The sequence below is a fragment of the Saimiri boliviensis genome, chromosome 19 (genome assembly GCF_048565385.1).
Source record: "Saimiri boliviensis isolate mSaiBol1 chromosome 19, mSaiBol1.pri, whole genome shotgun sequence".
Classification (NCBI taxonomy): domain Eukaryota; kingdom Metazoa; phylum Chordata; class Mammalia; order Primates; family Cebidae; genus Saimiri; species Saimiri boliviensis.
In genome coordinates this window covers 35641102-35755630 of record NC_133467.1, presented here as the reverse complement: position 1 = coordinate 35755630, position 114529 = coordinate 35641102, and the positions used below count along the sequence as shown (strand labels likewise).

The 114529-nt window shown below is 56.2% G+C and overlaps 8 protein-coding genes across 31 annotated transcripts; 7 read left to right on the top strand and 1 right to left on the bottom strand.

Moving 5' to 3' along the window:
• Positions 1 to 4532: 4532 nt before the first annotated feature.
• FLAD1 (flavin adenine dinucleotide synthetase 1) lies at positions 4533 to 14307 on the top strand. 3 transcript variants are annotated; one of them, XM_003937760.4, is made up of 8 exons: positions 4533 to 4627; positions 5107 to 5331; positions 8567 to 9311; positions 10019 to 10166; positions 10945 to 11043; positions 11125 to 11314; positions 13908 to 13981; positions 14098 to 14307. In XM_003937760.4, exons 2-8 carry the CDS (start codon positions 5251 to 5253, stop codon positions 14231 to 14233), a joined length of 1473 nt encoding a protein of 490 aa, XP_003937809.1. In that variant the 5' UTR covers positions 4533 to 4627; positions 5107 to 5250; the 3' UTR covers positions 14234 to 14307. The 3 variants fall into 3 exon arrangements, with proteins under 3 accessions (XP_003937809.1, XP_010346677.1, XP_010346678.1); XM_010348375.3 differs by having other exon boundaries at positions 11125 to 11329; XM_010348376.3 differs by having other exon boundaries at positions 4557 to 4893; positions 11125 to 11329.
• Positions 14308 to 14392: 85 nt separating this feature from the next.
• LENEP (lens epithelial protein) lies at positions 14393 to 16296 on the top strand. The gene has a single exon (XM_039459828.2). It carries the CDS (start codon positions 14804 to 14806, stop codon positions 14987 to 14989), a length of 186 nt encoding a protein of 61 aa, XP_039315762.1. The 5' UTR covers positions 14393 to 14803; the 3' UTR covers positions 14990 to 16296.
• A 7278-nt stretch (positions 16297 to 23574) lies between these two features.
• On the top strand, positions 23575 to 40243 carry ZBTB7B (zinc finger and BTB domain containing 7B). Of its 10 annotated transcripts, XM_039459827.2 has the most exons (6): positions 24047 to 24095; positions 24268 to 24368; positions 31703 to 31842; positions 32357 to 32456; positions 36397 to 37556; positions 37933 to 40243. In XM_039459827.2, exons 4-6 carry the CDS (start codon positions 32361 to 32363, stop codon positions 38396 to 38398), a joined length of 1722 nt encoding a protein of 573 aa, XP_039315761.2. In that variant the 5' UTR covers positions 24047 to 24095; positions 24268 to 24368; positions 31703 to 31842; positions 32357 to 32360; the 3' UTR covers positions 38399 to 40243. The 10 variants fall into 10 exon arrangements, with proteins under 10 accessions (XP_074246086.1, XP_039315761.2, XP_074246090.1 ...); XM_074389985.1 differs by lacking the exons at positions 24047 to 24095; positions 32357 to 32456 and adding an exon at positions 23575 to 23628; XM_074389986.1 differs by lacking the exon at positions 32357 to 32456 and having other exon boundaries at positions 24053 to 24112.
• Positions 40244 to 40246: 3 nt separating this feature from the next.
• On the bottom strand, positions 40247 to 56434 carry DCST2 (DC-STAMP domain containing 2). The gene is made up of 15 exons (XM_003937769.4): positions 56087 to 56434; positions 55756 to 55926; positions 55349 to 55450; positions 53687 to 53884; positions 53281 to 53346; positions 52555 to 52768; positions 52227 to 52384; positions 51461 to 51625; positions 48586 to 48753; positions 48341 to 48441; positions 46538 to 46668; positions 45773 to 45900; positions 44993 to 45086; positions 44747 to 44887; positions 40247 to 40478 (listed from the first exon to the last, which is right to left on the bottom strand). Exons 1-15 carry the CDS (start codon positions 56352 to 56354, stop codon positions 40262 to 40264), a joined length of 2322 nt encoding a protein of 773 aa, XP_003937818.3. The 5' UTR covers positions 56355 to 56434; the 3' UTR covers positions 40247 to 40261.
• Positions 56435 to 56693: 259 nt separating this feature from the next.
• Positions 56694 to 75950, top strand: DCST1 (DC-STAMP domain containing 1). Of its 2 annotated transcripts, XM_003937770.4 has the most exons (16): positions 56694 to 56754; positions 57063 to 57188; positions 57280 to 57354; positions 63555 to 63683; positions 64318 to 64457; positions 65232 to 65448; positions 65547 to 65690; positions 66557 to 66678; positions 67153 to 67310; positions 70406 to 70505; positions 70639 to 70734; positions 70874 to 71000; positions 71706 to 71822; positions 72249 to 72391; positions 72549 to 72662; positions 75652 to 75950. In XM_003937770.4, exons 1-16 carry the CDS (start codon positions 56694 to 56696, stop codon positions 75901 to 75903), a joined length of 2121 nt encoding a protein of 706 aa, XP_003937819.3. In that variant the 3' UTR covers positions 75904 to 75950. The 2 variants fall into 2 exon arrangements, with proteins under 2 accessions (XP_003937819.3, XP_003937820.3); XM_003937771.4 differs by lacking the exon at positions 57280 to 57354.
• Positions 75951 to 76314: 364 nt separating this feature from the next.
• ADAM15 (ADAM metallopeptidase domain 15) lies at positions 76315 to 88358 on the top strand. Of its 11 annotated transcripts, none has more exons than XM_039459846.2 (23): positions 76315 to 76510; positions 77690 to 77796; positions 78444 to 78520; positions 78933 to 79011; positions 79173 to 79249; positions 79341 to 79533; positions 81136 to 81201; positions 81282 to 81350; positions 81428 to 81597; positions 81734 to 81818; positions 82286 to 82434; positions 82514 to 82688; positions 82977 to 83069; positions 83192 to 83496; positions 83587 to 83782; positions 84056 to 84133; positions 85191 to 85263; positions 85795 to 85933; positions 86342 to 86411; positions 86998 to 87069; positions 87486 to 87557; positions 87835 to 87959; positions 88054 to 88358. In XM_039459846.2, the coding sequence occupies exons 1-23, from the start codon at positions 76432 to 76434 to the stop codon at positions 88094 to 88096; spliced, it is 2592 nt and encodes an 863-aa protein (XP_039315780.1). In that variant the 5' UTR covers positions 76315 to 76431; the 3' UTR covers positions 88097 to 88358. The 11 variants fall into 11 exon arrangements, with proteins under 11 accessions (XP_039315780.1, XP_010346907.2, XP_039315781.1 ...); XM_010348605.3 differs by having other exon boundaries at positions 86995 to 87069; XM_039459847.2 differs by lacking the exon at positions 87486 to 87557 and adding an exon at positions 87156 to 87226 and having other exon boundaries at positions 86995 to 87069.
• An 89-nt stretch (positions 88359 to 88447) lies between these two features.
• Positions 88448 to 95362, top strand: EFNA4 (ephrin A4). The gene is given in 5 exon segments (XM_010348382.3): positions 88448 to 89511; positions 92591 to 92877; positions 93220 to 93288; positions 94835 to 94885; positions 94888 to 95362. Coding segments are annotated over 5 exon segments (558 nt in total). The 5' UTR covers positions 88448 to 89398; the 3' UTR covers positions 94926 to 95362.
• A 9283-nt stretch (positions 95363 to 104645) lies between these two features.
• On the top strand, positions 104646 to 113723 carry EFNA3 (ephrin A3). 2 transcript variants are annotated; one of them, XM_010348380.3, is made up of 5 exons: positions 104646 to 104878; positions 111262 to 111575; positions 112049 to 112114; positions 112300 to 112377; positions 112591 to 113723. In XM_010348380.3, the coding sequence occupies exons 1-5, from the start codon at positions 104751 to 104753 to the stop codon at positions 112719 to 112721; spliced, it is 717 nt and encodes a 238-aa protein (XP_010346682.2). In that variant the 5' UTR covers positions 104646 to 104750; the 3' UTR covers positions 112722 to 113723. The 2 variants fall into 2 exon arrangements, with proteins under 2 accessions (XP_010346682.2, XP_039315790.1); XM_039459856.2 differs by lacking the exon at positions 112300 to 112377 and having other exon boundaries at positions 104654 to 104878.
• The last annotated feature ends 806 nt before the right edge of the window (positions 113724 to 114529 follow it).

The following is a 114529-nucleotide window of genomic DNA, read 5'->3' as shown; positions in this document are numbered from 1 at the left end:
CAACCTCCGCCTCCTGGGTTCAGGCAATTCTCCTGCCTCAGCCTCCCGAGTAGCTGGGATTACAGGCACGCGCCACCATGCCCAGCTAATTTTTTGTATTTTTAGTAGAGACGGGGTTTCACCATGTTGACCAGGATGGTCTCGATCTCTCGACCTCGTGATCCACCCGCCTCGGCCTCCCAAAGTGCTGGGATTACAGGCTTGAGCCACCGCGCCCGGCCTTTGATAATGAGGTATTTTAACATTCAGGTCAGTGGGTTTTTTTTTTGTTTGTTTGTTTGTTTGTTTGTTTGTTTTTTGAGACAGAGTTTCGCTCTTGTTACCCAGGCTGGAGTGCAATGGCGCGATCTCAGCTCTCCGCAACCTCCGCCTCCTGGGTTCAGGCAATTCTCCTGCCTCAGCCTCCTGAGTAGCTGGAATTACAGGCACGCGCCACCATGCCCAGCTAATTTTTTGTATTTTTAGTAGAGACGGGGTTTCACTATGTTGACCAGGATGGTCTCGATCTCTTGACCTCGTGACCCACCCGCCTCGGCCTCCCAAAGTGCTGGGATTACAGGCTTGAGCCACCGTGCCCGGCCAGGTCAGTGGTTTTTACATCTACTGTAAGCAGACTTGCTGTCAAACATCTACTGAAATATATTTCACTGTAACTACTAGCTTGAGGTAGAGGTTATATAGGGACAACCTCATGTCATCCAAACAAATGAACTGCTCCCTACAGTCAGGGTGCTGCCTTTAACATAGTCCCAATATTTGAATGGCACACACGGGTAAAAGGAGGCTGTCAGTCAGGAGCTGCCTGTGTGTCCCAATTCCTAATAGGAATAATAGGCACACCTATGACCTAGTCACTATGCTCCCTGGTTGAGGGAGGTTTTCAGCTGTTCTGAACTTTGGTTGGGCATTGGAATCACCTGGGAAGCTTTACAGGCACTGCCTGAGTGATTCCTAAGGATTGTTAATTGGTCTGGAGTATGGACTAGGGGTAAAGATTTCTGGCATCTTATGCAGGTAGTTAAAGAACAAAGCTTTGAGAAAACAGGTGCAAAATGTGGCTGTTTAAGAAAACATTCTAGGCCGGGTGCGGTGGCTCAAGCCTGTAATCCCAGCACTTTGGGAGGCCGAGGCGGGTGGATCACGAGGTCAAGAGATCGAGAGCATCCTGGTCAACATGGTGAAACCCCGTCTCTACTAAAAATACTAAAAATTAGCTGGGCATGGTGGCGTGTGCCTGTAATCCCAACTACTCAGGAGGCTGACGTAGAATTGCCTGAACCCAGGAGGCGGAGGTTGCGGTGAGCCGAGATCGCGCCATTGCACTCCAGCCTGGGTAACAAGAGCGAAACTGTCTAAAAAAAAAAAAAAAAAGAAAAAAGAAAACATTCTAGGCGGGTGTGGTGACTCACTCCTATAATCCCAGCACTTAGGAGGCTGAGGTGGGCAGATCACCTGAGGTCAGGAGTTCGAGACCAGCCTGGGCAACTTGGTGAAACCCCATCTCTACTAAAAATACAAACATTAGGCCAGGCGTGGTGGCTCACACCTGTAATCCCAGCACTTTGGGAGGCTGAGGTGGGTGGATCACCTGAGGTCAGGAGTTCATAACCAGCCTGGCCAATATGGTGAAATCCCATCTCTACTAAAAATACAGAATTAGTGCATGTGGTGGCGCATGCCTATAATCCCAGCTACTTGGGAGGCTGAGGCAGGAGTGTCGCTTGAACCTGGGAGGCAGAGGATGCAGCACTGGGCCAAGATTGCACCACTGCACTCCAGCTTGGGCAACAAAAGCAGAAACTCATCTCAAAAAAAGGAGCTGGAAGCGGTGGCTCACTCCTGTAATCCCAGCACTTTGGGAGGCTGAGGTGGGCGGATCACCAGGTTAGGAGATCGAGACCATCCTAGCCAACAAGGTGAAACCCTGTCTACTAAAATACAAAATTTTAGTGTTCAAGCGATTCTCCTGCCTCAGCCTCCCTAGTAGCTAGGACTACAGGTGCCTGCCACCTCACCCAGCAAAATTTTGTATTTTTAGTAGAGACAGGGTTTCACCATATTAGCCAGGCTGGTCTCCTGACCTTGTGATTCACCCACCTTGGGCTCCCAAAATGCTGGAATTACAGGCATGAGCGACCGTGTCTGGCTGTCAAAGAGCTGAGTTTTTTAATAACTGAAAGAAATGAGGGCCAAGTAGAGGGGTTCACACCTGTAATCCCAATACTTTGGGAGGCCAAGGCAGGGAATCACTTGAGCCCAGGAATTCAAGACCAGTCGGCAAAACATGATGAAACGCCGTCTCTACTAAAAATACAAAAATTAGCCAGGTATGGTGGGGTGCCCCTGTGGTCTCAGCTACTCTGGAGTCTGAGGTGGGAGGATTAGGCCGGGTGTGGTGGCTCACACCTGTAATCCCAGCATCGCGGTGAAGAGTGTTTGTGCCACTGCATTCCAGCCTGGGCAAGAGAGACTCTGTTTCAAAAAAAAAAGGGGGGGGGGCTTATTACTTGAAAGAATGGTCTAGACGCCTGACTCTACCATTCACTGTGTTTTGTGGTTGTGTGGCATCCCTTTGCCTCTCTGAGCCTGTTCCTCATCTGTAAAATGAGCATATGTGTATCTCAGGGGGGTTTTTTGTTTGTTTTTTGAGACAGAAGTTTGCTCTTGTTGTCCAGGCTGGAGTGCAATGGTGCAATCCCAGCTCACTGCAACCTCCGCCTCCTGGGTTCAAGCAATTCTCCTGCCTCAGCCTCCTGAGTAGCTGGATTGCAGGCACCTGCTGTCACACCCAGCTAACTTTTTGTATTTTTAGTAGAGACAGGATTTCATGATGTTGGCCAGGCTGGTCTCGAACTCTTGACTCAGGTGATCAACCCAGCTGGACCTCCCAAAGTGCTGGGATTACAGGCACAAGCCACTGCGCCCAGCCCTAGTTTTTTGTTCTTTTAACAGGTGGAATCTATGTTGCCCAGGTCCTTGATCTTGAACTCCTGAGCTCAAGCATTCATCCCTCCTCCAACTCCCAAAGTGCTGCACCCAACCAAGGGTTTTTAAGAGTAAAATGTGAGGACTGGGAAGAGCGGCTCAGGCCTGTAATCCCAGCACTTTGGGAGGCCTAGGCGGGCAGATCACCTGAGATCGGAAGTTCAACACCAACCTGACCAAAGTGGAGAAACCCCCTCTCTACTAAAAATGCAAAATTAGCCAGGCATGATGGCGCATGAGGGAGGGGAATTGCTTGAACCCTGGAGGTGGAGGTTGTGGTAAACCGAGATCTTGCCATTGCACTCCAGCCTGGGCAACAAGAACTAAACTACGTCTCAAAAAAAAAAAAAAAAAAAGAGTAAAATGTGGCCAGGTGTGGTTTAGCAGTCTTCCAAAGAATGAATTTAGGCCCTTACTATTCAAAATGTAATCCACAGAGCAGTGGCATCATCACCTCGTGGGAACTAGCTAAATGTACATCTCAATCCCCACCCAAACCTGCTGAATCAATCTGCATATTAAAAGATCCCCAGGGCCGGCCGTGGTGGCTCAGGCTGGTAATCCCAGCACTTTGGGAGGCCGAGACCGGCGGATCACCTGAGATTAGGAGTTCGAGACCAGCCTAGCCAACAAGGAGAAACCCCATCGCCACTAAAAATACAAAAAAAATTAGCTGGCGTTGTGGCGGTCAGCTATAATCCCAGCTACTTGGGAGGCTAAGGTAAGAAAATTGCTTAAACCCACGAGTCCGAGGTTGCGCCACTGCACTCCAGCCTGGGACAGTGCATGACTGTGTCTCAAAAAACAAACAAAAAACAGATTATTGGTGGAAAAAAGTTTAAGATGCACTTTTAGACCAAAGGCAACTGAAATGGGGGTAAGCTCGGATGATATGAGAATCCAGAGTAAGCATGGAAGGCATTCCCTATGCGTTGTCTCATTTGCACCAAGACCAACAACGGGAAAAGATGACATTTGAACTAAGCACCATCTACAGCAAGGTGGAGGAAGAGAAGGTTTTTGGACTCTTAGTTGTCAAAGAGGTTTAATTAGTTTTGTCTATTATACTAGAGATAAATGAAGGTTCCACACATCTAAGCTCACCTACTCCGGGGTCTTCATACCCGACAGACAAAAGGTAATCATCTTTTTCGGTATCCCTCCAACTTCCTTCTGCTACAAATTAAGATCCTTGCTCACTCCAGTAAAAGCCCTTAGACTTAAACCCTGGCTAACTGACCCATTAAACAAAACAAAAACAGCATATGCATAATAATTCGAATCTAGCACCAGAAACACCCCGAGAGCCTTACAGCACCTCCAACCAAGGCTCCTTTCGCGCCCTAAACTCCCAAAGTGCCGCCCCCGACCTTAGGCTAAGCTCCGGCCCCCGCATTTCCGGGCAGAGAGTGACCACGTGGTTGTCTCTTGTAACAATCCAGCCCTGCTTCCACCCACTGGCTGAAGCCCGAGAACGACAGTAGAATACACCAATAGGACCCTGAAAGAGTCTAAGCGACAGCCTTTTGACCACTCAATGTCAGCTAGGTGTGAGTAAGGCGGGACTTTAAGTACGGAAGCTGCCCCGGGACATGAAAAAAGGAACACGGGGAAAGACCCGGTGAAGGGGCAGAACAGGCAGGTGAGAGCCTGAAGAGCTCAGTAATCTGAAGCTTGGTGGGAAGAAGGGATTCTGGGCTAGAAAGGGTGCAGAAGCCTGAAGTAGAAAGAGACAGGATTTTGGTCCGGGGTGGAGAGAGGGAGTGCATTAAAAAGGGCCAAGGCCCACGATAAGGTAGACATTTAAAAGGGCAGATGCCCCGAAAAAACATTTGAAAGGGTACAGATGCCCAAGACAGAGCAGACGCTTGAGGAGACCAGCTCGGCAAACGGAAGACATTTAAAGTGGTAGGTTTCCAGGAGAAAAGGAGTTTTTAAGACTAGAGCTAAGCTTAGAAGACATTTAAAAAGGCATGGGTTGGGATTTGGGAACACGTTTTTTAAAGAGGCAGGAATAAAGGAGTCGCTTGTCAAGGATCTGGTTAGAGAAGACTGAGGGTCTTCCTCTAAGGAGGAACGTGCGCGCCCGCTCTCCCCCATTGTTCCTTCTGGCTCCTCCAGGTTCCCTCGACCCAGGACCCCCCGTTCCTAGGCTATGGCCCCCAGTGTCCTGTAGACCTGGCGGGCCCCCCGTGCTTGCGACCCCTAATTGGGGGTCTGGGCGGCTACTGGAGGGTCTTGCAGAGAGGCAGAGAAGGCAGGACCATGACATCTAGGGCCTCTGAACTTTCCCCGGGGCGCAGCGTGACGGCTGGCATCATCATTGTTGGAGATGAGATCCTTAAGGTGTGTCTGGGACAGAAGTCGGGGGAGGGTACAGCGTTCTCTTCTCCTTAAGGGCCTGCTGCACATCCCTCCATGAAGGGAGGTGAAACGGGACGGGGCGGGGAGGGGGGCTTGCTCCGTTAGGATCCTGGAGTGAATCCAATAAGAAGAAAATTAGCCCTCGTTCTTTCAATTACTTTACTGATGAACTTGTAGCAAAGTCTCTACAGTTCTTCAATCTGAGAGAGCTGAATGAAAAAAAAAAAAAAAGGTCATTGCAATTTACCAAGCAGTATGGTAGAGGGCGGAGGGGCTGCACAACAATGACAGGAAGCCCCTCGAGTAGAGGAGGTACCGGTGTATGTACTGCAGACTTAAGAGTTTTACCCAGCCTTTTTGGAAATGACTCAAGGTACTCAGCATAGTGCATAAGTGAGCCAGAAGGGAGGAATCCCTTCTGAATTCTCAGAAAGGCTTACTAGAGGACATAGCAGATGACAGAGTTTGTTTTGGAGACAGGATTTTGCTCTGTCGCCTAGGTTCGAGTGCCATGGCACAATCACAGCTCACTGCAGTCCCCATCTTCCAGGCTCAAGCAATCCTGCCTCAGCCTGTGGAGTAGCTGTGACTACAAGTGTGAGCCACCACACCCGGCTAAATTTTTTTTTTTCCGGGGGCGGGGGTGGTGGGGGTGGAGCAGAAAAAGGGTCTAACTATGTTGTTGCCCAGGCTAGTCTGAAACTCCTGGGCTCAAGCAATCCTCCTACCTTGTCCTCCCAAAGTGCTGGGATTACAAGCATGAACCACCGAGCTTGGCCAAATGTCAAGTTTTAACAGTAATTTTTAAAAATATTTTTTGTAAATTGGTCTTTTTTTTTTTTTTTTTTTTTTTTTTTGACATAGAGTCTCACTCTGCTGCCCAGGCTGGAGTGCAGTGGTGGGATCTCAGCTGACGCCTCTTGCATTCAAGCAGTTCTCATGCTGGGATTACGGGTGTGAGCCACTGCACTCAGCCTTAATAGACATCTTTTTTTTTTTTTTTTTTTTTTTTTTTTGACAGAGTCTTGCTCTGTTGCCCAGGCTGGAGTGCAGTGGCGTGATCCATCTTGGCTTACTGCAACCTCCGCCTCCCAGGTTCAAGCAGTTCTTCTTCCTCAACCTCCTGAGTAGCTGGAACTACAGGCATGCGCCACCACACCTAATTTTTTGTATCTTTAGCAGAGACGGGGTTTTGCCATGTTGGCCAGGCTGGTCTTGAACTTCTTACCTCAAGTGATCCACCCACCTCAGCCTCCCAAAATGTTGGGATTACAGGCGTGAGCCACTGCACCTGGCTCTGACCCCTACATTTTTTTTTTTTTTTTTTTTTTGAGACTGAGTTTCGCTCTTGTTACCCAGGCTGGAGTGCAATGGCGCAATCTCGGCTCACCGCAACCTCCGCCTCCTGGGCTCAGGCCATTCTCCTGCCTCAGCCTCCTGAGTAGCTGGGATTATAGGCACGCGCCACCATGCCCAGCTAATTTTTTATATTTTTAGTAGAGACGGGGTTTCACCATGTTGACCAGGATGGTCTCGATCTCTCGATCTCGTGATCCACCCGCCTCGGGCTCCCAAAGTGCTGGGATTACAGGCTTGAGCCACCGCGCCCGGCCTGACCCCTACATTTTAAGTGGCTACTAGGGCCTGGCAGTGTGCCTTACATCACAAATATGTGATTTTACTAATCCTCACAACAACCCACAATGTTGGCACTTTTTTTCTTTTTTAAATTTTTATTTTATTGTTTGTTTTATTAATGAGGTTCTCACTAGGTTAACCAGGCCAGCCTCAAGCAATTTTCCTGCCTCAGCCTCCCAAAGTGATGGGATTACAGGCATGAGCCACTTTGTCCAGCTCTTTTTTTTTTTTTTTTTGAGACAAAAGTCTCACTCTTGTCGCCCAGGCTAGAGCTAATTTTTTGGGGTTTTTTTGTAGACACAGGTTATGCCAGATGCCCAGGCTGGTTTCGAACTCCTAGGCTCAAGCATTCCTCCCACCTCACCCTCCCAAAATGCTCGAATTACAGGCGTGAGCCACCACACCTAGTCGGCAAAAAATCCGAATTAATGATGAAACTGAGGGTCAGAGAGGTTGAGAAACCTGCCCAGGGTTACCTAGGAAGTTGCAGAGACGGGATTCCAGCCTGATGACTGATTCTCCCTTACTCCAAAATACAGGCCCTTTTTTTCTTTGGTGACAGGGTCTCTGTCACCCAGGCTGGAGTGCAGTGGCATGATCTCAGCTCACTGCAATCTCTGCCTCCTGGGCTCAAGCAATCCACCCACTTCAGCCTCCCTAATAGCTGGGACTGCAGGCGTGCGCCACCATGCCCAGCTAATTTTTGTATTTTTTTGTAGAGATGGGAGTTTCACCATATTGTGTAGGTTGGTCTTGAACTTCTGAGCTCAAGCAAGGCATCCCCTTCAGCCTCCCAAAGGGCTGGAATTACAGGCATGCGCCACCACACCCAGCCATCAGAACACAGACCCTTAAGGACTAAATCCTTTGTAGAGAATTAGAAGGAGATGGGGCTGGAAAAGAAGATAGGATATACACCACAGACAGCCCCAAATACTCTGCAAAGGAATTTGAACTTTCTTCTGTTTACGGTTGGAAACAACAAATAGCTTTTGAGCCCAAGAGTGATGCAATCACAGTGACGCATTAAAAAGGTTACACAGGAGGCAGAGCAGAGCACTGTGGCTGGAGGCTGGGAGCCTGGCCAGGAAGCTGTTCACCATTGTCTAGGTAAAAGGTACTGAGGACCTGCTTGGTGGCAGTGGGGACAGAAAGAAGAAAGCAGGCTGGGCATGGAGACTCACGCGTGTAATCCCAGCACTTTGGGAGGCTGAGGTGGGAGGATCACTTGAGACTAGAAGTTCAAGACCAGCCTGGGCAACATAGTGAGTCCCCATTTCTACAAAAAAAAATCAAAAATTAGCTGAGTGTGGTGACAGACACCTGTAGCCCCCGCTACCTGGAAGGCTGAGCTGGCCCTTGAGCTCAGGAGGTTGAGGCTGCAGTGAGCTGTGATTGAGCCACTGTACTCCCGCCTGGGTAACAGACCCAGCCTTAAAAACAAAGCAGTGGATTTTCCCACTCTCTTGTCCAGTCCAAAGAGCAGAGCACTGCATCATCAGGCAGATGCAGCTGTCATCGCCAACCTCCTCCCCTTCATCCCTGCAGTACTGACGGCCCCATCCTGTTCAACCCCCAGGGACACACTCAGGACACCAACACCTACTTTCTGTGCCGGACGCTGCGCTCCCTAGGGGTCCAGGTTTGCCGAGTCTCAGTTGTACCTGATGAGGTAGCCACCATTGCAGCTGAGGTCACCTCTTTCTCCAGCCGCTTCACCCACGTCCTCACAGCAGGCGGCATCGGCCCCACTCATGATGATGTGACCTTCGAGGCAGTGGCACAAGCCTTTGGAGATGAGCTGAAGCCACACCCTGAGCTGGAAGCAGCCACCAAAGCCCTGGGAGGAGAAGGCTGGGAGAAGCTGTCACTGGTGCCCTCCTCTGCCCGCCTGCATTACGGCACAGATCCTCACACGGGTCACCCCTTCAGATTCCCGCTGGTCTCCGTCCGAAATGTCTACCTCTTCCCAGGCATTCCAGAGCTGCTGCGGCGGGTGCTGGAGGGGCTGAAGGGACTGTTCCAAAACCCAGCTGTTCAGTTCCACTCGAAGGAGCTGTATGTGGCTGCTGATGAAGCCTCCATCGCCCCCATTCTTGCTGAGGCCCAGGCCCACTTTGGACGTAGGCTTGGCCTGGGTTCCTACCCTGACTGGGGCAGCAACTACTATCAGGTGAAACTGACTCTAGACTCAGAGGAAGAAGGACCCCTGGAGGAATGCCTGGCTTACCTGACTGCTCGTTTGCCCCAGGGATCGCTGGTCCCCTACATGCCCAACGCCGTGGAGCGGGCCGGTGAGGCCGTATACAAGCTCGCTGAATCAGGTAGGGACCTCGTGGACGAGGGGCGGTATGCACAATGCCATTGGTGCCACCCCAGCTCTCAGTAATGCCAGGGCTGCTGGGTGCTTCCTGCACATCCCAGAGAGGGCAGAAGACAGCTAGTGTTGATTCATTAATTCTTCCAGTAAATGTTGACTGAGTACCTACTTTCATCAGCACTGTGCTAGGTGTTGGGGATATGGTTCAGTAGGCTAATGTATGCCCTGCTCTTATGGACCAGGGTTTTAACAAGAAAGATGGATACTAAACAGGTGATTCAGCATGGGGGGATGAAGGGAGTGATCTCCCACAGCAGGAAGATGAGCCTTTATCTGGGGTCAGAGAAGGCCAAATGACATAAACAGAGGGTTAAGGAGGATTTGGTCAGACCAGTAGGTGGGCCAGAGCAAAAAGTATGAATGAGGGCCTGACAGGAAGCAGCATGGGGTGTAGGGGAATGGAAGGAAGCCCGTACCCCACTCCCCCTCCCGTGGAGGAATGACATTGAGGCTACCGTGAGGTGTAGCTGGGTGGCAGATGGCAGGTCAGGGGCAGACTCTGCAGAGCCTAGTGGGCAGCATGGAGTTTGGACTTTATTCTAGGAATCCCGGGAAGATACCAAAGGGTTTTAAGCAAGGGCAGCATGCCTCCACTCCCCTTTGATGGCCGTATGTGTCCATCTGATGCCCTCTTCCCTGCCTGCTTGGCAGGGTCTTCTCTGGGGAAAAAGGTGGCAGGTGCCCTGCAGACCATTGAGACCGCCCTGGCTCAGTACAGCCTCACCCAGCTCTGTGTGGGCTTCAACGGGGGCAAAGACTGTACCGCCCTTCTGCACCTCTTCCATGCAGCTGTGCAGAGGTGAGCCTGCTCCCTGGGAGACAAGACCCCTGATCTGTCTGTTTCTCCAGTTCCACATCCCAGAAAGCAAGGATAAAGGGGGTGGATGGGTGGGGTTCAGGAGGGAGATAGCCATGGTGACCTCTCAGTTACATTCTCCCACCATATTGAGCGTATGATACGTGCCTGGCCTTGTGTATGGATGTGCAGGCCACCATCCCTGACCACGGGGAGATCACAGTCCCGCTGGAGAGATGAGAGATTTACATACCTGAAACAAGGATGCATGCTTAGATTTCAGAGGTGAGAGGTCAAGCGCCAGGCACGGTGGCTCATGCCTATAATCTGCCGGGCATGGTGGCGCGTTCCTGTAGTCCCAGCTGCTCGGGAGGCTGAGGCTGGAGGATCGCTTGAGCCCAGGAGTTCTGGGCTGTAGTGCGCTATGCCAATCGGGTGTCCACACTAAGTTTGGCAGGTTGCCTAAGGAGGAGTGAACCAGCCCAGGTTGGAAACGGAGCAGGTCAAAACTCCCATGCTGATCAGCAGTGGGATTGCACCTGTGAATAGCCACTGCACTCCAGCCTGGGCAACACAGTGAGACCCCGTATCTTTAAAAAAAAAAAAAGTGAGAGGTCAGAGTGGGCTTCCCAGAGGAAGTGGATCTAATAGATGGAAAGGACAAGGAAAAGGGAGAAGTGGGGTGAGTCTGTTCTTGGGACCAAAGAGAACAGTGAACTGTTTCGGGAGAGCCATTTCCCTATCCATGCTGGCAAGCCTGTGGATTCTTCCCCCTCCGCAGGAAATTACCTGATGTTCCAGACCCCCTCCAGATCCTGTATATCCGCAGCATCTCCACTTTCCCTGAGCTAGAACAATTTCTACAGGACACCATCAGGAGGTACTAGGGGCCTGGAGGTTTGGGCTCCAAGAGAGGCTGAACAGAGCCCACTCCTGACCCCTACTTCTGTTTCTTCCTAAGGTACAATCTGCAGGTGTTGGAGGCTGAGGGCAGCATGAAGCAGGCCCTGGGTGAACTGCAGGCACGGTATCCCCAGCTAGAGGCTGTCCTGATGGGCACCCGCCGGACTGACCCCTACTCCTGTAGCCTCTGCCCTTTCAGCCCCACCGACCCAGGCTGGCCGTCATTCATGCGCATCAACCCGCTGCTGGTAACGGGGAAGAAGGTGTATCGCCTTCGGTTTCTCACCCATCAGTCACTGCACCCTGGCTTCCCTGCAGTAGTGGGGAGGCTGGAGCCTGGAACTTGGATGGAGGGGCCCCATCATCCAAGGGAGGTGATGCTGTCTCTTCATTCATCCTTTTTTTTTTTTTTTTTTTTTGAGACGGAGTTTCGCTCTCGTTACCCAGGCTGGAGTGCAATGGCGCGATCTCGGCTCACCGCAACCTCCGCCTCCTGGGCTCAGGCAATTCTCCTGCCTCAGCCTCCTGAGTAGCTGGGATTACAGGCACACGGCACCATGCCCAGCTAATTTTTTGTATTTTTAGTAGAGATGAGGTTTCACCACGTTGACCAGGATGGTCTTGATCCCTTGACCTCGTGATCCACCCGCCTCAGCCTCCCAAAGTGCTGGGATTACAGGCTTGAGCCACCGCGCCCGGCCTATTCATCCTTTTGACCAATATTTATTGAGCCCAAATTCAGTAGCAGGCATTGTGTCTTCAATGTGGACAGAAGAGTGACTTATACCTGTGCTGTCCAATGTAGCCACTAATTATTTATACTTAAATTTTAATTAGTTAAAATGAAATACATATGCCTAAAAACCACTGAATTATATACTTTAAAAGGATGAATCTGATGGCATGTGGATACCTCAATTTTTTAAATTAAGTACAGTTAAAAATTCAGTTCTGGCTGGGCCTGGTGGCTCACGCCTATAATGCCAGCATTGTGGGAGGCCAAGGTGGGCTAATCACTTGAGCCAAAGAGGTCAAGACCAGCCTGGCCAACATGGCAAAACCCTATCTCTGCTAAAAATACAAAATACTATCCAGGCATGGTGGCACCTGCCTGTAGTCCCAGCTACTTGGGAAGCTGAGGCAGGAAGATTGCTTGAACCCAGGAGTCAGAGGTTGCAGTGAGCCGAGATCGCGCCATTGCACTCCAGCCTCAGCGACAGAACGACACTCTGTCTCAAAATAATAATAGTAACACAGGCCAGGCATGGTGGCTCACTCCTGTAATCCCTGCACTTTGGGAGGCCGAGGTGGGCCAACTGCCTGAGGTCAGGACATCGAGACCAGCCTGACTAACGTGGTGAAACCCCACATCTACTAAAAATACTAAAATTAACCAGGTGTGGTGGCAGGCACCTGTAATCCCAGCTACTCGGGAGGCTGAGGCAGAAGAGTCACTTGAACCTCTGGGTCAGAGGTTGCAGTGAGCCTACATGGCACCATTCTACTGCAGCCTGGGCAACAGAGAGACTCCGCCTCAAAAAAAAAAATAGTTATTTAGTTGTACTAGCCATATTTCAAGTGACCACCATATTAGACTATTAGCAGAAATATAGAACATTTCCACATCACAGAAAGTTCTGGCCAGGCACAGTGAGTGGCTCACTCCTGTAATCCCAGCACTTTAGGAGGCTGAGGTGGGCTAACCACTTGAGCCCAGGAGTTTAAGATCAGCCTAGTCAACATGGCAAAATCCTGCCTCATTAAAAAAAAAAAAAAAAAAAAAAAAAAAAAGCCAGGAGTGGTGGCACACGCCTGTAGTCCTAGCTACTCAGGCTGAGGCAGGAAGATCACTGGAGCCAGGGAAGTCAAGGCTGCAGTGAGCCATGCTTATGCCAGTGCCCTCCAGCCTGGGCAACAGAAAAGACCCTGTCTCAAAAAAAAAAAAATGAAATAAAGTGGACAGACATGGTCTCTCCCTGTCCTGGAGCTCCACCTTTGCAGTAGAGGGTGATTCGGGAATGGAAAGCAGAGAGTGGAGAAGATGAAGTCCCTCTCTTTTCTCTTTGCATATTCGGAGCAAGCTATACCAGGGAATCAGACAGCAAGCCCTCCCTCAGAAGCCAAGGGAGCAGACCAGCCGTGGTGGCTCACGCCTGTAATCCTAACACTTTGGGAGGCCGAGGTGGGTGGATCACCCGACGTCGGGAGTTCAAAACCAGTCTGGCTGTCATGGTGAAACCTCATTTTTTTTTTTTTTTTTTTTTTTTTGAGACGGAGTTTCGCTCTCGTTACCCAGGCTGGAGTGCAATGGCGCGATCTCGGCTCACCGCAACCTCCGCCTCCTGGGTTCAGGCAATTCTCCTGCTTCAGCCTCCTGAGTAGCTGGGATTACAGGCACGCGCCACCATGCCCAGCTAATTTTTTTGTATTTTTAGTAGAGATGGGGTTTCACCATGTTGACCAGGATGGTCTCGATCTCTCGACCTCGTGATCCACCCGCCTCGGCCTCCCAAAGTGCTGGGATTACAGGCTTGAGCCACCGCGCCCGGCCTTTTTTTTTTTTTTTTTTTTTTTTTTGTATAAAGATGGGGTTTCACCATATTGGTCAGGCTGGTCTCAAACTTCTGACCTCAGGTGATCCGCCTGCCTCAGCCTCCCAAAGTGCTGGGATTACAGGCGTGAGCCAGAGTGCCCAGCAAAACTCCATCTTTAAAAAAAAAAAAAAAAAAAAAAAAAAGCCAAGGGAGCAGAAGAGCCTTGGATGGGCCCCTTCCCAGGACAGCAGGGGTAGAAGTGGGAGAGGGGAGCATTTGTGACTATTCCATTACTCTGACCTCCCAGGACTGGACCTACAGAGACATCTGGGACTTTCTTCGTCAGCTCTTCGTCCCATACTGTATCCTGTATGACCGAGGGTAAGGGTATTAGGGGAAGAGAATGGGTATGGGGGTTTGTTAGGGTGCTAGGATAGGGAGGGCGACTAGGATCGCCCACCCTAGCACATGCTTGCCCTCCGCCCTCCCTGCTCCAGATACACATCGCTGGGGAGTCGGGAGAACACCGTGCGGAACCCGGCCCTGAAGTGCCAGAGCCCAGGAGGACGCCTCACCTACCGTCCAGCCTACCTACTGGAGAACGAAGAAGAGGAGCGGAACTCCCGCACATGACCGCCCACCCTAGGAGGGAGGGGAGGAGGCTCTCCTAGGGTGTAACCTGACAATAAACCGTGCCTCTCACTGTGTCTGTGGCTCTAGCTTGTGTCTTCCTGTTCCAGAGGATGGGAGAAGCAGAAGTGGGTCAAATGCTGCCAGCTGTGACTGGCTGTGCTCACTCTAAGGGGCCCAGGGGCAGGGCAGAACAGGTTGGAAAGAGCTCTCACTGATGGTTATCAATGTCAGCCTTAGCAGGAGCCCGCCAGAGGGCAGAAGCAGGAGTTGTGCCAACCACTGGAAAAGGGGCAACCAGGCAGGGCACTACCGGGCCTCAAAGAGGGGAAGCTGCCTTGGCCTATCTGTGAAATGAAAGATGGAGTGGCCAGGCCTTCCCTTCCGCTAACCCCACCCTCCCATCCCTGTCTAGAGAGGCTGACTCAGCCTGTTCCCAGGCCTAGAACCTTCCCTTTGCTAGACCCTGGATCCTTTGTCTCTGTAGTCATGAGGCTGAGTGGGGGGTAGGGACGGTGTTGATAAAAGGCACCAAAGGCAGCTCCCACACCCTTCCTCAGAACTGCTGCCCACATGCAGCCCCGGACACAGCCCCTTGCCCAAACCCTACCCTTCTCCCTCCGAGGGGCCCCTCAAGACACTGGGCTGCGGGTACCTGTCATTAAGATGGGCACAGGGTGGGAGGGCTTCCAGCGGATCCTGAAGGAAGTCGCCTACATCCTCCTCTGCTGCTGGTGTGTCAAGGAACTGCTGGATTAATGGTGGCAGGGAACTGCCTCCTCTCCCCACCAGCACCATGGCTGGCATCGCTCAGGTGGGCTGGGTAAACAGGAGGCATAGCTGCAGCTTCTGTGGCAGAGCTTGCCTCAGCTTCCCGTTCTCTTCTTTAGCCCTCAGCCCAACTGCCATCAAGACTTCTGGGGCCAGCGGTGCTTGACCAAGAATGGGCCGTAAACAATGAGTGGTGACGTGTGGATCCTGCTTTGAGCTGTGTCATCTGGTCGACCTGCCTCATCTCTGAGCCTCCCTTCCCAACCCCTGCCTTGGTGGCCCTCTGGTGGGCAGGAGCTTGGACTGCTCTGGCTAGACCCCACTGAGATGGCCACGGGACCTGGCACTCCTCCAAGCTTGGCACAGTGAGCCCACCAGCTCAGATGGTTGATGTTACCATACCCTCATAGTACCAAGAATGGACTGCCCCCCCCTAAGATATCTGTATGAGAATCACTGAATTATAAATATAATCCATAGGCCTTGAGGCCCAAGATTCTAAATACCTAAAGGGGAATCAGAAAAAGTCAGCACTAGAAGGGTCTGGGAGCCAGGGTGCAGAACAGAGAGGGAAGGAGCTTGTCTTGAATAGAACCGAGATTGAAAGCCAGGTTTTCTGACTCTGGTTCCTGGGTGGGGAGGGTGGAAGACAGTCCAGGTTCCTTTCAATCTGTGGGTAGGGAGGGGACCCAGCTTGAGTAGGATCTTCATCTGTGAGGCCAAGGGAGTATGGAAACCCAAAGGACCCAGCCTTTCCCAAATAGAAGACCTGATCCAGGCAGCTTCCTGCCTCTGAGGATCTTGAGGAAAGCACTGAGCTGAGAATAGTCCCCAGCTCATCAAGGAAGCAGAAGCCCATGAGCTACAAGAGCTCCCAGCTCACATGCAAAGAGAGAAAGGTACTTGTGTGGCCACACAGGTCCCTTAGGCTTATAACGGCACAGCCCTATCAGGACATAAACAGCTAGATTGAGCAGAATTGGCTCTTCACTTCCCCTTGGTGGCTATAGCTGGTGTTTTCCCTGAGTGGTAGCTATCTCCCAGTGGTAGATATATGTCAGCTGTGTGTCTTGTCTTGCTCATGGGGTGCTTAGGCTTACTGATGTGCCCACCCACAGCCCCCAAAACCGCAGGGCCAGCCATGGGACTTGTTCAACATTGCCGCGGGATCCCCATCCAGCATTCCCTGGCCCCTCTTGGGGCCCAGTTATCATCCCCCACCCCTCTGTCACCTGGGGCACTGGCCTGGAGATGGTAGATAGGGCCCTCTTCCTCCCTTCCTGGGACCAGCTCTTACTCAGTCTTCTTCATAGTTAACTCTTTTTTTTTTTTTTTCTAGATTATTTTCGTAAAGGTGATATATGCCTAGAGTAAAGAACTCTAGGCTGGGCATGGTGGCTTATGCCTGTAATCCCAACACTTTGGGAGGCAGAGGCGGGAGGATCACGAGAGGTCAGGTGTTCTAGACCAGCCTGGCCAACATGGTGAAACTCTGTCTCTACTAAAAATACAAAAATTAGCTGGGTGTGGTGGCATGTGCCTGTAATCCCAGCTACTTGGGAGGCTGAGGCAGGAGAATCACTTGAACCTGGGAGGCAGAGGTTGCAGTGAGTCAAGATCACACCATTGCACTCCAGCCTGGGCAACAAGAGTGAAACTCCATCTCAAAAGAAAGAACTCTAATAGTTAAAAGTGTCTCAACATCTATCCCCCAATCCCTTAGTGCTCCCCCTGGAGGCAACCATGGTTACCAGTTTCTTGGAGAACATTCCAGTCTATGCATAGACTGCATCTTTCATTCTTTTTTTTTTTTTTTTTTGAGACGGAGTTTCGCTCGTTACCCAGGCTGGAGTGCGATGTCGCGATCTCGGCTCACCGCAACCTCCGCCTCCTGGGCTCAGGCAACTCTCCTGCCTCAGCCTCCTGAGTAGCTGGGATTACAGGCACGTGCCACCACGCCCAGCTAGTTTTTTGTATTTTTAGTAGAGACGGGGTTTCACCATGTTGACCAGGATGGTTTCGATCTCTCGACCTCGTGATCCACCCGCCTTGGCCTCCCAAAGTGCTGGGATTACAGGCTTGAGCCACCGTGCCCGGCCCTGCATCTTTCATTCAACAAATATTGAGTGTATACTATACACCAGTGTGGGTCTCTGGATACAGCAGTGAATAAAACAGCAAACAAAGCTTACATTTTAAGGGATAGACAGTATGTATATGTTATTAGATGATAGGTACCACAGAAAAAAGAAAAAGTCGAAATTGAGCTGGAGGTGGAAGTGGGGCAGGTCATAGAGGGCCTAAGAATTTGAGCTTTTATGTTGAGTGAAATGAGGAACTACTGCAGGATGTTGAGCATGAAATGAGTTTTTTTTAATTTAAAAAGCTCAAACTGGCTGCTTTGTTGAGAACAGACTTCAGAGGAGCAAAGGTAGGGTGCGAGGGATTTATTAGGAGGTAATGGAACAATATAGGCCAGACATGTTGATGGTCTCGGCCCAGGTTTATAGCAGTAGCAGTAGTGAGGGTTGGCTGGATTCCGGATATATTACTCTTCCTAGTTAACACACTCTTGACACAGCTCTGCACCTTGCTTCTTTTCCTTTGATAAACCTTGGACAGCATTCAGGATCCCACAACAGTACATTGAGAGCCTGTCCATTCTTTTTTACAGCAGCCTAGTCTCTATAGCACTCCAACTGGAGCTTATTTCTTATCCCTGGCAGCTCAGTATGTCTCTCTCTCTCTCTTTCTCTCTCTCTCTCTCTCTTTTTTTTTTTTTTTTTTTTTTTTTTGAGATAGACTCTCACTCTCTCAGCCAGGCTGGAGTACAGTGGTGTAATCTCAGCTCACTGAAACCTCTATCTCCTGGGTTTAAGCAATTTTCCTGCCTTAGCCTCCTGGGTAGCTGGGATTACAGGAGTGCACCACCATGGCCTTTCATATTTTTAGTAGAGATGAGTTTTCACCATGTTGGCAAGGCTAGTCTCAAACTCCTGACCTCAAGTGATCCGCCCACCTCAGCCTCCCAAAGTGCTGGGATTACAGGAGTGAGCCATCACACAAGGCCCCAGTGTATCTCTTTAGACATCCACAAAATGCAAGTCAGTGCTCTTGCGTGGTCCGTTCAGAGGCTCTTACCTGGTCCCAGTGATGGGGGTAGTCAGAATTTACCTTCGCATCTGAATCTGGGGCTCCTTCTTCCCCCTCATAGCCTGCACTCTGCTTGGCCAGCTCCAGCCCTTCCTTCCCTGACTCAGGCCCTGGCCTACTGCCATCTTTTCCTTTCTCAGGCTTCACTCCCACCAAGCTGGGCAGTGCCTGGAGATGGATCCTGGATTCTGAGGTCTGGGCCCAAGAGACTTTGTCACGGGAGGGGAAGTCTGGCAGAGACCACTGGGGAAGTGGTGGGTAGAGCGAGGCGGAGTCCAGGGCTGTGGCCTGTGGTGAGATGGGTGGTGGAGAGCAGGAGGGGGAATGAGGGGTACAGACTGCCCGTGGCCCAAGGAGAGTGTGAGAGTGGGAAAGAGGGCTTTGACAGCTGAAAAACTGAGGAGAGGAATGAAGAGAGTAACAAAAACTTCAGATACCATTCAGGGAGCACTTTTCACAATACACAGTGCTTTGAGCCTCACGAAAGTCCACTTCAGCAATTGCCCCTTGTTAACATGCAGGAAATTGGCCCAAAGAGGTGAAATGATTTGCCCAAGGACATCCACTGCACACTGTAGTAGTCATTTAGCGAACCCAGATTTTCAGATCTCAAATTCGAAGCTTCTCCTAATGAGCCTGCCTTCCTCTTCTGAGCTGGTGTTTGCATGGAGAAGGTGGCCTCAGTGGCTTGGAGGCAGAGCCGTGCAGGCAAAACCATGGAGGGTACCACCGCCCCACTCTGCACCTACTCCATGCCACTTCCCATCTCAGCCCCATGCTCCCTGATCTCAGGCCATTTGGAGGTTTCAGCTGTAACCCTTTCACCTAATCCACAGAGGCTGGAGATCTTTCCTGCCACATGGCTCCTCACTCTATGACTGTTCCCCCACAAGTATCTCTCCCCAACTAGGGCGACTCAGCTTTTGAGTGTCCAAACTACTCCCTCAGGAACTCAAGTGGAGTGAGGAGGGAGGTAGGTGAAGGAGACAGGGTGCCAAGATATTAGGTCAGTGCAAAAGTAATTGGGGTTTTTGCCATTAAAACCTCACCTACCTCTCGCTGCCCCAGTGCCCTCTGATGGCCACAGGAGGTAGGGGGAATGGATGGATTAGGAATGAAGATAGGAGGGACCAGCTGAATGTGACCCCAAAGTACAACAGCAAGAGGAGAAGCCTGATATCCAGGATTCCCGGGGGATTACAGGACCCTTGCTCGAATTTGAGAAACAGTTGGAGGAGAGGGGTCACAGCCAAGGGGCCAAGGAGTCTGAGGAGCAGCGGAAAATAGCAATGGATATCATAGCAATAATCTGGGGTGCAGGGTGTCCCACGTTTTCCCAACAACACCTAGAGGCTGGCATAAAGGGGGGTGTGGCAATCATTTCACTGACAGTGCCAGAGCGCAGACCCCCAAGGTCATAGGTTTTTGTTGTTGTTGTTGTTGTTTTTTGAGACTGAGTGCTGGAGTGCGGTGGCGCAATCTCAGCTCACTGCAACCTCCACCTCCCGGGTTCAGGTGATTCTCCTGCCTCAGCCTCCTAAGTAGCTGGGACTACAGGCGCGTGTCATGACACCTGGCTGATTTCTTGCATTTTTTTTTTTTTTTTTTTTAGTAGAGACAGGGTTTCACCATGTTAGCCAAGATGGTCTCGATCTCCTGACCTCATGATTCACCCGCCTCGCCCTCCCAAAGTGTTGGGATTACAGGTGTTTGCCACAACGCCCGGCCTTTTTTTTTTTTTTTTTTTTTTTTTTTTTTTTTGAGGCAGAGTTTTGCTCTTGTTGCCCAGGCTGGAGTGAAATGGCACGATCTTGGCTCACCACAATCTCCGCCTCCTGAGTTCAAAAAATTCTTCTGCCTCAGCCTCCCGAGTAGCTGGGAGTGTGCCACCATGCCCGGCTAATTTTTTTTTGTTTGTTTTGTTTTTGTTTTTTTTTTGTTGTTTGTTTTTTAAGACAGAGTTTCGCTCTTGTTACCCAGGCCGGAGTGCAGTGGCGCGATCTGGGCTCACCGCATCCTCCGCCTCCTGGGTTCAGGCAATTCTCCTGCCTCAGCCTCCCGAGTAGCTGGGATTACAGGCACGTGCCACCATGCCCAGCTAATTTTTTGTATTTTTAGTAGAGATGGGGTTTCACCATGTTGACCAGGACGGTCTCGATCTCTTGACCTCGTGATCCACCCGCCTCGGCCTCCCAAAGTGCTGGGATTACAGGCTTGAGCCACCGCGCCCGGCTAATTTTTGTATTTTTAGTACAGACGGTGTTTCACCATGTTGGTCGGGCTGGTTTCAAACTCCTGACCTCAGGTGATCCACCCACCTCTGCCTCCCAAAGTGCTGCGACTACAGGTGTGAGCCACCGCACCCGCCTGGGCATAGGCTCTTATTTACATCCTATTTACGTCACTTGCATGTGAGTTATCTACCCCCACCCACTTTCTCAGTTACTCTCAGATTCTAGAGTGTTCGCCAGCCTTCAATCGTACATGTTCCTCCAGCCATTCTCTGGCCTCAGTTCCTTTCCATCGTTCGCCCTCAGTCCTTCAACCTACCCCAGCTTCAAAGCGACTATCCTACCTCCCAGCAGGCTGGGTTCGAGAAGCCGGGGAACCTGCGCCTCCTGGTGGCTGGTCGGAAGGGGGCTGAGGGCAGAGGGGTTATCTCGCCTTCTCTGGGATGTGGAGTTTTGGAAAATGTTCCCCTGAGCTTCCTGAAGCTAAATTTACCTTCCCCGGCCTTGGGGGGCGCAGAGATCCCGGCGGCGATTAACGCTGCACTGCAGCCGGCTCCAACCCAGAGGCCCGGAATAGGCGCGGAGTTATAAATAGTGCCACCCGCAGGTGTTGGGGGGAGCCGGCGGGAGGGGGGTACCCCTGGCGGCCACGGCCCCTTCAGGTGGGTTGGGCGGTCGCGGTGGGAGCACTGGGGGGCGGGAGGCGTGGGGGTCTGCGGTCTGAGCGCCCCCAGTGGTTTCCTGGGCGGCGGGTTTTTCGAGGGAAGCGGAGGCACCGGGGGATGGGGGGAGCAGCGGGGAAGAGGTGGGCGCCTGGCGCAGGCTGACGCTCCGCTTCCAGCTCAGTCCCCCACATTCCGAAACAGGCCCCCAGACCCACTCACACAGGACCCCGCCCAGGCAGAGCCTCGGCTCTCTCGCCGCCTGAAGGCCTCTTTCCCCCAGGCTCCGCAAGCCTAATCTAATTTCTATGCATCTACCCTTCGGCGCACAAGGCCCAACCTGTCCGGTCACCTGGCCGCCACTCCGAGTCGCTGTCCCCAGTCCCAGTTATTCAGTCCTCCCACTCGGGACTTTCATCCCTCCTTAAACACTTCCCTCTCTGGGTGTTTGTCCCACTCCTGCTACTTTCCCCTAATATTAAGGTCGAGCTGGTCACCTAAAAAGTTAAGTCTTAACCTTAGGATCTGGGACCATCCCCTATCCCCAGGCAGCCCCTGCAGGCTCCTCAGTTGCCCTCCAGCTCCCAGTTCCAGTCTGGGCCTGGTGGCAGGGCAGGGTCGTCCGGCCCCTGGGGCCCAGCAGGGGTTTCATGGGAGGGGGCGGGGCCCCCAGTAAGCGTTTCTCGGCCGCCGCCGTTTCGGTCGTTTTGGCGCGGTTAGGATTTGGGGTAAGAGGGAATTCCGAGTAGGGGTTCACCCCTCCGATTTCTGAGTGAGGAGGTAAGCTATTTGCAACAGGAGAAAAAGAGAGACATGGGGGGGGGGGACGACGTCACTGAGGAACTAACTGCAGGTTCCAGGACTATTGGGAATGAGGTGGGGAGTGGCAATCCAGCCGCAGAACGCGACTCTCAGATATAGGGGAAGTTGGGTGAGGCGAACCGGAGGTACTGGACGCCTTTCGAGTTTCTGTGCCCAATGGCTGATGCCCGGGAGCCCGCCCTTCTATTGCCTCTGGAAGCCCTGGCTCTGCCTTCCCTGGGCCACGTTCCCGCCCCCCGCCCCCTTTCCTTGGCTATCCCCCTTCTTCCCCAAAGCAGCCCCCTCTCTATTTCACTTGTAGCATTATCGCTTGGCCCCTACCACAGCCTGCACGACCCGGACGGCTGGAGTAGAAAGGGAAAACCCCAGCCTGGACCCCACCAGCTCCGAGCCCCTCCGGACTAGAAACTGTCCGGCGGGGCTGAGAAGAAAACCCGGAGCAGTGATCAGCCTCGGGACCCAAGGGGGTCAGGGACGATAGGAAAACCCGGAGCGGATTACTAGCGCCAGAGCGGCCCATGGCTGCCGCTACCTCCTCCTTCCTATAGCCCCCCTAATTCTCCAGTGAGATAATGTCTGGGGTGGGGGGCTGTTTGGTTTGGCCTGAGCCCTCAGGGGCGCCTCACACTTTCCGCCCCTGGCTGGGGCGCAGGGCAGCGGCCCCGAGGCTGAGTCACGGCCCGGCGGAGAGAGGGAGAGAGGGAGAAAGAGGGAGGGAGGGACCTGGACTCCGCCCCTCCTGCGCGGGGATCCCGGGTCAGCCCGGGTGAGGGCCAGGGCCCCCCTGGCGCCGCCCATTGTGGTCCAACAGGTTGAGCTGGTGTCCCACGGAGCCACCTGCTGAAAAGGGAGGGAGGCCCCCTACGGAGGGAGGTGGGAGGGGAAAGCGAGTCCGACCCGGTTCGGCCTGGCTTGCTGCGCGGGAGCCAAACCTGGCCCTAAGTAGCCAGATTTGATTCCGTTTGACACTAGTGGGAGGGGCCCTTTGGGGTAGGCATCTCCGCAGGCTCAGTCGGAAACATCCCTCACCCGCTACCTTTTTAAGTTGGGGGGGTTCCTAAGTATCCCGCTTCTCCCCAAAACATACACATACCATACATCCCAAAACATCCAGGCACCCCTCGCCACCTGGGTCTCTGAGGAAATCCAAATCAAGACATCCTTCCTCCGTGGAGACTCAGTTTCTCCACTTAGGAAACCCGCGGGATGGAGGCGGGCAGTAAAAGCGTGAACGCGCCCCCCCCCTTCGCAGACTGGGCCCCTCCCCTCCGACAATGCCAAGGCCGCAGCGGGCAGGGGCGACGAGCACAGAAGCTGCTTGCCCGGGGCGCCCTTCCCTCCCCGCGGGGCACCGTCACGCGTGGGGAGGGACGCAGGGCGCCCGCAGGCTCACCTCCCCGGCTCCCTCCGAGAGGGGGTGGGGCCTAGGGGCCGGAGCTGAAGGTCTGGTGGCTCCCCCTCCCTCTCCCTTCTGGGGCCCTGACCTGATTTTAGCCCCTCACGGGACCCCCTCCCTCAAGACCCTAAGTCCCCAATTCGCCCTCACCCAGCCTATCCCTAACCTCTCATACCCTTCCCTTCTGACGTCCTGACCCTCCAGAAGCCCCTCTTTGAGGAGAGGGAGCCCCTGTAGGGGGTGCTCGGTTGCCTGGCCGCTGCGGACACTGCCCCCTCCCCCCTCCTCTCCAGGTTCCAGGCCAGCCCCTCGGCTCCGCCCCCTCTGGACGAACGCACTGCGAGACCCACTGGAGATGAGCGGGTATTCAGGCCAATGGGCGGACAGGGCGGTGGCGTGCAGGGGGCGGGCAGAGCAGCGGCAGAGGGCTGGATGGGGGTCGGGGGCGGAGTTTCAGTTAAGGTGGACTGAAAGAGATAGGGGTAGGAGCAAGTGGGGGGAGAGAGGGACCGCGGCAGGTGGAGGGAGACAGAGAGAAGGAAAGAAGGAGGGAAAGGAGGAGGGTGGAAAAGACTAGGAGAGCTAAGTAAGAGTTTGGAGGAAGGGGGCAAAAAAGGAGGGCAGGGACCCGTCTGCGCCCTGCAGAGACTGGCTGGACGAAGGGGTTGAAGTTTATGTCCTTATTGGGCGGAGGGAGGGGGCCTGGGGGGGCGGGTGAAAAACCAGGAAGTGACAGAGGGTGTTGCTAAGTGTTGGGGGGGGAGTTTGGGGGGTGGCAGGGGCGGGGGGGAGGGAGGGGAGGGATGGGGGGAAAGCAAGCAGGAGGACAGGTGAGACAGCAGGACAGGTGAGGCGGGCCCTGAGGGGGGGGCGGGTGGGACCAGGTGAATGTACGGCTCTTGGCGGCCGAGGGGGGGCGGGCGGCAGGAGGAGGCAGAGGGCGGCGGAGGAGGAGCCCCCCAGCAGCGAGCGGCGAGCAACTGACCGCGGCCTTCTGACCAGGACCGGAGCAGGGCCCCAAGCCCCCGGGCCTGGTGGGGGACGCGCTTCTTCTCACACCCTGAGACTCAGCAGCTCCAGCCAGCGGACCCTACGGCTGAGAGGTGAGTGTACCCCACTTTTGTCTCCTGGCTCGGGGTTCACTAGACTCGAGACTACTGCAGTGTCCTTCGTCCGTCCTGTAAGTGGGACCCCCCACACGCTTGCAGATCAGATTCCCACCACTCCCCTTCCCTGTGCTTTCCCAACACCCAGGTCTCTGGAATTGGTTTTAACTGGGAGGAAAGACAGAGAAGGAACTGCGGACGCCCCCCAAACCTGGGCGGAGGGTCTCCAGAAACTTTCTCTGCACTTCTCTTGGGATCAGACAGACAGGCGGCTCCGGGATGGAGAGGGGTTGAGGCGGCGCTGAGCGCTCCCCCAGTCTCCTTCGTGACTTTCGGGGGAGACCCCAGACCGGACCGAGTTGAGGGAATGGAAACGCTGACGGACTCTAACTAGGACAACGCGCAACCCCCCCCGCCCCCGCCACCACCACCCCGCGCCCCCTGGCGCGGTGGGTTGGCCCCAGGCCAGTTGCATGGGGGTTGGGGGGCGCAGGAGGAGCCGCGGCTTGGGGGAAAGTTACCGGCTGGACTATTCGGTTTCTGGCGCTTCCAGAGCCGCGCTCTCTCCAGCCATAGTGGGACTCAGCAACAACCTCCGAACGACATAGAACGACCCCTCTCTCCCCTGCCTCTCAGTTCCACTCCCTTCCTTCAGGCTCCAGTCCCGCTGCTACGTTTTCCAAGCCAGCTCCTGTCCCCAGAACCCGAGAGCGAGGGTGGATGACTAGGAAGAATTCTCCTACCTACCACCCGTCCCCCCACCGGCGCCGGCGCACCTGCCCCAGCCCGAAGTGGGGGTCGCTACTGTGTTGTAGAACCTACAGAGTGCGCCCGGCAGAAGGCTGCCATTCAAAGGGGTGGGGGGCGCTGCTTTCAATTTCTAGCTTTCTCTCCCTCCTCCCACCCCATCCCAAGTAAGAGAGCGACGTGTCCCGGCCAGAGCGAGGTGGGGGCGGGAGTGGGGGGGCGGCGTGGGCAGCGGGTTGTGCCCGGACACGTGCCTGCCCAGGCGCCCCGGCCCTGCTGGTGTTTAGAGAGAGGGCGGGTCCCTGCCCCCCGCCCCGCACAACCCCCACGTATCAAAGGGCGGCTGAGACGTGGTGAGACCTCGGGGCGCCCTGGGGGCCGGAGGGGGGGCGGGGAGCCTGGGTCCGGAGCAGGGGAGGGGCAGAGGCGCCGGTGCTAGCTGACCCACAGGAAACGAGCGCTGCTGACCTAGTTTGGGACACCGGAAGTGGGTGCTGGGGAGAGGGGGAGACCGGCAGGCTGTCCTGGCTTCCGGGCCAGGTGGAGGGTGTTCTTGAATTGACCCCCCGCCCGAATGCCTTGGAGACCCCTAGCTGCAGTTGAGAATGGGAATGAGTCAGCGCAGCTATTCCCCCTTCCCCCAACTTATTCCTGGAGGAGGGAGACCGCTTATCAGGGGCGAAGGAACCAGATTGGGCTGTGAGGGGTTAAACCAGGATGGGAACTGTCTGTTCCCTAAGGGAGTATGTGTGAGTGGGGTTTGAGGCCTGGAGGATTATGGGGTTGTCTCCTGCTGCCCCACACACACCAACTGGTTTGGTCACCCCTGTACCCGCCTGGCACTGCTGGGAAAGCTGGCATGGAGTGGGCATCAGGTTGGGGAGGAGAGAGTGGGCATAAGGAGTGTTGTGCTGCGCTAGAGAGGGGCATATTTGTGACTATGTCTGGGTGGTAGTGTTCCTCCTTAGTGGTAACTGGGGAGAAGGGCAGGGGGCTCCCCCTGGAGCAGCTGATGAAACAAGGAGAAATCTCTGTCAGTGCCTCTGTCCCAGGCCCACCGGGACCCCAGCTCCCCCAGCGTGCCTCTGTTACATGGTTGCTGTGGGCACAACACAACCTGCTGGCACCCCCAGACACTGTCCCCTCCCTTGGGTACCACACACCCCCAGCCTTGGCACAGGGGTCAAAAAGGGGTTAATACCACCAGAATGGGCCTCTGGGGAAGAAAGAAAGCAGTGCCCACTAGGCTCAGGTGTCAAGGAGACAGGCCTGCTCTAATGGGACTCTCATCACTACTCAGCCTGATGTAGACCCCAGCATCTGGAAGACAGGTGCTGTCCCCTTCTCCTTCCCCATGGTGCCCCCTGGCACCCAGGGCCCCCAGCTCCTCCTTGGCCTAGTGCCTGCCCAGGGAGGGCGCGGCGGGCGGGCAGCGGGGGCTGGGCTAACAATGCACCATCAGGCCCTTTGTGTGCCTGCACTTGGCACCCTGGGGAAGGGTGGGGGAGGGGGCCCAGCAGGCATGGGGGGCGGAGCGCTCTGGGGTGGGGACAGTGAAGGCTGGGGGAGAGAAGCAGAGAATGAAAGCAGGTGGGGAGGAAAGGGAAGTAGGTCAGATAGGGTGCCAGCCCCCCATTCCCAGCCAAGGCTGAGAGAACCAACCCCTGATCCTATGGCATCATACTGAGGGACAGCCTAGGACTGGGCATTTGGGGTCAGAAGTCACTGCTCAGGGGACCGCTCAGGTGGAGGAGGTTTGGCCTGGTACTGCCCCCTTCTTAATGGCTGAGAGACCCAGTTCTCCTGGCCCAAGACCAAGGCCCCAAGATGAGTAGTGAATGGGCTCCAGGCAGGGCAGTGCCCTCTGACAGAAGCCTCTGGGCCTGCTGCGGGGCTTCCTGCCTCTGGCCCGCTTGGCTCCCTGACCTTCCTGAGAGTTAAGACTGCCCTGACACCAGGCCTTAGGGCCTATGCCTGTTTTGGTCTAGGGCTGGAGAGAAGACTGGGGGAGGAAGGTGGGGACAGGCAGATGGATAGGACCCTGGCATGGGGTGTGCCCGCCCTGGCCTCTTCCCCCTCCTTGTGCTGAGTAAACTCGTGAGTAAACTTGACGTTTTGCCCGGACAGTTTGAAGTTGCCTCGCTGCCCCCTCCCCCCCACTCTTGCCAACACACAAGCGGCCAGGCGCCAAGGCAGGCCTGGGGGACTGGGAGGAAGGGGATAAAGCTGCTGTCATCCACCATCAAGTGTTTGGTGGGTTGGGATAAGAAAGACCCCCACACCCAGCCAGGCCCAGGTCTTGGCAAGAGTCCTGGCTGGGGCCTGCCAGCATCTGTCCCAGAGCCTTGGGGAGCCCAGGAAAAGTGGCCTCAACGCAGATCTTCTGCCCACTTCTGACCTCCACCCCTACCAGGGAAAGGCACCCAGCTACCATCTGGCCCCTTCAGTTGCTATCTTTAATGTTCACTGGCTGCCTGGCACAGGGAAAAAGCTACTTTAACAAATTCCCCAGGGAGACCAGAGGGGGCTGCCCTCTTCATCCTCTCCCACAGCCTGGGATGGACATCTTAGCCCTGTCTTCCCTGCGACCTCCAGCTGCCATGGCTTCTGCTCTGGAGGATAGCATTCTCCTTTGCCAGCACTTGCCTTGATCACACCTGGGCCTAACCCCACATATACCTCTACTGTATTTACCGCCAGGCCTAGCCCTGATCTCCCCAAACCCCATCCTTTGCCTGCTCTCCTCCCCAGAACCAGGTCAGCCTTCAGAGCTTCCCAGTCGGCAGATACCTGTGCCAGTTTCAGGGGCTGAAGGTGCCCAGGCAAAAGAGGGCTGATGGCAGGCAAATGAAGCAGTGATTCCCCCATAAATATATCAATATGCTATCTTTTGACATCGCTGATTTCTCTTATTCCTCCCAGGCCAGCAGAATGACATGGGGAAATGCCTTCCCAGTCCCTGACAGGCCTCGGAGTGGGGCTCCCCCAGGCCCTTACTTTCGACCTCATGTCTCTGGCTTCAGTTTCCTTCCTGTTTCCACCGTCCCCCCAACTCCTCCCCACCCATATGCCCCTTTCAACAGACATCCTCTCCTCCTTCCTTCCTCCTTTCCTCGCCCTTTGCCTGGGAGCAGGGGTCCTCCTTCCTCCACCATGGACATCCTAGCCTTTTACCTCTTCTTAAACCTAGCCCCTTTGGAGATCCATGACCAAGTCACCTGTCCTTCCCACCCATCAGCAAGGCTCTGGGGAAGAGAACCCAGGGCTTCTCAAGGGGACTACAACTCCCAAGGTACATACAAAGCAATTGTGGTGCACACTGGGAATTGTAGTCCTTGAGCTCTCAACTTGGCTGAGTCTGAAAGTGTTTCTAGATGAGGGTAAAAGCCAGAACTGGAATGGGTTGGAATGCGGGTACCCTCTGCATCCCCCGACTTTATTCTTGCTGTCACATTGCCATGGGATGCCATGTACCCATGATTGACATCCATCTCCCTTGCTGAGACATGCTACCTGTCCTCACCTTAGGGCCCCACCCAAAAGATGCCCACGCCCTGCCCTGCTGCCCCTGGCAGGGGTGAAACAGAGGGGCCCCATGAACTCCCTCCCTGCCCCCTGCCCTCTAGGCTGGTTCCCTCCCTTTATGGGGATCAAAGGGCAGAGAGCAGCCCCACCCCACTCCCTCACAGGCTGCAGGCACTAGGGCTCTCAGGAATTGCAGGGACTTTGGTGCCCAAGCATTTGCTTGGGCAGGGGGAATGCCGGGAGGTTGGCGCCTGGTGGTGGGAAGAGACACTGGCCCCCACCCTGGGGTGTGGAGCCTTCGTTAACTGCTCTCGGGGCTGTCCATTGCCTCCTAGATTCTGTCTGTGTAGGCCCTGACCAATGTGCTACCTCTTGAAGATATGGCTTGAGAGCAGGGTCTTGGGCCTTATCTGTAGGGCCTAGGGACCTGGGCCCGCCTGGCTGGCACCAAGGCACGGGGGTGACCCTCCCCCACCTCAGGCCCACAGTTGGCATGGGGCGCTGGGAGCAGGGGGGTAGGAGGGAGAGGAGGGCAGGACTGCCAGCATCCTGGTGGGTAGGTGCCAACCGGGCCGGGAGCTGGTGAGGGGCAGCAGGCCAGCGGCATCGAGCCAGCAGCTGTTGGGGGAAAGGGGAGGGGATACTTTAGGGGGCATTTCTGTGGTACCCCCAAGCCTAGCAGGACTTGAGGTAGCCTAGTGTCTGGGGGACACTAGGGTACCCCTCAATCCAGGAATAAGGGACCCCAGGAGTTGTTTAAGTGAAACTTGGTGGCCCACCCATGTCTGGGCTCAGAGCCCTCCTGAGTTGCCCCTCAGGCCCAGGCGGGTCCCACCCAACCGGCCAGGGTGGCAGCAGCTTGCGCAAGGGGTGGGGCTAGGCGCTTCCCAGCAGATGCCCCCTCCCGGCTCCTTCCTCTTTCGGTGCCCACAGCTCCCCCAATCTGTCTATCCCCCTCAGGCCAGCTCTGTTCCCCCTGATCCCCCGGCTATTGGGGGCTGGCACAAGTGCTGCCCCCTGGCCTGGTTGGCAGGGGTTGGTGCCCGGGCGAGGAACTGTGGTATGTGAGTGGGTTTGGGGTGAGGCTACGGGGAGGGCGGGGTGCCGCCTTGCCCAGCCCCTGAGGGCCCCAGCCCAGTAAGGGTAGGGAGGATTCGGCCAGCTCCCCAGGGGGGCTGAGGGGCCTGCTGGGATCTGGAGGGCCACCTTGTGGTCCCCATCCCACATACTCCGAGGGGCTGGGACCCAGGCACCTGTCACCCCTGGCACTGACTGTCCAGGGCTCCCCTCCTCCCTCTTCTGGCCACTGCCACCTCCGTCCCCTCCCCGCCCTTCTTCCTTCTCCTGGCCTCACCTCCAGTGGCCTCTCCCATTGCTCCTCCTCATCTCTGTCCTCCTGGACTGTCCCAGCTCCTACCTTTCCTACCCTCACCTTTTTCCTCTTTTAGGACTGAGTAAGGACAGGAGCGGGTGGGTTCTGGGGCTTCAGGCACCACAGGCAGAGACTCTGGGCCCTCTCCCATGCTGCCAGCCCTCCGGTAACCCCTCCCTCCAAGCTGGGGGGAGGGGGGACAGCACCCAGAGGGTTAAGGCTGTAGGGGGGAGGGGCTGGGCCAGGTCGTGGGCGGCCCCTTTGAAGGAGGGAGCTGGAGCGGGGAACAGCCACCCTACCTCCCCCCCAGCCTGGCCCTCCCCCACCTGTCCCAACCTGCTGCCCCCAGGGGTCAGGAGGAGTTGCCGCCAGGCCCCTCAGCCTTCAGGTGAGTAGGCCCTGCTCTGGCTTGGGAGATCAGGCCCCAGGGGGGCTGGGAAGCCTAGAATTAGCCAAGGGTCAGAGGACTACAAAGCAGGCCAGGAAGAGGGTGCCCAGGCTCCACAGGAGAGTTTAGGGAACTGAGGGCTTGCGGAGCGGGAATGTGGGGGGGCTTCAGCGTCTAAGGGGACCTGAGCAGGTCAGGAGAGGCAGAAGACGGGCCTGGAGGAGCTGAGTGATTGCCGGGCCAGGCCAGGAGGCTGGACAGGCTGGCAGAGAGCCGGGCTCCGGAGATCGGGCTGGGGTGTCCTCTGGGGCTGGGGGGCTCAGGTTTCTGCCGGCGGCTTGGCGGGTGTGGGGTTACCAGCCAGCTCGGTTACCCAGCCGGGGACACTAGGCTGGGGGGAGGGGGTGGGCACAGGGCAGACCCTGGCACCTTGTGCGGCCTCCTCAGGCCCCAAGGGGAGCTGGCACTGCCCAGGCAGACCCTGCTGAGGACGCTGATGGCCAGAGTCTGTCCAAGTGGACAACTGCCTGGTCCAGGGTGGGCATCCTCTGGGGAAAGTCCAGCAGCTCCAGGGCTGGAAACTCTGACAGGCAGAGGCACAGGTCGTGCCCCCACCCCCACCCCACATCCGCTCTCGCTGCAAATCCCCCTCCACCACTCATTCTCCCCAACCGGCTCCCAAATTGTGGTCTCCGGCTTCATCCAGCAGTGGGGGTGGGTGCCCTAAACTCGACCATCTCTTGGCAAGACCAGGCCTTGGAGGGCAGGCCTGGGCCCTGATTTCATTCCTCCGCCTCTCTTCACCCCTCCCTGGCCTGGGGAGAAGGGAAGGGATGCTCGGAGCAGGGGCCAATGGAGAGAGTGGAGAGGTTTGAGCAAGAGAGAACCAAGGGGAAGAGACAGGAGAGGCAGGGACAGTTCCTGGGAGGAGGGGACAGTTCCTGGGAGGAGGGGACAGCTCCTGGGAGGAGGCCTAGGGACACCGACGTGCTGGAGAGGGTGCGGGGCTCCAGGAGGCCTGAAGGAAGGACAGCAAAGGGCGAACTTGGGGAGGGAAGGCAAGGGGCACAGAGGCAATGAGCGGACAGAAAGAGGAGGCCAAGAGCGGGGCAAGAGGGAGGGCTGGGCAGGGAATAGCCCAAGGCGGAGGGCGAAGGCTGCGAGAGTTGCCCCCATTCCTTCCTCCGCCATCTTTTATCTCCCTCGGATTTCCCTTGATGGGGACTACGGGGCTGTGGGCGATGGCCGGTGTCATGGAAAGACAATGTAGGGAAGCATTAAGCGTCTCCCTCATTTCAGGAGCCCCAGAACCAGGATTGGGGGATTTGGAGCTGGGGAGAGACTTAACCCCCACAGCACCGGGAAGCAGCCAACTCCCCTCGCCTCCTTCCCCCTTCGTGGCTTGCGGTCTCTCTTCCCCGCCTCGGCCCCCAGGAAGTGTGAGTGCTGGGGGTGGTGAGGTTAGGAGGGGGGAAGCGTCATGTGGGGGATGGGGAAGGCATGCACAGCTTGGAGGGGCTGGGGTGGGGAGAGAAGGGCTCCGTAAATGCCAGGGCATCCCTGGGCAGAGAGCCTCTTCTTGGAAGCCCTTCGAGTCCTTGAGTGAGAAGAGGCTGTCCCGCTACTTTCCCTCCCCGGCTGGGCAATCCAGATGGCTGCAGCCCCTGGGCCCCGGAGGCCCTGGGCAGCGCTGGGAGAAGCTGGAGAACGAGGATGCCTGGGTCCCTTAGGACTTTGGACTGGCTGTCCCATTTCCCCACCCCCCTGGTCCAGACGCAGGCCAAAGCCCTGGCTTCGTGCAAACTTAGCTCCAAAAAAACAGGAAGAGAACCTGAGGCTGGAGTTGGGGTGGGGGTTGGAGGGAGAAAGGAGACAGAAGTAAGGGGGAAGGGTGGCCAGCAAGCCACCAGGAGCGTTGGGAAGAGCCTCAGGTCTCTCCATCATCCCCGGCAGGAAGATGGTACAACCTGGTCCTCATCCTCCCTCACCCCAAGCTGCTGCTCCTGGAGAAGGCTGGCCAGGCCCCTCTCAGGCTCCCTGGCAGAGCCTAGAGGTAGGGGCCTTGGAACCTGGCGGGGTGGGGGGGGGGGCCCTGTGCTTGTGTCTCAGGCCCATATCTATTTTCTCCGACGCTAATCCCGGTTCTGCCTGCTGCCCCCCACACTAAGCCTCACTCCCCTAATCCCCAGGGTGGGGGGAAGGGGGCCCGGCTTTACTCAGCTGCCCTGTTCAGGGCCTCCTATCCTTGCCCTTCGGCTGGCTCAAGCCAGCAGTGTTGACCCTGGTGCCCCCCAGCCCTGCGCTGGACACTGCCTGAGGTCAGCACCTGGAGAGAATTCTCATCTCCCTTTTGCTTTCTAAGACCAGGCCAGTGGCCTCTACCTTTTGGTTTCTTGGTGTTGGACGTAGCCTGCCAGGTGCCCTTGAGCACTGAAGGGTAGGTGATAGGCACTCCCACCTTTGCCCCCTCCCACCTTTCTCACCCTGAAGTCTTCCCCCAACCAAAGATGGGGCAGGCTTGACTCAGGGCCCAGTTTCAAGAGAGCTGCCCACCGGCTTGGCCGGTCTAGCAGGCCTGACAGTGAGGGGAGCCTGGGGGGATGGTGGGAAAGAGGGGAGTGATGGGGCGGGGCCCCCAGTTCTTCCCCCTACCAGGCAAACAGACCAAACAGACCTTGCCCGGTTCCCTGGCACAGCTGCACCCCCAACCACCACACACGCCCATGCCCACAAGGTCTTAGCAAGAGGGGGCATGCCAGACTGGGTGGAGATGGGCCGCCTTCATGGGGCGTCAGGGGACTGGGCCCTCTGGGATGCAGAGGTGGGAAAGGTGCCCAAGGTGTGGTGGGCACCCTGGCACCAGTGCCCTACCCTGGCAGAAAGAAGGAGGAGGACTTTGCCCCACCCATCCCTCCCAGATGATGGGTTTAAGGAGGGCCCCCTTGGCCTGGTTGGCACCACCATAGTTCCAGGTGGCACCTATATTGGCATGGGTGCTAGAGCCCAGGGTAAGGGTTGGGGGAGTTTCCCAGAAGCTAGAGAACCTTATGAACACCCTCTCCTTCCCACGCATGTCCTCTGCCTCTCCCCCTCTCTCATTGCTACCTCTTGGCCATGGGCATTGGATTTGGGCCTAAGGAGTTAAACACCCACCCTTGCCCAATCCCTGTGTGAGTTGCGTGGTGAACGAGCCTGAGCCTGTGACCTGACAGTGAGGTCAGCCAATCAGCGCCCCCACCACACCAAGTTGCCACGGAGACCGGCCCTGGGGTAGGAGAAAGGAGGCGGGCTTAACAGCCGGAATGGGTGGGGTGGGCAGGGAAGGAGGGAGAGGGATGGGGTGAGCCACGTGCCTGCCAGTGCCCAGCTCCCAGCCAATGGACAGTGAGGACAGCCCCACCCATCCCCCTTAGGAGGGACAGGATCCACTTGGGCCCAGGAGGGTGCCTACTGCTGCTTAAGTGGCTGCAGTCACCATTGCTGCTGCTGCTGCTCCTCCTGCTGCTGCTGTCCACCTGGTTGGTTTTTGTTTGTTCCCAAGTCTCGGGGCCATTTGCCACTTGTACCATTTGTAAAGTACAGGCGGGAGGATTAAAGGGAGTAGGGAGAGCTACCAGGCGGCTTGGCTCCTGGGGAGAGAAGTGGTTTGCAGACTTAAGGTGGGAACAGGTGGGCCATCTCAGGGTACCTAGATGTGGCTTACAAGCAGAGACAGACACGTGGGTGCTGCTCACCCAAGGTTTCTGTGCAGGAGCCTGAATGAAGTGGCAGGCAGGGAGGCAGACGCAGACAGCGCATTGTGTCCTAAAGAGGACATTTGTTGCCCTTGACTCCCCTATTCACTTCCCCCCCAAATAAAAACCTTTCCCCATCAGTGGCCAGGGCTGAGCAGCTGCTGGAGTGGCAGAGAGGACACTGACGAAATGTCAGTGGGACTTGCCCTAAGGATCTCTGGGCTAGCTTTTAATATTACACATGTGGAACAGGCCTCCTCAGGAAAGGAAGTGACTTGTCCAAGGTCATGTAGCTAGTAGTACCCTGGTTCCCTCATGGTGATTTGAGGGAGGGGGCAGACCTGTCCCAAGTAGTTTTCTTAACAGTGGCCATTTGTACAGCGGAATCTAAGCCCAGGCTAGGCCAAGGCCAGAACATTTGTTGAATCCCCACTGCGTATTAGGCATTGTGCCATATTTGCTCTCATTTAACCCTCACCACACCACTAGGAGTCGGGTGGAATCATCCTATATTACAGACGAGGAAGGCGGCCTGGAGAGTAAATCACTTGTTTAAGGTCGTGGAGCTCACTGGTGGCAGAGAGAGGATTCAAACTCGAGCCTGGCTGACTCCAGAGCCCAGCTCTTTCCAGACCTCAGCACTGCCTCCACTTGCTCCAGACCCACAAAATGTCAGGGCTGAAGGGCTGAGCCACTGGGTCTGCTACTCCCACCCCCACCTTGCATAGCCAAGGAAATGGAAGCACAGAGAGAAATGACTTTCCCAAGGTCATTCAGCAAGATAGGAGCAGAGCTGGGATTTAAAGCAGGTTTCACCCCTTTGCAGGCCAGACCGTGCCCCAACCCCTGCCCGCACCTCTGCCAGCCTTGGGAGGGCCGACTGCTCTACACCCGCCTCCTGTGGCTGGGTCTTGGAGGGCAAAGGATAGGGAGCAGGACAGAGGCCCTCTGGAGACAGGGGGCTCTCTTAGAATGGGGAGGGAGGGGGTGGCAGCAGCTGAGGGGAGGTGAGGGGTGGGACTGGAACTTGGCATATTGGCAGTGGGGGAGGGGGCGGGGGCGATGCTTATCTGTGAGGGGCAGGAAGCACCCGCGCCAGCCAGTGACACCCCAGCAAAGGGTGGCTGCTCCTTGGCCCCAGGGGGGAGGGGAGGATGTGGGGGGGAGGGATGCTGGGAGCTGTGTTTCCCGTTTGGCCTCCAGAAGCGGGGGATCTAGAAGGGGAGATGAACTTTTGATAGGCAGGGGAAGGGCACAAGGAGGAAGAGGATGATGCTTGGGAGCTGCCTTCTCTTGTTTGCATATGTTTTACAGTGTCCCAACTGCTTTGGAGAGAGATAGCTTGAGTTAGAGCACCTGGCTGTGCCTGGCCTCCAGCAGATCTTGGTCCAGTGTGAGTCGGAACTCTCTCACTGGCCTCTCCCAGGCTATGAGGAGGTTCCATTGCAAAGACTGTTACCTCACTTTTCAAATGACTGAGGCCAGCTGCCGGTACCACCCCCAGTCCCTCAGCCAGTTCTTCATGAAGCCTGAGCCTGAGCCAGGACCCAGGCATCCTATCTCCCAGTCCACCGCTCCTTCCAAAGAGATGGGGAATGGGGCAGGTGATGCAGATGGATCGCTATGAAAGGGCAGAAAGGCAGGGCTCCCACTGCCACAGAGGCAGAATAGAACATTATAGTGGTTAGGAACAGGGACTGGGCCCTGTTCTGCGCTTAACTTGGAAAGTCTTCTCACCTGTCTGAACCTCAGCTTCCTTGTCTGTGAAACAGATGATGATCATACTGCAGAGGGTTTTAGAAGATGAAATGAGGCCGGGCGCGGTGGCTCACGACTGTAATCCCAGCACTTTGGGAGGCCGAGGCGGGTGGATCACAAGGTCAAGAGATCAAGACCATCCTGGTCAACATGGTGAAACCCCGTCTCTACTAAAAATACAAAAATTAGCTGGGCATGGTGGCGTGTGCCTGTAATCCCAGCTACTCAGGAGGCTGAGGCAGGAGAATTGCCTGAACCCAGGAGGCGGCGGTTGCGGTGAGCCGAGACTGTGCCATTGCACTCCAGCCTGGGTAACAAGAGCGAAACTCCGTCTCAAAAAAAAAAAAAGAAAAAAAAAAAAAGAAGATGAAATGGGTGTAAAGTACTCAGAAGAGTGATTGGCACAGTCATCCCTCAATAAGTATTGGCTAAACTTGCTCTTCTTTCCCCAGACCCCTATGGGCTGAGCACTCTTAATCTCACCTCTACTTGACTCTGCAGGAGAAGATGGGGAGCCCCGAAGATGACCTGATTGGGATTCCATTCCCGGACCACAGCAGTGAGCTCCTGAGCTGCCTCAATGAGCAGCGCCAGCTGGGCCACCTATGTGACCTCACCATCCGGACCCAGGGCCTTGAATACCGCACCCACAGGGCTGTGTTAGCTGCCTGTAGCCACTACTTCAAGAAGCTGTTCACTGAGGGTGGCGGCGGAGCCGTCATGGGAGCCGGGGGCGGCGGGACCGCTGCTGGGGGAGCAGGGGCCGGCGTGTGTGAGCTGGACTTTGTAGGGCCAGAGGCACTAGGCGCCCTCCTTGAATTTGCCTATACAGCCACTCTGACCACCAGCAGCGCCAACATGCCTGCTGTGCTCCAGGCTGCCCGGCTGCTGGAGATCCCGTGTGTCATCGCTGCTTGCATGGAGATTCTGCAGGTTAGTGGGCTGGAAGCTCCCAGCCCGGACGAGGATGACTGTGAGAGAGCCCGCCAGTATCTGGAGGCCTTTGCCACAGCCACGGCCTCTGGAGTTCCCAATGGTGAAGACAGCCCTCCACAGGTGCCCCTCCCACCGCCGCCACCACCGCCACCTCGGCCTGTTGCCCGCCGCAGCCGCAAGCCCCGGAAAGCTTTCCTGCAAACCAAGGGGGCCAGAGCAAACCACCTAGTTCCCGAGGTGCCCGCAGGGCCCGCCCATCCCTTGACCTATGAGGAGGAGGAGGTGGCGGGCAGAGTGGGCAGCAGTGGGGGCAGTGGGCTGGGGGACAGTTACAGCCCTCCCACAGGAACCGCCTCCCCTCCTGAGGGCTCCCAGAGCTACGAGGCCTACGAGGGTGAGGAAGAGGAAGAGGAGCTGGTATATCCCCCGGCCTATGGGCTGGCGCAGGGGGGCGGGCCCCCGCTGTCCCCAGAGGAGCTGGGCTCAGATGAGGATGCCATCGATCCTGACCTGATGGCCTACCTAAGCTCCCTGCATCAGGACAACCTGGCACCAGGCCTGGACGGCCAAGACAAGCTGGTACGCAAACGCCGCTCCCAGATGCCACAGGAGTGCCCTGTCTGCCACAAGATCATCCATGGGGCCGGGAAACTGCCTCGACACATGAGGACCCACACAGGCGAGAAGCCCTTTGCCTGCGAGGTCTGCGGCGTTCGATTCACCCGGTGAGCCGCAAGTGGGGAAGGGCCCGGTAGGGGCCATGGGTCGGGGACAGGGTGGGAGACCCAAGGTGGAGGAGGTAGGGGGTCCTGGAGAGGCTGGGGCATGAGTGGGCGACTGGAGTGAGGAGAGCAGGAGAAAGCAAGCCAAGGGCCATGGGTGGGGAGGTGTCTAGAGCATGGAGGATTTGGTGCCCAGGAGGGCACTGCGGGAAGCAGATGAGTGGATACTGGCAAGGCCCTGTTAAGCTAGAGGCCAGCGGGGTGTCCTGGGGCAATAGTGAGGGACAGGGATGGGAGATAAGCCTGGGGTGGTATGACCAGGAGGAGCCAGGGATCCCACTCTGAACACCTCCTTGCCCCTCACTCCTGCCTGTGCCAGGAACGACAAGCTGAAGATCCACATGCGGAAGCACACGGGAGAGCGCCCCTACTCCTGCCCGCACTGCCCAGCCCGCTTCCTGCACAGCTACGACCTCAAGAACCACATGCACCTGCACACGGGGGACCGGCCCTATGAGTGCCACCTGTGCCACAAGGCTTTCGCCAAGGAGGACCACCTGCAGCGCCACCTCAAGGGCCAGAACTGCCTGGAGGTGCGCACTCGACGGCGCCGCAAGGACGATGCACCACCCCACTACCCACCACCCTCTACCGCCGCTGCGTCCCCTGCAGGCCTCGACCTCTCCAACGGCCACCTGGACACCTTCCGCCTCTCTCTAGCTCGATTCTGGGAGCAGTCAGCCCCCACTGGGCCCCCAGTCTCCACGCCGGGGCCCCCTGATGACGATGAGGAGGAGGGGACACCCACCACACCCCAGGCTGAAGGTGCTATGGAGTCCTCTTAAAGAGGGACAAGTGGCCAGGCTGAAGCAGCACAAGGCCGGGGACACCCATGCCAAGCAGTGGGGAGCACGCGCAGGACAGACAGAGCAAGGGGTCTGGGGCACGGAGCCTTGCTGGCATCAGCATCAGCCAGAACCCTCATTCCAATTCCAAGCTGAGAAGGTATTGGGGCAGAGGCTCCCCAAATTGGGGTGATCCCCCAAGGAGTGATACATATATTGTGTATATATTTACAGCTCTATTGTAAAAGTGGGGTCCCTGTCCCCAGCTGCTCCTGGGGAGTAGAAGCAATAATGTATTTCTGATTTGTGGGTCCCACTTCGGCTATGCGGGTTTCTAGGGGGTGGGGGCTTGGGACCAAAGCGTTGCCCCGCCCCATGCCCCTCGGGGGTTTTGGCTGTGTAAGGGGGTGAAGGACTGCCCCTCCCTTCCAAGACCCCTCCTTCCTAGTTTCTGTTCCTTTTTCCTGGCAGTGAATTATGCAAAAGGGGGCGGCAAAGGAAGGGTAGGTGGGGGAAAGCCAGGTGGAAGCTTGAAAGACTGGGGGACTGGGCCTGTAAGGAAGGAGCCATCCCAGTCCCCCTCCGCCCTGCTCCCGGCGCTGAGTCATGGGGTCCTGGAGAAGAAGGGGGCGGGGTGGCCTGATTGGCTCGCCCGCCCCTGGGGGCAGTGGAGGGGGCCCCGCCCACCCGCCCAGCTAGGGGAGCCGCTCGGTTCCACTCCCCTCCCTGTCCCTCCCTCCCCGCGGCCCTGGGCAGGGAATGTCTTGTTCCCGCCGCTCCCTCCCCGGGGCCAGAGGGCAGGGCGGGCCGGGCGGCGTCCTACCCTCTTCTCCTCCCCACCTCCTCCCCGCCCAGGTGCGAGCCGGAGCCGCCGCCACCGCTGCCGCCCCTGACTCACGCCGCCCCCGGGCTGGCGCAGCGAGGGGTGTGGGACAGGGTGAGGGGTTGGAGGAGCCTTGCGGAGAGCGGGCGAGCCGGCGCCATCTGGCGGCCATGCCCTGGGCGGGCGAGCGCCCCCCGCGGCCACCGGAGCGAGCTGTCTTCACGCTCCTCACCCACCCCAGCTGGTGAGCGGCGCCCCCTTGCCAAGGCAGTGGGCACGGAGCTTCTCGCTGGGCCGCAGGGAAAGGGGCTGCGGACCTGTGGGAAAGTGATCCCCTTCCCAGATCCTTGCCAGCCGGGCTTCCTGTCGGGCGGGGGAGAATAATCTCCTCACTCTTCTCTTAGGATTGAATCCACCCCCGTTCTGTACATAGCCTCTTCTGTTGGTCTTGTTGAAATCTAGTTTCAGATTTTTTAACTACCCAAATCTGCTGGGGGTAGGGGACACCCCCCCTTCCTCGCTGGGTGCTGGACCCCTTTTGCAGCCTGGGCTCTGCCTTGCACTATTTCCCCTTCCTGGCCTGACGGCCCCTCCCCCTCCTTAAAAGGGGCAGGTTCAGGGGCCCGGTGCTCTTCCTCTCTTCCATGCACCCCTTTGCCCATTTGCACAGCTGCCCAGGTACCCCTAAAGTGGGGAAGGGTCACAGGGAGGGGGTAGCGGGACCAGTCCCTGTATCTATTTAAAAAGTGATGATGTAATATATTGGGGTGGTGGGGAGATCGGGTTGTCCTGGGCCTCATCTTAGCATTTCAGGTGATGGGGGGAGCCCAGGGCTGGGGAGACCTGGGGCCCAGCTCCAGAGAGTGGGGACAATGTGGCCTCCCTTCTCCCTACTTGCGGCTTTCCCAGTCAGTGCCTTAGGGGGAGAGGCACTCCCCCCCCTCCTATTTCCTTCCCCCCACCCCAACCCCCCCCACCTCGGGTGTAAGCGACAGGAAGAAATAATAATAATTTAAGATTCACACTTGTGTCTTATTGGTTTATTTGGGGGGTGGGCGGGAAAGATCTGGAAGAGAGGGAGGTGAGAGAGGGACCGAGGGTTCTGAAGCTGCAGTGGGGGCTGCATTGGGGGCGGAGGATGTCTCAGGTGGTCTGTAGGGCTCAGGGCTGGTGGGAATGCTGACAGGCTGATGGGCTTCAGGTAAGGGCTGCTGCCTGTGCTTCCCCTGCTGAGGCCCCTTCTCCTCATCCAGGTCACTAGTAAGGAGAGGAAGGGGGTGGCCGGATCACCCACCTTCTGTCTTCACAGGTGCATCCCTGCCCCCTGCCCTGCCCCATCTGTTCAGATCCAGCTCCTGTTCTTTCCAAGCACCTCCTGCTCTCCCAGGCCCATGAGGCGTACCAGCCCATGGCTGTAGATATTTTCTGATTTTAGGCTGAGGCTGAGTGGGGGCGGTGAGTTGCCTGAGGCCACGTGGCCAGGAAGGGCAGAATCACTAGCGACCTCAGTGGTCACATCTGCTCAAGGCTCAAATCACCCCCTCTGCTGACCCAGCTTAGCCCTTCACTGGGCCCTCTGGAACCTCTGAAAAGAAAGCTTTGCTTCCCCTTTAACCTCCCGACTCATCACGACCTCCACCACCCCATTCACACTGGAATGTGCCCACTGGACAGTTTTCTTTGCAGTCCTCCCAAGTGGAGGCAGCTGAACCTCAAACCCAGCTGGCCTGTACGGTTTTTTGCGAAGCCCTGGCTGCCACGACAGCTGTACCACCAGTGCTGTGGCTGTCTCCTCAGGCCTGCCAGACACCTGCCACGTTTAAGATGCTGGCTCCGGACCCCTGCTGTTTGTATGGTCCTGCAACCTCCTCGTTAAAAGGACCCATCCAGTTTTCTGGCTTCGAAATCCCTAACCTGCTTGGTCCTATTGACCATCATCTCTGTTCCGACTCAGACGTCCTTCTCAGCCTTGGCCCCTCACTGGATTTATTCCAGAGTTCTTCCCTGGCCGTGACCCTGTCTCTGAGCCCCTCCTGTTCAGCCAGCTCTCCCTCCTGGCCACTGCCCCTGCTCTAACACTTCATCAAGACAGAGCCTCAGCCCCTCCTTTTCCCCAGTTGTCTCAGACACTCTTACCAAAGACACCTTGATGCTCACTCCACCTTGTCCTCCTGACCTGCCCAGAAAAAGCCCTCCACCCATGAATCCTATTCATGGCTACCACATTTGCCAGACAAAAATCACATAACCAAGCACACTGGAGCAGTCATTACAGGTTAACGCTTCCAGCATCATCTGGGCCTTTGACACTACCTGGAAATCCCTTAACCTCCCCAGTCGGCTTCTTTGCACGTTTCCCGCAGCAGGTCTTTCAACCTCTACCACCCACTCCTTGAAACCTTTATTCCACTCCCAGCCGCCCCCTCTGCTCGCTCAGCAGGTGCTCTTGCCTCCTACTCCCCAGAGAGAAGCGAGGCCATCAGTCTGGAGCGGGCTCAGCTGCTCAGGGGAACCTCTACTCTCCGCCCCTGCCTCTGCCAGCCTCTCCTTTCTAAGGCAGGCCACCTGGTCCACCTGGCCCTAGAGCCAAACCTCCCTCCCCAACGCTCTTTTACGCTGCCTACATGCTCAAATCTCCCTGTCCTTGTACCTAGGCAACCCTTTCAGTGCTGAATCCCCTTCAAGCTACTCTCTTGCTCTGTAAAGCTAACTATCTTTCTCTTAACCATCAAGCTTACATTTTTTTCAAACTACAGCACTTATTAGATTAAAAGCATTATCAGACTCCTGGCAACAGTGATGCAGGAGCCACATACCATATTTCTGAGTCCATTTGAGTCTCACTCTGTCACCCAGGTTGAAGTGCAGTGGCGTGATCTTGGCTCATTACAACCTCCACCTCCCAGGTTCAAGCAATTCTCCTGCTTCAACCTCCCAAGTAGCCGAAATTACCATGCCCACCACCACACCCAACTAATTTTTTGTATTTTTTTTTAGAGGCGGGGCTTGGTCATCTTGGCCAGGTTGGTCTCGAACTCCTGACCTTGTGACCCACCTGCCTTGGCCTCCCAAAGTGCTGGGATTACAGGGGTGAGCCACTGTGCCTGGCCCTAATTTTTTGTATTTTTAATAGAGACGAGGTAACATCATGTTGGCCAGGCTGGTCTCAGACTCCTGACCTTGTGATCCACCTGCCTCAGCCTCCCAAAGTACTAGGATTACAGGTGTGAGCCACTGTGCCTAACCTTTCTGTCCTTTTTACCAGTCACCACTCAACCCATCGTGGCAGACCAGTTTCAGTCTTCCTGATGCCATGACAAATATTCCCATAAGCCACTCCAGTGATTTTCCTTACTGCCTGTTGCCTGTCTTCACATGATCTTACTTGATTTGTTTTTAATCTTTTTATTTTTTGAGACTGGGTCTTGTACTATTGCCCAGGCTAGAGTGCAGTGGCACAATCTTAGCTCACTGCAGTCTCAGCCTTCATGGCTCAAGTGATCCCTCCCACCTTAGCATCCTAAGTAGCTGGAACTAAAGACACGCTACTATGCCCAGCTAATTTTTGTGTTCTTACTTTATTATTATTATTTTTTGAGATGGAGCCTCGCTCTGTCTCCCAGGCTAGAGTGCAATGGCACAATCTTACCTCTCCACAACCTCTGCCTCCCAGGTTCAAGCAATTCTTCTGCCTCAGCCTCCTGAGTAGCTGGGACCACAGGTGCACGCCACCACGCCTGGCTAATTTCTGTATTTTTAGTAGAGACGGTTTCACTATGCTGGCCAGGCTGGTTTCGAACTCCTGATCTTAAGTGATCCTCCTGGCTTGGCTTCCCAAAGTGCTGGGATTACAGGTGTGAGCCACTGTGCCCAGCCCCTACTTGATTTCATGTTTGGCTCTCCTGCTTTCTTGAGCCTCTGACCTCCCTGTCCCCTCCGTCTCTCCTGCCATGTCCTCTGCCAGGATGATCTAGCTCATCCTCTCTCTTACAGTCTCTAACTCACACCCGCCCTGCAAAATACACCTCCAGCCCGGAACCCTGCCCTTGTCTAACTGTCCTGCTGAGCATCTCCAGCTGATGCCCTACAGACACCTCAAAGATCTCAAACTGGGCCAGTTGTCTTTCCCCAGAACCTGTTTATCTTCCTGCCCTAACACCTGTGCGGTCCCAAGCCTAGAAATCCCAGTCACCCTCAGCACCTCAATCCTGAGGGCATCACGAACTTCTCCTAAACTAAGACAAACTCTTCTCTGACTCCCTGCTCCTGCCCAACCTCGCTCTGCCTTCTTCACTTATGGTCTTGAAAGACAAATATGAGCAGCCAGGCACAGTGGCTCACGCCTGTAATCCTAGCACTTTGGGAGGCCAACGTGGGCGGATCACCTGAGGTTGGGAGTTCAAGACCAGCCTGGCCATCATGGTGAAACCCCATCTTCTTTTTTTTTTTTTTTTTTTAAAGACAGGGTTTCACCATGTTGATCAGGCTGGTCTTGAACTCCCGACCTCAGGTGATCCACCCACCTTGGCCTCCAAAGTGTTTGCATTACAGGTGTGAGCCACCACGCCCAGCTGAAACCCCATCTTTATTTAAAAAAAAAACAAAACACACACACACAAATATGAGCACATCGCTTTCCAACCTAAGCTCTTCAAATGACAAGAAAAGGTCTTGACCATCTCTTCCCATCTTGACTTCCAACCTCATCTCCCAGCATTCTCCGAGGTCTCCATCCAGACACACCCATCCCTTGGGCTCTACCCTTCTGAATGCCTCACATTCTCCAAACCCACACAGGCCTCCCCTTGAAATGCTTTTCTCTACTTCTCAGCCTAACAAACCACCAAGTTGCCCCCAAAATCCAGCCCCTGGCCAGGCACCATGCTCACGCCTATAATCCCATAATCCCAGCACTTTGGAAGGTCAAGGCGAGAGGATGGTTTGAGCTCGGGAGTTTGAGACCAGCCTGGGCAACATAGTGAGACTCCCATATCTACAAAATAATAATAATAATAATAATAAGCCAAGCGTGGTGGTGTGCCTGACGTCCCAGCCACTCAGGAAACTGAGGTGGGAGGATTGCTTGAGCCCAGGAGGTCAAGGTTTCAGTGAACTGGGATTGCGTCACTGCATTCCAGCCTGGGTGACAGAGTGAGACCCTGTCGCAAAAAAACAAAACAAAAATCCAGCTCATTTGTCACCTCTCTATGAGGCCTTCGTTAATACGCCCCTTTTCCCAAGTTGGTTGTTCTTCCTCCGTGCCGCCCAGAGTATTCTTTACTCCTTTATCAGGGTGCTATCCACCCTGTTATCTATCTGATGTCAGTCTCCAAGGGCATGGTGAGCTCCTCCAGGGCCACGGTGCTGACACAGAGCAGGCACTTGGCAACCTGCAGTTACTTCCCCTCCCCTCATGTCCGTCTCCAGCCCTGGCAAGGTCCAGGCACCCAGGAAGGCTTTGTAAATGGAACAGAACATCCTTGGGCCTCACAAACCACAGGTGCCAACTCCTGCTTCCTGCTCACCTGGACTCAGAAGTGGACTCCATTGAGAGGCTCCTGCCAAGCACGTCCTGGAGCTGTCGCTGCAGTAACCACACCTGCTCAGGGTCCTTCCTTTGAGCTGCAGCCAGCCATGGCTGAGGGCCCTCCTCATCGCTAGAGTCCCTGGAGAAATCTCTCATCTCAGTGGCCCACGGATGTCCTGGCAGAGGGTGGCTACTCCCACTACCCCCATAGACTCCTGCCACCCCATGTCACTGAAAGACTCACAGCTCCAAGTCCAGGTCCCCTTGGTAGGCGAGGGGAGAGGCACACAGGGAGCAGGTATTGTCCAGGAGGCGGAAGCAGGTGAGGCAGTAGAGACCTGACGGAGGCCAGAGGAATGGAGGTGAACCCGAGCTCACCCACCCGCCCTCTGTGCTTCCTGGTTGCCAGCCCCTGCCTCCCCTAGAGGAACCATCCTTCTCAAGCGGTGCACACTAGGGAACTGCTGCAGTGCTGTTTGCATATAAATCCCATTTATAAATACCCGAGAGAGGCCAGGCGAGGTGGCTCCCACTGGTAATCCCAGCACTTCGGGAGGCTGAGGCAGGCGGATCATGAGGTCAGGAGACTGAGACCATCCCGGCCAACATGGTGAAACCCCGTCTCTACTAAACTACGAAAATTAGCTGGGCGTAGTGGTGGGTGCCTATAGTCCCAGCTACTGGAGGAGGCTAGGCTGAGGCAGGGGAATCGCTTGAACTCCCCTCCCCCGGGAGTCGAAGGTTGGCAGTGAGCCGAGATCGCACCACTGCACTCCAGCCTGGGTGGCAGAGTGAGACTCTGTCTCAAAAAAGAAATAAATAAATACCCGGAAGAATAAAGGCAAGCATGGAGAAAATGAGCTACCTGAGGGCTCTATGTAAATGAGAACTCACACAGTTATGAAGAGAGGGACACAAAAGGTGAGGCATAAGAGAAATCCACCAAGGAAGGACCACAGTTGATTGTCATATGTCAGTGGGGTAAGTCTGAGCAGGGAGAGGCACACGCCCCAGGGGCTCTCACCTTGGCAGCCCGGGGTACTGCAGGACACAGTGTTCTCCATGTCTCCCTCACTCTGGGGCTTCCCACAGCCCAGGCAGTAGGCCTGGGGCAGCCAAAAGCGGCTGACGAATGGATGTAGCCAGGGACACCTGAGAAAAGGGGTCACAGACACCAAGCAGGCCGGCCCGCCAGGTTAAGCCTCCTCACTCCAGCGCCAACCTCCAAACGGCAGGAGGACTTCTTGACTTCCTGTAGTCCATCCTCGATCCCTCTAACTTCAGCAGCCACGGCCCTGCGTTCCTTCCTCCCTTCACTCCTTGCCCCTAAATTCCCATCTCTCACAGCGTGAAGACATGGGACAGGCATTCTCTTCCGCCATATCTCTTGACACTTAGAGAGGACAGAGATCCCTTCTGACCCCTGGCTCTTTTTCTTTTTCTTTTTGAGACGGAGTTTCACTCTTGTTACCCAGGCTGGAGTGCAATGGCATGATCTTGGCTCACCGCAACCTCCACCTCCTGGATTTGGGCAATTCTCCTGCCTCCGTCTCCTGAGTAGCTGGGATTACAGGCACGCGCCACCATGCCCAGCTAAGTTTTTGTATTTTTAGTAGAGACGGGGTTTCACCATGTTGACCAGGATGGTCTCGATCTCTTGACCTCGTGATCCACCCGCCTCGGCCTCCCAAAGTGCTGGGATTACAGGCTTGAGCCACCGCGCCCAGCCTCCCTGGCTCTTTTTCTGTCCCCTCTTGCCCCACCCCTATAGGAAAGACAGTGGTCTCACCGGCTGGCCAGCACTAGGAGGGCACTTCTGTGGCCCTGGTCAGCTGCCCGCCGCCTCACTGATCGGTGCAGGGCAGCCAATAGATTGGTTCGGCGGCTCAGAAGTATGTTGTACAGGTAGGAGATCCTCTCCTAGTGCGGGGAGATCAGGATCCCACTTGACGATGTTTTGTCTGCCTGGAATGCCCTCTACACCCATCTCCACTCCCTACCTTTTCCTTCTATCCAACTCCTATGAATCCCTCTAGGTTTGGCTCAAATGCCCCTTCCTCTGGGAAGCCTTCTGGGCTTGCCCAGGTGGAGTTACCACTCTCTCCTCTGGGTTTCTGTAGCACTTTTATTCATTCCTAAATAAACGTGCTTTTTAATTTATAAATTATAAAGTCGGCCAGGTGCCGTGGCTCACGCCTATAATCCCAGCACTTTGTGAGGCCAAGGTGGGTGGATCACCTGAGGCCAGGAGTTCAAGACCATCCTGGCCAACATGGTGAAAACCCGTCTCTACTAAAAATACCAAAAATTAGCCAGGCGTGGTGGCAAGTGCCTGTAATCCCAGATACTCGAGAGGCTGAGGCAGAAGAATCGCTTGAACCCAGGAGGTGGAGGTTGCAGTGAGCTGAGATTGCACCACTGCACTCCAGCGGGCAACAAGGGCAAAAACTCCATCTCAAAATAAATAAATAAATACATTATAATGTCTTGTTAAAAGTTTGTTTGGCCTGCCTTGAGACTGTGAGCTCCAGACCGTGTCTGCTTCATCTTGGCATCTTTGGAGACCAGCATACAGTAGATGCTCAGTAAATGATTACTAAAGGAGTGAACCGATGGTGAGTTTTTAATTACACTTCAACATGCCAACACTGCCTCCCACTTCCCCACCATGTTATTTTGTTTTGTTTTTTTAAGACAGGGTCTCATGCCATTGCCTAGGCTGGAGTGCAGTGGCGCAATCATATTTCACTCCAGCCCAGAGCTCCTGGGCTCAAGCGATCCTCCCTAGTAGCTGGGACTACAGGCACACACCACCATGCCTGGCTTTTTCTTTTTCCTTTTTTCTTTTTCTTTTTTTTTTTTTTTTTTTTTGAGACGGAGTTTCGCTCTTGTTACCCAGGCTGGAGTGCAATGGCGTGATCTCGGCTCACTGCAACCTCCGCCTCCTGGGCTCAGGCAATTCTCCTGCCTCAGCCTCCTGAGTAGCTGGGATTACAGGCACGCGCCACCATGCCCAGCTAATTTTTTGTGTATTTAGTAGAGACGGGGTTTCACCATGTTGGCCAGGATGGTCTCGATCTCTTGACCTCGTGATCCACCCACCTCGGCCTCCCAAAGTGCTGGAATTACAGGCTTGAGCCACCGCACCTGGCTGGCCTTTTCTTTCTTCTTCATCTTTTTTTAAATAGAGACAGAGGCTCACTTTGATGCCCAAATGGTCTTGAACTCCTTGCCTCAAGCAGTCCTCCTGCCTCAGCCTTCCAAAGTTCTGGGATTACAGGTGTGAGCCATGGCGCCTGCTCCACTCTCCAACTCCCCGTCCCCATCCCCTCCCTGACTGCCATCCCAGTGATTTTAACAAGACTTTGGAGCTAAATGCTGTCTAGGAAGCCCTGCCCCAGAGGCGCCATTTCTCCCTGCCCCAGCTTGGGCTCAGAGGCTTGAAGTTCAGGTCATTTCCTTTGAAGTTCAACCAGAGGAAAGAGGGCTGGGGCTGCTGACGGAATTCAGTTCCCAAAGCCAAGGCTGACAGCCACTAGCTGAGCCCCCTGGGGAGGGGGCAGGGACTAGCTCCCAGCCCTGGACCCCTCACCTGCTCCCGGGATGGGTAGTAGGAGGCACAGATGACTCGCCGCAGCCGGCTGACATAGCTGCCAAACAGGGTGACGAAGAAGCATAGGCCATACATGACACCTGGGAGCACAGCAGCCTCAGTAAGCCTTGCCAGCAGGCACAAGATGCCAGCCCACTCCTGGCGCCCCCACACCCCCAGCAGTCTGCGCCCTCATTTCCTGCATGGTGTCCACGCCCCCAGGGCCCTCAGGGTGTGGTTGATACCAATGACTGTGTAACCAGTGCTGTCAGGCTCCGAGGGACGAAGGAGACAGCGCCGGGACAAAATACTGATGTTGCCTTGCTGCAGTACATTAAATGCTGACGCCAGGTCACGGTAAATATTTCCAGCATAGCCAGTCCCTTCCACAGTTATAGACACCAACACAGGACCTGGCACAAAGACACTGTGTGAGTGACACTCGTGGCAGTTGCTATGCAGAAAAGCCCACACCTTCTGGAATGAGGACAGTGGAGCAGCGCAGGTCATAGGATGAGTCAGACCCTCAGCTGGGGGCTCCGATGCCTCAGGCACCCTCATGGTGCCCTGGGGCCTGACCTCAGTCCTGGCTCCTGGGACTGGCCGCATGGTCCAGCTGGGTGGCACTGTGTCTGGTCTTCCTATCCAAGCCACCAGAACTAAGACGACCTTAAGTATCAGTGAGTCCACGCCCCTGGCCTCCATGACCACCCAGAACATTTATTATTACTGTTTTTTAAAATTACTTATTTTTAGAGACAGGGTTTCACTTTGTCACCCAGGCTGGAGTGCAGTGCTGTGATCTTGGCTCACTGCAGGCTCAACCTCCCAGATTCAAGTGATTCTCCTGCCTCAGCCTCCCAAGTAGCTGGGACTACAGGCATGTGCCACCACGACCAGCTAACTTTTTTTTTTTTTTTTTTTTTTGAGAGAGACAGGGTTTCGCCATGTTGCCCAGGCTGGTCTAAAATTCCTGAGCTCAAGTAATCCGCCTGCCTTAGCCTCCCAAAGTGCTAGGATTACCGATATGAGCCACTGAGTCAGCCTCCCTGAAAACATTTATTGGCTGAGCACTGACTGTGTAGCAGACACTGAACCAAGTGCTTTATTGTTTGTTTTGGGGTTTTGTTTTTTGTTTTTTGGGGGAGTTTCTTATTCTTTTTTTGTTGTTTTGTTTTGAGACAGGGTATCACTCTATCACCCAGGCTGGAGTGATAATCTCGGCTCACTGCAGCCTCCAACTCGTGGGTTCAAGCGATTCTCCAGCCTCAGCCTCCTGAGTAGGTGGAATTATAGGTGCCCACCACCATGCCTGGCTCTTTTTTTTTTTGTATTTTAAGTAGGGACAAGCTTTCACCATGGTGGCCATGCTGGTCTTGAACTCCTGACCTCAGGTGATCTACCCGCCTCGGCCTCCCAAAGTGCTGGGATTACAGGCACGAGCCACTGCGCCTGGCTCACATTCTCAATCAATGGTTTACTAGGCATCCAACACACATATTTTTTTATTTTTTTTATTTTTTTTTTGAGACAGAGTTTTATTCTTGTTGCCCAGGCTGGAGTACAGTAACATGATCTCAGCTCACTGCAACCTCTGCCTCCCAGGTTCAAGTGATTCTCCTGCTTCAGCCTCCTGAGTAACTGGGATTACAGGTGCCCACCACCACCCCTAGCTAATTTTTTGTATTTTTAGTAGAGAAGGGGTTTCACCACGTTGGCCAGGCTGGTCTCGAACTCCTGACTCGTCCTCCCAAAGTGCTGGGATTACAGGCATGAGCCACCACACCTGGCCCCAACACACATAATCTCATTTACTCCTTACAGTGACCCAGAGAGGTTGCTACCATTATTATTCCACTGTTCAGATGAAAAAACTGGGCCGGTGCAGTGGCACATGTCTGTAATTCCAGCACTTTGGGAGGGTGAGGTGGGTAGATCACCTGAAGTCAGGAGTTGGAGATCAACCTGACCAATATGGTGAAACCCTGTGTTGATTAAAAATACAGCTGGACGTAGAAGCATGCACCTATAGTCCCAGCTACTTGGGAGGCTGAGACAGGAGAGTTGCTTGAACCCAGGAGGCGGAGGTTGCAGTGAGCCAAGATTATTGCACCCCTGCACTCCAGCCTGGGAAACAGATGGAAACTCCATCTCAAAAAAAAAAAAAAAAAAAAAGAGAGATCAGGTGTGGTGGCTCACAACTGTATTTCCAGCACTTTGGGAGGCCTAGGTAGGCAGATCACGAGGTCAAGAGATTGAGACCATCCTGGCCAACATGGTGAAACCCCATCTCTACTAAAAATAGAAAAATAAGCTGGGCATGGTGGCACATGCCTGTAGTCCCAGCTACTCGGGAGGCTGAGGCAGGATAATCACTTGAAACTGGGAGGCAGAGGTTGCAGTGAGCCAAGATCGAGCCGTTGCACTCCAGCCTGGTGACAGAGTAAGACTCTGACTCAAAAAAAAAAAAAAAAGATGAAACTGAAGCTGAAGAGGTTAAGCAACTTGCTGAAGGTCACCGCCTAATAAAGGACATAGTTGGGATTTGAACCCCGGCCAGTTTGACTCTAGGACTTGTGTATTTTGTTTCGTTTTGTGTTTTGAGACAGAGTCTCACTCTGCTGCCTGGCTTGAGTGCAGTGGCGCAATCTCAGCTCACCGCAACCTCTGCCTCCCAGGTTCAAGCGATTCTCCTGCCTCAGCCTCTTGAGTAGCTGGGATTACAGGCACCCGCCAGTACATCCAGCTAGTTTTTGTATTTTCAGTAGAGATGGGGTTTCACTGTGTTGGCCAGACTGGTCTCGAACTCCTAACTTCGTGATTTGCCCGCCTCGGCCTCCCGAAGTGCTGGGATTACAGGCGTGAGACACCACGCCTGGCCTAAGCTTGCATTTTTAACTACTCTGCATGTTATAACCTTGACCTAGACACGGGTGTTAATAGGCAGAGGATGGAGTTGAAAGAATGGCACACTTGGGGACTACTGAGTAACAGTGACATGGGGACATTCAGGGAGTCCCCGGGACTGAGGATGGGAAGAGGAGAAGGCTTGGGAGTGGATGAGGAGATGCAGGGGCAGGCCAAGGGTGAGTGGGAGGAGGCTGTCATGCAGGCACTCACTGCGGGCCACAAGCTCCCCCTGCAGCTGGTGCCGGGCCAGGTCAAGCACCCAGAAGACAGCATAGTCTAGGAAGACTAGGAACAGCACGACGAGGAGGTGTCGGATAAGGTTGAAGGTCTCCAGAATGCAAAAGAACTTCTCCCACTGGGACAGGAAGATGGAGCCTGGGCAGGAGTGGGATGGTCAGGAGGATGCTCCCCAGTTCTCCCGTCTACTAGACCCCAGTTCTTAGAGAGGCCTCCTGCCCCTGATCAGTCCCGGCCCTGTCTGCTCCTTGGATATATGGAAAGGAAACACTCTTCAGGGCAGGGGGCTCCGCGGCTAGAGGAGAGGGGCCTGCCTGGCATCTCCACCTGGCCGGTGGCCCATTCCAGTCTCCGGAGCCCTCGCTCCTAGGGCATCGCGCATCCCCGTACCCGCTTCCCTGCCTCACGGGCAGTCCTCCCCCTCCATATTAGCACATTCACACTTCCTGCCCACCCCTGGCAGCGACTTCCCTCACTGTGTCCACCCCCTGCTGTCCTGACGTCCAGGGTGCTCCCAGAAGCACCATCTGCCCCTCCTGTCTCTGGCTACTTTCTCCAAGGGTGTCCACGTTCCCCTTTCAGATTGCGGGCTCCCCAAGGACTGGCCAGTGTCTCCCAGCAGCCGGAAAGTTCCTTAAGCTCTGGGTTCTGTTTCCTCCCTCTGGCCCTGCAGGGCAGCAGGGTGGGCGGAAGCCCTGGGCTCCCTGAGCCGGGTTGTCCCTGTCCTCAGGGCCCTCACCCGGCGGGATGTAGCGCCTGGCCTCGTGAGCACTGAGCGGAAGCACCGTGGGCAGCCCAGCCGAGGAGCGCACAGCCTCCATGCGCAGGAATCGGCTGGTGATGTAGATATTGTCGTAATGGTCCCAGTTCAGGTAACAGTACCGGTAAAATAGGGCTCTGGGAAACGGAGGTGGAGCACATGTGAGGCCCTTTAGCTGCCCGGGCCGGACCGCTCAGGGCGTCCCCTCTCCAACCCCGCAATGTCAGCTTCCCTGGATGCCCGGGGACCAGCGCTCCCTGCAGCCCTGGCCCTGCCCCGCCCCCGGCGCCGCCCGGCAGCCCCTCACTGGAGGTAGAGAAGCACAAGGAGCAGAGGCGTGGTGAAGCCCATCAGAGCCAAGGCCTCTCGGATGCGGTGCAGCTTCATGCTGACAGCCTCCTGGAGGTCCATGGCTACCTGCGACAGGCTCCGAGAGGCATTGAGATCCACAGAGAAGTGGTGGGTGGCTGTAATGTTGAACTCGAACTCCTGACGCACGCGGTTGAGCAACTGAATCACAGCTGGGGCCAGCAGATTCAGGGGAGACGTGGGCAGGGAGAGTTACGAGAGGGTGGAGCTGCACTGGGGAGGGGCCCGGCACGGCCCAAGGGACACACAGTGCACAGACCAGCTGGGACCCCCCAGTGCTTAGGTCAAGGTGGACTGAGGAGGGGGACAAAGCCTCCACATATCTGTGCCATTGCCACCACATGCTCAGCACCCAGCATGACACCAGGCATGCAACAGATGCCCCTAAGGAAAGATCTCGATGACCTGAATGTGGACAGGAGCCCCTGGTTCTGTTCCCAGCTCCTGCTCTGGCGGCAGGCGTGGTGAGGCACTGGCCCTTCACTGGACCTCAGTTTCCTGATCTGTACAGCATGGACATGGGCCTGGGTAATCTTTTGAGCCCCTTTCTTTCTCTTACACTCTCCTTTATGGGCTGGGATCACTGGGGGCTGGCCATGGCCACACTGGGATGAGGGAGGGAGACCACTAGGGAGCACCATGCATGGGAGGAGGGGTCACTCACGGGTGCCGATGGTCTGGCGCAAGAAGGGTTGAAGGTATTTGGGGATGACACAGAACACCTGGACCACTGATGGGCAGAGTCCGATGAGTGTCCGGAGGAAGGGCACAGCCGGACCTGCCCCCCGCCTCTGAAGACCTCGTCTCACAGGGCCTCTTGAATTTCTAATTTCCTATTGGCCTCCACATTTGCCCAAAGCCTGGTAGCATTTCCCTGTGGCCCCTCTCTCCCAACACCTGTCCCTCCCTACTGCCCACCCCACCCCCAGTACTGGTCCCATCATCCTTATGGGTTCCTCTCTGTTGCCTCCTAATGGTCCTCCTGAGCCTGCCCTCCCAAATGACCCCCACATTCCCTCCCCACCCCACCTCATCAGCCCCTCCCCGATAGTGGGCCCTGGCTTTCTCACAGCTGGCAAGTCCACAGAGCGCCAGTTTGAAGGGCATGAGCACGTAACACAGGTGGTAGGCTTGTGGTATGACCCGCATGCAGCTGTCCTTGGCATCATCAAAGACCCGCGCACACTTCAGGTAAGGGTTGCCCAGCTCCGCGTTGCACACATCCCCGATATGCAGGAGCCACTGCCACACATTCCGGAGAGCCCTGGCTGGGGACAGATGCAGGTGGGCACCCCGAGCTGGAATCCTACAGCCTCTTCTCACAACCCCAGGGCTGGAGAGGCCTGTGCTGGCTGTGCTGTATCCAGTGAGCTCTAGCCAGCACCCAGGAGGGGCCTGAAAAGGCCTGGACAGGGATACGGGTGAGGAAACTGAATTTTTTTTTTTTTTTTTTTTTTTGAGATGGAGTTCTGCTCTTGTTGCCCAGGCTAGAGTACAATGGCATGATCTCGGCTCACCGCAACCTCCACCTACTGGGTTCAAAAAATTCTCTTGCCTCAGCCTCCCAAGTAGCTGGGACTACAGGCATGAGCAACCACACCCAGCTAATTTTTGTATTTTTAGTAGAGATGGGGTTTCACCATGTTGGCCAGGCTAGTCTAGAACTTCTGACCTCAGGTGATCCACCTACCTCAGCCTCCCAAAGTGCTGGGATTATAGGCATGAACCACCGTGACCAGCCTCTTTTTTTTTTTCTTTAGAGATAGAGTCTCACTCTCTCACCCAGGCTGGATTGGAGTACAGTGGCACGATCACAGCTCACTGCAGCCTCAAACTCCTGGGTTCAAGAGATCTTTCCACCACAGCCTCCTCAGTAGCTGGAACTACAGACATGCGCCATTACACCTGGCTAGTTTTTGTTTGTTTGTTTGTTTGTTTTGAGACGGAGTTTCGCCCTTGTTACCCAGGCTGGAGTGCAATGGCGTGATCTCGGCTCACCGCAACCTCCGCCTCCTGGGCTCAGACAATTCTCCTGCCTCAGCCTCCTGAGTAGCTGGGATTACAGGCACGTGCCACCATGCCCAGCTAATTTTTTGCACTTTTAGTAGAGACGGGGTTTCACCATGTTGACCAGGATGGTCTCGATCTCTCGACCTCGTGATCCACCCGCCTCGGCCTCCCAAAGTGCTGGGATTACAGGCTTGAGCCACCGCGCCCGGCTTGTTTGTTTGTTTTAAAAAAGATGGGGTTTCACCAAGACGGCCAGGCTGGTTTTGAACTCCTGACCTCAGGTGATCCACCCAACTCAGCCTTCCAGAGTGCTGGGATTACAGGCATGAACCACCACGCCCGGCCTGACACCTGGCTAGTTTTATTTATTATTTATTTTTTAAAATTTTTTATAGAGGGCTGGGCGCTGTGGCTCACGCCTGTAATCCCAGCTCTTAGGGAGGCAGAGGCGGGAGGATAGCTTGAGCCCAGGAGTTCGAGACCTGCCTGGGCAATATAGCGAGACCCCGTTCTCCACAAAAAGAAAAAAACAAAAAGACCAAAAAAAAAAAAAAATTTTTTTATAGAGATGGGGTCTTGCCATGTTGCCCAGACTGGTCTCAAGTTCCTGGGCTCAAGCGATCCTCCCACCTTGGCCTTCCAAAGTGCTGGGATTACAGGCGTGATCCACTGCACCCGGGTGCACTTTGAGTCCCCAGGACTAGACATGCTAATATGCTTACCTACATGTTTCACACCATCCATGATTGACCGAAAGAACTTGCGGACCCGGTCAGCCACTTCTTTGGCCTTCTGGGCAATAGCTTTAATCTTGTTCAGGGCACCTGAGGGGCAAGGGACAGAGGCGCTGTGGCGTCTCCTCCTCTAGGGGCTGGTTCTCACCATTGCCCCTTAGGCAGGGAGCGAAGAGGTGGGGAGCCTGGATTCTGGGGCCTGGGAGATAGTTCATCTGGCAGTGGAGGAGGCCAGAGAGCAAGGAGAGAGGGTGTAGCTGTGCCCAGAGTCCCTGTCAGGCCCAGATGCTCTGCAGTTAGCACCAGCAGAGAAGGAGGCCAAAGGACTTACAGGACATGCAGGATGAGGGGGCTGGGGGGCCGGTGGGAGACAGCGGTGGGGGTGGGGGACTTACTGACAAGGGGCTGCTTGGCCCGCTGCAGCACTTCGGCGGTCTGGTTCAGCGCCAGCTCTGCCCCACAGGCTACAGCCTCGCTGGCCCGGGTGAAGTTGCGGAGAGTGTTGGCACAAGGCCCTTGAAGCACCAACCCAAAGGCAGCCACGAACAGCAGTGTCCGGCCCTGCCCTGGGGGCGACAGCTCTGTCAGAACCAAGACCCCGGCCCCAAACATGGCAGCAAGTCCCGTACATAAGCCTTTGGAATATTTCCCTTAACTTCCCCAGCATCTCTCCTGCCCCAGCACCAGCCCTGGGACCTGCCCCCCAGCCCTGGGTGCCAGGCTCACTGGAGAAGGCCTGGGGCAGCAGCAGGAGGACAGTGGCTCGGACCTGGCGGGAGAATCCCATGCCCAGGCTAAGGAAGGCAGCCAAAGTGAGGGTGCCCACCAGGCAGCCCCAGGGGCTGTGCCCTTCCACCAGGAGCTCCAGAAGCCCGTAGGCCGTGGCCAAAGACAAGCCCAGGGTAAAGCCTCCAACGCTGCGAACCACAGCTCTTGCCATGCTAGGCTCCTCTCCCGCCGAGGGGTGCCCAATATCCTTCATGACTTTGGGCATGGTTGCTGAGGCCAAATGTCTGCTTGTCTCCAGGAGAAGCCCACTGACTTCTGTGCTCCTGGAATTTCTCACCACATTCTAAGGTTCCGAGGGCTTTCACTGCGGGTGTCTTGGAATCCCTGACCCAGTTCCGAGGACTGGAGTGGGGTTAGGGAGGTGTCTCATCTCCTTCCCCACTTCTCGGAGCAGAGCGGCAGGATTCCAAGGCCCAGAGCTCAGGCCTAGGCTTCCTCTGAGGAGAAGAGACGGGCGGCCACCTCTTCTCTCATCAGAACCTTGCGTCCAAGGAGATCCTTAAGGCGACTTCTGGGATGAGCAGCGCTTCCCCAGAACTGACTCATGGACACTCCACATCATGAGAATGGGGCAAGAGGACGAAGAAGAAAACAGCCTCATACCAGTGAGTCACTCAGCAGAGACCCGGCCTCCCTCGGCCTCCACTCTCATCCCAGCTCTCCTGGCATCCCGTACACTGTCCCAGCTCAGTGTCCAGCCCCCACCTCTCAGGTCTAGTGCCCCCTGCCCCCCAGCCCAGCCCTTTCCTCTTCTATCCCTTACACCCCTCCCTCAGCCTCCTGCAGGGTCCTCCAAGTTCCTACTGCCACCTGCCAGCTTCCCCCAGCCTCTATCCACCTGCAATCCCCGAGTCCCCATGAGCCCATCCCGGGTGGGAGAGTGGGCTGTTGAGCTACCCTGTGCCCCTCTCAGCGGTGCAGAGGCTCCTGAGCTGGGGGCTGCCAGTCTCCTGCAGCCGGTTCCTGTGGCGCCAGCCGGGCGAGTTTCCTGTCACTGCTTTCCTGCTAGGGGCAGGCGCTGGGGGCCTCTTGGCCATAGGTGAGTGTGGAAGCAGAAAGTCAGGGTGGGCAGAGGCTGGATCAGGGCTAGGACCCATCTTTTGGCCTTTGGCTTGACCTTGTGCCCTTAGGTCTCTTTCAGCTCCTGGTGAACCCCATGAACATCTATGAAGAGCAGAAGATGATGTTTTTGTACAGCTTGGTGGGTTAGTGCTGGGCAAAGGCCAGGGATACTCAAGCGGCCTGTGGAACACAGCTCTGTCCTACAGGCCCAGGAAGGAGTCGGGGCTTGTTTCTTCTGTACCCATGCAGCCCCTGTGGCTTCAGCCTCCTCCTGGGCTTTAGGAGGAGGTCAAGAGGGAAGAGGCCCCCAATTTAAGAAGGAAGACACAGTCCCTGCTCTGAGGGAGTCTCTTCATTCCGAGGGACTCCCCATCACCCATGTAATATAGTCCAACCCCATTTCCCTTCACAACCCTCATCTCTACTGACCTGTCAGACCTCGTGTTCTGATCCTCCTAAGAAATTCAATTCATTCATTAATTCATTCATTCTTTCATCCATCCAGCACTTACTGAGAATCTGCTGAGGATTTAGCAGTGAACAAGAATAATAAGCACCCAGCCCTTTTGTTTTGAGATGGAGTCTTTTTTTTTTTTTTTTTTTTGAGACTGAGTTTCGCTCTTGTTACCCAGGCTGGAGTGCAATGGCGCGATCTCGGCTCACCGCAACCTCTGCCTCCTGGGTTCAGGCAATTCTCCTGCCTCAGCCTCCCAAGTAGCTGGGATTACAGGCACGCCCCACCATGCCCAGCTAATTTTTTGTATTTTTAGTAGAGACGGGGTTTCACCATGTTGACCAGGATGGTCTCGACCTCTTGACCTCGTGATCCACCCGTCTCAGCCTCCCAAAGTTCTGGGATTATAGGCATGAGCCACCGCGCCCGGCCTGAGATGGAGTCTTATTCTGTCGCCAGGCTGGAGTGCAGTGGCTTGACCTCAGCTCACTGCAACCTCCACCTCCCGAGTTCAAGTCATTCTTCTGCCTCAGCCTCCCAAGCGGTTGAAATTACAGGTGCCCACCACCACACCCAGCTAATTTTTGTAATTTTAGTAGAAACGAGGTTTCAGTACATTGACCAGGCAGGTCTCGAACTCCTGACCTCAGGTGATCCACCCACCACCTCGGCCTCCCAAGGTGCTGGGATTACAGGCATGAGCCACCGCGCCCAGGCTTTTTTTTTTTTTTTTTTTTTTGAGACAGAGGCTCACTCTGTCTCCCAGGCAGTGGCACGATCTGGGCTCACTGCAACCTCTACCTCCTGGGTTCAAATGATTATCCTGCCTCAGCCTTGCGAGTACCTGAGGTTACAGGCATCTGCCACCGTAACCAGCTAATTTTTTAATTTTTAGTAGAGACGGGGTTTTACTTTGTTGGCCAGGCTGATTTTGAACTCCTGACTTCAGGTGATCTGCCCACCTCAGCCTCCCAAAGTGCTGGGATTACAGGTGTGGGCTACCGGGCTCAGGATTTTAACAGCTCAGTAGCCTCAAGAGGGACTCAGGTTCCTTCCGCCTTTTCTCTGCCATCTTCAGCCTATTGACCACTCCTCTTCAGGTCACAAGATAGCTGTAGCAACTCCGACATCACATCTTCATAGAACAGTGTCAAAGCTCAGAAAAAAAGAGGAAGAAACAGGCCAGGCACTATGGCTCATGCCTGTAATCCCAGCACTTTGGGAGGCCGAGGCGGGCAGATCACTTGCGGTCAGAAGTTCAAGACCAGCCTGGCCAACATGGTGAAATCCTGTCTCCACTAAAAATACAAAACTTAGTCAGGCATGGTGGTGCACGCCTGTAGTCCCAGCTTCTTGGGAGGCTGAGGCAGGAGGATCGCTTGAACCCAGGAGGCAGAGGTTGCAGTGAGTGGAGATCGCACCACTGCACTCCAGAGCCTGGGTGACAAGAGCAAGACTCTGTCTCAAAAAAAAAAAAAAAAAAAAAAGAATAAGTTCAATCCCAGGCCCAACTTCATTGTCTTAGGCTGTGTGATTGCAGGCCAGGGGAAAAGGAAAATGTCCTGGGTGACGCAGTGAGACTCTGTCTCAAAAAAGAAAAGAAAAGAGGAAGAAACATCCTTTCCTCATGTCCCTTTTAAGGAACAAGGGAAACTTGCCTGTAATCCCCACAGTAGACTTCCTCACATCGCCGGTCAGAACTGCGTGCAACACATGCCCTTTCCGGAACCTATCCCAGTCAAGGGAAATGGAATTAGCATTTCATCGCCTGTTTATTGAATTCATCCTGCTGGATACCAACAGAAGACTGCTTTTCTCTGACCCACTGCATTCAAACATTTTTTTTTTTTTCATTGATAACCTTTTGCACAGACCCTTAGATTTCTGGTTATATTTCTTTAGAAGACCTATCCCTACTTCAGTAATTAAGACTTACGTTTAGGAGTTAAGAGGTCCAGTCCACTCTACAGCACACTTTTTTTTTTTTTTTTTTGAGACAGAGTTTCGCTGTTGTTACCCAGGCTGGAGTGCAATGGCGCGATCTCGGCTCACCGCAACCTCCGCCTCCTGGGTTCAGGCAATTCTCCTGCCTCAGCCTCCTGAGTAGCTGGGATTACAGGCACGTGCCACCATGCCCAGCTAATTTTTTTTTTGTATTTTTGGTAGAGACGGGGTTTCACCATGTTGACCAGGATGGTCTCGATCTCTCGACCTCGTGATCCACCTGCCTCGGCCTACCAAAGTGCTGGGATTACAGGCTTGAGCCACCGCGTCCGGCCTACATCACACTTTCAACCTCACATCCATCTGCAAGCATCTTCCCTCCTCATCTTGCCCTCCCCTCCCCTTAGCCCCCAGCTCAGGCCTGCTCCTGGGCATGGGATCCTGTGGTGGAGAAGGGGCGTGGCCTGCTCCTGGCATGGGATCCTGTGGTGGAGAAGGGGCGTGGCCTGCTCCCTGGCATGGGGTCCTGTGGTGGAGAAGGGGCGTGGCCTGCTCCTGGGCATGGGATCCTGTGGTGGAGAAAGGATGTGTCTTGCTCCCTGGCATGGGGTCCTGTGGTGGAGAAGGGGCGTGGCCTGTTCCCTGGCACGGGGTCCTGTGGTGGAGAAGGGGTGTGTCTTGCTCCCTGGCATGGGGTCCTGTGGTGGAGAAGGGGCGTGGCCTGTTCCCTGGCACGGGGTCCTGAAGTGGAGAAGGGGGTCCTGCAGTGGAGAAGAGGTGTGTCTTGCTCCCTGGCATGGGGTCCTACGGTGGAGAAGGGGTGTGTCTTGCTCCCTGGTATGGGATCCTGCAGTGGAGAAGAGACGCGTCCTGCTCCCTAGCATGGGGTCCTGCAGTGGAGAAGGGACGTGTCCTGCTCCCTGGCATGGGGTCCTGCAGTGGAGAAGGTGTGCGTCTTGCTCCCTGGCGTGGGGTCCTGCGGTGGAGAAGGGACATGTCCTGCTCCGTGGCATGGGGTCCTGCGGTGGAGAAGGGATGTGGCCTGCTCCCTGGCATGGGGTCCTGCGGTGGAGAAGGGGCGTGTCCTGCTCCCTGGCGTGGGGTCCTGCGGTGGAGAAGGGGCGTGGCCTGCTCCCTGGCGTGGGGTCCTGCGGTGGAGAAGGGGCGTGGCCTGCTCCCTGGCGTGGGGTCCTGCGGTGGAGAAGGGGCGTGGCCTGCTCCCTGGCGTGGGGTCCTGCGGTGGAGAAGGGGCGTGGCCTGCTCTTTCCCTTTTTTCCTCCACTTCCTTCCCTTTCTGGTTCTTCTGATGTCAGAAGGGAGATTAGAAGAATTAGAGGAAAAGGGTCAACACTGAGGGTGCCTGTATGCAGCAGGCGCTCACACCCTGACTGTCCCAGTGGGCCTGATTACTGTCCCCTTGGCGGCTGTGTGTGGACCTCGGCAATGACCAGTTTCCTGCAGAGGGCAGTTCTTTTTGGCTGACCTCAAGTGAAGACCCCCTCAGGGGCCACCCGTAGCCTCTCGCTTTTTAGATCCCTCCCTCCAGCAGGCTGGGAGTGCACACGTCCATGCCCTGCCAGGCAGAGAAAGTAGGGCACCTGATGGCTGCCCTTCTCCTCCTGATGAGAAGCAGGTACCAGTCTCCATGCTTGTGTGCCCCCATTGTCCAGGGGAGGTCTTACCGCAGCCTTACAGAGGCTGTGCTCTCCCAGGAGCTTTCCCTCCACTCTGTGCTCCAGTGGCAGCCCTAAAGTGACCTCAGGAGGTTCTGCCGCTCAGCAGGAGTCCAGTCTAGGAGAGACGATGCAGGTTCCCCTTCCTGCAGCGCCAGTTCCTGCACTGTCTTGACTCCTGGAGTCTCTCACTTGACATGTGACACGCATCCGCTCCACAGACTCTCCCTCTCTGCTGCCCATTCCAACCACTTTTCTCCACTTCCAGAAAATCCACATTGCTGATCTTTTTTTTTTTTTTTTTTCGAGACGGAGTCTTGCTCTGCTGCCTAGGTTGGAGGGCAGTGGCACGATCTCGGCTCACTGCAAACTTCGCCTCCCAGGTTCAAGCAATTCTCCTGTCTCAACCTCCTGAGTAGTGGGACTACAGGTGCCTGCCACCATGCCTGGCTAATTTTTGTATTTTTAGTTGAGACAGGGTTTTGCCATGTTGGCCAGGCTGGTCTTGAACTCCTGACCTCAAGCAATCTGCCTTGGCCTCCCAAAGTGCTGGGATTACAGACGTGAGCCACATACCCAGCCCATATTGCTGTGTTTTGTTTGTTTGTTTGTTTTTTAATATAGACAGGGTGGAATGGAGGAGTGAGAGTCGAGTTTGGCTCTTTTGGTGGGCCCAGAGAAGACACCTGCAGCTAGCTCTATGGCCCTCATTAGAATGCAGGGCAACTATTTGTCACCTATGGGCTTCAGCTCAAGTCTTTGGCCAGAAGGCCAAGACCACAGAACCAGTCCCTTTCAATGTCCTGTTCTACCATGATTGGTTTAGACAGATCCAGATTTACCCCTCAGGGGCTGGGGCAGGGCCAGGCTATTGCCCTTGAAAAAAACCCAAGTTGTGTTAGCAAGGAAGAAGGCAGAAAAAAACTGCGGGGTGTCACCCGACAGGGTTTGCCACAAACCTGTATGACTAGGTGGAGCCAGCCATGTGAAGAACAGGGGGAGGAGTGCCCCTGGCAGGGGGAACAGCTGGGGCAAAGACCAGAGAGAAGGCATGAACTTGGCTTGTCCAAGGAGCAGCAGCGAGGTCTGTGTGGGTAGACGTGGTAGGCGAAGGGCTGCGCAGCGTGAGATCAGAAGGCAGGCAGGGGCCAGCTCACGAGGTGGGTAGACCATGTTAGGGAGTTTGGATTTTCTGCCAAATGTGGTAGAAAGCCACCAAATGGTTTGAAGCAGGGAAGGGACAAAATCCGATTTATGCTTTTGCAAGATCACTCTGGCTGCCTTGTGAAAACTGAAGTGTAAGGTAGCAAGAGAGGACATGAGAGACTCGTTAGGTTATCACCCCAGTAAGAGATGATGGGGACTCTACCAGGACAGTGCCGATGGAGGAAGCGTAAGGATTTGGGATTTGCTCTGACGATCATTGGTTGAACAGTCCATCAACACAGGAGTCTTCTAGCTCCCCGGACCACTTACACTGTTCCTTTGGCCAGGAATGCCATCTGCACCTCCTGAGGACACTTACTCACCGTCCAGGCCCAGATGACACATCGTCTCTTTGTCCAGCCTTCTCAGCCCAGCCCCACCCCTCCCTGCAGAAATTCCCACTCCCTCCTTGGCTCCCACAGCACTCTATAAGCACCTCCCTTGTGCACTTAGCACATCGTGTTGCAGTCATTTGTTTACTCATCTGTCTCTCTCTCTGGATTATGAGCTTCCAGGAGCTCACTGTCTCCTTGCGGAGACCACAGGGAGACACATGCGAAACTGCTAAAACATACCGGCGGTACATGACCAAGGGCTAAAATTAGAGGCAGGGACAGTGAGTGCTGTAGGTGTCTGAGCACTGGGAATACTGAGGTGGGCTCTGATCTCTCTTCTGACCACTCTGAGCCTGCGAGCTTGTTCCCAGACTTTTTCCCTTATTCTCTCTACTCCCTCAGTGCCTAGGGTCAGTGTGACTGTAGCCAGGGAAACCCTGGCTCCCTTTCCTAACACACACATGCACACAGCCAGTCACTGGTAGCTTTTTAAGTTCTAGCCATCCCTCCACGCCCCTCCAGAGACCGGCATACAGTTGAACTCTGTAAGTGGCCACTGAATGAAGGAGTGAGTGGCTCACCAGGTCTATCAAAGAGTCAGTGGAAATGGGGACAAGGGCAGGATGGTGGGGGTTCCAGAACGCGGCGTTGCAGGTGGGTGCTTTGGTAAACATGAGGTGGTGAGGCAGTTTCCTCACTTCAACTTACCATCTCCTGGGCTCTCCTGACAGGCTTGGGGGCCATGGGCTGGGGGACCTCCCCTCATGTCCGCTGTGCCAGCCTCCTGCTAGTACCCAAGATGCTGGGCAAGGAAGGCAGGCTCTTTGTCTTGGGATACGCCTTGGCTGCCATCTATATGGGTAAGTATGTGGAGGTGGGTGAGTGACCCTGAAGTAGTGACCCTGGGTGGGCCATCCAATGGGTGCCAGGCCGGGTGAAGGAGAAAAGGCAGGGGTGTCATCCCAGCTGCTCCATCTGGCGGTGTGTGCCTGAGGGAGCTCCTCCCCATATCTTGGCCTTCTTAGTTTATAAGAGTGAAAAAATTGGCCAGGCACAGTGGCTCACGCCCGTAATCTCAACACTTTGGGAGGCCGACGTGGGTGGGTCACCTGAGATCAGGAGTTCAAGACCAGCCTGGCCAACATGGTGAAACCCCATCTCTACTAAAAATGCAAAAATTAGCCAGGCATGGTAGTGCACACCTACAGTCCCAGCTATTTGGGACGCTGAGGTAGGAGAATCGCTTGATCCCAGAAGGCAGAGGCTGCAGTTAGCTGAGATTACACCATTGCACTCAGCCAGGGGGACAGAGCGAGATTCCATCTCAAAAAAAAAATGAGTGAAAATATCAAGAGTGAACAAGATGGTCTCTCGTGGCTTCTCAGCCCCACCACTGTAGATGAGCAGCACATGCAGAGGGGAGCTGAGTGGGTTTGAGGAAGTGCCGGTTCTATAGGGAGTAGGGAGGTGACCCACCGGGGCCTCTTTCTACAGGGCCAGTAGCCAATCTCCGGCACAATCTCAACGACGTGATCGCATCGCTGGGTTGCACCGTGGAGCTGCAGATCAACAACACCCGAGCAGCTTGGCGAATCTCCACAGCCCCCCTACGGGCCGTGTTCAAGGACCTGCTGGTCAGGAATCTGCACAGGCTCAGGGCCTGGGGGGTTCCCCGGGGCCGAGTTAACTTGAGCTAGGAGTTGTCACCTGGATTTACAGTTTCCCAATGTGGATACTACCGGCGTTTTTTGCAGAACTATTCCCAAGCATTGCAGAATGTGCCCCGGTCCTGGGACATTAAATGCCAGGAGAGCCCCTGAGCCACTGGGACGGGCTCTGAACACATTTCCAAATACCTGAGTGGTCAGCACTCTGGACAGCTGAACTAGAATATCTGTGAAATTTGGGGGCCTTGGCCTTGAGTAGCTCAGAAGTTTTGAGGACAAGAGGATTCGAGAATTGGGTATTGGAGGGCTGGAGATTGAGGGTTTGGGAGAATTAGGGGAGCTGGAGAGTTGGAGAAATGGGGGCTGAGGGGTTTGGAAGTTGGAGGTATTCAGATGGCATAATGATCTCAAAGATCAGTGGTGAAGGGTGAGGTCTAAGGGCGTGGGGAACCACTGACCAGGAAGGGTCTGGGATGGGAAGACCGAGGAGGAGCTGGGAGTCTGGGAGGTACCCGGGGCCAGGACCTGTGGCATCAGACCAGGCAGCTGGGGAGAGCAGGGCTCCCGAGGGCAATGGGCAGCCGGGAATTTGAAGTCAGAGGCTGTGTCTCAGGGCCTAGATTCCCTGAAGGCCTGGATTGAGAGCCCAAAGCTGGGCTACTGGCGGGGGACAGGCCCTCAGGCAGCAGAAGCTCTAAAGCCTCAGCCCTCACCCTTTCCTCCCGCCACCTCCAATCCCAGAGCAGCAAAGAATTGCTGAGAGCAGAGACTCAGAACATCTCCACCACATTCAAGGACTTGGATGACCAGGTGAATAGCGAGACAGGCTACACGCCTGAGGAGGCTGTGGGCTCAGGACAGACAGCCCAGGGCAGGGAGGCCCGCCACGCCCCAGCCTCCAGACTCCACCTGTCAACACAGAAGATGTATGAGCTGAAGACCAAGCTTCGCTGCTCCTGTGAGGGGTACCCCTGGGGAGGGGAGGGTGGGGCGGGATGTGGGGCCAGCGTTGGGGATCAGGCTGTGGGTACCTTAGCCCCCTGCTCCTCCCTGCAGATGTGGTGAACCAGGCCATACTCAGCTGCCATGGTTGGTTTGACCGCAAGCATGAACAGTGCATGGAGCACATCTGGGTCCCGCTCCTCACCCACCTGCTCTGCCTGCCTATGAAGTTCAAGTTCTTCTGTGGCATTGCCAAGGGTCTGTAAGGTGGCAAGGGGGTGGGGAGCATCAGGGGTAGGGAGCTGAGTCCTGGGGACCCACTGGTAGGTGACAGGCAGGAAAGCAACAGGTAGGGAGGGTTTCGGCTGTGAGGCCACAGCATCCTCAGAGCCCGGTCCATCTGCTGATGGGCTCTGTGACCCAGGGTAAGTTACAGCAAAGCTCTGAGCTGTGTGTCTTCATCTGAAAGATGGGCGTCATAACAGCAGTACTTGCTTTAGGGCTTTTTTTTTTTTTTTTTTTTTTTTTTTTGAGACGGAGTTTCGCTCTTGTTACCCAGGCTGGAGTGCAATGGCGCGATCTCGGCTCACCGCAACCTCCGCCTCCTGGGTTCAGGCAATTCTCCTGCCTCAGCCTCCTGAGTAGCTGGGATTACAGGCACGCGCCACCATGCCCAGCTAATTTTTTAGTAGAGACGGGGTTTCACCATGTTGACCAGGATGGTCTCGATCTCTCGACCTCGTGATCCACCCGCCTCGGCCTCCCAAAGTGCTGGGATTACAGGCTTGAGCCACCGCGCCCGGCCGCATCAAGGGCTTTTGAGGATTTACGGGGCTGACGTATGTGAAGGCGGTGGCAGAGTTGGCTCACAGAGCTGCTCTGTAAACGCCAGCTCTCCTTGCCGAGGTTTATTATGGCTGAGGACAGGTGAAGAAAATAGGAGAACTCAGGCCTGGCTCCTGGAGCGCAGGATCCAAAGAGAGCGGAGAGGGGAAGACGTGGTGTTGGTGTGGTAGCAAGCCCTGGGCAGAGACAGAAAAGGAGGAAGAGGAGGACCACAGGAGGACAGGCAGGCCAGCCGGGCTGCACCGGGCAGGCCCCTGACCCCGCGCACTGTCCGCCAGTGATGGAGGTTTGGTGCCGAAATCGCATCCCAGTGGAAGGCAACTTTGGGCAGACCTATGACTCCCTCAACCAGTCTATTCATGGCCTGGATGGGGAATTTTCAGCCAATATTGATCTCAAGGTAGGAGGCAAGGTCGAGGGTCAGTGGGGGGTAGATAGGGAGTGGGAGGAGGGCATTAGGAATAGGGCTAGAGGAAGGACAAGTGATAGGGCACGGGAAAGAGGTGACCGGGGTGGGGGGGCGACAAGCAGGGGAATGTCACTGGTGTTGGGGGGGGTCCCTATGTCCCATCTCTACCCCGGAACACCTGAGATGGGCAGGGGAGGGACAAGCTGGTGGGGAGGGGACAGTGCCAAACCTGTGGTTTTCGTGGACTTGGCCTGGGGAGGGACCATCAGCCAGATATGAGATGATGATAGCTGACGTAGGTGCAGGGGAGCGAGACTGTGGCCAGAGGGTGCTGAGCAGAAGGAAGTGACAACTGCTGGAGGTCCTGGGAGGCCCTGGGGAGACAAGCTGGGGTGTCACAAGGAGGCGGGACCTGGGTGTGGTGAGGTGGCCGCAGGCTGAGTCTGCTCGTGTGCCCTCCACCAGGAAGAGAGGCAGGCTGGAGTGCTGGGCCTCAACACGAGCTGGGAGCACGTGAGCACCGAGGTTCGGGACTACGTGCACCGCCAGGAGGCCCGGCTGGAGTGGGCCCTGGGGCTGCTGCACGTGCTGCTCTCCTGCACCTTCCTGCTGGTCCTGCACGCGTAAGCCCCGGGCCCCACCCCAGCAGCCCCTCCTCTGCCCCGGACCGGAGCCCTGCCCTGAGCGAGGCTGTAAGGCTGGAACCATAGCCCCCAACCCCACCTCTGAATCTGAATGTTATCTTTAACTTCGACTTTTTCTTGAGTTTGTTTACACAAAGTTAAAGGGAATGTGGACGTTTTGTCAGAAGAACATTACCCACCTTCCCCCTGCCTTAAAAGGGCAGCCAGCTTCATTCATCCACCTCCTTCCAGCCTTTATCCCAACACTGATTTTTTTTCTTTACATTTAGCTTTGACTTTTGATTTTTTTTTCTTGCCCTTCATATTCCCCTTGGCTGTGACTTTGTGCCATTTTTATCTTTCCATTTTGCTTTCATTTCTTCCTGCCTGCTGCGTTGGCAGTGACTTTCCCTCCATTTAGAACAAAGTCCTCAACCCCACCCAGCCCGGTGTCCAGCTGGGCTGTCCTGCACCTCGCTCTGCTCTGGCTCCCCTTGTTGGCCTCTGGACCCTCTCTTTCCCATCTCCACTCCCAAACACCTGAGATGGGCAGGGCCTGGGTGAGGGCTGCCACAGGGCTGTTGCTGTCTGCCCCTGTGTGAGGACCTACAGTGACCGCAAGTGAGTGGTTATGTGTATACCTAGGGCTCCGTGGGAGGACAAAGATGGCGCTCTATCCTGCCCTCAGTAAGCTCATGATTGCTGGGCACCGTTGCTGCTCACGCCTGTAATCCCAGCATTTTGAGAGGCCAAGGTGGGAGGACAGCTTGAGTTGAGGCGTTTGAGACCAGCCTGGGCAACACAGTGAGACCTCGTCTCTACAAAAAATGAACAAAATGAGCATGTGCCTGTAGTCCCAGCTACGTGGGAGGCTGAGGCAGGAGGATTACTGAGAGGGCAAGGCTGCAGTGAGCTGTGATCATGCCACTGCATTCTGCATTCCAGCCTGGTTGTCAGAGTGAGAGCTTGTTTAAAAAAACAAAACAGGCCGGGCGCGGTGGCTCAAGCCTGTAATCCCAGCACTTTGGGAGGCCGAGGCGGGTGGATCACGAGGTCGAGAGATCGAGACCATCCTGGTCAACATGGTGAAACCCCGTCTCTACTAAAAATACAAAAAACTAGCTGGGTGTGGTGGCGCGTGCCTGTAATCTCAGCTACTTAGGAGGCTGAGGCAGGAGAATTGCCTGAGCCCAGGAGGCGGAGGTTGCGGTGAGCCGAGATTGTGCCATTGCACTCCAGCCTGGGTAACAAGAGTGAAACTCCGTCTCAAAAAAAACAAAAAAACAAAGCAAAACAAAACAAACAAACAAACAAACAAACAGAAAACAGAAAAGAAAGCAAAAAAAAAAAAAAAAAGCGAATGGCCTAGTTGGGATGATTGAGACAACCACAGACAGAGATGGTTCAAGGGCCATTCTATGAATTGGCTTTTGGGACGTGTGTGAGAGCTGAGAAGGTGCCCCTAGAAGGGCCATAACTTGGCTCCAAATGGCTGCAGATGGGGAGCAAACATCAAGGAAAGCAGGGTAAGGCTCCTGGTATCCATGGGGTACACAGGGCAGAGGCTGGCCTGGTGGACTGAAGTGGGCATTACCAGAACAGTCTGGAAAGCCCTGCAGGAAGATCTGGAATTGGTGGTGGTGGCGGCACAATGGCCTCAGGCAGGCTGGAGGCAGGGAGTTCAGGCTGGGTCGGAGGTTAGGGAGCCTGGCCAGGGTAGAGCATGGTAGGAAGATGGCTTGCGATGGAGGGGGAAGGGGAGAGATGGGGGAGGGGAGAGGTGGGGGAAGGGGAGAGGTGGGGGAAGGCTCAGAGCCAGCTTGTAGGGGGAAGGAAGGAGGCACAGAGTCAAAAGCTACTTCCAGGCTTTCAAGCAGGGTGAGGTCACACACTAAAAGGACAGCTGGCAGGAGGGCAGTCCCTGGCTCAGGAAGCCCAGGCACCGCCTATGGGCCTCTCCACAAGAGGGCGCTGACAGTATGTTTTTGCACTTACACTGTCGTTTTTATCTTTTTTTTTTTTTTGAGACGGAGTTTCGCTCTTGTTACCCAGGCTGGAGTGCAATGGCGCGATCTCGGCTCACCGCAACCTCCGCCTCCTGGGTTCAGGCAATTCTCCTGCCTCAGTCTCCTGAGTAGCTGGGATTACAGGCACGCGCCACCATGCCCAGCTAATTTTTTTTTTGGATTTTTAGTAGAGACGGGGTTTCACCATGTTGACCAGGATGGTCTCGATCTCTTGACCTCATGATCCACCCGCCTCGGCCTCCCAAAGTGCTGGGATTACAGGCTTGAGCCACCGCGCCTGGCCAGGTCGTTTTATCTTAAAGGCAGACGTGGATTTTTCCAGGGCCCCAGAAGCAATAGCATTGAAACTAATGTTTCACGCTTTGCAGCGTTTATTTAATGTACTTTTGCAGTTTTAAACACATTTGCAATGATTAACATTTTTTCCTTAGCAAACTGAAGCCCTATGTGGGGATTTGGGCACCACATGGGGGATAGCCATATATGCAGGCATGCACCCATGCACAGGCACACACACACACACACCAGCGCCGTGCTCAAGAGTAGCCACGGAGGGCCAGGGTGTGTTGGGGAGGAGGCAGATGGTGATTTGGGATGAGTTTTGCTTGAGGTAACCCCCAGGAGATGTGCTACAGGCAAAGCCAAGAGGCAGGAACTTGAGAGCTGAATGTGAGACACAGTGGAGTAGGTGATTCCCGCAACCTCGAGGAGTTTCCGGTCCTGTGTGTCCGCTCGATATTCATCCTGCAAGATGCATGCCTGTCCCTGTCTCGGATGCACACATGCAACTCCCTCCCAGATGGCCATGCCCTCCTCTGAGCTCCAGCCTCATCCTCGACTCACTTCTGCTGTCTCACCCATTGTGTAGCGGGATCTCTTCCTCTACACAACCGGAAGGCAGAGCCTTTTCCTTGTTACCACCATCGCCTAGCAGTGCCTAGGACATAGATGGTGCTCAATGAATGCGGGCTGGTTGGTTGAATGACTGTGCCTCAAGGAAGCCCATGGTTGAGGATGGATGAGGAGAACCTGGAGGAGACGGCGACATCCCTGTCCATACACCCACAGGTCTTTCTCCTACACGGACAGCTATAACCATGACATTCGCTTTGACAACGTCTACATCAGCACCTACTTCTGCCAGATCGATGACCGCAGGAAGAAGCTGGTGAGTGGGCGCGGCTCTGCCCGGGGATGCCTGGCTGCTGTGTGCCCTGTGTGGGCTTCATGCCCCAGGAAGGCAGAGGGGAAAGGGCAGAGGGCCTTTGGGCTTCCTAACCGTGCGGACATTTGTTTTCTAGGGCAAACGGACTCTGCTGCCACTCCGCAAAGCTGAGGAGAAAACCTTCATCTTCCCCTGCAAGCTCACCATCCAGGCTTCAGAAGTGAGCAACGTGGTGAGGACAGCGTGGGGAGCGGGCTCCTGGGTGCAAAGGCAGGCCTGAAGATGAGGGTGGAGGGTAAAAGGCCCCAGAGAGTGCTCCGTGCCCGGGCAGGCGGTGCTGCCCAGCTCTGCCCATCCTGCTCCTTGGCCAGGTGAGGGAGCTCCTGGAGGCACTACCCATTCTGCTGCTGCTGGTGCTGCTGTGTGGCTTGGACTGGGCTCTCTACTCCATCTTTGACACCATCCGCCACCACTCCTTCCTGCAGTACTCCTTCCGCAGTGAGCCCATCCCCCAGCCACATTCCAGGCCCAAGAGACAACCTCTGGGGAATTCCCACGCCTGCACAGGCGCCCCACCCAAGTTCTTCCAACTGTGCCTCATCCTTCTGCCTTTTTTTTTTTTTTTTTCTTTTTTTTTGTCTGGCTCTGTCCCAGGCTGGAGGAATGCCATGGCATGATCTCGGCTCACTGAAACCTCCACCTCCCGGCTTCAGGCAATTCTCCTGCCCCAGCCTCTAGGGTAGCCGAGATTACAGGTGGGAGCAACCAAGCCCAGCGAATGTTTGTATTTTTAGTAGAGACAGTCTCACCCTGTTGGCCAGACTGGTCTCGAACTCCCGATCTCAAGTGATCCACCCATCTCGGCCTCCCAAAGTGCTGGGATTACAGGCATGCCCCACCACCATGCCTGGCAGTCCTTCTGCCTCTTCTCTGCTTTCTGTGACTCAGTCCCTCCTTGTCCTCCTCAAGGTCAAATCTCAGCCCCGCAACATGACAGCTTTCACAGTAGGGGACGGGGGCTCAGTTACCCCTTTATACTTACAACAGGGAGCAGGGAGGGGTTAGGATTCAGAAAGGTGATGGAAAGGCCCACGCAGCTGAGAAGGATTTTCTGTGCCTTGACCTCTCCCGGATATCCACCCCACATCCTGCCCCACCCCCTTAACACTTTCCTGACTTCCCCACCTGCCCTCCTGGCCGCAGGCAGTCATAAGTTGGAGGTGAAGGTCGACGGAGACTCCATGCTAGCCCGGCTTCTTCGAAAAACCATTGGGGCCCTGAATACCTCCTCAGAGACAGTGATGGAATCAAACAACATGCGTGAGTCATGCTGAAAGTTTGGATCAGAGAATTGATGGTGGTAGGGCAAGGGTCAAAAGACTCCAAGGTAGAGTTGGGGGCCTGGGCCTTGGGTGTGGAGAGATGAGGGTTGGTGCACTTGCGCTGGGGAACATAGCTGGGCAGGCTTGAAGAAGGGGTCAGAGGAGTCTGGAGGCCAGGGTCTTGCCGGTCCTCCAGAGCAGCAGTGTCCAACAGAATGTGCAGCCAAGATGGAAATCTGCAAGATCTGTGCCACACCGGCCCCGGTGGCTACAATACTGACAGCTCTGCAGTGAGGAGCAGGCCGGAGGAGAGCAAGGGGATCAGAAGCCCTGCCTGCACCTCCCACTGGGATGGGAAGTCCAACCCAGCGCTGCCCTGCCCCTGGTCTGGCCCTGACCAGACCCCTGGCCTGCCCTCCCCTAGCCTGCCTGCCCCAGCCTGTGGGCCTGGATGCCAGGGCCTACTGGAGAGCTGTGCTACCGATTGTCCTGCTGGTGTGGCTCAGCCTATTACAGGCTTTTGGGTACCGGATCCGGAGGGTCATCGCAGCCTTCTACTTCCCCAAGGTTTGTTCTTCCCCAGACCTGTCCACCCCTATACACCTGCGCACACACACCCTCATACACACACCACACCCTGCACCCAGCTCTCGACCAACTCCATCTTTGGGGGATGCCTTCTTCCTCACTCTGTCACTATCACTGACCCCCTCCCTGCCGCCAGCGAGAGAAGAAGCGGATCCTGTTCCTTTACAATGAGCTATTGAAGAAGAGAGCAGCCTTCACCAAACTCAGGAGGGCCGCCATCCTGAGGCGCGCACGACAGCAGAAGGCCCCTGTAAGTCCAGACATGCTGCTGCTGCTAGCTCCAGGCTGGGTCTAAGTACCGAGGGGCAGGGACAGCTCCCTTCAGTCCACCCAGCACCCACCAATGGTTGCAGGCCTACTCGAGCCTGGTGAGTTCTTATTTTTTATTTTTTGAGACAGAGTCTCACTGTGTCCCCCAGGCTGGAACGTAGTGGCATGATCTCGGCTCACTGCAACCTCTGCCTCTCCAGATTCTCCTGTCTCAGCCTCCCAGGCAGCTGGGATTGAAAGTGAGTGCCACCACACCCAGCTATTTTTTTTGTATTTTTAGTACAGACGGGGTTTCACCATGTTGGCCAGGCTGGTCTCGAACTCCTGATCTCAAGTGATCCACCCGCCTCAGCCTCCCAAAGTGCTAGGATTACAGGCATGAGCCATCGCACCCGGCCATGCCTTGTGAGTTCTGGTGATGCAACACATGCTGAGGGCCCCAGCCATCTACCTCCTGAGGTCAGGGCTGTACCTGTTTCTGAACCCCAGGATTCAGCCCAGCCTAAAACACTCAGTAGACCATTAGGAAGCAGACAGAAAAGGAGAATCCGATTTGATACAGTCTGCTCATAGAAAAGCAAGAGGGCCGCACAGAAACAGGAGGCCCAAGGCAAAACCAGAGGTTCTACCAGAGGGCTGCAGACCAGCAGCTCAGTGCAGCTCAGAGGGGAGGTGGGCTGGGAGTCAGGAAGCCTCACGTAAGGCATATGGAATCTGAAGAAGCAGACTCCAGTCCACACTACCTCATTAAGTTGTGTCTCCTTGCCAAGGTCTTGATTGAGCCTCAGTTTCTCCCGCTGAAGAATGGTGAGATTGGCGCAATCTGTAAGGTCTGCTCACTGGCGATCAGCCTAGAGTGGGGGTCAGGGGTGGGACTCCAGTGCCAGAAGGCCTGAGTGTGAAGCCCGGCTCCTTCCCCCATCGCTATGACAAGTGTGTGACCTTGAGCACATGACTTAACTGCTGTGCCTGGTCTTTTGCCTTCCATAAAATGGGGTTAACTACTCCATCTGGTTGTTGAGAGGATTAAATGAGTTGGCTGGTCTTGGTGGCTCATGCCTGTAATCCCAGCACTTTGGGAGTCCAAGGCAGGTAAATCGGCTGAGCTCAGGAGTTCGAGACCACCAGGGCAACATGGTGAAACCCCGTCTCTACTAAAAATATCAAAAAATTAACTGGGTGTGGTGGCACACGCCTTGAGTCCCAGCTATCTGGGAGGCTGAGGCAGGAGAATCGCTTGAGCCCCAGAGGCAAAGGTCGTAGTGAGCCGAGATCTCACTACACAGTGAGAGTCTCAAAAAAAAAAGATTAAATGAGTTGTATTCACATGGTCATATGCATGCATGTTGTCGCTGTGTGACCCTGGGCAGTGACACATCTCCAAGCACCAGTTTTCTCAAGAGATGGTGATAAAAACGGTATCTGCCTCATATGATCATTGAACTAATTTTTTTTTTTTTTTTTTGGACATAAGTGTCGCTCTGTCGCCTAGGCTGGAATGCAGTGGTGCAATCTTGGCTCACTACAACCTCCACCTCCCCCATTCAACCGATTCTCGTGCCTCAGCCTCCTCAGTAACTGGGATTACAGGCGTGCAGCACCATGCCCAGCTAATTTAGAATTGAAATAACTTATGCACAGTATCTTAGTACAGGACTTGACATTATAAACAATAAGTGGCAGCCATTCTTATTCAAACAGTCCTAACAAAGTTCACAAAAGTGAGATTGTGTTTGCTTAGCTTTTTCCCTAGTGCTTGGAAGCTCTCATGACATACAATAGGGGCCAAATGAATGTGTCATGAAAAAATGAAAAACAATGGCCGGACACGGTGGCTCACACCTGTAATCCCAGCAGTTTGATAGGCTGAGGTGGGTGGACCACCTGAGGTTGGGAGTTCGAGACCAGCCTGACCAACACGGAGAAACCCAGTCTCTACTAAAAATACAAAATTAACCAGGTGTGGTGGTACGTGCCTGTAATACCAGCTACCCAGGAGGCTGAGGTAGGAGAATCCCTTGAACCCGGGAGGCAGAGGTTGCAGTGAGCCAAGATTGTGCCATTATACTCCAACCTGGGCAACAAGAACGAAACTGTCTCAAAAAAAAAAAAGGAAAAACAAAAACCAAAAAAGAACATGCTGGGATTCCTTGACAGGGTCGTGAAGCAAAGTGAAAGTGAATGCACAGATGGAAATCTGCAGGACAGTCATTCCAAGCAGAACGTGCGAAGACTCAGAGTCCAAAGGGAATGCCAAGTCCCAGGGCTAGTCTCGGGAGAAACTGGCAAGAAGTGACAGCATTCAGGGAGGGCTACAGTGGGAAAGAGGCTAGAAAGGGACCAGACGATGGAAGGCTCTGAAGGTCAAACCCAGGAGTTCTGCCTGTCTGATAGGCAGCGGAGCCTCTGGAGTTTCTTGGGTAAAGAGTGGCTGCTTCCCAAGTAAGGTGGCCTGTGAAGAATCCCTGACAATTGTGTGGATGTCATGAGAGATGGCAGGGAGGATAGTGAACTAGGCTTGGGGTCTGGAATCAGGGCCCCTGGGGTCTGGCCAAGTTGGATTGTTTACTATCAAAATGCCTTTGAGAGTCACTTCGCCTTTCCCATCTGTAAAGTGGGGATAGCAACAGTGATAGCCGATCTGGCCTGCTCAGGTCTTAGCCTCGCAGTGAGAACCAAATAAGATGATTTACGGGAAAGTGCAAATGAGCGTTGTGGCTGATACCCACCCGCAGAGAGCGTGGAGGGTGCATCCTCCCATGCTCCAGCAGAGGTGGGGAGGGAGACTCTCAGGACCCATTTCCATAGCACCCTGCCTGGCCCTCCAAGGGTTTCCTTTGTCCAACCCAGCCTCCTCCAACACGCGGGCATTATCAGGCCTGGCGACTTCAGACAGGAAACGCTGTCCCCAAGTTGCCCTTCTTTCCCGCCTCGCTCCCCGGCTGGCGCTAACGCCCACCTCCCAACAGCGCCATCCGCTGGCGGATATCCTGCACCGCCGATGCCCGCTCCTGCGCCGCTGGCTGCGCCGGCGCTGCGTGGTATGCCAGGCGCCCGAGACACCCGAGTCCTACGTGTGCCCGACGCTGGACTGCGAGGCCGTGTACTGCTGGTCGTGCTGGGACGACATGCGGCAGCGGTGCCCGGTCTGCACGCCCCGCGAGGAGCTCTCCTCCTCCGCCTTTAGTGACAGCGACGACGACACTGCCTACGCGGGGTGAAGAGGCGTCCTGCTCGCTCTCCCGCCCCGTCCTTCCCCGTTAATAAAATGCCCTGTACGCTTCACGTGGGTCGGGGACTGGGGTGAGCCGCGCGCTGCCTCGCCGGCAGTCGGGGGAGCCCGCCCGCCCGACCTCCCCAGAGCCGGGCCGCGCACAGGAGGCAGGGAGGCCGCGAAGCTGCCACGGAGGGGTCCGGACCGGGGCAGGGTGAAGGCGCGCCGCCCAAGCCGGTCGGATTCGGCCCAGGCTTCCACCCTGCGCACTTGCGGGAAAGCTGCGGAACCGAGCAGCGCGGGCAGAGCTGGCGTCGTGGGCGGGGTCCCGCCTCCCGAGGCACCCGGCGCGCGGCGGGGCGGGCCTTGCCGGGGGGCGGAGCCTGGCTCGGGGCCGGGTGGGAGGGGGCGGGCCGGGGCGGGGCCTGGTGGCTGCGCGGCGCTGCTGGGTGCTCTGAGGCGACCCGACCGCCGGCCGCTCCTCCGCGCGCTGTCCTGCACCTGCTGCCCTCGCCCGGCCCGGGGCGCCGCTGCCATGCGGCTGGCGCTGCTCTGGGCCCTGGGGCTCCTGGGCGCGGGCAGCCCTTGGCCTTCCTGGCCTCTCCCAAATATAGGTGAGTCCTCGGCCTGGAGTGGGTGGGGAGGCGGACTGGGAGGAGGTGCAGGGAAGTCGGAAGGCATTAGGGTAGTGGGGCTGGACAGAGACCCTGGGAGAGCCCCGCCATAGCGCGGCCCGCCCTGGTCCGCTGTCCTGGGCCTAGGGCCTGGTGACTTGGCGATGGAATGGAGAGGGAAGGAGGGGGGATGCCGGCGTCCCCCCGCCCCCCGGCTCCCTCCTGCCTGGTCATCCTCTGCGCGGTCCCTGCGGACACTTTCAGGTTCAGGTACCAGGTACCGAAGGGCCTGGCCAGCGCCACTTCAAGATCGTGGCGAGCGGGTCGCTGCTCCCCAGGACTGGCATCTTTGCTCCTCTGGGGCCTAGCTAACCGTTCCACCCAGTGCCAGGGCACCGAGCAGGCATGGCTTGTTAAGGTTTAGTGAAGAGGATTCTCTAGCCCTTATTCTGGGTCTGGGGCTGCCAGGCACGCCTCACCCTGGTGCTGTTGTCACAGTGCCTGGCCGAGTGGGAGGGGTCTGGGAGGAGCAGGGAGAAAGGAGAATTGGCCAGGAAAGAGGCTGGACACCAACTCCTCCTTGGAACTTTCACTTCCCGCTGCTGTCTTGGGCCGGGGACCGAGAGGGCAGGCGCGGGTGGAGCGTCCGGAGGAGAGAGGGCCATTGTGTGTGTGGCGGGGGTGGGTGAATCGGAGGCTGTGGGCAGTGGGTGTGCCTGACTGGGCATGAGGGTGGTTAGGGAGGTGGGGGTGTTTGCACTGCTCACCCAGAAATGGGCGTTCCTGGCATCTCCGATGTGAGCAAAGGGGAGGGTGAGCGGGCACCCGGCCACAAGGTTTAGCTGTCTCGAGGGGGCATTTCAGGGGTGAGAGGAGAAGAGTGATTGGGAGGGAGTGGGAGCAGGGGAGGGTTCCTGTGAGAACCTGGCATTGGCCGGAGGGAGACAAGGAGGGCCACAGGCTGAGCAAGCCGAAAGTCTTTCTTGGGGACTTGTGGATGGTGTGATGGGTGGAAAGCCATAAATTGGAGAGACACCCCCTCTCCCAGTAGTCTCCTTTAAGTCCCAGCATGCAATGCAGAAGTCCCTCCGGTACCTAAGGGCCTTGATGGGCACCTGCCACCCCCAGCCCTAGTGTCTATTCCCTCAGTACTGTCTTGGGGTGTCCTGGGACCTGCAGGTGGCACCGAGGAGCAGCAGGCAAGGTCAGAGAAGGCCTCAAGTGGGCCCTTGGAGCCCCAGGCCCTTCAGGACGACCTCCCAAATAGCCTGGAAGAGGTGCTTCAGGTGAGATCACACTCCCCTCTAATTAATAAATGAATCCACATACACACCCCAACATTGTCAGGTGTCTCAAGACCAGAGATTGGTTGAGGAGCTGGTGGGTAGAGCTTGCTGTAGTGGGTCTACCCAGGCCCAGCTGCCTCTCCTACCACACCCCAGCACCTGGCTTCACTTATCTCCCTCTCCCTCTGCACACACATCTGTCTGCCTCAGCCCCACCCAACCCATCCATCTCCACTGAGGAAATTCTGAAGCCAAACTTGCTTTCTTCATCTCATGTTGTTGGTTTTATTGGGGGGTTTTCCTGATTTGGAAAGAATCAGGACATTACCAAACCACCCCCCCCCCCACCCAGACCCCATTCTAAAGCTGAGTCAGAGGAAGGGCTGGGGCTTGTGCTGGGTCCTCCACGATGCTTCCTCTCTGGGCAGGAAGCCGAGAAGGGGCGGCTCAGATACCTTCCTTGACCTCCCCACACAACCCCCCAGAACAATGCTCCAGGCCAGGCAGGGCTTCCTGGCCCCTCCCCTGGGATCCCCCCACCAGTGATCTAATTGCTGGTGCGCTCCTGAGGCCTGAGGTTTTCTGGTTACAGGGGTTGGGAGTTGTTGGCAGGTCTAGGGAGGTGACCTGCCCTCTGGTGCCCACAGAGCAGTCTGCCTGAGCCCCTGAGGATCAAGCTGGAGCTGGATGGTGACAGTCATATCCTGGAGCTGCTACAGAACAGGTAATAGTGATGGTGGCAGTAATAGTGACCACAGGGCCAACAACTTGTATAGCATTTATTATGTGCCAGGTACTAAGTGCTTGCATTCATTTAATCCTCATAAAAATCCTGAAAAGGAGATACTATTATGTATGATTGTTCTCATTTTATATATGAGGAAGTCAAGGCACAGAGAGGTGAAATAACTCACCCAAGGTCCCACAGCTAGTATGTGGTGAAAACCAGATTGGAATTCAAATAAACATAGAGTCAATGGCCCAACCAGTCTACTTTGCTGCCCTGGGGTGGGGGATTAGAAAGGTTGGCTGGGGGGTGGCCTGGTCTCCGGCCCCCTACCACCTCCAGGCCTCCGCTTGTTAATGCACAGCCTGGGAAGTGGCTCAAGCACTGCCTCTTTTTCTTCACTCCACAGGGAGTTGGTCCCAGGCCGCCCAGCCCTGGTGTGGTACCAGCCCAATGGCACTCGGGTCGTCAGTGAGGGACACACTCCGGTGAGTCAGGTCCTCTTGTGCCATTTTTGGCTTCGGGGGAAGAGAGAGAGAGTGACTGGAGGGTGAGAGGACATTGCATATTTTTGCCATCAAGCTAGACTCCTCAGTTGCAGTCCTAGTCTACTCCCTGAGACAGTGCTAATGTTGTTTCTGTGCTGTAGGAGAACTGCTGCTACCAGGGAAGAGTACGGGGATACGCAGGCTCCTGGGTGTCCGTCTGTACCTGCTCTGGGCTCAGGTATCCTGGGTGGATCTGATGACAGAAGAGAAAGGAAGGGGACCCAGGCATGGAGCTGAAATGTTCTCTGACTTCCTTTCTCTTTCCTTAGAGGCTTGGTGGTCCTGTCCCCAGAGAGAAGCTATATCCTGGAGCAGGGGCCTGGGGACCTTCTAGGTCCTCCCATTATTTCCCGAATCCAAGATCTCCACCTGCCAGGCCACACCTGTACCCTGAGCTGGCGGGAATCTGTGCACACTCAGACTCCGCCAGAGCTCCCCCCGGGACAGCACCACGTTCACCGGGTGAGGATGAATGGCAGACGGGCTGGCCTTCAGTTGTCTTGAGGGCTGACCCCCAGACACTCTCAGCTATGTGTTCACAGTATAGTAGCTCCTGCTAATGGGGCAATTTCCATATGCCAGGAACTTTGTGAGCATTAGCTTGTGTACTCCTCCCATACCTAGGAGGTAGGTGCTATCAATTGCTCTATTTTTTTTTTTGAGAAGGAGTTTTGTTCTTGTCGCCCAGGCTAGAGTACAATGGTGTGATCTCAGCTCACTGCAACCTCTTCCTCCCAGGTTCAAGCCATTCTCCTGCCTCCATCTCCCGAGTAGCTGGGATTACAGGCGCACGCCACCATGCCTGGCTAATTTTTGTATTTTTAGTAGAGACGGGGTTTCGCCATGTTGACCAGGCTGGTCTCAAACTCCTGACTTCAGGTGATCCACCCGCCTCAGCCTCCCAAAGTGCTGGGATTACAGGCATGAGCCACTGTACCCGTCCTAATAGCTCTATTTTAAAAGGAGGAAACCTTACAAAAAGAATCCAGGCATGGTGGCATGCACCTGTAGTCCCAGCCACTTGGGAGGCTAAGGTGGAAGAATCGCTTGAGCCCAGAAGGCAGAGGTTGCAGTGAGCCAAGACTGAGCCACTACACACCACCCTGGGTAACAGAGTGACACCTAGTCTCAAAAAATAAAATAAAATAAAATAAGGAAATGGTCTGAGACAGGTTAGGTGGTTTGCCCAAGGCCATACAACTAATAAATGCCCTCTCCATTTATTAGTTGTATTTGACTCAAACTCTTCAGCTGTCTTATGATCCCATTTGCAGAGATCTCTCACTTGGTTATAGATAACATGTAGCTACCAATGATAAAGCAATATAAGCCCTATTTCCTAATTTGTAAAATGGGAATAATAAAACTACTTGCTGTATAGAGTTGCTGGGAAGATTAAATGAGTCGATATAGACGTAAAGTACTTGAAACTGGCCGGGCGCGGTGGCTCACGCCTGTAATCCCAGCACTTTAGGAGGCCGAGGCGAGTAGATCACGAGGTCAGGAGTTTGAGACCAGCCTGGCTGATGTGGTGAAACCCCATCTCTACTAAAAATACAAAAATTAGCCGGGTGTCGTGGCGGGCACCTGTAATCCCAGCTACTCAGGAGGCTGAGGCAGAGAATTGCTTGAATCCGGGAAGCAGAGGTTGCAGTGAGCCGAGATCGCGCCACTGCACTCCAGCCTGGGCAACAAAAATGAAACTCCATCTCAAAAAAAAAAAAAAAAAAAAAAAAAAAAGTGCTTAAAACTGTGCCAGGCATGTGGTAAGTGGCAGAGTTGGCTATCGGGATTTTCAAAAATTATTATATATTTAAAACTTGAAAAAAAACCACTGAGTTTGGAGCCAGAAAAGCAGGGGTCTACTCCGAGCTTCATTATCTATTTCCTGGTCCTCCTCGGCAAGTCCCTGAGCCCTCTGGGCCTCAGTGGCTCATCTGTAAAACAGGCTCTTCACCCTCCTGTTTGACCCACAGAGTAGGAGTGGCTGTATGTTGCTTAGCCCTGCACAGCTTCTGAGTGTGAGCGGCATATTTGCCTGATACTCCATCTTCTTGTCCATAGTGGAGGCGAGACGTGGTGACAGAGACCAAGACTGTGGAGCTGGTGATTGTGGCTGATCACTCCGAGGTGAGCCTATTGGCCCCTACACATCCTCCTCCACCCCGCACCGTCCCGCCGCCTTTCATGTCACCTCTCTCGGCCTACAGGTCCAGAGATACCGGGACTTCCAGCGCCTGCTGAACCGCACACTGGAAGTGGCCCTCTTGCTGGACACAGTGAGTGCTAGACAGGGCGGCGGCTCCTGGCCCCCTGACCGTGGCAACCCCTCTTCTGAGCACCAGCTCTCTTTCAGTTCTTCCGGCCCCTGAATGTACGGGTGGTGCTGGTGGCCCTGGAGGCCTGGACCCAGCACGACCTGGTGGAGATCAGCTCAAACCCAGCTGTCACCCTCGAAAACTTCCTCAACTGGCGCAGAGCAGATTTGCTGCCTCGATTGCCCCACGACAGTGCCCAGCTGGTGACGTAAGGGCCCTCGACTCAGCCAGAGGGGCCAACCCTGTCCTGGCCACATTCACACCCCTTCTGCGCCCTACCTCAGCCCCTGAAGCTCTGACCACAGTGGCTTCTGGCCCTGAACTTTGGCCTCCCTGTCCCACAGCGGTACTTCATTCTCTGGGCCTATGGTGGGCATGGCCATTCAGAACTCCATCTGTTCTCCTGACTTCTCAGGAGGTGTGAACATGGTGAGTTATTTCCAGGTCTCCTCCTCATTCCCAAGTCAGTTCCTCCCAAGTGTGGTAGCATTTATCGACTGAAACCCCCTACGAAGTTGCCCAGCCACAAAGCTGCGGGTAGAGAGGGTGGAGGTGTGTGATGTGGCCTGTGCTGTCAGGGAGCCCTCGCTTGTGGCCAGCTTGTCACAGTGTACAAAGTCATCTCCTGTGCAGTCTTCCCATTTCTGGGAGGAGGGTGAGACGCAGCTGAGGCCCAAAGAAGAGAGGTGATCTCCAAGGGCCATGCAGGGAGAGATGGGGACAGAGCCGAGCTAGAACCCAGGTTTTCTGCCACCCGGGCCTGGGTTCTCCTACTTCAGAAGCAATTCAGGAGGGAGGCGCTGCTGCTGAGTGCCCATGAGGTCAGACAGGGTGGGCTGGGCACTGTGGTGGAGGCAGGCTGGGACTGGACCTGGGGTATCCCTCCCCAATGACAGGACCACTCCACCAGCACCCTGGGAGTCGCCTCCTCCATAGCCCATGAGCTGGGCCACAGCCTGGGCCTGAACCATGATTCTCCTGGGAATAGCTGTCCCTGTCCAGGTCCAGCCCCAGCCAAGACCTGCATCATGGAGGCCTCCACAGAGTGAGTAGCTGTAGGATGTGGGGTGGTCAAGGAGCAAGGAGAGGCTCCCAGCCCCAACCTTCCTTGCCACCCTCCCCAGCTTCCTGCCAGGACTGAACTTCAGCAACTGCAGCCGACAGGCCCTGGAGAAAGCCCTTCTGGATGGAATGGGCAGCTGCCTCTTCGAACGGCTGCCCAGCCTGCCCTCTATGGCTGCTTTCTGTGGAAATATGTTTGTGGAGTCGGGCGAGCAGTGTGACTGTGGCTTCCCGGATGTGAGCCCCTTGTCCACAGCCTTGCCCCACTCACTTCTGTGCCCTCACCCTGGCTCATGAGCCCTCTCCCAGCCTCCTGAGCTCCTCTTGGGTTCTGAAGGGACTTCCCAGCCCTCTCCTACTGGCCCTGTCTGTGGGGACAGCACATAGGTTGCTGGGCTCTAGCTCCCACTTGCTGTGTATGTAGCTCTGGGCTTCCTTCTGGTCTTGGCCTGTGGGAGGGAGGGACTGGAGGGAGGCTCACAGGAGCCGCCTGCGGATGCTCAGCCCCTGTGTGTCCGCCCACAGGACTGCACTGATCCCTGCTGCGATTCCGCAACCTGCAAGCTGAGGCCGGGGGCACAGTGTGCATCCGATGGACTCTGTTGTCAAAATTGCCAGGTGGGTAGAGACTAGACTGGCCACCCAGAGCTCACCTGCTGGGGCCAAGGTGGAAAGGGTCATTCTGACCCCCTGGCCGGATTTACCCATTGCCCACACTAATGCTCATCCACCCTCCACAGCTGCGCCCATCTGGCTGGCAGTGTCGTCCTGCCAGAGGGGACTGTGACTTGCCTGAATTCTGCCCAGGAAACAGCTCCCAGTGTCCCCCTGATGTCAGCCTAGGGGATGGCGAGCCCTGCGCTGGTGGGCAAGCTGTGTGCATGCACGGGCGCTGTGCCTCCTATGCCCAGCAGTGCCAGTCACTTTGGGGACCTGGGGCCCAGCCCGCTGCACCACTTTGCCTCCAGACAGCCAACACTCGGGGAAATGCTTTTGGGAGCTGTGGGCGCAACCCCCATGGCAGCTACGAGGCCTGTAGCCCCAGGTAAGTGAGGAAACCCGGCTCCTCCTCTGGGTTTCTGTGAGCCTTGGCCCTGCTCCTACTGACTGTGTGTGCCCTTCCCCCTCCCTCCAGAGATGCCATTTGTGGGCAGCTCCAGTGCCAGACAGATAGGACCCAGCCTCTGCTGGGCTCCGTCCACACTGTAATCTGGGAGATAATAGACGTGAACGGGACTGAGCTGAACTGCAGCTGGGTGCACCTGGACCTGGGCAACGATGTGGCCCAACCCCTCCTGACTCTGCCAGGCACAGCTTGTGGCCCTGGCCTGGTGAGCATCCTGGGTGGGCAAGACCAGGTGTGAGAAGGGGCGTTTGGACCACGGTGAACAGTGCCCAGACTTCACCATTCACCAATATAAAAGGCAGGGACTCCAAGGGAAGTCAGCTTCTTACTTCAGATGGAGCAAAATCCTATCAACCCGCTCAGCCTTGGTTTCCCCATCTGTGAATGCAGAGTGTGGCCTCAACTTTGTTGGCCTCCCAGTTCCATTAAAGCTCTGTGGGAATCTGATCTATGCTGTTTTCTCCCCCACCCGGGTCAGGTATGCATAGACCATCGATGCCAGCCTGTGGATCTCCTGGGGGCACAGGAATGTCGAAGCAAATGCCATGGACATGGGGTAAGCTGGGATGGGGCAAGTGGAAGAGGAGCAGGGAGCCCCGGGAAGGGAAAAGGAAGCTGGGCTTTGGAAACACATATCTGGGTTCTAATCCTTGCTCTACAACCTCCTCGTTGTATGACCTGGGGCAAGTTACTAACTTCGCTGAGCTCAGTTTCCCCACCTATTAAATGGCTATAATAGTAATATCCGCCTACTGGAGTACATAAGATGAGTATGAGAGCATCTAGCACAGGCTGGGCATGGTGGCTCACGCCTATGATCCCAGTATTTTGTTTGTTTGTTTGTTTTGAGACAGAGTCTCGCTCTGTTACCCAGGCTGGAGTGCAGTGGCGCAATCTCGGCTCAAACGTTTCTCCTGTCTCAGCCTCCTGGGTGGCTCGGATTACAGGCACGCAACACCACACCCAGCTAACTTTTGTATTTTCAGTAGAGACGGGTTTCACTATGTTGGCCAGGCTGGTCTCGAACTCCTGTGAGATAAGTGATCTGCCTGCCTTGGCCTCCCAAAGTGCTGGGATTACAGGCGTGAGCCACCGCACCCGGCCAAATCACAGGATTTGGGAGGCCAAGTCAGGAGGATCATTTGTTCAAAACCAGTCTAGTCAACGTAGTCAGATCCCATCTCTATAAAGGAAAAATGTAAAAATTAGTCAGGCGTAGTCGTGCACACCTGTGGTCCTAGCTACTTGGAAGGTTGAGGCAGGAGGATTGCTTGAGCCCAGGAGTTTGGGACCGCAGTGAGCCATAATTGCACCACTGCACGCCAGCCTGGGCAACAGAGTGACTCTGTCTTACTTGCTGTCTAAAATAAAAAAATTAAATTGAATTAAATAAGAAAGCAAGCATATAGCACAGTGTCCAGCACACAGGAGGTGCTCAGTAAGTGTTAGTTTGATCTGATTTGCTCCAGTATGGATAAAGACCCTCTCTCTGGTCTCTAGGCCTCATCCCCAGCACAACCTCCAGTTGTAGAAATCCGAGATCTTGAGAAGCTGGAGATAAGGAGACAGTTCCAGAGTGCAGTATTCCTCATTGCTCTCCTTGTACCTCCTAGGTCTGTGACAGCAACAGGCACTGCCACTGTGAGGAGGGCTGGGCACCCCCTGACTGCACCACTCAGCTCAAAGGTAGCATGGGGATGGGGGACAGGGGCAGCTGGGAGCGCAAAGCGGCTCACACTTTATCTTTCCCCCTCGGCCCTCTCTTTCTGATCCCCCTTTGCTGCTGGTTCCCTGAGTCCGTGCCCCTTGCCCTCTTCACTCTCCCTGATCACTTAACTTCACTCCCTGCCCCCTGCTCCTTCATGGGTCTAGAGTTCTTAGCCCTGCCCTCCTTTGTTTTTTTGGTTTGCTTGCGTGTTTGTTTTTTTGAGACGGAGTCTTGCTCCGTCACCCAGGCTCACTGCAACTTCTGCCTCCAGTTCACTTGATTCTCCTGTCTCAGCTTCCTGTGTAGCTGGGATTACAGGCACCCACCACCGCGCCCAACTAATTTTTGTATTTTTAGTAGAGATGGGGTTTCACCATCTTGGCCAGGCTGGTCTCAAAATTCTGACCTCATGATCCACCTGCCTCAGCCTCCCAAAGTGCTGGGATTATAGGCGTGAACCACTGTACCAGGCTAGTCCTGCCTCCTTTAAACCTGACTTCTGCCCACAGCAACCAGCTCCCTGACCACAGGGCTACTCCTCAGCCTCTTGGTGTTACTGGTCCTGGTGATGCTTGGTGCCAGCTACTGGTACCGTGCTCGCCTGCACCAGCGACTCTGCCAGCTCAAGGGACCCACCTGCCAATACAGGTATGAGCATCACCTTCTTGCTACCACTTCCTTCAACTTGGGACAGTGCTGAAGCCCGCCTCACCGCTGTAGCCCCCGCCACCTGGTTCTGAGCCCCAAGCCCCTTGGACCCTAAACTTGCTGACTGCCACAGCCCCACACCTTCCTTCCCTATACATGCCCATAGCTCTTCACCTCACAGCTGTGCCCCTGTGGGGTGGCTGGAGTGCTATGGCCATTTATCCCCAGGGCCCCTATGCTGGATAAGCTGGGCCTTCCCTCAAGCTAATCAACCCCCCCACTGCCACAATTTTACCTAAACCACACACAAGTGCCTGCAAAGGGATAATGCCACTCAAGGATGGCATAAAGTAGAGAACAGGGTCTGAGCCTGGGCCCTCTCCCTCTTTTGCCTTTCCTCATGCTTAGGGCAGCCCAATCTGGCCCCCCTGAAAGGCCAGGACCTCCGCAGAGGGCCCTGCTGGCTCGAGGCACTAAGGTGAGTCCCAGATGCCAGAGGAAGGGGACTGTAGCTTGGCATCCAGCTTGTGCCCTGGGGGGTAGGCATTAGAGGCTCCAGACTCAGAGAAAGGCTAGCACTGCCCAAAAGTCAGTCGAAGGAGTCGGGGCCAGCCCCGCCCTGCCCTTCCCTCCCCTCCCCTGGCTACAGGCAGAGAAGCTGAGTCCAGAAGAGTGGGGAGGGCAGCCAGCTGGAGCAGGGGCTGCTGGGCTCCATCCACTGGCTGAGAGGTGACTTTGAGAGGTGGGTCTGTCCATGCCCCCAGCAGAAACCCCAGAAGGGTACAAGGGCGGTGTTGCTCAGAATGGCCTTCTGTGGGCCCAGATCACCATATTAGAAGGGCTGGTGAGCACCCCCGCCCTGAGCCCTCTGCTCGGATAATGGGAGTGTGTGCATGCCCTCTCCACTTGCTCCCCACCTGCATGCACCTGCATAACTGCATGCATACCGCCCACTCCCCGGGCCCTGCCGGCCCTCCCTGGGCACTGACACTTCTCTGCCCACTCTGTCTCTCTGCTTCCTCTTTCCCTTCTGTGCCTGTCTGCCCCTCCTACCCTCTCAGCAGGCTAACGCTCTCGGCTTCCCGGCCCCCCCTTCCAGGCCGCTGCCGCCTGACCCTGTGCCCAAGAGACTCCAGGTAAATCTGGGCCAGGCCCTGCCCTGAGCTAAGGCAGGTGGGAGGCTTGATACCCAACTGCAGTTCTCATCCCTGCTCCCTGCCAGCGGTGCTCTTCATTAGGTGATCGGGGTGCCCCTCAGCCTTCAGACACTCTGAGCCCCAGAAGCAGCAAAGGGTGAGCCTCCTGCCTTGGCTTCTACCACCATCTGGTGGTCAGTGGCGGGACTGCAATCGACCAGGGCCTCCGCGGTTGACCTACACCTTCCTCCCCTGAGACATCAGCTGGCATGCCTCCAAGCCCTCTGCGCATGCCCTCATTCTCTCCTGCCCCCTGGCTGACTTTGCATGTTGACTTGAACCCCTCCGGGGAATCTCTTTGCATGCCTACTGCCCCTGGCTATGCCCTCACAGCCACTGCCCCTCTCTCTGTTCAGGCTGAGCTGGCTGACCGACCCAATCCCCCTACCCGCCCTCTGCCCGCTGACCCGGTGGTGAGGAGCCCGAAGGTAACGGTGCGGGGAGAGAAGGGTACAGCCTCTCCCCCCACCTAGGGCTGTGGTGCTGATAGCCATGATGGTGGTGGCAGTGGTGAGATGTCCCCTCAGTGTATGAGGACACATATCCCAGTGGTGCCTTTAATGGTGACAGGTTTGTTTGCAGGCAAAGGCGACCTCTGATGCTGCCCCCAAGCTGTTGTTCCCCAGCACCAGTGCGTTGGGGGTGGGTATCATGAAACCCTCACACACACACACCCAAGCCGGCCTCCTGACTTCTTTCCCTCAGTCTCAGGGGCCTTCCAAGCCCCCACCCCCGAGGAAGCCACTGCCTGCTGACCCCCAGGGCCGGTGCCCATCGGGCGACCCGTCTGGCCCAGGAGCTGGAATCCCGCCCCTAGTGGTACCCTCCAGGTAGGCAAGGAGGAGCCCTGGAGATGGGTGGGTGGGGCGAGTGATCTAGGGGAAGGGACCTCTGACCCTTTTTTCTCGGCTTCCCGCATTCCAGACCAGCGCCGCCACCTCCAACAGTGTCCTCGCTCTACCTCTGACCTACCTGGAGGTTCCGCTGCCTCCAAACTGGATTTAGGACTTCGAGAGGCGGGTGTGCCCTCTGGAGTCCCCTACCATGACTGAAGGAGCCAGAGGCTGGACGCGGTCCGCACCGCCACGCGCTGTGAAGCAGCACTCTGGCGACCTGCCCGCGTAGCTGCAGCCGGGGCTTGGGGAGGGGCTGGGGCTTGGACAGGGCTGAGGGAGGTGCGCACAGCCTGTCTCTGCTCAGCTGCAATAAACGAGACATCTTGGGAGAGAGTTGCTCGGACTTTGTCTGCTCCTAGAAGCCAGGTCGCTCCTGCTGCGGTTCCAGGTCTGGGCGCCAGGAGACGCTGCCGCCTCAGACGAGGGAGGGCTGTTGTGGGCGGGAGTACCCGAATAGGTCGGCGTGTGTCCCCAGGATGCTCGAGGCTTACCTCTGCCCAGACTGGGGTGGCTCTCGGCGCAATCTGTCAAGCTGTTGGACCTGCCGTCCCCGCTCTGACCATTGGCTGGGAAAAGTGGATCTGACAGATGTTCTCAGAGCCCCGGAGCCAGGGCGGAGCGGGGCGGCGGCTCCCACGATCCCAAGGCTGCGCACCTGCCTCCTCCCTCTCCGCCGCCGCCACCTGAGGGATCGAGAACAAAGGTGCTTTGTACAGGCCGCAACCACCTCATTACTTCGTCTTCGGGACTGAGGCTGCTTGGGCCCCCAGCCCAGAATGAAGGTGTGGGGCGGCAAAGGACAAACGCCAATCCCAAAGTGAGCATACTAGCGCGTCACCTAAGGCTCTTTAGAGAAGGTGGTCCCAAAAGCTGTGCGGTCCCTTACGCTCACACTATCCCTAGATCTGCAAAGAAAACGGGGCAGTGTATGAAGGTGGTTGGACAGGCTTCACGGATCCTCGTTCACGCCTCGCTTTCCCCTATCCGGGCAAAGCTTATGTGTCCTTATGTAAAATCTTCCAAACTTCTAATAAGGCAATCTACCCTGCACTAAAGCAGACACGAAAGGCCTGACCTCCCTATAAATACTGCGGATGGAAGACGCCCTTCCTTGCAGTGCGGTGCAGCCTCAGCGGAAGCTTAGTGCCAACCCGGCGCGCACTGCGGTGCACAGAGGGTTAACTGGAGTTGGCGCTGGGTGAAGAGGAGGAGACGCGCTCCCATTGGCGGAAAGTTATCCAGGGGCGGGTCTGTGAATCTGCGCACCCCACCCCGCTGTCCACAACCCCCCACTTCACTTTTGTACCTTTCTCGCCTCGACTGTGAGGCGGGCCGGGACCTGCCGGGCCAGACCAGACCGGACCTCGGGGGCAATGCGGCTGCTGCCCCTGCTGCGGACTGTCCTCTGGGCCGCGTTCCTCGGCTCCCCTCTGCGCGGGGGCTCCAGCCTTCGCCACGTCGTCTACTGGAACTCCAGTAACCCCAGGTAGCCGGGCCGAACCGGGCGTGCGCCTAGGCAAGACTGCGCGCTCCTGGGCTTTGCGCGCGCTCGCCGTTCGCTCTTTGCGCGGCGCCGCCGGAGCCTGGCCGCGCGCCGGGGCTCCTTTGTTTGAGCCGGCGGGGGAGGGGGGAGGGGCGAGGCGCTCCCTGGGTCTCCCCACAGCCCTTTTGCGTTGGGGGGCAGGCAGAAGACCCCCAGCCCCGTGGGTTGCCTAAGGGGTCTTGGAGCTTGGAGCTGGGGGGCCTTTACCCGCACTCTGGGCTCCGCCCCCCTCGCTGCTCTCCTGGCGATCCCCAGCCTCCCGCCGGCTGGAGCTGGGACGGACGAACTTGAGAGCGAGGGAGGGGGCCTTACTCTTGAGATAGAGCGTGGGTTACTCTCTTGCCCGCTGGGTCTCACCTCTGGCTCTCGCTCTGTCTCCTGATCTCATTTGCTATCTCTGCTTTCATCTCTGTCTTTACTGGTCCTCTGTTTCTTTCCAGTGTCAGCCCTGCCCTTCTAGCCGCATCGCCTCTGGGCAAGTCTCCTGACCTTGCTAACCTCATTTATCTCACCTGTATAATGGGCTAATAATACCTAGTACCCTGGGAAGTCCGGCGGGGTAAGTGAGGTCATGTATGTAAAGGAGGTGCAGGGTGTGCAGATATAAATCATTATTTCCTTCTCTCTCCTGAGCTGCCTGCCTTTGAACCTCACTCTGTTTTACTGTTTCCATCCCCCTCCCCAAATCTCCCTGCCTCTCTTCTGTTTCCCATCTGTTTTCCTTTCTGATTTTCTACTTGAGACAATCTGTGACTCTATTCATTTGTTCACTCACTAACATTTAAACACAAACTGTGTGCCCGGCCCTGTGCTAGGTTGCAGGGGATGCCACTATATAGATGAGAAGATCAAGACCCTGCCCTCTGGGATTCCACAGACTCTCCGGAGAGCCTGCATAAAGACAGGTCATTACAATACCAATACCAAGTGATAAGAGCTATTGTTGTCCTTGGACTCTGAATTCCTCTATCTCTGTTACAGACCAGTGCCTCTGAATCACTGTTAAAATGCAGGTTTCTCACCCCCAGTCTTAAGGCTTCTGACTCATTCATTCAATCCACAAATATTTATGAAGGCTGTCTTGTGGTGGGCACGTTTCCAGGCACTGGGGATGCGGTAGAACAGAACTTACCAAGGCCCTGTCCTCACTCAGCTTGCGTTCTATGCCTGGGCTGACTCAGCCCAGGAATCTTCATTTCTCATCAGAACGGCTACAGGTGGTCCTTGGACCACCCATTGGAGGCCTCTCCTAAGTCACGCTTCACTGTGTTTATGGTATGGGGGGTGGTTCATGCAGCTTTCTCTACAGTGGGGAGCAGCGCGTTCCAGCCCTTCCCTCCTGTGCTGGCTTCCCCAGGCAACTCCCAAGAGGTGGGGGAGTCCCAAGAAGACTGAAGACTGGGTGGTGTGTGGACTCCCTGCCCTGCCTGGCACTTCCTCCTCCTGGCCAAAAAAGGGAGGCGCCTAGCACCCACTCCTTCATTATTATTATTATTATTATTATTATTTTATTTTATTTTATTTTATTTTTTTTCTGAGACGGAGTTTCGCTCTTGTTACCCAGGCTGGAGTGCAATGGCGCGATCTCGGCTCACCGCAACCTCCACCTCCTGGATTCAGGCAATTCTCCTGCCTCAGCCTCCTGAGTAGCTGGGATTACAGGCACGCACCACCATGCCCAGCTAATTTTTTGTATTTTTAGTAGAGACGGGGTTTCACCATGTTGACCAGGATGGTCTCGATCTCTCGACCTCGTGATCCACCCGCCTCGGCCTCCCAAAGTGCTGGGATTACAGGCTTGAGCCACCGCGCCCAGCCAATTTTTTTTTTTTTTTTTTAATTTTAGAATTTATTCATTTAGAGACCGGGTCTTGCTCTGTCACCCAGGCTGGAGTGTGATTTCATGATTAATAGGTCACTACAGCCTCAAATTCATGGGCTCAAAGGATCCTCCCACCCCAGCCTCCCAAATAGCTGGGATTACAGGAGTGCACCACCACTGATGGCTTTTATTTATTTGTGGTAGAGACACTCTCACCAAGGTGCCCAGGCTGGTCTTGAACTCCTGGCCTCAAGCAATCCCCCTGCCTTGGCCTCCCAAGGTGCTGGGATTCAGATGTGAACCGCTGCACGTGGCCTCCCTCATTCTTTTTTTTCTTTTTTTTTTTTTTTTTTTTTCTTGAGACGGAGTTTCGCTCTTGTTACCCAGGCTGGAGTGCAATGGCGCGATCTCGGCTCACCGCAACCTCCGCCTCCTGGGCTCAGGCAATTCTCCTGCCTCAGCCTCCCAAGTAGCTGGGATTACAGGCACGCGCCACCACGCCCAGCTAGTTTTTTGTAGTTTTAGTAGAGACGGGGTTTCACCATGTTGACCAGGATGGTCTCGATCTCTCGACCTCGTGATCCACCCGCCTCGGCCTCCCAAAGTGCTGGGATTACAGGCTTGAGCCACCGCGCCCGGCCCTCTTTTTTTTTTTTTTTTTAACATGATAGTCTTTTCACTTTGGGGTTGAAGTCAAAGGATACTGTTCCTCACTTTGTGTCTGTGTTTGAGGAGACCTTTCCCAGCCCTTGTCTGCACCTGTGTCTGCAGTCACACTGTGGGTCATGTCCATATCTGTACATCCTTGCCTCCCTGCCCAGCTTCTTCACAGCATCCATCCACCTGAGGCTGATCAAGCCTGGTGCTATACCACACCGAGCACTGGGCACCAGGGCCAGAGAGAGGTGTGTGGTAGCTCTAGCCTGAAACACAGGGTGTGGTGGCTTTTCTTCTCGCATCTAAGCTGTGTGGTTATGGGCACTGCAGGCCTTAGCCTCTCGGAACCTGTGAATCAATCATCTCATCCATTGCTTGCACTCTGTCTCTCAAGAGCTGTCAGTCTGGGGACCTCCGGCCTTCCTGAGCTTCTCTGTTGCTCGTGGGCTGGCAGGGGCCTCTGAGAAGGGGTGTCTCTGGCCTCCATGGCCCAGCCATGTGGTGCCCTCCCCTCCTCAGCTCACTCCTGCCTTATGCCTGCAGGCTGCTTCGCGGAGACGCCATGGTGGAGCTGGGCCTCAACGATTACCTAGACATTGTCTGCCCCCACTACGAAGGCCCAGGACCCCCTGAGGGCCCTGAGACATTTGCTTTATACATGGTGGACAGGCCAGGCTATGAGGCCTGCCAGGCAGAGGGGCCCCGGGCCTACAAGCGCTGGGTATGCTCTCTGCCCTTCGGCCACGTCCAATTCTCAGAGAAGATTCAACGCTTCACACCCTTCTCCCTGGGCTTTGAGTTCTTGCCTGGAGAGACTTACTACTACATCTGTGAGTGGCCAAGGGCATGCTGGACACCTCCTAGGAAGGCTGGGGCAGGGGAAGGAGAGGCCTGGGAGGAGGAGGGGGCTGGTCTCTAATGGACATGGGGGCGTGGGCTGAACTCAGGACTGAGGAGGGAAATGTCTAGAGAGGAGAAAGGAGGAGGAGTGAGGAAAGGGGCCAGGGAGGTGAGGGGCCTGGATGGGGCCTGATGCATGGGTGTGGCCCCAAAGTAAGGAAATGCTTTCCAGGGACCTGGAGGGAAGAAATGCTGGGAGCGTCTGAAACAGTCTAAGGCATACGAAGGGGTGACTCCCTGTGCTAACTTCTTCCCAATTTCCCACTCCCCAGCGGTGCCCACTCCAGAGAGTTCTGGCCGGTGCTTGAGGCTCCAGGTGTCTGTCTGCTGCAAGGAGAGGGGTAAATGGGTTAGGGCATGGACCCTACTGGCTAATTTGGGGCCCTGGGAAGGAGTGAGAAGAATCTGGGAGCATCAGACCCCAAGGGTACTGGTGAAGCTTCAAGCTGTGACCTCTTCTCCCCATTTAGCCTTGTGGGAGCTTCCACTGCACCACCGTTCCCCCAACTTCTTTTTTTTTTTTTTTTTAAGAGCGAGTCACTGGGCATAGTGGCTCACGCCTGTAATCCCAGCACTTTGGGAGGCCGAGGCAGGTGGATCACCTGAGGTGAGGAGTTCGAGACCAACCTGACCAACATGGTGAAACCCTGTCTCTACTAAAAATACAAAAAATTAGGCGGGAGTGGTGGCACATGCCTTTAATTCCAGCTACCTGGGAGGCTGAGGCAGGAGAATTGCTTGAACCTGGAAGGGGTTACAGTGAGCCGAGATCACGCCACTGCACTCCAGCCTGGGCAACAAGAATGAAACTCCTCAAAAAAAAAAAAAGAAAAGAAAAGAAAAAAAGAAAAGAGACAAAGTTTTGCTGTATTGCCCAGGCTGGAGTGCAGTGGCAGATCATAGCTCACTGCAGCCTAAAAATCCTGGAGTCAAGTGATCCTCCTGCCTCAGCTTCTGCAGTAGCTGGGGTTACAGGCCTATGCCACCACAACTGGCTAAATTAATTTTTATTTTTAGTAAAGATGGGATATCACTGTGTTGTCCAGGCTGGTCTCGAACTCCTGACCTCAAGAGATCCTCCTGCCGCCCAAAGCATTGGGATTACAGGCGTGAACCACCACGTCTTGTATGGCCTCACCGTACAATACTATTTTTTCTTTTGAGACAGAGTCTCGCTCTTGCTCTGTCGCCCAGGCTGGAGGGCAGTGGTGTGATCTCAGCTCACTGCAACCTCACCCTCCTGGGTTCAACCAGTTCTCCCGCCTCAGTCTCCCAAGTCGCTGGAACTACAGGCGTGCGCCACCCAGCTAATTTTGTTTTTTCTTTTTGGAAGAGGCAGGTTTTCACCATGTTGGCTAGGCTGGTCTTGAACTCCTGGCCTCAAGTGATCCACTCGCCTCAGCCTCCCAAAGTGTTGGACTTACAGGTGTCAGCCATTGCACCCAACCTACTGTACACTTTTTTTAAGGTGGGCCAAGAGAACGGAGTGTCCGGGGCAAGGCCCTTCAAAGCCTTAGCTGGGTTGGTTGTCTGTCGTGGCAGTTCAGGGAAGGCTTAGAAGTTGGGGCTTAGAAAGGATGAGGTCATAGATCACGGGAAGGGAGTGGCTGGTTTGGCAGACCCTGGAGGACCGGACAGGAGGGAATCTGCTAATGGGAAGTGCAGGAAGGAGGCCACTGAAGTGGGAAGACTGATCAGTGCTACCGCCTCCCTCTCACAGAGTCTGAGTCAGCCCATCCTGTTGGGAGCCCTGGAGAGAGCGGCACATCAGGGTGGCGAGGTGGGGACACTCCCAGCCCCCTTTGCCTCTTGCTATTGCTGCTGCTCCTGATTCTTCGTCTCCTGCGAATTCTGTGAGCCAAGCAGAACTTCCCTCTCACCCCAAAGAGCCAGAGCCCTCCCAGGACCCCCCAGAGGAGGAGGAATCCCTGCTGCCTGCACTGGGGTACCAGTCCACACCGACAAGACGGAGCATTGATGGGGGAGATCGGGGCGTCTGAGGTGACCCTTGCAGGTGCCTGTCCCCTCATCACAGACTAAAGAAGAACTGCAGGCAGACCTGGACAGCCTGAAGCAGAGGCAAGACAAACAGGTGTTTTGCAGCTGTTCCGAGGGACTCAACCTATCCCGCAGGAGGACTGGGATTTGGTACGATCAGATCAAGCCAGCTGAGGGCCAAGGCTGAAGACCTGGGGACAGGTGGATTGCTGGACCAGGGCAAAGAAGCAGCCCTGCCATCTGTGCCCTGTGGACCTCTTCCCTGGGGCAGCACCTTGCCCCCCCCCCAGGGGGTCACTCGCTTGTCTTCTATGAAGACGGACTCTTCATGAGGTTAATATCATGCCAGTTTGTATTTTTATAAGTATCCAGACCAAACCTTCAATAAACCACCCATCTTTCTGTTGCCCTCCTCAACCTACTGCCCTCAGGCCCCTTCCCTGATAGCAGGACTCCCTGTGGCCTGTGCTCGCAGCTTAGCTTGGCCTGACCTCCATGCCAGCTGTGCTCAGACCATCCATGCCAGGCCTCAGTGGGCACCCCTCTAGGCAATGTGGGGTGGGTGCCAGTGGCAGCTGTGGAGCTTGGCACCCTCTCTCACCTCCCCAGCCGGTTTCCTGTGCTGAGGAGGGGCAGATGCTCTTGATAGTCCACCCGCTCAGGGCCCTGCCCAAGTCCTGGTAGCACCAAGCAGGGTGCCCAGCAAAAGCAAGGCCTAGTATTAATAGAAAGGCAGCATCTGGGTTTCAGAATGCCTAGGTCCCTGAGAGCTGGTCATCCCTCTCCCTCCCCAAGGGCCCTCTGGGCGGTGCCTGGCCTAGAACTGGGAAGGTGGGGTCAGATCAAAGCCTCCTTCCCCAGCGGCCTCTTTGTTCTTAGCTTTTATAAGGAGGAGGAGGTGGGGCTGAGGAGGGAGGGCCCCCTCTTCTCTCAGCCTACACTCTCTCTTCTACCTCTGGCAGGCGAGGCTGTGATCCCCACAAGGCCAAGTGGGGCCCTCTTTCTGAATGGTGCCCTGGGTGGTGCCTGGGTAAGGGGCGCCCCTTCCCCTGCAGCTGTGCTTTACCCGCCCCGGTGCCCCGCAGCCTCCACTGGCACGGTGCCGGCCTGCCTGGCACCGAGCCAGCGATCGATAGGTGGCTGTTGTGCTGATTAGCTTGGCCCGGCTGCGGCAGCGAGAGGCAGCGTGTGAACACGGTTGCGGGGGTGCGGGGGTGACGAGGAGGGGGGCGGAGGGAGGGGCTCTAGGGGTCCAGAGAGCGACACAGAGGTGCTAGAGTTTTCGAGCTCCTCCCCCACCCTCTTGCACACCTAGGTCAGATCCCGGTCTCTTGGAGGGGGCGGGTATCCTGTCCCCTGCCACCACGGGCCAATTTGAGCTGTCATCCTTCATGTTAATTCCATTGCTCTGGCTGAGGCCTTGGGCAGCACCGCGGTCAGTCCCTTCCCCCATTCGAGGCCACCTTTCAGAAAATGCCTCTCGTAGGTAGGTGCGTCTGGGGCACAAAGGAGAGGGTGGCGTCGGCTGGAGAAGCTATGGGCTAGGTCTTCAGGTCCTGGGTTCAAGTTCCATCTTTACCGTCAACCAGGAGGGTGTCTATACGTTGCCGTGGAAACCGACTTACTGCTGCCTCTACCCCTCCCAAGTGAAGCCATAGGCGGAGTAGACTGGGAGCGACTGGTTAGCAGCCCTTGCCCTGAATTGAGAACTGTGGGGGTCTCACCCAGCTCCCAGCGGCCCCAGGCCACCCCCTCTTCTTCGCGGAACCAGGCGGGCGCGCTCGCTCCCGCGGCTGGGGCTGGCGCGCGGATCCGCTGCTGATAAGAACGCATGTGCGAAAGAGACGCGGGGCCCTGTCTGCTCTCCCGCACTCAGACGCACGCCCTCACTGTCGGGCTCTTCCACTTAACACGGACACACGCCCCTGCCGGCCGCCCAGCCCCTTGCAGGTGCAAGGGCGGATGCCTCTGCGACCAAGGGAGCTGGGCTGGGGAGGTGGGGCGCGGGGCAGGGGTTTGTAACTTAGGACCGCCCAGCCACAGGCGCTCAGGCCAAGCCGGCCTTCCCTACGCTCACTTTGCTCATAGCCTGCGCGGGCGGCTGATTCAGTCCCGGGGCGCGTCCCCATGGAAAGCCAGGGCCAAGTCCACTCATAGGGCCGAGACCGGCTGCAGGTGCTGAGAGGTCTTCCGGGCACAGGGCCTTACCCTCGAGAAGTCCTCGAGGCGCGTTCCAGGGTGCGGTTCCAGGAGGCTGGGCACGCCTGCAAGTTTTGGGGCGTCACCGATCTCCCCTAAACTCGGTAGCGTTAGGTGGCTCAGGGTGGGGCCCTCAATTTCCCGGGCCTGCCCTAGTCTCTCCGGAATCGATGCGAAAATTCCACTGTTCTTTACCTCGCCCAATCTCCCTGTTTGAAAGCCTGAGAGTCTCAGCGACCGGGAATCCTGCTCCACACTTTCTGGGGTTGCAAATCTTCCTTTTCGTCTCCAGATTCAACCCTGAAATTTTGTTCTTTTTCTGTCACCTCCCCTTTTTCTTCCCTTTTGTTAGTTCCTTCTTTCCTTTCTTTCTTTTTCATTCATTCAGCACATTGTGAGCTTCCAGCGCGACTTTCTTTCAGTAGGCCAGTCGCTAGCTGGGGTCGTCGGGGGATCCCCAGCGGTGACGCAATTGGAAAGGGTGCACTCTGGCTTCTAAATAGCCAATAGAATCCCGGGGCCTGGGGCATGAGGTCATCAGCGGTGATGCCCATTGGTTCGGGTCTGGAAGTGAGGAGGGGGTCCCCATAGCAACCGACGGCGCGTCCGAGTGCAACCTGGAAAGTAATGTTTGCCTGAGCTGCTGTGGCAGCTTGGGTAGGTGCTTGGGATGGGATGTGGAAGCTGGGGTGGAGCTCAGCTTCCCAGGTGCTGCACCCCTAGCCCAGGCAAGCTCTTATTTCTCTTGAGATGCGTTTTCTCACTCAAAGTAATGGTCAGGACCACTTAACGCAGAAAGATCGGGAGTGGGTTGGTTATTGGCGACAGCTTTGGGGTCCTGGGTGCAGAGCTGCTGCCACCAGGAATGTTAGTGCTGAGATCCTGTGTTCATCTGCATATCGTCTGCATCTCATTTGCATTCTCTTCATTTAAGGTCAAAGTGGGCAGACATCTCCACATCCCCAGCCCTGTCGCTTGTCTGTTTCTGGAATCTATCCCTGAGTGACTCTGTAATCTGTCCCTGAGTTCTCCACCTTCATACCCCACCTCTCCTCCCACTCTCCAGTGTCTGCTGGGGACGGGATGGGGGCAAACCCAGCTACAGGAGAAAGGATAAGGAGTCTGTTCTCCCTCTGGATGTTTGGTGACAGATGGGGAGTGCTGGTCTGTACTGCCTGGAGACTAAATTGGCAAAGCCAGTGGTGGGGGAGGTGCCCCGGCTGGGTGGAGGGTCTCCAGGGCCAAATCACCCACATGCCTGGCAGGGTGCTGGAACTAGGGATGCCAGGTTCCAGCAAGGGGCAGGCCCGCCCACCTGTCTGGTGCCAAGGCAGCTTCCTTCCTCCAATTAAACACTAATGAGGTGTCATTAACCCTTACCTCGCCTGCCAGCCTTCAGGTGGAACTCAAATTCACGGTCTCACACTGAGGGAAGGGGAGGAAAGCAGGGCTTCGGGGGAGCTGAGTGGTGGCGAGCGGACCAACAGAAAGGAAGCCAGGGTCAGAGACCTGAGCAGCGTCCACGATTATCCTCTGTGGGCTTCTGCAGTCTAGAAATGGTGTCCCACTGGGAGAATGCTCGTGTTCCTTTGTTCCTTGATTCAACAATTATTAAGCACCTCACCTACTCCTACTAAGTAAATACTAGGCTGCATACTAGATGCTGGGGATACATACTTGCACAAGACAAGATCCTTTCCCTTAAGGGATCTTCAAATTGCCCGAGGAGAGAGACTGGCCAATGAATAATTATAATGCAAAGTGAAAATGCTAATACAGAGCTATATATGAAGTGTTATGGGAACACAGGGAAAATGGGTCGTCAGAGAAGGCTTTGATTTTGAAGGACAAAGTTTATAGCAGAGAGGGATGTAGAGAAGTCATGCTGTCTGTAGACTTGACAGTGTGAGGCTGTGTCTGGTTGTGTTTTCAGGACTGCTGGTGTCCGCCCTCCCAGAGCTGCATGTTTGGCATCGTATGTATGTGTGCGAGTGTGTATGTGTGTGTGTTGTGTCTGGAATCCCTTCTCCTGAAACACGTTGTGGTTTTATTACAGATCAATGTTTGCTGTGAAGCTCTTGAGCAGATTGGCCTGAACCTGCCCAGCCCAGGGGAGGGGAAGTGGAGAGCTGATGTTGGCTTCTTGGGAAAGGGTGGGCAGGCACCATCTTCACACCTGGGGCCCAGACCCCTGGCTGCCCAAGTGGCAGCAGGCTGAACAAGGAAGGCAAAGTGTTGGGCCCCAGGCTTTGGTAGGGTGTGTCCAGGGACACACCCTACTGTCCCTGTCTGTCCCCTCTGTTAGAGTTAGTCCCCTCTGTCCCTAACTCCTCAGAGGAGACACAGAGACACGGGGGTTACTGCTACCCCTCCCCACCAAGATCTCAGGCCCCCTCCCCCAACCTGTTCGTCTTCTGTCTGTGGAGGAGCAGGCCGGCTCAGACCTGTTCGCTGGCTCTCCCACAGGGATCGGATCCTTTCCAGGGGACACAGAGGGCTGGGGAATGCTGGAGCTTACTGGGTGGCCGCCAGATACTCCACCCTGGCCCTCTGAGGCTCCCCCCATCCTGGATTCTCCCCACCCACACTAGGGTGCCACTTTTCAGGTTTTTGCCCAGACACAAACATCTTTGCCAAGGAAGCCTTCAATCACTAGGCAGAGGGTGGGGGCCAGAGCTCTGGCAGGGAAGACTTGCTGGGGGCGCTGGTTGTGATGCTACTCAGAGACCTCTGCTCCAATCTCTCTTCTTCCTTGCAGCCACTTTCTTCCTTTCTTTCTTTTTCCCTTTCTTTCTTTTTTAAGAGGCAGGGTTTCACTCTGTTCTCAGGCTGAAGGGCAATGGTGTGATCATAGTTCACTGCAGCCTCGGACTTCTGGGCTCAAGTCGTCCTCCCACCTCAGCCTCCCAAGTAGCTGGGACACAGGCGTGTGCCACCACGCCCGGCTGATTTTTGTATTTTTAGTAGAGATGGGGTTTCGCCATGTTGGCCAGGATGGTCTCCATCTCTTGACCTTGGGATCCACCCGCCTCAGCCTCCCAAAGTGCTGGGATTACAGGCCTGAGCCACCGCCCCCGGCAATAACCTCTTCATTATAAGAAACCCTCCATGAGTCCAGTGGCTCCTGGATCCTAAACAAGTGCTAAGTGCTTCCCAGACATTATGTATCTTAATCCTCATAAGGACCAGCGCCCTGAGGTGGGGCATTGTTCTCCCATTTTACAGATGAGGAAGCAGTCTCAGAGAAGTTAAGTGACTAGCATAGCTAGTGAGTGGTAGAACTGGAATTCGAATCCAAGCCCAGGCGGTTCACTGCTGGGCCAGTGCTGCTTACCTCTCATCTTTTCTGGAAATACATTCAGAGGACTCACACACCTCTAGTGTAACACCCCAGAGCTGCCTCCCTGCTCCAGGCTTCTTGGCTTGCTGGACTCATCAGAGGGATCAGAACAGGACTAGTAGAATCAGAGGTGATTACACCCCGACGCCACCCACCAAGCCCTGCATGCGAATTTCCTGTGAGCTGGACCACACAGCAGTGCACCATGTTCCTGCTGTCGGTCATGGATGTGGTTCCATGTGAACTCGAGGATGTCAGAGCACCCGCGGAGCCATGCTGACACACACGCTTGGAAGCCAGAAGACATGTGCATCACCCTTCTGCAGCACCCAGGTTTCCCTGTTAGGACTGCACCAACAGCCTGCCTGGGCTGGGGGCATACACGGGCCCCGTGTGAGGTGCAGAACTGTGAATATTTCCTGCCTGGAGCTGGCAGCTGCCTCTCGCTCACACGTGTGCCCAATCTTGCCTCTCACAGGCTCCTTGTTTATTTGTTTAATGAATTATTTATCCATACACCCTGCTTCCCTCCTGACCTCCCTTTCCCCAGACCCTCACCTCCATGATTTACTGAACACAGCTCAGCTCTGTGGTGCCACCCACGGTCCCAGGAGCTGGCTTGGGCCACACAGCCTGAGAACTCCCTCTGCCCCACACCTGCTCCTCTCCCTGCTTCCTTGGCCTCTGAGGGATGGAGGAGAGTGAGGCACCATGTCAGAGTCCTCCCAGGAGCTGAGCTCAGTGCCCCTGGAGAGATTGTGGCAGCCAGCAGTGTACTCGAAAGCCCAAGGGTCAGAGCCTATAGGTGAGGAGGAGGAGGAGGCCTGAAGCCCTGAAAACAGGACCAGCCCCGTGGAGGGAGCTCCAGCCTCCACAGAGGCCTTCATCCTATCAGGCCTTGGACACCAGTTTTTCACACTATAGATTGTGATCCATTGGGGATGAAGTCAAGAAGTCAATTTTATGGGCCTCAACCAGCTTTTTATTTTATTGTTTTTACTTTTAAGACTAGAACAGAGGAAGATATTAGAGTGCATCCTCTGTAGTAAGGGTAAGTATTGTTTCATGATACTTAGTTGTGTGTGTGTATATATGAGTGAGCGTGTGAGTCTGTGTGTGTGTGTGTGTGTTACTGAATTGCAATGCAAAATATATTCCTACTGTGGTGGATCACAGGAACAACTTGAGTTACAGTTATACACAAACATCTAGACCCCATCAGTAGAGGCCTGGGTCCTTCCGTGACTCACATGCCACAGAGAGAGGCCTTTAGATTAGGCCCCAGGCATGTGGACGGTGGCTCAGATCTTATACACAGGGGCTCAGTCCCTAGAGAAGCCCAGACCTTATGAACAGAGGCCTATGGACAGGCATAGGCATTGTAACCAGAAGCACATGTCCTGTAGACAGAACTGCCATATATAGCTGTATAGTTTGTGCATGGCACAAAGGGGAAGGGGACTCACTAAGACAGGGAGCTACACAGGGCCACCTCTCACTGAAGGAAGCAGCACCTTTGTTTTGCACAAAGCCACCACTTGCCAGGAGAGGCACCCTAGGGACTGAGCCTGCAAAGAAGGGTACTTTTTCTAATTCACACAAAGGCCCAAATCAGCTAGCAGCCCTACGGATAGAGCCCCAGGTGGACAAAGCACTGGATCCCATGGATACAGGCCTAGGCCCTCCAGAGAGGATCTCAACTTCAAAACCAGAGGCTTCGACCCCATAGAGAGAGCTGCTGAAATCCTGTGGAGAGGGCTCCAGATTCTAAGAGAAGGGCTCAGTTATTATTGGAGGGTGGGTGTGGGGGTGCTAGATTCTAAGTACCCAGGCCTTATAGAAAAAGGCCCAGATCCTTAAGCAAAACCTTGATTCTATGAACAGGGATATGTGTTTTCTAAAATGGAATTTAAAGTCCTAGATCAAACCAGCAAGCTCCCATTCACTATGAATATGGGCAGCGTCTCTGCCAACTGTGGGCCCTACAAAGAGAAGCTGACCTTGTGGAGCACGGAACATGGTTTGAGTGGAGGGACTGGGATTCGTGGCACCTGGAGTAAGCAGGTTAGCTTCATTTGGGTGAAACAAATCTCTCTGGAGATGAGGAGCCTGTGGGGAGGGAGAGCTGTTTGCAGTCTCCCACTCCCATCCCAAGGGGCCTAATTTATTTTCTGGCTCCTGAGAAGGAAGAATAGATCTTCTGGGGTGAAGAGGAGCCCAGAGAGGGCAGAACCTACTCTCACCTGGCAGCAATCAGACACAGAGCCTATTCTGGATGGCACCACCCCTGCCCCCAGCCTAGCACCTGAAGATGACTTGTGGTCAAGACCCTGTCCTGCCACAGATAAGCAGATGAGGGGAGCCTGCATGTTCCCTCTCCCGCAGGACAGAAGCGAAGTAGCGGCATGCCTGTCTCCCTGGACACAGGTGGTTGGCTTGGGTTCTGAGAACCCAGTTAGACCTGGTTCTGCCTGGTCTGGGACTCTCCAAAAGAGACAAGTTAAGGGGTGGATAGCCTTAGGTCTGGTTTCTGAATCCTTTTCCTGAACTTATTTATTTATTATTTCTTTTTTTTTTTTTTCTTTTTTTTTTTTATTTGAGACGGAGTTTCACTCTTGTTACCCAGGCTGGAGTGCAATGGCGCGATCTCGGCTCACCGCAACCTCCGCCTCCTGGGCTCAGGCAATTCTCCTGCCTCAGCCTCCTGAGTAGCTGGGATTACAGGCACGTGCCACCATGCCCAGCTAGTTTTTTGAATTTTTAGTAGAAACAGGGTTTCACCATGTTGACCAGGATGGTCTCGATCTCTCGACCTCGTGATCCACCCGCCTTGGCCTCCCAAAGTGCTGGGATTACAAGCTTGAGCCACCGCGCCCGGCTATTTATTATTTTCTTTAATTAATTTATTTATTTTTAAGACGGGGTTTCACCATATTGGTCAGGCTGGTCTTGAACTCCCAACCTCGGGTGATCCGCCCGCCTTGGCCTCCAGAGTGCTTGGATTACAGGCGTGAGCCACCATGCCCAGCCCTGAACTTCTACTTCCTAGGAATAGAGAGGAGGAGAGCATGAAACTGTGTGTATTGGGATGCATGCGGGTTTACGTGTGTCACGTGTGGATGTGTAGAGGTGTGTGCTCCTGTGTCTCTGTGCCTGGGTTTCTCCTGATCTCTAGCCATCTGATAGTGTCCTTTCCTGTATGTGTCTGCAAGGCATAGCTGTGTGTCCGTATGTCTGTGTCAGGTGCTTCTGTCTCTATGTTCTCTGCCTTTGGGTGACTGCACCTCTTTTCCTGAATGTGTGTGTGTGAAATGTGTGCTTGGGTGTCACTGTGAGGACAATGACTGTGGTGACAGCTGGAACACAAGGTGCTCTGCCCTCTGCCTCAGTATCCACGTCTCTGAGAGTAGGAGTGAGAATGCCTGGGGACACCCTTGGCTGCCCCGGGGGAGGCCCTGCCTAAGTGCCTCTTTTGTAGGTGTCCAGGGAAGCCTGCTTTGCCCCAGCTGACTCTCCTTGGCCCCCTCCTGTGCCTTGGGCCCTGGACTGCTGAAGGCCCTTACATCACCCAGTAGTGACATTCTGGGGGATGAGCTCTTTCACTCCTCCTCCAAGAAAAGCTCAGCTGGGGGGCTTCAGGTCACCAGCTGTCAGGGCCTTGGTGCCAGCTGAGGACTCTCCACCACCCTTCTGTGCCCACCTGAGTCCTCATGTACACGAGAAAAGGGGGCATGGACGCAGCGAAGGCCACAGTGTTCAGAAGGGAAGGGGGTCCAGCCCTACTTACTGAGAGGTCCTGGACCCTCCAGCTTCTTGTCAAGTCTGCTCCTTCACCACCACCACCAACCCCCCCTTCCCCCCCCCCCCTCCGCTTCCGAGAGATGAAAGGGCTTCCCTGAGATCGACATCCTCATCTTGGGTTCCCAAATCTTTCTGGGAAATCCAGCCTAGGGAGCAAAAGGCCGAGGACCAGTTGTAGCAAACTAAACCCAAAAGGGAGAGACGAAGCACGCGCCGGTCTTTCCCAAGGGGGCAACACGGGCCCCACCTCCCACGCATCGCGCGCTCCCGGCCGGAGCGGGACGGGGCCTGTCGGGGGCGCGCCAGGGGCGGGGCTTTCGGGGGCGCGCCCAGGAGGGCGGAGGGAAGTGTTGGGGGCGTGGCCTAAGGCTGGGGGCCGGCGGCGGCGGCAGGAGGGAGCTGGGAAGCGGAGAAGCCGGGAGCGCGGGGCTCAGTCGGGGGGCGGCGGCGGCGGCGGCTCCGGGGATGGCGGCGGCTCCGCTGCTGCTGCTGCTGCTGCTCGTGCCCGTGCCGCTGCTGCCGCTGCTGGCCCAAGGGCCCGGAGGGGCGCTGGGAAACCGGCATGCGGTGTACTGGAACAGCTCCAACCAACAGTGAGTCGGGGGCCTGGGAGTCCGCGCGTCCCATGTCAGTGGGAGGGGGAGCCGATGGGGCCAAGAAGTCCTAGGGGAACCCAGGGTGGGAGTCCTGGGAGACCAGAGCTGGGGGCTGGGAGGGGACGGAGAGGGGGACGCACTCTGTGGGCGTCTAGGAAACTCGGGGGTGTCAGAACAGGCTGTTGGGCTACAGTCAGGAGCGCTCGGGCCGTGCGGAGGAGACTGCTGGAGTGGCCCCCCACCACCCCATCTTGGCTTTTCTCCGCACCCGCCACTGGAATAGCATGGCCCGGTCCCACAGTTCCCCCAGCTGGGCTGGGGTTTGGGGGCAGCGGTGTGCTGGCGGTAGGCCGCCGCATTTTGGGGCCCAGGATGACCTGTTTTTGGCCATGAAGGCTTCCAGGGGTTCTGTCTAGGACTCCCTCTTTTAAAAGTGGGGTCCAGAGCTGGGGTAGGGAGTCCGACCGAGCACCTCCCTAGAAGGAAGGCGATTGGGTTGTCTTGGTTGTATGGATAAGCCCAGGGGTGAGCTAGGGCTGGGTCGCCGAGTTGGGGGGCCCTGAGAATGCTGCTTGGTTCGGATGGGAACGTGGGGTACCGGCAAGAGGGAAGGAGGCAGGGAGATGTCGGTGTGTCACACACGCACACACACGCCCGGGCTGGGGACGGCGAATGGCTCCAAGTGTGAGCGGGCGTGTGCGGCTGTCAGTGTGCGTGTATGTCTGAGTGTGTGATTTGTGTGTCTGCGTCGGCGATCGTCTGGGGGTGGGAGCGGGCGGCGGGTCGGGGAAGGGGCTGCGGTCGCTGTCCGCGCGGCCGGCTGCGTCTGGGCTGGGGTGGCTGTTGGCGCCGCCGCGGTCTGGGCGGGTGTCAGGGCGGCCGTGTGGTTTCCCGGGGTGTGTGGCGCGGCGGCCGGGTGCTGGCTGCGGGGCCGGGTCCTCATTCTGCTCAGTCCTTGCTGCCCTTGCCGTCTCCTCCCTGCCGAGCCGCCGTGTGTATCACCCCGGCCACCTTAGTGTGTTTCTGTGTGTTGGTAGGGGGTGATCCCTGGGGACGCTGGGGTCACTGTCACACCTGCCCGGGCGGTGGCGGCAGCACTGCCTCTGGCTCCCCACCCCGGGGGCTGACCAGGGAGCAAATGGCCAGACCCCAGGGGAGGGGACCGGCAGGGCCGGGCGGCCGCGACCCCCAACCTCCCGGGGGAGGGGCTGCCGCTCGCCGCTCCGCTCTTTGTTGTTTGGGGCTCCGCGCCTCCCCCTCTCTCCCTCCTCGCGCCCGGAGTGTCAGACTGGGGGTGGGGATGAGCCAACGACGCCCCCCTTTCGCTTCCCATGGAAACCTCGGGGGTGGGGACGTGGCCCCTCCCCCCCGGAGCGGGACTTCGAGAACTCTGGGGGGCGCTGGGAGCTGACACTCCAGCTCTATCTAGCTCAGCCCCCTCCCCCAGACTCACAATGTCTGCCCTCCACCCCGCTAGAGTCTGGCGGGGAGCGGAGAGCTCGCAGGTGAGGGGCCCCGGGTTCCCCGCCACCCTTGGGGCACCTCGGGGTTCTTAGGGGAAGCCAGAGCCTGCGGGCGGGGGGGATGCGGGAATAGGTTTGGTGGGGGGAGGTGTTGATCAGGTTCCCCTCCCCCGCATACACCTGGGCGCAGGTGAAAGCTCAGGGAGCGGGTATGGGAACCCGGGTTCCGGGAGCCTCCTTTCTGTCCTCTCTACTCCGTGCGGGCCTGGACCGGCAGAGGTAGGAGGGGGCGCACACCGGGCCAGGAGACTGCCGCCGCCCCCGCCTCGCTTCCCGGGCCTTTGTTGCCGCTGCGCCCGGGCTCCCCGGCTCCCTCACTGCGGCAGCCGCGGCCCCATAAATCGTGAGAGCGACGTGCTCCGGAGCCGAGAGTGGAGAGGGCCGGGGAGCTGGGGGCGGGGCCGACCAAGCCACAGGCTCCCGCGCCCCCTCCCCCTCGTCACGTGAGCTGGGCTCCTGGCTCCCACCTCCCGTCACGTGTGGAGGGTCTCTGCCCCTTGGGGTCACGTGGGGAGGGTCTTGCGACCCCGCCTCCTGGGGGTCACGTGGGAGGGTGCTGGTGGGACACGTGCGTCGGCCTCCTTTGACAGACCTGGGGGCAGTGCCCTGCACACCGGCCGCGACCTAGCCCTCTGCTCCCCACTCAGTCCTTCCGTTTAGTCCCCTGGAATAGGCGAGACCTGTTCCCAACCTGGCCCAGAAACGGGTTGGGGGGCTGTATTGAAGGGATGTATGAGCGTGTGAGGTCGAGGAGTCCCCTAAGCCGGGAATTGAACTTGGTGGAGGGGGAGAGGGACGGCCGACGGCCAAATGTGTGCCCCCTGGCCTGTGTTTCATTTCTTTGCAGAACTGAGCAAGAATGTTGGTATTCACCCCTGTCTCAAGAAGCCTAGGGAACATCGTTCTACAGCTGTCTCTCGACCTATCTCTGAAATGTTTCTGTTGCTGATCTCTCTTTCATTCATACATTCATTCAACAAATATTTGTTGAGGCTCTACTATGTCCCTGATGGTTTTTCTGTGTTATCTCCCAGTCTCTGAGTCTCAGCCCTGCACCCTTCCCTGTGCCTGCTTCTCTCCTTCGCGTCTCTGTCTCGTCTCCGCCGTCTGTGGGCCTCTGGCCTGTCTGTTCCTCCTGTTCTCCAAGACTCTCTGGGTTCTCGTTCTCTTCCCTGCCTCTCTCGGTTTCTGGCTTCTCTCGCGCTCCGTGTCTCCCTTCCTTTCCCCTTTCAGTGAATCCGGCCTCTGCCAACCTCCCCTCTCGGTGTGTGTCTCCCCCTCACTCGTCTCTGTGTCTCGCTTTCGGCGGGTCTCGCGCTCCTCTCCGCCGCTGCAGATCAATAAACCTTCGCCGCCGCCGCCGCCGCCGCTGTCGCAGGGAGGAGGGGCGGAGGTGTCGGGCGCGCTGATTCTCCCCCACCCGACGCGGCCCAGGGAAGCCCTGCGCCCAGACCCGGACTAGCCAGACTGGGACGGGTGGGGCGCCGCGGCCCAGGGCGCTTGAGGGGTGCAGGGGTGTCAGGGTGCAACCGCCGCCCCGCGAGCGTTCCCGCCACCACCGCCACCATCCTCAAAGCCCGGGCGCGCGGACCCCACGCCGCGCACACGTGGTCCGGCCTCGCCTGCTGGAGCGGGCGGCGCGCAGCCTCGGGGGCGCGCGCTAGAGGGAAGAGGAACTCGGGTCTGTGTTCTTCCTCTGCCCCTTTAAGTCTGCAGCCCGCCGACTAAGGCCGGAGCTGGGGCTGAGGGATGGCGAGGATTTAACAAGTTCAGGGGTCCTGGGATCCTTTTCCTACTCCCTGGTCTTCTTAGACACCCTGTTTACGTGCCTTAATTGCTCCGGGCAGGGGGAGAAGTTTGCTCCTTCCCCGCTCCGCCCCCTCGGCCCCTCCACGGACACTCCGGGCTAATGGGGGCCTGGCGCAGGCAGGCGGGTCACTGAGAGAGAGAAGAGAGAGAGAGAGAGAGAGAGGAGAAGAAGAGAAGAGAGAGGCGTCCGGATGCACCTCAGAGGCGGTGAGAGTCGGGAGAGACCGAAATAACGGGGTGAGGGGGCACCCCCTCCAAATGGGGTGTGTCGACATTCGCCTTTCTGCAAAAGAGGCGAGAGGCTACAGGAGATGAAGTGGAGCAAGAAGCTAGAACAGTACGAAGGGGCAGGGCACAACCCAGTCCCCAGGTCCCAGCCCACCCCCACCCTTCCGCAGGAGGTGCGGCCCTGGAGGCGGGGTTAGCTGCGGAGCTTCTCAGGGGCCTAGCGGCACCTCGGTCTCCGCACTGCTAGGGAGAGGCGGGGAGGGAGGATGACAGATTCAATTAAAGCGCCCAAGCCAAGCAGACACGTTGGATCTCCGAAGAGTTGTGGCTGGGAATTCCTGGCTCCCACCCCGTTTGTCCCCGTGCCCTCTGTGTGCCAACTGGGCCCAGCCACCCCACTGGCAGGTCTTTCTCTCACATGCCCAGCCTTGGGGGGCATTTCAGGGCCTGTTCCTCCCACCTATCGCAGGAGTATGTAACAGATGGCTTCCCTTCACCTGTGGTCGCCCTACAACCTTTTTTAAAAGGCTAGTCCTGCCCTGTGGAGGAAATTGAATTACCTGTAGGAATACCTTGGGTGTTGGCTTCCTCTCTGCTGGAATGGGGTGTGTTGTCGGGGGAACCGGGCGGCACAGCAGGGAGGAGCTGCTTCGGAGTGGGACTGGAAACATGGGTGAGGCTCAAAGACAGAGGTCCCAGTGTGGCTGTGCAGCTGCTCCAGACCTCGAACCCTCACCACTGGTGGCCGGCCCTCTCCCCAAAGCCCGAGGGGAGGAACAGACTATGGGTTTGGGGATGGTCAGGCAAGTCTAGGGTGGCAGCTTGGAGCCAGGCCTGGTCTAACCCGTTTTCCTGCTCCCAGTGCCCCAGGCCAAGACTCCTGCCCACCTGAGTGCCAGGGCAAGGGAGGGGCCTGAATGACCCATTACTCCCATGGGAACCGAGTGGGGCTGGTGGCATTCCTGATGACCCAAGGAGGCTGTGCCAATTCTTACTGGGGTACCCAAACATCAGTTCTCTGTGCCTCACTGCCAGGCTTGGAATGGGTTGCTGGTGGAGGGGACAGCACAGGCAAAGCCAAGGAAGTGGGATGTGGGGGGGATGGGCCGTCAAGGCCCCACCCCGTGCAGAAGCCTTCACGCTCATTTTTTTAATGGATCTAATTACTGTTTGGGGAACTGGGTGGTGCCCGGTGACATGGGGAGTCAGTCCCTCCCCTCAGGGAGCTCCCAGGTACTAGGGACCCTGTACTTTGACATTCTGCCAAGTACCCCATGCCTTTCTGTGTCCACCACACTCTCCTTGCACTGCCAAGATATGTGCATTCTTTTTTTTTTTTTTTGAGACGGAGTTTCGCTCTTGTTACCCAGGCTGGAGTGCAATGGCGCGATCTCGGCTCACCGCAACCTCCGCCTCCTGGGTTCAGGGAATTCTCCTGCCTCAGCCTCCTGAGTAGCTGGGATTACAGGCACGCGCCACCATGCCCGGCTAACTTTTTGCACCTTTAGTAGAGACGGGGTTTCACCATGTTGACCAGGATGGTCTCGATCTCTTGACCTCGTGATCCACCCGCCTCGGCCTCCCAAAGTGCTGGGATTACAGGCTTGAGCCACCGCGCCCGGCTGTGCGTTCTTACTCTAAAGAAATTAGGGAAAACCCCTGCTCCCTCTCCGAGTTTCTTACTCCATTCAGAGATTTCTCGGTCCTCACGCAGCTCAGTACCACCATCGAAGGTGTTAAGACCAACACTTTGATGGTGACTAGCAAGGCAGGTGGGGATTACAAGGGACCCAGCATCTGCTTCTCTGTCCCAAAGAGGGATCAGGGAAATAAGAGGTGCAGCCATCTTGTCTAGGCCCTGTGCCCACTGCTCTGGGCCAGCATCATTCAGGGGGGCCGTGGTGTCAGGCTGAGGAAGGAGGTGCCCAATGAGACAGAAGTTTGGGCTGGTTGGCATGATGCCACGTGGAGTCTTGGTGCTGAGTCCCTGAGCTCCCTCATCTGTTGTTTAAAGTTCCTGGGCGCCTACTTGGCCTTGGCCTCAGGGTGGGGTCTCCGTCAGGGGACTCAAGGTACAGAAGCCAGTGATGCTGTAGTGTGGGGAGGGCAGGGAGAGAGCCCCAGATTGGTGGGCTCCGCCAGTACTGGCATACAGGCCAACACACATACAGCCCAGCTTTCCTATGTGTCTGCCGCCTATGAGCGGCAGTGGACATATTTGTGTGTGTGCCATAGAACTTAGGCATGAAGCCTCTATACATGCGTCTGTGAGGGCAGGTCTCGTCGGACTGGCCCCGGGGGTGGACCGGCAGCCGCAGGGAAGCATGCTGGGAGAAGCGAGGGAGGGTGTCTGTGTCCCTCGGAAGGGATCCCTCCCACGTTCACCCTCGGCTTCCATCCCTCCCATCCCTCCTCCCGGCTGCTGAATTATGGGGGATGGACGGAGGAAATCCGGGCCCGGGTCTGGGAGTCGCTGGGGCCTGCGCCGTTTCTGTGGTAACCACAGCGTGCGTTCCCTGCTCCCCTCCGCCCCTCTCCCTCGCCTCCTTTTCTTTGGAGGCAGGCCGGGCTTTCCTGCGCCTTTGCTACCCTCTGGTGGCCGCCAGGCGAAGGACAGACCAGGAAGGAGGGCACGGAAGGAGCGTTCGGGGAGCGGCGGCACTAGGGCCCCGGGGACAGAGACAGGGCTGAGTCGCGAGGAAGCTCGGAGGAAAAGTCGGGAGGCTCCGCGGACCCTGGGGAGGGGCTGCGGGGCGGTCAGAGGGAAAGCGGCTTGCCTTTGGGGTTTCTTCTCTCTGAGCCGCTTCCTCTTCCCCACAGCCTGCGGCGAGAGGGCTACACCGTGCAGGTGAACGTGAACGACTATCTGGATATTTACTGCCCGCACTACAACAGCTCGGGGGTGGGCCCCGGGGCGGGGCCGGGGCCCGGAGGCGGGGCGGAGCAGTACGTGCTGTACATGGTGAGCCGCAGCGGCTACCGCACCTGCAACGCCAGCCAGGGCTTCAAGCGCTGGGAGTGCAACCGGCCGCACGCCCCGCACAGCCCCATCAAGTTCTCGGAGAAGTTCCAGCGCTACAGCGCCTTCTCGCTGGGCTACGAGTTCCACGCCGGCCACGAGTACTACTACATCTGTAAGTGTCGCGGCCGGGCGGGCGGGCCTGAGCGCGAGCCTGAGTGACAGCCGGGGGGTGGAGCCCCGGGGCCCCGGGGCGGGGCCGGCGCGGCGGGCGCCTGGTCTAGGGGCTGAGAGACGCGGGAGGAGGCGTGGGCACGGGGCGCCTCAGGGGTTCAGCTCAGACGAGGTCGTGGGGCCAAGAAAGGAGTTTCGTGACAGTCCCAAGTGTGGGCTACGGAGAATCGCCGTTTCTGTGGAGGACGTTCCGGGGTTCGAACATCAGGGATCGCAGTTTCTTGAGGGGTGGGACCAGAGGGGCTTCTAGGGCTGACGGCGGAGCTGCAGTGACCCGTGTGCCAAGGGTAGGGGAGCTCCTGAAGGAGACCGCCCGAGGGGGGGCAGTTTGAAAGGGGTGAGAAATAGAGCCGCTGAGGGAGGGCACTGGGCACAAATTGGGCGAAAACGACTCAGGCCCGGTCTCCTCCGCAGCCACGCCCACCCACAACCTGCACTGGAAGTGTCTGAGGATGAAGGTGTTCGTCTGCTGCGCCTCCAGTGAGTAGAATCGGCTCCGAGCCTCGCCCCCACCCTCAGCTCCCTGCTTTGGGGCTCCCCTGGCTTCCTGGGGGTGGGGGCGGAGGGCACAGGTGAGGGGGGCTTGCTCCCCAGCCGTAGCAAGGGGAGGGTATCCTGGCCCTGACTCTCCCCTCCTCTCTCCCCACTCGCACCCCACCCCGCAGCATCGCACTCCGGGGAGAAGCCGGTCCCCACTCTCCCCCTGTTCACCATGGGCCCCAATGTGAAGATCAACGTGCTGGGTGAGTCTGCGCAGCGCCCTCTGGTGGCCACTGCTGGAACCGCAGCCCCCCACCCCAGTGCCTGCTCACCTCGCATGCCTTCCCCTGGGGCACTGACCCTTCCTACCCCGTGGGTGGTCACGTCCCTGGCTCCACTGCTGCTGCCGCTGCCGCGTGCCCCTGCCCTGGCGCGCAACCCAGCCCTCACCAGTCTCTCTGTTCCTCTGTCCACAGAAGACTTTGAGGGAGAGAACCCTCAGGTGCCCAAGCTTGAGAAGAGCATCAGCGGGACCAGCCCCAAACAGGAACACCTGCCCCTGGCCGTGGGCATCGCCTTCTTCCTCATGACGTTCTTGGCCTCCTAGCTCTGCCCCCTCCCCTGGTGGGGAACGGTGGGGCGGGGCTTGGAAGGAGCAGGGAGCCTTTGGCCTCTCCAAGGAAAGCCCAGTAGTGGGGCCCGGACCCCCTCATCCCATGGCTGGAAGTGGGGCCTGCACCATACATCTGTGCCCGCCCCCTCTACCCCTTCCCCCCAGGTAGGGCACTGTAGTGGACCAGGTGCAGGGACAGCCATGGGTCCCAGGTGGCCTTGTGGCTCTGGTAATGTTTGGTACCAAATTTGGGGGCCAAAACAGGCAGTCCTCAGGACTCCCTGGCCCCTGGTACCTTTCCCTCACTCCTGGTGCCCTCTCCCTTTGTCCCTCAGAGAGACGTATGCCCCCACAGAGAGCAAATCGAAGCGTGGGAGGCACCCCCATCGCTCTCCTCCAGGGGCAGAACATGGGGAGGGGACTAGATGGGCAAGGGGCAGCACTGCCTGCTGCCTGCTTCCCCTGTTTACAGCAATAAGCACGTCCTCCTCCCCCACTCCCACTTCCAGGATTGTGGTTTGGATTGAAACCAAGTTTACAAGTAGACACCCCTGGGGGGGGGGGCGGGCAGTGGACAAGGATGGCAAGGGGTGGGCATTGGGGTGCCAGGCAGGCATGTACAGACTCTATATCTCTATATATAATGTACAGACAGACAGAGTCCCTTCCCTCCTTAACCCCCTGACCTTTCTTGACTTCCCCTTCCAGCTTCAGACCCCTTTCCCACCAGGCTAGGCCCCCCACACCCGGGGGACCCCCTGGCCCCTCTTTTGTCTTCTGTGAAGACAGGACCTATGCAACGCACAGACACTTTTGGAGACCGTGAAACAACAACGCCCCCTCCCTTCCAGCCCTGAGCCGGGAACCATCTCCCAGGACCTTGCCCTGCTCACCCTATGTGGTCCCACCCATCCTCCTGGGCCTTTTTCAAGTGCTTTGGCTGTGACTTTCATACTCTGCTCTTAGTCTAAAAAAATAAACTGGAGATAAAAATAACTGAATGTGTGTGATTTCAAGGGCCATCACCCTTCTCTTAGACTGGTTAAACCCCGCAGGTCACAGGGCCTGGGTGGGAGAGGAGATACTGGAGCCAAAGAGTCACAACAAGGTGTTCAGACCATTTTCTGCGGCTCATCTTCTTTACACTGGCAGCGCTGCGTGGCAAGAGCAACAGGGGCCTCCAGGCTGGGCCTGGTTGACCTTGAGCAAATCACTCAACCTCTCTGAGCCTCAGGTATCCCACCAGAAAGACTGGTTCCCGTATCTCTCACACAGGGAATGAAAGGCTCCATCAATTACGGTTTCCACCGTTTCTTCCCCTTGCATTCTGTAATCGGTTTTTGACTGGAGTCTATGGATTTCAGGGGATTTCAGAACCCAGGCAGAAAAAAAATCCAGCTTTATTTTCACTCACCTATAACCGAAATTTAACATTCTCTTGTGTGCTTGGGCAGCGAGCCATAATACTATTAATAGTACCTGTGACTCTGTAACCAGAAATCACAGATGTTTTCAGCCTGCATTATAGCTGTTGAGGATATCTCAAAATATCATTTACACTCATCAGTTCTTTGAAATGATCATAGTTGTTAGATCTTCCTCATTTTTGATGTGTTAGTAAGAAAGCATTTATATTACTATACCAAGAAATGTAAATGTTTTGCTAACATAATTAGCTTCCTTTATAACCCTTTGTAATTTTATTCATGTCAAACATTATGCCCAAGGGGTTGGGAGTTTGGGGCTGGGGCTGCCCATAACTACACCACCCTGCGTGGCTCAGGAAGGCAGAGGGGACAGGA

Bases quoted from the DNA above. Each gene is read 5' to 3' on its own strand.
- ADAM15 (XM_010348605.3), top strand. From the start codon at position 76,432: ATGCGGCTGGCGCTGCTCTGGGCCCTGGGGCTCCTGGGCGCGGGCAGC. The intron at 81,598-81,733 runs GTAAGGGCCCTC...CCTGTCCCACAG, and splicing joins GACAGTGCCCAGCTGGTGAC to CGGTACTTCATTCTCTGGGC. The intron at 83,497-83,586 runs GTAAGTGAGGAA...CCCTCCCTCCAG, and splicing joins TACGAGGCCTGTAGCCCCAG to AGATGCCATTTGTGGGCAGC.
- LENEP (XM_039459828.2), top strand. From the start codon at position 14,804: ATGCAGCCCCGGACACAGCCCCTTGCCCAAACCCTACCCTTCTCCCTC.
- EFNA3 (XM_010348380.3), top strand. From the start codon at position 104,751: ATGGCGGCGGCTCCGCTGCTGCTGCTGCTGCTGCTCGTGCCCGTGCCG. The intron at 112,115-112,299 runs GTGAGTAGAATC...CCCACCCCGCAG, and splicing joins GTTCGTCTGCTGCGCCTCCA to CATCGCACTCCGGGGAGAAG. The intron at 112,378-112,590 runs GTGAGTCTGCGC...CTCTGTCCACAG, and splicing joins TGTGAAGATCAACGTGCTGG to AAGACTTTGAGGGAGAGAAC.
- DCST2 (XM_003937769.4), bottom strand. From the start codon at position 56,354: ATGCCCAAAGTCATGAAGGATATTGGGCACCCCTCGGCGGGAGAGGAG. The intron at 51,626-52,226 runs GTGAGGGCCCTG...ACTCCTGCCCAG, and splicing joins CAGGCGCTACATCCCGCCGG to GCTCCATCTTCCTGTCCCAG. The intron at 48,754-51,460 runs GTGAGTGCCTGC...TCTTTGTGCCAG, and splicing joins GGGGGAGCTTGTGGCCCGCA to GTCCTGTGTTGGTGTCTATA.
- ZBTB7B (XM_074389986.1), top strand. From the start codon at position 24,069: ATGGGGGGAAAGCAAGCAGGAGGACAGGTGAGACAGCAGGACAG. The intron at 24,369-31,702 runs GTGAGTGTACCC...CCCTCATTTCAG, and splicing joins GCGGACCCTACGGCTGAGAG to GAGCCCCAGAACCAGGATTG. The intron at 37,557-37,932 runs GTGAGCCGCAAG...TGCCTGTGCCAG, and splicing joins TGCGGCGTTCGATTCACCCG to GAACGACAAGCTGAAGATCC.
- FLAD1 (XM_010348375.3), top strand. From the start codon at position 5,251: ATGACATCTAGGGCCTCTGAACTTTCCCCGGGGCGCAGCGTGACGGCT. The intron at 5,332-8,566 runs GTGTGTCTGGGA...TTCAACCCCCAG, and splicing joins TTGGAGATGAGATCCTTAAG to GGACACACTCAGGACACCAA. The intron at 10,167-10,944 runs GTGAGCCTGCTC...CCCCCTCCGCAG, and splicing joins TTCCATGCAGCTGTGCAGAG to GAAATTACCTGATGTTCCAG.
- DCST1 (XM_003937770.4), top strand. From the start codon at position 56,694: ATGGACACTCCACATCATGAGAATGGGGCAAGAGGACGAAGAAGAAAA. The intron at 56,755-57,062 runs GTGAGTCACTCA...TGCCCCTCTCAG, and splicing joins AAGAAAACAGCCTCATACCA to CGGTGCAGAGGCTCCTGAGC. The intron at 67,311-70,405 runs GTAAGCCCCGGG...ATACACCCACAG, and splicing joins TTCCTGCTGGTCCTGCACGC to GTCTTTCTCCTACACGGACA.